This window comes from Pseudophryne corroboree, chromosome 9, assembly GCF_028390025.1.
Source record: "Pseudophryne corroboree isolate aPseCor3 chromosome 9, aPseCor3.hap2, whole genome shotgun sequence".
Taxonomy (NCBI): Eukaryota; Metazoa; Chordata; class Amphibia; order Anura; family Myobatrachidae; genus Pseudophryne; species Pseudophryne corroboree.
This window is the reverse complement of record NC_086452.1, coordinates 323,463,446-323,607,624: the sequence shown is the minus strand read 5'-3', so window position 1 is coordinate 323,607,624 and position 144,179 is coordinate 323,463,446. Positions and strand designations below refer to the sequence as shown.

Genomic DNA, 144,179 nt, shown 5'->3' with positions numbered 1-144,179 from the left:
ACACCAGTGCAATGTGCAGTGGGTGTTTGAGAGTTTTAGATCACGCTCCTGCTTCTGACTTCCTCCTGGCTCTGGGTGAGCTGGAAAATCTGGACTTCTATTTTTCCACTTGGGGCTGTGCAAGCCAGAAAGACCAGAGTACCACACTTCTACTGCAGGTGCAGAACATGCAGGTCTTCAGGGTCGGACTGGCCCACAGGGGTACCAGGGAAACCACCGGTAGGCCCCACTGCCTGAGGAACCACTCCTTGCTCTAGGGATCAGGTTCCAGACTGTGCACTTGTATTATACATGGTAAATATGTTGCATTACACTGCACTAAACTATTGTGTATTTCAAGCCTCTGTGGAGGCTGGCCACACACGCCTTTGTAAGCTGGCCACACCCCTAAGTATGGGCACCTATAACTGCATCCCCCTGGTGGGCCCTTCATGCCCCAGTCCAACACTGCAGGTCTTGTTTTCCTCTCCTGATCCCACAGAAATGTGGGTAACTGTGGTGAAACACAAACCCTCTCACCACTTTGTATATATATATATATATATATATATATATATACATCATGACACACAATGCCCTCCTTACTTCCTGGTTTGCGTTCCACAGCGGAGTAGGTGGAACGCAAGCTGGAAGAAGATACTACACAGTGTTAAGATCCCAGAGGGGATCAGAAAGACGGCGGCGGTTAGCGGCGCTACGATGGGCTTAGAGGATGTATTCTCCACCATGTAGGAATAGTAGTCGGCGGCAGTCAGCGGCACGACGGACAGCAAAGGGTATAAGTCCCTCATCACACAGGTCACCTAGTTTTCACTACACTTCTGGGTTTGCATTCCACAGTGGTGTAGGTGGAACGCATGCCGGAAGAGGGGCACACACAGCACTAAGATCCCGGAGGGGATCGAAGAAACATCGGCGGTTGGCGGTGCACTAGGTGGCATATCAGAAGGGAACTATCACATGAACCCCCACACACTTTTAATTGTATCCACATGCGTTCCATTATAACAATGGAACGCATTAAGGAAATATTAGGGCTTTCACTAAAGGCGCCACGCATTATGGGTATTATATCTAATATGGACTTTTTTGTCATCTAAAACCCGTTTTATAAAATGTTTTCACCATCATTTGTTACGAGAATTGGCGTTAACAATCCTCTGAGCCTTTTGAGAACAATTACATGGTGCTTGGATCACTTTTATAGACTTAGCTTACTAAGCTTGGAGGAAGTGATGTCATGCCCAGTGCGGTATATATACCTGGACTGGGAATCCCAGCCATTTCATTTAGGCTGGTGACCCATACACATGCACACATCAGAACTTTTAAGTATTCTTGATCTGTCCACCTTGTTTGTTGCTAGAATTATAAACTTTGTGAATTTTTTGTTATTGTTTGTTTGCTCTGTTTTTTTTAGATTGTAATTGTAAAGGAATTGATAATTCTTATAAGGAAAGAAAAAAACAATGCATATGCAGTTGGTAATTCAATTATTATCTTTAATGGGTGTATAATTTGGAAAAAAAAATCACTCTCCTTTGAAGGTCTGATCGAGCATTCATCACATATTTGTGTATTATTGGTCACTAGTAAGAAAGCGTTTGCATTTTTATAGGAATGTACACTTATATGTCTTGTATTTGTTGAACCTTATGCGTCATTCATCCATTGGTAGTTAGACACTAATCCAATGCTTAATAATTTTTTAGGCATTTTTTGGATGCCATTCACCACCTTTATTTGCAATTCCTATTGAATGGATTCTCTCTCAATGTACTTCAGGGTATGTATTCTGCCTATATCAATTAAGGATCAACTTACACATAATGGATTCGTAATGGGTCCCATTTATGACAGATCTATGACAGTTTCTTAAACTGAATTTGAAGATCGTTTATTTTATATATTGCATCGACCACCCATATCTGTGTAATCCATCAAAAGCTAATTGGTATGTGATTGCATAGTGAGATTCTAATTTTTTCCAATTTTTGCCATTTAAGGCCTTCCCTCCTTATGACCCCCTCTCCTTTTTTTCACCATTTAAGCACTATACCTCTGATGAAGTCATTGTGACGAAACATGTAGGGTTCACCAATGTGCATTCACGGTGTTGCTGTATTGATTATCTCCACCCTGAGCTCACACCTTTATTTAAGGTGAGGGAGAGATTTGATACCATCTTCTGTACATAGACATTATATGAATGTATCGGTGCTGTATAAAAAATGTTTTAATGTCGTTTTAATATATTTTATTTTAAAGCATCGGAAAAAGAAAAATCATTGCTTGATTATTAATTTTTACTATTTCTTGGGTGATTTGGTGAGGGGTTCCTAATCCTAGGGAGCCCCGCTTCTGACCTGCCAAACAAAGTTTCCTGATACATGGAACATATCTCCGGTCTATTGAAATATTTCCAATTGTAAATTTTACTTTTGCACCTGTATTCACAGCCATATATGTATTAGCGCACTAGGATATTTGTTTTGATAGTGTTGTATTTGAAGTTTCCTACTAACAGGGGTCCTGTTCACAATGCTGCTTCATCTAATAGCGCAAAATAAGGGTATTTCCATTGTATATATATATATATATATATATATATATACTGTATAGATATATAAAAATGCTGGATTGGGCAGCACTCACGGACCAAAATAATGGTAGATACCTGTAGACCTAAGTCATACTTTTTCTCGTTTCAATTTGATCAAAACATTTTCATCAGACTATTATTCTGATCTGTGAGTGCTGTCCGATCCAGCCTTATATATTCACCTTTTAAGGGAAGGCACCAGGAAATCTGTATTTATTATATGTATTGAGTGCCGAGTGTGTATATGTATGTATATATATATATATATACACACACACACATTCACACACCATATTTGTTTTCCTTAAAGGGGGGGCACTAAACTCCAACTTGCTTCCGGGCGACCGGAATAAACTTACACCCCTGCTGCAACAATATATATATATTTAAAACAGATTACTGCACTCCTAGCTCCAGGATACTATTAGCTGTGTATGTAGGACAATAAGCGGTGCAGGGAGCAGTGTAGCCTTCCACTGTGCTGCAGACACAATGTGTAATGCCCGGTGTTTGAAACATGGATGGGCAGATGAGGTGGGGCAACTTAATGTGCTTGCAGATTACCCTCCTCCCCAGCTCTGTTTTGTTGCAGTTACCGATAACTATCTCCCCAACACAGCCTTACCGTACTGCGTGCTCACAATTTTTACCTCCTTCCTATTTCTAAAAGACTCTGGATGGGATGTACTAACCTTTAAAATGCAGCCAATACTCAGAAAATTCAGTTTTTGGAGTTCTGTCCGCATTCCCATATGTACTAGGTTGCAGAATGTGATGCATTCCGGTACTTTGACCCAGTGGGTAATGTCATAATTTGGTTGCATTACCCAATAGAAGCCTATGGGCTACTGTTCGCAAATAATCAAGAGAAATCCAATCCGATCTCTCCCAGCACCCCCAGCGACAGCCACGTCACTCTGCGCATGTGGCGCAGAAGGACTCCCGATTCATAAACATGGTCACCTCAGCATCCTATCCTGTCTCACTTATCCACTCTTCCCAGTCCTTTTCTCATTATGCAGAGTGGTCTGGACGGTCTCTTTGGTGTAAGCTTGCAGCACATGCCCCTAGCTCCCACTGTGAGGGCAAACCTGATTGCATGATTATTATATAATTTAATTTTATTATATATATATAATCGTGGACTGTGGAGCATTGGAAACGTGTTCCATGGAGTGATGAATCACACTTCTCTGTTCTCTGAGAGCATTACCTGCCTGACTGCATTATGCTAACTGTGAAGTTTGGTGGAGGGGGGGTAATGGTATAGGGCTGTTTTTTAGGGTTTCGGCTAGGCCCCTTATCTCCAGTTAAGGGCAATCTTAATACTTCAGCATGAAAAGACATTTTGGACAATGCTATACATCCATCTTTGTGGCCCCAGTGCACAAAACAAGGACTATAAAGGCATGGTTTGATGTGGAAGAACTTGATTGGCCTTGACAGAGCCCTGACCTCAACCCCATTGAGCTCCTTTGGGATGAACTAGCATTCAGGCCTTCTCGTCCAACATCAGTGCCTGATCTCATAAATGCTCTACAGAATGAATGGGCAGAAATTCCCACAGAAGTATCTTGTGGAAAGCCTTCCAAGAAGAGTGGAAGCTGTTACAGCTGCAAGGGGGACCAACTCCATATTAAGGTATATGTATTTGAATGCAATGTCATTGGTGTAATGGTCAGGCGTCCAATTACATTTGTACATATAGGCCCTCATTCCGAGTTGTTCGCTCGCTAGCTGCTTTTAGCAGAATTGCACACGCTAGGCCGCCGCCCTTTGGGAGTGTATCTTAGCATAGCAGAATTGCGAACGAAAGATTAGCAAAACTGCTACTAAATAATTCTTTGCAGTTTCTGAGTAGCTCCAGACCTACTCACAGATTGCGATCAGCTCAGTCCGTTTAGTTCCTGGTTTGACGTCACAAACACGCCCTGCGTTCGGCCAACCACTCCCCTGTTTCTCCAGCCACTCCTGCGTTTTTCCCTGACACGCCTGCGTTTTTTTGCACACTCCCGGAAAACGCTCAGTTATCACCCAGAAACGCCCCATTCCTGTCAATCATTCACTGATCAGCAGTGCGACTGAAAAGCGTAGCTCGAACACCAGCAAATCTACTAAGTTTTGTGTTAAATAACTTAGCGCATGCGCTCTGCATACCATGCGCATGCGCAGTTAGCAACAAATCGCAGCATAGCGAAAATCAGCAACGAGCGAACAACTCGGAATGACCACCATAGTGTATATGTTTCCTGGATCCACCCCTGGAGATATAAAGTATTTTAATAATACAAAGTCACAACAGTGCCTCTGTGCAAGGCAAAACCAAGTTTGTGGAGGTTTTTTAAGAACTTTGTAGGACTATGTGTAAAATTTGAGCTTGCACCAAATTTGTATACTTCCTAACACCTCTGATTGTAGAATCAGTACTGAGGAACAGAAAGCATCGGCGTATTGTCACATTACACAGGGAGGCAGTGGCGGATTCAGCGGGGGGGCACCAAGGCACGTGCCCCCCCTGTCGTTTAGGAGATAATTCAAATAATGCTCCCCCGGCCGCATCTACCTTGGTGGTCCAGTGGTTTGTGCGGCTGGCTGCTGCCGCGGCTGCGCTCTGACAGTCACTGTCAGGACACAGCACTGCAGCGTTACCCTCATGGAGCAGTGAGAGGCACTTCCGGAAACTCAGGCGTCTGAGCGGCCACCAGTCTCTCCCGTGCCTGGAGATCACTGCCGCCGCCGCCATCCAACTGTAATCACTCAAGGTGAGGTGATCGGGGTGCGGGTGCTGCTGCGCTGGGGGTGTGCAGGGGTATGCAGTGCACCGGACCAGGGGATGGCAGGGGAGGCCATGTGTTTCTCCAAACTAACTGCTGCTCACTCCCCCTCAGTGTGACAGGATATATATATATATATATAAATATATATATGTCTATACTGTATATATATATATATATATATATATATGTGTGTGTGTGTGTATATATATATATATATATATATATAAACTGTTGTAATGCCCGGCACTCCTGGTCCTCCCTGTTTCTGGGTACCCTCCGTGATGTAATTGACATGTAGCAAGAGAAAAACAGCGTCACTCCAGGTCTTGTGCAGAAAATTGAAGTGTATTAAGAATATACAGATGTTGGTGAGATTTGTATATTCTTAATACACTTCAATTTTCTGCACAAGACCTGGAGTGACGCCGTTTTTCTCTTGTTACATATGTGTGTGTGTGTGTGTGTGTGTGTGTGTGTGTGTGTGTGTGTGTGTATGTATGTATACATATATATATATATATATATATATATACACACACACATTTTTTTTTGTATTTTTGTTTTGCTGCAGCACCTGAAAGGGGGCACATTCCCTCCTTTACTGGGTTGGGGGTATGTGCTCACTGTGCTGCTCTGGGTGCGGACATACTTACTGGTCCACTAATGAGGGGTATGTGCTTGCTGCAGTCCTTGAAGGGGGGGGGGGGGGGGCAACGTACTGGGGATAGTAGTGTGCTCGCTGCATCGGGCAGTACAGATGGTGTAGTGGTTAGCATTACTGCCTCTGAGCACTTGGGTTCCATTCCCTGTGTGGAGCTTGTATATTCTCCCCGTACTTGCGTGGGTATCCTCCGGTTTTCTCCCACAATCCAAAAATATACTGGTTAATAAATTGGCTTGTGGCAAAAATGAACTCTAGTGTATAATAGTGCATGTACAAGGACAGAATAGATGGGCCAAGGGGTTCTTATCTATCCACTGCCTCTCCCTGTCACCCACTGCCTCTATGTCTCTCCCCGTACCCTCACCCTCTGCTTCTCCCCTGAGTCACTATATCCCTGTCAGCCTCTCCTGTCATCCTCTGACTCTGCAAGGCATCACCCTCTCCCCGTCACCCCCTGCTTTACCTTGGTACCCACTGCCTTTCCCTGTCACCCTCTCCCTGTCACCCACTGTCTTTTGCCGTCACCCTTTCCTATCAACCGCTGCCTATACATCTCCCACTATTTCTCCCTGTCACCTTTCTCTTCTGCCACCCTCTTCCTGTCACCCACTACCTCTCTCCATCATACTCTAAGTCGCCCACTGCCTCTCCATGTATACAGAAAAGCAGTCTGAGATTGAGGTGAGGAGCTGAGCAGTGGTGGGTGCGGGAAAAGGGGTCAGGAGGTGGAAGAGAGGACGGTTACTCGGAGTCTAGAGGCTGGGAAGGGGAGCCTGACTGTGACTGGTGAGGGGACTGGGTGAGGACTGAGGAGGAAAAGGTAGGCATGAGCTTTGCAATGGATGAGGAAGGGTTAGAAGGTGTGATGAAAATGAGGGCATGGCTTGTGGATAGGGCATTGCTTTTGAGGCCATGACCCTTGTTGCGGATCCACACCCACTTTTCCAGGAGCGCGCGTGCCTGTGGCGCACATAAAAGAATACCCCAACCCCCTCTTTCCCTGTAATGGTGCCCCCCCTGTCATTTTGTTCTGGATCCGCCCCTGCAGAGAGGGGATGTGTCCACATCCCACTGGGGGCGTGCCACATCTTCTGACGTTGTGTGTACAACTCTATGTATATTTTTGCACATAACAACCATTTCTGTCATATTTAGATTTGCCAGTTTACCAGTAACCAATATTAGGAAGCATCTTAATAGTCACATTTTTCACATATACAGTAGGACACACAGACACCAATGTGGATGCAGACTTTGTTACTGTGGTGGTTTGAACACTGACAAATGGAACTACCAGTAATTAGGCATGAAGATAATAAAAGAGTCTGCTATGTGTTGAACAGTGACACTGCTACTAAAGTATGAGGTAGCATTGGGGTTCATAATGGGTGACGGTGGCTGGCAGCCAGTGATGCGTGGTGAGGTAAATGGCTAGGGAGGCTCTGGCTACTATCAGAGCCAGATTTACACACACATACTGTATATAGGGTCATACAGATGGGGAGATGTGGAGGGAGATGTGTGCTGAGCGAACACATCTCTCCCCCGCTCAGCACAGCGCAATGTATGCTGAGCGAGGGGGGCGGATGGGGGGGGGGGGGCGCTCATTTCACCGCAGGGCATCTGCCGGCCAATCTAGCAATGGCGATAGCGTCGCGGGACCCCTACACACGGAGTGTTCCTAATTTTTAAGCAATCTAGTCAGATTGCTTAGAAATTAAGTGAACGTTGCTCCGTGTGTACCCCCCTTTAGAACCAGAGGGCTAATAGGGGCATTATACAAAGGTGCAGCAGTATACTTTATACTGCTGAAACTTGGTGAGTTTTGATCAAGGATGTGTGGACAGGACCGGTATGTGATCCCGGCGGTCAGGATGCCAGCGATCAAAATACTGACGCCATAATCCCGATGTTCACAATCCCGACAGGGGTGAAGGTAAGTATTCTGCCCCCCTTACCTTAACCCTCCCTTGGCCCACAGCCAAAGCCTAACTCCCTCAGGTGGCACCTAAACCTAACCTCCCCCCCCCCCACACTCTTGGCTGCCAATAGGCGGGATCCTGAACCCATACCCTGCGGATAAGGTAGGCAGGGGAGGCAGAGCCTCACCTGTCATAGACCAGTATACTCCAAGTTTTGACTATAGAAATTAATAGAATAATACAAAGAAGATATTTTTTATATATTTTTAACATCTTCTTTGTAATTTTCATATCATTTTTTTATAATGAAAATTCTGAAGTATACTGGTCTATGTACCCAATTCAGCATAGATCGCTATTCTGAGAAATTGCAGTTACCTGTGAATAGAAAAGCGCCACCCCAACAGGAAGAAAAAATGCCTCCTGCAAGTTTGCAAATGCATCGCAGATCGCTATCCACTCACCGATGTATATACGCAATTTCCAGAACATCAAAGATTTTTTTGCCGTCTGAGCAAATGTGAGTAGCTCTGAAGCTGCCACTAATCTGCGACTGAGACGGCCTGGGAGTGGTCTTCCTCTGCAGCCTAACCCTAACTCACCCCGGTGGTGCCTAAACCTAACCATACCCCTCCCCGCAGCCTAAACCTAACCTGCCACCAGTGCAGCTTACCGGTCAGACGGGCCGGCAGACGCTTGTATCCCGTGGAACAGTGCTTGAGAAATAAGCAATGGTTCAGGATAGCACTGGCTGAAGTATACAGGTACTGTATGTTGAAGGCTGCTTAAGAAACAGTTCAGGATAGCACTGGTGGAAGCATAGGCGTGCGCAGGGGGGGGTGCCTGGTGCGCACAGGCACCCCCTAATGTGTGGCACCCCCCACACGCCACGCCTGCTGCTGCACAGTGGAGTGGTGATTGCTGTGGTCTGCCGCCGAGCCCGGCTTGCTGCTCTGCAGTGGCTGAAGTCCCGTGCGCCTCCTCTCCTGGCTCCAGCGGGGCAGTTCCTGCTGATTTAGAGGTGGGCTTTCTAAAAGTGGGTGTGGCCATGGGGGTCCGTGATTAGGCCACACCCCCAGCTTTCCCAGGGCCCGGCGATCTGTGTGCAGCCCTGCCTTCTCTTGCTGGTGCAGGTGGATCTCTAACAGCAGCCATACCGGCTAGGAAAGAGAAGGTAAGGTTTGTGTCAGTGTGTGTCAGTGCATTTGACAGTGCGTGTGTGTGTGTGTGTATTAGGGCTATCTTTATTACGTGTCACCTTTCTGCCTGTGTAAGGCTTTCTGTTACATTGCTCAGAGTGTGTCTAGCATTGTGCATCTTCCCTGACTATTGAGGCACAGAATAGATGTTATTAAAAGTACAGAATGAGGCTAAAAGAAATGGTGTGCAATAACTGCAATTATGATGCGCGCATGCATATTCACGCAAACGCTGGCTGCAGCTATTCGCAACACGGCATTCAGTGCAGCTTGCCGTGATGCGTATGGTCGTGGGTACGCACTGCGACAACAATGAGGCTGGCTACATCTGTAGTGGCGGTACTAGGGGCATCAAATTGATTAGGGCCAGCTCCGGGCATAATGTGAATTTGGCTCATACCGTGTGACATTGGGCGGGATGTATTAAGATACATCGCCGCCCCTCTCCGGTTACCACAGCGATGTTGATTGCATATGTACTAACATATGCGATCAATATCGCGATGCGGTGACGGAGGCCCCCCGCGATACCTGTTAAGTGGTCTGTGGGGGGTCTCCGTCACCTCCCAGGGGTCCCCATACTGGCTAGACGCCGGGAAGCAGCAGCAGGCTGCCCCCGGCGCCTTCTCCTCCCCCTTGCAGCCGGAAGGATGTCCGGCTGCGTTGCTAGGGGGGAGGAGGAGACTACCTTCCGGATCCAGGGCAGCCTGGATGAAGGTAAGGCGGTGTCGGTGGGTTGCGGCGGTCGGCGATAAGAAGCCCATAGGCTTCTATAGGGTATCGCCATCCAGAGATGGCGATACCCTGGACGGCGAAAACGCGGCGGTAGGGTGTTAGTAAATTTGAAAATGCGGTAAAACACCCGTTTTCGGGGGTTGTACTGCATTTTTGCTTTAGTACATCCCGCCCATAATGTGATTTTCAGCTCATACCGTGTCGCATAATTTGAATTTGGCTCATATCATGTGGCATAATGTGAATTTGGGTCATACCATGTGGCATAATATGAATTTGGGATATACCGTGTGGCATAATATGAATTTGGCTCATACCGTGTGGCATAATGTGAATAAGGGGCACTACTGTCAATAGCTGGTGAGCATGGGGACATGTGTGACAAATGCTGGGTCCTGCGGAGGAGGGGTCTGATGGCATAGAAAGAGGTAGATGTGGCTGTGATGGCACGTGTATATTTTAAACTTTACTTGTATTATATTAAAACTCAAATGTTCGGCCCCCTAAGTCTCCCATACTTTTCAGAATGTCCCACTCAAAATTATGATGTAGGTGCTTGGGGTGGGTGGTGCATATGCACCTAGGCCCACCACTCTCTTGTTCCGCCGCTGGGTCAGGGATAGGTTGGGGAAGTGTAAGTAGCGATAGGCTGCAGCAGCAGCTAGGACTCAGGGTTATGCCGTAGCGGACAGTCAGTACCGGCCAGTTGTTACAGCATTATGTTTCATTTTATTTCTCTGGGGTGTATTATATCTACTTTATTATTAGGAACTAGGGAGAAATTAAATTAAGTCATGTGATTTTACTGAGTGAATGTAAAATAGTGCTAGACGTCCCTGTGTGGTGCTAGACACGCCCAAAAGGTGGTGCTAGACACGCCCCTCCCGCGGTGCAAGCCCTAATAAAATTAGCTGTGCACGCCTATGGGTGGAAGTATTCAGATATGCTGAATGCTGTAGAACAATGCTTGAGCAATAGCTCAGGATGACACTGGTTGAAGTTTGCAGGTATGTTGACTGCTGTAGAACAGTGCTTGAAGATACAGCACTGGTTGAAGTACAGATGTAGCCAAGCTCATTAATCCTGCAGCATGGCTGCAAGGGCACATGTGCCGCAGGTGCGACTTGGTACGCCAGGTTGTGACTATTCACACCTGCAATTGCACCATACATAGCCTATAGGGCGTGTGCACGATTATACACATGCGCACATATATGCACACGCGTCCCATGCCAAACAGATAGCAGGAGCGCCTAGTTGCTGCTAATCTGGGCTTGGCTACATTTGTATCATACTTGCCTACTTTAGATTTCTCCTCTCTGGGCTTCTCCCGGAGAGGAGACGCTGTAGGAGACTTCGGGGGGCGGTGCTGGGCTGTGACATCATCAAGCCCCACCCCCACATCGGAAAACGCCGTGATCCGTGGATCCGCGGGAAGGGGGCGGGGCAAAAATGATGCAATTTGCGTCATTTCAACCCCTTCCCCACCCCACAGACCCGCGAATACGGGAGATTATCTCTCCATCCTGCCCGCATCACTATGCCGGAGACCTGCCTACTCTTCCGGGGGGTGCGGGGTGTTACCCCAAAAAACAGGAGCCTCCCACAGCTTCCGGGAGAGTAGGCAAGTATGATTTGTATGCATGTGTATACTGAATGCTGTGGAACATTGTATGAGCAAGAGTTCAGGCTAGCAATGGAAACAAATATAAATAATCTGACCCAGAGATTCCATAACAAGGAGTCAGAGCACAGGGCATCAGGTACAGGCAGAACATCAAACATAACATGGCAAACATGAGACAATAATGAGCAACAAACTGCCTCAGAGACGTGTTAATAACAGATAAATACCAGATGCAGCTGAGAGCTGAGTCCAGGTAGCAGCCCCCACTAGTGAACACAAATACTGCAAGACGAGAAAAGACCCAGAACAGCTTCCTAACAGCAGAAAGCTATGTCCAGGTGTTTCAGGCATATGTACTGATAGTGAGGAAGTGACACCATTTATATATTTAATCACCACAATAACAATCATATAGGAATGCCCAGATGTTTCAGACATATGTTCTGAAGTAGTGGCAGGAACATCATCTGCACATCTAACCACCACAATAACAAGCATAAAGGTACGTACAGGTGTTTCTCATGCTGATGCAGAAGCATCATTTAAAGAAATAACCACCCCTATAATGAAAATACTGTACAGATCCAGGTGTTTCAAAGGGATGCTCTGAGAGTGATGCAGGATCATCATCTGCAGAACAAACCATCTCTATAACAAAGCAAGAGGCATGTTCCAGGTGTTTCAGAGTAATGCTTTGATAATGAGGCAGGATCATCATCTGCAAATCTATGATGTCTGTGACAACACAGCCTGCACCCAGTGGCAAACGCAGGATTTATAAAGGGGGGTTTCCAAATGTAATCCACAGTCTGCAGAACATGGAATACAGTATTATTAATTTAATATGTAATACTACAGACGGTCTATAGTATAGACTGTATCAAACATTTAAATAAAATAAATAAGATAAGTGGTCATGAAAAAGGTTAAACATACTATAATAAATAAATACACAAATATAATGGAACCAGTACTACACTTTCTAAGCACACATTCTTCCACCTCATGACAAGGCTCCTGTCTCTTCTTCCTGGTAGCTACTCTCTTGTCCAGTGCACTGATTGAGTGCTCAGATCCACACACCGCAATTTTGATAGAAGAAGCTGCTACCACTGGGCATGTGTAGTAGCTCTGCTCTGTCTCTTAACTTGCATGATGTGGCAGCAGCTCTAGTAATCGTATTATATACCGTTGGTATTGTCAAAATTTGAGCCAAGAGAAGGGGGTTTCCGGGCAACCAGAAACCCCCCCTGCGTTTGCCTATGTGCACCTCATGCCGCAAAGTGGTTAAAGACACGCAGTTACTTTCCTAGCCCTGGTCTTACCATGGACTCCACTAATTGCCGATATGTTATTTGTTATATACTGCGCAATATTGTATTCGATTGTGTTATTATTTAGAGATGTTCAATAGGCACTTTTCGTGTTTTGGTTTTGGTTCTGGTTCCAAGCTCATGTTTTGGATCTGGATTGGTTTTGCCAAAACCACCCTTTTGTGTTTTGGTTTTGGATCTGGATGATTTTGGGAAAAAAACATAAAAACAGCTAAAATCACATAATTTGGATCCTACGGTATTATTAACCTCAATAACATTAATTTCCACTCATTTCCAGTCTATTCGGAACACCTCATACCTCACAATATTCTTTTTAGGCCAAAAGGTTGCACTGAGGTGGCTGGATGACTAACCTAAGCGACACAAGTGTGCGGCACAGACACCTGGCCTATCTAAGAGTGAAACTGCAGTGGCAGACAGGATTGCACTTAAAAAAAACTAGGCCCCAAACAGCACATCACGCAAAGAAGAAAAAGAGATGCACTGAGGTAGCTGTATGACTAAGCTAAGCGACACAAGTATGCGGTACAAACACCTGGCCCATCTAGGAGCGGCACTGCAGTTGCAGACAGGATGGCACTTAAAAAAACTAGGCCCCAAACAGCACATGATGCAAAGAAGAAAAAGAGGTGCAATGAGGTAGCTGTATGACTAAGCTAAGCGACACAAGTGTGCAGCACAAACAACACGGGACGTGCTGGAATTTGCCCAGATGTAATACACATACAATATTGGTGGCACGGGAGAGCGTACCCCTAAACCACACACACACACACACACACACACACACACACACACACACACACACACGCACACACACACGGCAAAGCCTGTAAAATTAATTTGAATAATAACCATTTTATTTGGAGCTGGTGACTGATGCAGCACAAGACTCCACCACTGGAAAGGACTTATACGGCAGTACCCCTGGACTTATATGCCAGTACCACTGGAGTATTACGGAAGTGTCAGAAAGGATGCACTTTAAAATACTAGTCCACAAACAGCACATGATGCAAAGAAGAAAAAGAGGTGCAAGATGGAATTGTCCTTGGGCCCTCCCACCCTTATGTTGTATAAACAGGACATACACACTTTAACAAACCAATCATTTCAGCGACAGGGTCTGCCACATGACTGTGGCTGAAATGACTGGTTTGTTTGGGCCCCCACCAAAAAAGAAGCAATCAATCTCTCCTTGCACAAACTGGCTCTACAGAGGCAAGATGTCAACCTCATCCTCTGATTCCTCACCCCTTTCAGTGTGTACATCCTCCTCCTCAAAGAGTATTAATTCTTCCGCACTGGAATCCACCATCACAGGCAGGGGCGGATTGAGATCGAAAACCAGCCCGGGAAATTTATGGAAGCTGCCCTAATGAGGGTGGAGTCTTCAGGGGGAGGGGCCTGTCAAGAGGGCGGGGTCACTTCTCAGAGGTCCTGATTCTGAGATAGACACAGTTGGGGCCTCCTTTGCTTTACGTTATGCTATTGTTTACCTGTGACTGCGGCCCACATTCTGAGTTGATCGCTCGCTATCTACTTTTAGCAGCCGTGCAAACGCATTGTCACCACCCACGATTAGTGTATTTTCGCTTTGCAAGTGTGCGATCGCATGTGCAGCCGAGCGACACAAACATTTTGTGCAAAACAAGACAAGCCCTTTAGTTACTTATCCTGTGCGATGATTCTAGCGACGGAGGTCCCGGAATTGATGTCAGATACCCGCTCTGCAAACGCCTGGACACGCCTGCGTTTTCACAAACACTTCCAGAAAACAGTCAGTTGCCACCCAAAAATGTCCTCTTCCTGTCAATCTCCTTGCGATCGGCAGTGCGAATGGATTTGTTGCTAAAAGCATTGCACAACAACGATGCTCTTTGTACCCGTACGACGCGTGTGCGCATTGCGGCACATACACATGCGCAGTTTTGCAGTTTTTTTTATCTGATCGCAGCGCTGTGAAAATCGGCAGCGAGCGATCAACTCAGAATGGCCCCCTTTATGCATATGCTGCTACAATACCCTTCCCTGATGCACATCTGTATATCTGAATATACAAGGACTGATAAGCCCACTTTCAGGGTCTACTGACACTGCAGTCATGCCTTTAATCTACTTCTGATTTTATTGATTTTTCATTCTACAAACCCCTTTTTTTAACCTTATATGTTTCAAAGTACAGGGAGGAGGAGCACATACTACATACAGCACAGTACAGGGAGGAGGAGCACACACTACATACAGCACAGTACAGGGAGGGAGTACACACTACATACAGCACAGTACAGGGAGGGAGCACACACTACATACAGCACAGTACAGGGAGGGAGCACACACTACATACAGCACAGTACAGGGAGGGAGCACACACTACATACAGCACAGTACAGGGAGGAGGAGCACACACTACATACAGCACAGTACAGGGAGGAGGAGCACACACTACATACAGCACAGTACAGGGAGGAGGAGCACACACTAAATACAGCATAGTACAGGGAGTGAGTACACACTACATACAGCACAGTACAGGGAGGAGGAGGACACACTACATACAGCACAGTACAGGGAGGAGGAGCACACACTACATACAGCACAGTACAGGGAGGAGGAGCACACACTACATACAGCACAGTACAGGGAGGGAGCACACACTACATACAGCACAGTACAGGGAGGAGAAGCACACACTACATACAGCACAGTACAGGGAGGAGGAGCACACACTACATACAGCACAGTACAGGGAGGAGGAGCACACACTACATACAGCACAGTACAGGGAGGGAGCACACACTACATACAGCACAGTACAGGGAGTGAGTACACACTACATACAGCACAGTACAGGGAGGAGGAGCACACACTACATACAGCACAGTACAGGGAGGGAGCACACACTACATACAGCACAGTACAGGGAGGAGGAGCACACACTACATACAGCACAGTACAGGGAGGGAGCACACACTACATACAGCACAGTACAGGGAGTGAGTACACACTAGAGATGAGCGCCGGAAATTTTTCGGGTTTTGTGTTTTGGTTTTGGGTTCGGTTCCGCGGCCGTGTTTTGGGTTCGACCGCGTTTTGGCAAAACCTCACCGAAATTTTTTTTGTCGGATTCAGGTGTGTTTTGGATTCGGGTGTTTTTTTCAAAAAACCCTAAAAAACAGCTTAAATCATAGAATTTGGGGGTCATTTTGATCCCAAGGTATTATTAACCTCAAAAACCATAATTTCCACTCATTTTCAGCCTATTCTGAATACCTCACACCTCACAATATTATTTTTAGTCCTAAAATTTGCACCGAGGTCGCTGTGTGAGTAAGATAAGCGACCCTAGTGGCCGACACAAACACCGGGCCCATCTAGGAGTGGCACTGCAGTGTCACGCAGGATGTCCCTTCCAAAAAACCCTCCCCAAACAGCACATGACGCAAAGAAAAAAAGAGGCGCAATGAGGTAGCTGACTGTGTGAGCAAGATAAGCGACCCTAGTGGCCGACACAAACACCGGGCCCATCTAGGAGTGGCACTGCAGTGTCACGCAGGATGGCCCTTCCAAAAAACCCTCCCCAAACAGCACATGACGCAAAGAAAAAAAGAGGCGCAATGAGGTAGCTGACTGTGTGAGTAAGATAAGCGACCCTAGTGGCCGACACAAACACCGGGCCCATCTAGGAGTGGCACTGCAGTGTCACGCAGGATGTCCCTTCCAAAAAACCCTCCCCAAACAGCACATGACGCAAAGAAAAAAAGAGGCGCAATGAGGTAGCTGACTGTGTGAGCAAGATAAGCGACCCTAGTGGCCGACACAAACACCGGGCCCATCTAGGAGTGGCACTGCAGTGTCACGCAGGATGGCCCTTCCAAAAAACCCTCCCCAAACAGCACATGACGCAAAGAAAAATAAAAGAAAAAAGAGGTGCAAGATGGAATTGTCCTTGGGCCCTCCCACCCACCCTTATGTTGTATAAACAGGACATGCACACTTTAACCAACCCATCATTTCAGTGACAGGGTCTGCCACACGACTGTGACTGATATGACGGGTTGGTTTGGACCCCCCCCCAAAAAAAGAAGCAATTAATCTCTCCTTGCACAAACTGGCTCTACAGAGGCAAGATGTCCACCTCATCATCATCCTCCGATATATCACCGTGTACATCCCCCTCCTCACAGATTATCAATTCGTCCCCACTGGAATCCACCATCTCAGCTCCCTGTGTACTTTGTGGAGGCAATTGCTGCTGGTCAATGTCTCCGCGGAGGAATTGATTATAATTCATTTTAATGAACATCATCTTCTCCACATTTTCTGGATGTAACCTCGTACGCCGATTGCTGACAAGGTGAGCGGCGGCACTAAACACTCTTTCGGAGTACACACTTGTGGGAGGGCAACTTAGGTAGAATAAAGCCAGTTTGTGCAAGGGCCTCCAAATTGCCTCTTTTTCCTGCCAGTATAAGTACGGACTGTGTGACGTGCCTACTTGGATGCGGTCACTCATATAATCCTCCACCATTCTTTCAATGTTGAGAGAATCATATGCAGTGACAGTAGACGACATGTCCGTAATCGTTGTCAGGTCCTTCAGTCCGGACCAGATGTCAGCATCAGCAGTCGCTCCAGACTGCCCTGCATCACCGCCAGCGGGTGGGCTCGGAATTCTGAGCCTTTTCCTCGCACCCCCAGTTGCGGGAGAATGTGAAGGAGGAGATGTTGACAGGTCGCGTTCCGCTTGACTTGACAATTTTCTCACCAGCAGGTCTTTCAACCCCAGCAGACTTGTGTCTGCCGGAAAGAGAGATCCAAGGTAGGCTTTAAATCTAGGATCGAGCACTGTGGCCAAAATGTAGTGCTCTGATTTCAACAGATTGACCACCCGTGAATCCTTGTTAAGCGAATTAAGGGCTCCATCCACAAGTCCCACATGCCTAGCGGAATCGCTCCGTGTTAGCTCCTCCTTCAATGTCTCCAGCTTCTTCTGCAAAAAAATACAATATGAGAGTGCGCTTATCAAATCCGATGTAGATTTTATTTTTTTATTTTTTTATAATAATAAAAAACTTTTTATTGTATCCATACAATTCTATATAATCTAATATCAGCCGGCCGGCTATATACAAAACTTATTTCCAATAAAAAATACTGACATAATTTTAAAACACAATTCCTTAAGTATTCATTATACAGAGTTCTTATCCACAACTCCAATCTATCTGCACAAGTCCATATATATACGAAGATTATTTAGCAGCTTATTGCACCAATTGTATTAATTAGCAAACTCTTGAGCAGTTTCTGATGCCAAGTGAGTAGTTTAGTAATAATCTAAAACAACGCCTTCCTCACAGCTGAACAGTCCATTTAGGCAGTTCATATATATTTTGTTACAACTGTAACTATTGAAATTACTTTGTATCAAGTTGTTTGTATACCGTACAGAGTGCTTCTATTCTCCAGCTTGCAAGCATACATACGGCGTCCCTCCTGGTTAGTGTCTCTCGTCACTGTCCGTTAAACTTTGGAGGGGAATCACTTCATATGTCGCTCACCGTTTCTTATTCTCCCGGCGGCTAGCCGTGCGGCTGGAATATTTCCTTGTCAGCCTAACTGGAGATTTGTCGGGCTTGTCAGCAGAGAAGGCATACACAGCCCCGCGCCTTCGGGGTATTAGCAATCACCGGCCAGTAGATATAAGATTGCTGCTGTCTGTATGAGAGTGTCTGACAGACGCGTTTCCCCGCCTACTCAAGAGCATCGGCGGCTTCCTCAGTGTCAATCTCTTTACTCTCTCTTGCTTCCTTTAAATAGCCATATGGATGATATACACATGTGCAACAAGACCATTTCACTGATTTTCTTTGCTTATTAACCCTATACCACCCCATTGATATATATTCATTTATCGCAAGATATGTATACCTGCAGCAAAATAATTATTTATTTAATCATTTGATTTTTTTATTATTAGGGATCACAATTTAAATCGTAATACTGGAGTTATGTTCATATAAAAGAGCCACTATATATAATAATAATAATGATAATAATAATATTGTAAAGTAAAAATTAATGAATAATAATACAAAATAATGACATAAATTAAACTAACCTAAGGCATAATGATTTATGACTAAAATTAATAAAAATAAATATAAATAAAAATGAATATAAAAATAGAGACACGCGTACATATAACCGGGATATCTACCTCTACCGAATCTTATGTGTTATGTATATTAATTTCATATATCGTTAACCAATCATACATATCACTATCACCCCAATACCTCTATTAAGGGACCAATATATTCACATAATAACCACTCAAAAACTAGTTATATTTTACTCATTACAAACATCATCATATTTTTCTGATATTCCTCCAAAAAAAGTACATTTTAAAGCACAGAGATACATAGTATTCTTCTTCCAATTTATGGTGAATATAATGAATTACTATATCGATGTGAACATGTAAATAATGTTTATTACATATTTAATTCAAAATTATATATCATGATTTTATAGATAATTTTGGATATCAATGGGCCATTAGGACTTTATATACAATGAAAAGAGAACCACATATAATGTATGTCCCTCTATATCCCATTTAGTTCTACAGTATCATTGAGGCCCAATGGGACCATGGTGTCCATTCTAAAGATCCAATAGGCCTCTCGCCTACGAAGCCTATTGAATCGGTCTCCTCCTCTATTAGTCATTTTTGTTTGTTCAATACCTATCATAGTTATATTTTCCCATTTCCCTTTTTGGCATTGTATAACATGGTCTGATAGGGGGTGTTTTGCTCCTTTCATTATATTCCTCCTGTGCTCCATATATCTTACATGCAATGTTCTTGTAGTTCGTCCGATATATTGTTTTCCACATTGACATGAAATTAAATAAATAACATATGTGGACATGCAATTAATGAAATCTTTAATGGCAAAGGACTCACTTGTTGTAAAAGACTTAAAATTACTACTTTTTCTGGGTATATTGTTACACGACTGACAGTTACTTTTTCCACACTTGTGGTATCCAGGTGGCCTCACAGGAAGCCAGGTATTGGATATATCCGAAATGGACTTTCTACCTTTCTCAAAATGACTTGGCACTAAAATCTTGTGCAGATTATCTGCTTTTCTAAAGATGGTACCCCCTGTTGGGTTGATGTATGGTTTTAATACATCATCCAAAAGTAATAATGAAGTGTTTTTCTTGATGACCTGACTAATTCTATGTGCACTGCTGTTATATTGTGTAATGAAGGATAAACTTCTATCTTTCTTATTATCACTACTTTCTTCTACCGATTTTGGTCTGAGTAATGTAGCTCTTTCTATTTTTTCTACCTCTGAATAGGCTTTATCCAACAATATTTGTGGGTAACCCTGTTCGGAGAATGATTCCATAAGTTTTTTTGCTTGAACCTGATATGAAAGAACAGACGTGCAATTTCGTCTTAATCTGACAAACTGACCCCTGGGGATGTTGTCCTTCCAACACTGCTTATGGGAGCTTTTATAGTTTAGATATCTATTTTGATCAACTTCCTTGATATGAGTTTTTGTGACTAAAGTGTCATTCTCAATAGATAGCTCTATATCCAAAAAACTGATATTTGTAGTGCTATAGTGAGATGTGAATTTGAGACCATATTCATTATTATTCAAACTACTAGTAAAACTGTGAAGTGTTTCTAACGTGCCACCCCAAACAATAAATAAGTCATCTATAAAGCGGCCATAGTAGACCAAACTCGCCCCGAGCCCCCCCCCCCACACATGTTCGTCCTCAAAGGCTCCCATGTAGAGGTTAGCGAAGCTCGGAGCGAATCTGGCCCCCATCGCCGCACCCCGTGTCTGTAAATAATACTGATTGTCAAACATAAAATAATTGTGTGATAATATAAATTTTATCGCTTCCACAACAAAGACACGTAGAGAGTCTGTAAGATTGCCTTGCTTCAAATAATAATCTACCACAGAAACCCCTTTTGGGTGTGGTATATTGGAATATAGTGCTTCTACGTCGCACGTAACTAGATAATAATGTTTTTTCCATGTAATTTTATTTTTAAGATTTAAAAAATGTTGTGTGTCTTTTATATGCGACCTTAGACTCTCCACGTGTCCATGTAAGTGATGATCGACAAAAAATGATAAGTTATTTGTTAATGACCCAACACCAGAAATTATAGGTCGCCCCGGTGGATTAATAAGTGACTTGTGAATTTTTGGTAGAACATAAAATGTGGGTGTGATAGGATGTGCACAAAGTAAAAAATCAAATATTTCTTTGGATATAGAGCCATCTTCCATAGCCTGATCAAGCAATCCCATATATTGTTTTTGGAATAGGGCGGTGGGATTTGTATCCATTTTAACATAGAATTTCATATCCATCAATTGTCTAGAACATTCTGAGACATAATTTTCCGTATCTAGGATTACAATCCCACCGCCCTTATCCGCTGATTTTATTATAATTGATGTATCTTCCCGCAGTGATTTCATGGCCATACGCTCCCCAGGGGTCAGGTTATCCCAATATCTCCCATCATCTGACTTTTCACAGATAACCCTAAATTTGGCAAGTGTGGATTTGTAAAAACTATCCACAAAAGGACCTTTATAAGATAAAGGGTAAAAATCTGTTTTCTTTTTAAACTTATTTGTCCTTACATCAAATATTGGGATTGTTGTCTCTGAATCATCTCCATCTATGGCCCCCTCCTGTCCCAAGCACTCGAGGATCTCCCTTACATGATCATCATCCGCATCAAGTACTATAGGTATTTCATCTTCTGCAAAAGCCTGATGAGGGGAATGACCTGACTCAGGCTGGCAGTGTCTGAACTGACTTCACGTGTGGCAAGTTCAAAGGGCATCAGAACCTTGCACAACGTTGAAATCATTCTCCACTGCACTTGAGACAGGTGCATTCCACCTCCTATATCGTGCTCAATTGTATAGGCTTGAATGGCCTTTTGCTGCTCCTCCAACCTCTGAAGCATATAGAGGGTTGAATTCCACCTCGTTACCACTTCTTGCTTCAGATGATGGCAGGGCAGGTTCAGTAGTTTTTGGTGGTGCTCCAGCCTTCTGTACGTGGTGCCTGTACGCCGAAAGTGTCCCGCAATTCTTCTGGCCACCGACAGCATCTCTTGCACGCCCCTGTCGTTTTTTAAAAAATTCTGCACCACCAAATTCAAGGTATGTGCAAAACATGGGACGTGCTGGAATTTGCCCATATTTAATGCACACACAATATTGCTGGCGTTGTCCGATGCCACAAATCCACAGGAGAGTCCAATTGGGGTAAGCCATTCTGCGATGATCTTCCTCAGTTGCCGTAAGAGGTTTTTAGCTGTGTGCGTATTCTGGAAAGCGGTGATACAAAGCGTAGCCTGCCTAGGAAAGAGTTGGCGTTTGCGAGATGCTGCTACTGGTGCCGCCGCTGCTGTTCTTGCGGCGGGAGTCCATACATCTACCCAGTGGGCTGTCACAGTCATATAGTCCTGACCCTGCCCTGCTCCACTTGTCCACATGTCCGTGGTTAAGTGGACATTGGGTACAACTGCATTTTTTAGGACACTGGTGAGTCTTTTTCTGACGTCCGTGTACATTCTCGGTATCGCCTGCCTACAGAAGTGGAACCTAGATGGTATTTGGTAACGGGGGCACACTGCCTCAATAAATTGTCTAGTTCCCTGTGAACTAACGGCGGATACCGGACGCACGTCTAACACCAACATAGTTGTCAAGGCCTCAGTTATCCGCTTTGCAGCAGGATGACTGCTGTGATATTTCATCTTCCTCGCAAAGGACTGTTGGACAGTCAATTGCTTACTGGAAGTAGTACAAGTGGGCTTACGACTTCCCCTCTGGGATGACCATCGACTCCCAGCAGCAACAACAGCAGCGCCAGCAGCAGTAGGCGTTACACGCAAGGATGCATCGGAGGAATCCCAGGCAGGAGAGGACTCGTCAGAATTGCCAGTGACATGGCCTGCAGGACTATTGGCATTCCTGGGGAAGGAGGAAATTGACACTGAGGGAGTTGGTGGGGTGGTTTGCGTGAGCTTGGTTACAAGAGGAAGGGATTTACTGGTCAGTGGACTGCTTCCGCTGTCGCCCAAAGTTTTTGAACTTGTCACTGACTTATTATGAATGCGCTGCAGGTGACGTATAAGGGAGGATGTTCCGAGGTGGTTAACGTCCTTACCCCTACTTATTACAGCTTGACAAAGGGAACACACGGCTTGACAAATGTTGTCCGCGTTTCTGGTGAAATACCTCCACACCGAAGAGCTGATTTTTTTGGTATTTTCACCAGGCATGTCAACGGCCATATTCCTCCCACGGACAACAGGTGTCTCCCCGGGTGCCTGACTTAAACAAACCACCTCACCATCAGAATCCTCCTGGTCAATTTCCTCCCCAGCGCCAGCAACACCCATATCCTTCTCATCCTGGTGTACTTCAACACTGACATCTTCAATCTGACTATCAGGAACTGGACTGCGGGTGCTCCTTCCAGCACTTGCAGGGGGCGTGCAAATGGTGGAAGGCGCATGCTCTTCACGTCCAGTGTTGGGAAGGTCAGGCATCGCAACCGACACAATTGGACTCTCCTTGTGGATTTGGGATTTCGAAGAACGCACAGTTCTTTGCGGTGCTTTTGCCAGCTTGAGTCTTTTCAGTTTTCTAGCGAGAGGCTGAGTGCTTCCATCCTCATGTGAAGCTGAACCACTAGCCATGAACATAGGCCAGGGCCTCAGCCGTTCCTTGCCACTCCGTGTGGTAAATGGCATATTGGCAAGTTTACGCTTCTCCTCCGACAATTTTATTTTAGGTTTTGGAGTCCTTTTTTTACTGATATTTGGTGTTTTGGATTTGACATGCTCTGTACTATGACATTGGGCATCGGCCTTGGCAGACGACGTTGCTGGCATTTCATCGTCTCGGCCATGACTAGTGGCAGCAGCTTCAGCACGAGGTGGAAGTGGATCTTGATCTTTCCCTAATTTTGGAACCTCAACATTTTTGTTCTCCATATTTTAATAGGCACAACTAAAAGGCACCTCAGGTAAACAATGGAGATGGATGGATACTAGTATACAATTATGGATGGACTGCCGAGTGCCGACACAGAGGTAGCTACAGCCGTGGACTACCGTACTGTACTGTGTCTGCTGCTAATATAGACTGGATGATAATGAGATGTAGTATGTATAAAGAAGAAAGAAAAAAAAACCACGGGTAGGTGGTATACAATTATGGATGGACTGCCGAGTGCCGACACAGAGGTAGCTACAGCCGTGGACTACCGTACTGTACTGTGTCTGCTGCTAATATAGACTGGATGATAATGAGATGTAGTATGTATAAAGAAGAAAGAAAAAAAAACCACGGGTAGGTGGTATACAATTATGGATGGACTGCCGAGTGCCGACACAGAGGTAGCTACAGCCGTGGACTACCGTACTGTACTGTGTCTGCTGCTAATATAGACTGGATGATAATGAGATGTAGTATGTATAAAGAAGAAAGAAAAAAAAACCACGGGTAGGTGGTATACAATTATGGATGGACTGCCGAGTGCCGACACAGAGGTAGCTACAGCCGTGGACTACCGTACTGTACTGTGTCTGCTGCTAATATAGACTGGATGATAATGAGATGTAGTATGTATAAAGAAGGAAGAAAAAAAAACCACGGGTAGGTGGTATACAATTATGGACGGACTGCCGAGTGCCGACACAGAGGTAGCTACAGCCGTGAACTACCGTACTGTACTGTGTCTGCTGCTAATATAGACTGGTTGATAAAGAGATGTAGTAGTATGTATGTATAAAGAAGAAAGAAAAAAAAACCACGGGTAGGTGGTATACAATTATGGACGGACTGCCGAGTGCCGACACAGAGGTAGCTACAGCCGTGAACTACCGTACTGTGTCTGCTGCGACTGGATGATAAATAATGATATAAAAAATATATATATATCACTACTGCAGCCGGACAGGTATATATATTATATAATGACGGACCTGCTGGACACTGTCTGTCAGCAGAATGAGTTTTTTATAGAATAAAAAAAAAAACACCACACAAGTGAAGTCACACGACGAGTGTTTAACTTTTTCAGGCAATCACACAATATAGTATACTACTAACTATACTGGTGGTCAGTGTGGTCATGTCACTGGTCAGTCACACTGGCAGTGGCACTCCTGCAGCAAAAGTGTGCACTGTTTAATTTTAATATAATATGTACTCCTGGCTCCTGCTATAACCTATAACTGGCACTGCAGTGCTCCCCAGTCTCCCCCACAATTATAAGCTGTGTGAGCTGAGCACAGTCAGATATATATACATAGATGATGCAGCACACTGGGCTGAGCAGTGCACACAGATATGGTATGTGACTGAGTCACTGTGTGTATCGTTTTTTTCAGGCAGAGAACGGATATATTAAATAAAACTGCACTGTCTGGTGGTCACTGTGGTCAGTCACTAGTAAACTCTGCACTCTCTACACTTCTACAGTACTCCTAAGCTCCAGTAAATCAGGTCAATCTCTCTCTCTCTCTCTCTTCTAATCTAAATAGAGAGGACGCCAGCCACGTCCTCTCCCTATCAATCTCAATGCACGTGTGAAAATGGCGGCGACGCGCGGCTCCTTATATAGAATCCGAGTCTCGCGAGAATCCGACAGCGTCATGATGACGTTCGGGCGCGCTCGGGTTAACCGAGCAAGGCGGGAAGATCCGAGTCGCTCGGACCCGTGAAAAAAAACATGAAGTTCGTGCGGGTTCGGATTCAGAGAAACCGAACCCGCTCATCTCTAGTACACACTACATATAGCACAGTACAGGGAGGAGGAGCACACACTACATACAGCACAGTACAGGGAGGGAGCACACACTACATACAGCACAGTACAGGGAGTGAGTACACACTACATACAGCACAGTACAGGGAGGGAGCACACACTACATACAGCACAGTACAGGGAGGGAGCACACACTACATACAGCACAGTACAGGGAGGGAGCACACACTACATACAGCACAGTACAGGGAGGGAGCACACACTACATACAGCACAGTACAGGGAGTGAGTACACACTACATACAGCACAGTACAGGGAGTGAGTACACACTACACACAGCACAGTACAGGGAGGGAGTACATACCAGTGGAGTGCGGTGAGGTCAGTGGCTGGGATGGCACAGACAGCTAACCAACCCCCCCAAAAGGGTAGGACCCCCCCATAGGCGTGCGCAGGACATTTTATTAGGGGGTGCTCGATTAGAAGGGCGTGTTTAGCACCGCCTATTGGGCATGTCTAACACCACCTAATGGGCGTGTCTACCACCACATATTGACACTCAATGCAAACTAAATAATATAGAGAATTGATGCACAGATAGATATATATATATATATATATATATATATATATATATGAGAGAGAGAGATAAAATATGTTTAATATATGTTCAATTTGTATATTTTATTACCATAGATTATATCCTAATCTCTCGAAATTTATATTGAACGCTGTATTCTGTGGCGTTGGCACATGATGAGGAGAAAGAAAGCGTGGGTGGGAGCATGAGCGGGCATGCACGCGACATGACATCTTCAAGGCACATCCCACAGGTTAGATGAACTGGGAGTAGGATTACGTCAGTGATGCTGCACCAGAAAAATGAATGACAGCCAGACTAAGCAGAGGGGGTGGCAGGCGCAATGGGCGGGAGGACAGAAATGAGCACACTCGGCGATCGCCGATACTGCAACAGCAGCAGGTATGTGTGAGGGGTTACAGACATTAGGTGGTGCCTGTGCGCACCAGGCACCCCCCCTGCGCACGCCTATGCCCCCCCCCCCACCATACATTGGTAAAACCAGCACCAGGCAGAAACAGCCAGGGGGGATAATGCCATAGCAGGGGAGACACTTGGTATGGGGTCCCCCTGCCATAGCATTAATCTGCCCCCCCCCCAAACTATTCAGTCCAGGGCTGGAATTCCTCGGAAGTGGGGACCCAGAAAAATAAAAATGGGGTCTCCCTCCCGAGCAATAACCAGCACTGGGCTGATAGTCCAGTGCTATGCCCCGTACCCCTGGTGGCGGTGGGTGCAGGGTTCATTGTTAATATTGTTCTTTACAGGTGGCCTACAGGTCCCAGCAAGCCCGCCACAGCATTCTGGCACTTGGAGAACCACAAGTGCCAGCATGCCCGGACATAAATGGCCCGCTGGCACCTGTAAAGAAAATATTAAAATAAAAACACCACACTATCTTTATAAAAAAAGTTTATTAGTCAGGGTCTTCACCTGAAAGTGGCAGCCTGTAAGCTCTTTTGCATGGCCACCGCCTCCCCATGGCTTCTGGCGTCTTCACCCGGGGGGGCGCCACCTCCCCAGGGCTTCCGGCATCTTCACCTGGAAGGCGGCGGTCTTTAATCTCTATTGCATGCCTGCCGCGTTCCCCAGTGCTTCCAGCATCTTCACCTGGTGGGCGGCGGCTGCAAAGCTCTTTTGCATAGCCGCCGTCCATCCAGGACTTCCGGCGTCTTCTGCCTTCAGGAGCTCTTCTCTGCTCCTCCTCCGCCGTCGGACTAACGTGCCGTTGCCTCGCGCTGACTTATATAAGTCAGCCGGAGGGGGCGGGGCGATGACACAGCGAGCCATGATTGGCTCGCGGTGGCCATCTTGAATTTAAAAAATTACGCTGAGGCGCCATTTTTTAAATTGGTACCGCTCAGCTGCCAAACTCTGCACCGCCGCCCGCACCTCCGCCGCCACCCGCACCTCCGCCGCCTGCACCTCCGCCGACGCCCACACCTCCGCCGTGCCCACACCAGTAGTGATTGACGGATCCGCTAGCGAATCACTGTGGCCTCACTGACAGGGGCGTGCTTTCATGGGTTGAAAGCATGCCCCTGTATGAAAGCGGCACCTCTTATTGTGCCGCTTTCCCATGTATTTTCAATGGACTTTTAATGCCCATTGCTAGGCCCCGCTCACGCCCGCCCCCTGCTCCCATACCTTTCCCATTCACACCGGGAGGCACCACGATCGGTGCTTCCCAAACACATTTAGGCAGGGATAATGTTTAGATTAATATAAAGCAGATAGTTATGACACAGAATATGTGTCATAAGTATCTTCTTTATATTATTATAATCATTAATGACAGGGAAGGCACTGCCTCCCCTGTCTCCCCTGACTGCACGTCCCTGGTACACTCAAGTAGTGAAACACAGACACAGGGGACCAGCGGAGCAGAATCTGTCCCAGAGGCCAATCCGCCCCTGATTACATACATAGTCACCATATTACATACATACCCACCACATTATTACATGAATAGCACTGCATTACACGTATAGCACCACATTACACGTATAGCACCGCATTACATGTATAGCACCGCATTACATGTATAGCACTACACGTATAGCACTGCATTACACAAATAACGCCACATAACACGAATAGCACCACATTACATGTATAGCACCGCATTACATGTATAGCACAAACACGTATAGCACTGCATTACACAAATAGCGCCACATAACACGAATAGCACAACATTACAGATATAGCACCGCACTACTCGTATAGCACTCTATTATATGACTAGCACCACATTACATGCATAGCCACCGCATTACATACGTAGCCACCGCATTACATATGTAGCCACCGCATAAATTGGCCCATCATCATGGACAGACATTGGGCAGCTATAGGGATGAAGGACGTTGCATTAGAGATTGTCCCAGGGCTGGCTGTGAGTGCTGCCTGGTCAGCTGGCATCCTGAGAACAAGGTACATCCGGCTCCTGTACAGTCCCGGCCAGGATCCCGGCATCAGGATGCTGACTGCCGGGATCCCAACCGCCGGTTACACGATCCCAACGCTTGATAGAGCATATGGTACTTGCCTATTCTCCCGCAATGTCTTGGAGACTCCAGGATAGCAGGCACCAAGGTGTAGGCATATCTTCAGCAACTCCTCAGTTCCACACGCTGATGCCCACTTCCCGTGTGAAGTGACCAGTCCAGGCGAGCTGATGACACTATTCCTGCTGAATCCCATCATCATGGCCCCTTCCCCCACTTTACAATGATGTAATCGTGGCTTTATATACTGTGCCTTGATGATGCCATTCTGCTGTCATGCCCCTGCACTGCCCACATGGTTGCGTCATACCCCTCCCAACTGGCTGCCAAGAACTTGGTAAGTGTGTGATATCTGGGCCCTGTAGCTCACCAGCAAAAAAGTATCTATTTTTTAACCATTTCATCACCCCCACATCCACTGCATACAATGGGGTCTATGTACTAAGCCTTGGAGAGAGATAAAGTGGATGTACAGTAGATAAAGTACCAGCCAATCAGCTCCTGTCATTTTTCAAACCCAGACTATAATATGACAGTTAGCAGCTGATTGGCTGGTACTTATCTCTGTCCACTTTATCTCTCTCCAAGGCATAATAAATAGACTCCAATATTTGTATCGAGCCCCAGTGCTTTAGCCTACCAAACACCCACCACCACCACCACCACCACCACCACCACCACCACCAATTTTGCCACTAAACACTGTAAAACATGAGAGGACATGGGCTGTTATCCGATGTCTCCACTGTACAGCTGGCCACACGCAGGCCCATCCCACCTCTGGAGCTGCGGCCCAGAGGCAGTTATTATTGATCAATTTGACCTCACACTTGGATGGCCAAACCTGACATGGACCAGTAAAACAGCCCCATGGGGTTTCTGGAGGATCTATGGGGCCAATTCAGACCTGATCGCTCGCTAGCTGTTTTTTTGCAGTCCTGCGTTCACATAGTCGCCGCCTACCGGGGAGTGTATTTTAGGTGCGCAAGTGTGCGATCACATGTGCAGCTGAGCGGTACAAAAAGATTTTGTGCAGTTTCTGAGTAGCCCAGGACTTACTCATCCACTGCGATCACTTCAACCTGTCCGGGACCGGAATTTACGTCAGACACCCACCCTGCAAACGCTTGGGAACGCCTGCGTTTTTCCAACCACTCCCATAAAACGGTCAGTTGACACCCACAAATGCCTTCTTCCTGTCAATCTCCTTGCGATCGCCCATGCGAATGGATTCTTTGCACAACCCATCGCAGAGCAACGAACCGCTTTGTACCTGTGCGACGTGCCTGCACATTGCGGTGCATATGCATTAGAGATGAGCGGGTTCGGTTTCTCTGAATCCGAACCCGCACGAACTTCATGTTTTTTTTCACGGGTCCGAGCGACTCGGATCTTCCCGCCTTGCTCGGTTAACCCGAGCGCGCCCGAACGTCATCATGACGCTGTCGGATTCTCGCGAGACTCGGATTCTATATAAGGAGCCGCGCGTTGCCGCCATTTTCACACGTGCATTGAGATTGATAGGGAGAGGACGTGGCTGGCGTCCTCTCCATTTAGATTAGAAGAGAGAGAGAGAGAGATTGACCTGATTTACTGGAGCTTAGGAGTACTGTAGAACTGTAGAGAGTGCAGAGTTTACTAGTGACTGACCACAGTGACCACCAGACAGTGCAGTTTTATTTAATATATCCGTTCTCTGCCTGAAAAAAACGATACACAGTGACTCAGTCACATACCATATCTGTGTGCACTGCTCAGCCCAGTGTGCTGCATCATCTATGTATATATCTGACTGTGCTCAGCTCACACATCTTATAATTGTGGGGGAGACTGGGGAGCACTGCAGTGCCAGTTATAGGTTATAGCAGGAGCCAGGAGTACATATTATTATTAAAATTAAACAGTGCACACTTTTGCTGCAGGAGTGCCACTGCCAGTGTGACTGACCAGTGACCTGACCACACTGACCACCAGTATAGTTAGTAGTATAGTATACTATATTGTGATTGCCTGAAAAAGTTAAACACTCGTCGTGTGACTTCACTTGTGTGGTGTTTTTTTTTTATTCTATAAAAAACTCATTCTGCTGACAGACAGTGTCCAGCAGGTCCGTCATTATATAATATATACCTGTCCGGCTGCAGTAGTGATATATATATATTTTTTATATCATTATTTATCATCCAGTCGCAGCAGACACAATACGGTAGTTCACGGCTGTAGCTACCTCTGTGTCGGCACTCGGCAGTCCGTCCATAATTGTATACCACCTACCCGTGGTTTTTTTTTCTTTCTTCTTTATACATACATACTACTACTACATCTCTTTATCAACCAGTCTATATTAGCAGCAGACACAGTACAGTACGGTAGTCCACGGCTGTAGCTACCTCTGTGTCGGCACTCGGCAGTCCGTCCATAATTGTATACCACCTACCCGTGGTTTTTTTTTCTTTCTTCTTTATACATACATACTACTACTACTACATCTCTTTATCAACCAGTCTATATTAGCAGCAGACACAGTACAGTACGGTAGTCCACGGCTGTAGCTACCTCTGTGTCGGCACTGGGCAGTCCGTCCATAACTGTATACCACCTACCCGTGGTTTTTTTTTCTTTCTTCTTTATACATACATACTACTACTACATCTCTTTATCAACCAGTCTATATTAGCAGCAGACACAGTACAGTACGGTAGTCCACGGCTGTAGCTACCTCTGTGTCGGCACTGGGCAGTCCGTCCATAATTGTATACCACCTACCCGTGGTTTTTTTTTCTTTCTTCTTTATACATACATACTACTACTACTACATCTCTTTATCAACCAGTCTATATTAGCAGCAGACACAGTACAGTACGGTAGTCCACGGCTGTAGCTACCTCTGTGTCGGCACTGGGCAGTCCATCCATAATTGTATACCACCTACCCGTGGTTTTTTTTTCTTTCTTCTTTATACATACATACTACTACTACATCTCTTTATCAACCAGTCTATATTAGCAGCAGACACAGTACAGTACGGTAGTCCACGGCTGTAGCTACCTCTGTGTCGGCACTGGGCAGTCCGTCCATAATTGTATACCACCTACCCGTGGTTTTTTTTTCTTTCTTCTTTATGCATACATACTACTACTACATCTCTTTATCAACCAGTCTATATTAGCAGCAGACACAGTACAGTACGGTAGTCCACGGCTGTAGCTACCTCTGTGTCGGCACTCGGCAGTCCGTCCATAATTGTATACCACCTACCCGTGGTTTTTTTTCTTTCTTCTTTATACATACATACTACTACTACTACATCTCTTTATCAACCAGTCTATATTAGCAGCAGACACAGTACAGTACGGTAGTCCACGGCTGTAGCTACCTCTGTGTCGGCACTGGGCAGTCCGTCCATAATTGTATACCACCTACCCGTGGTTTTTTTTTCTTTCTTCTTTATACATACATACTACTACTACATCTCTTTATCAACCAGTCTATATTAGCAGCAGACACAGTACAGTACGGTAGTCCACGGCTGTAGCTACCTCTGTGTCGGCACTCGGCAGTCCGTCCATAATTGTATACCACCTACCCGTGGTTTTTTTTTCTTTCTTCTTTATACATACATACTACTACTACATCTCTTTATCAACCAGTCTATATTAGCAGCAGACACAGTACAGTACGGTAGTCCACGGCTGTAGCTACCTCTGTGTCGGCACTCGGCAGTCCATCCATAATTGTATACTAGTATCCATCCATCTCCATTGTTTACCTGAGGTGCCTTTTAGTTGTGCCTATTAAAATATGGAGAACAAAAATGTTGAGGTTCCAAAATTAGGGAAAGATCAAGATCCACTTCCACCTCGTGCTGAAGCTGCTGCCACTAGTCATGGCCGAGACGATGAAATGCCAGCAACGTCGTCTGCCAAGGCCGATGCCCAATGTCATAGTACAGAGCATGTCAAATCCAAAACACCAAATATCAGTAAAAAAAGGACTCCAAAACCTAAAATAAAATTGTCGGAGGAGAAGCGTAAACTTGCCAATATGCCATTTACCACACGGAGTGGCAAGGAACGGCTGAGGCCCTGGCCTATGTTCATGGCTAGTGGTTCAGCTTCACATGAGGATGGAGGCACTCAGCCTCTCGCTAGAAAAATGAAAAGACTCAAGCTGGCAAAAGCAGTAGCACCGCAAAGAACTGTGCGTTCTTCGAAATCCCAAATCCACAAGGAGAGTCCAATTGTGTCGGTTGCGATGCCTGACCTTCCCAACACTGGACGTGAAGAGCATGCGCCTTCCACCATTTGCACGCCCCCTGCAAGTGCTGGAAGGAGCACCCGCAGTCCAGTTCCTGATAGTCAGATTGAAGATGTCAGTGTTGAAGTACACCAGGATGAGGAGGATATGGGTGTTGCTGGCGCTGGGGAGGAAATTGACCAGGAGGATTCTGATGGTGAGGTGGTTTGTTTAAGTCAGGCACCCGGGGAGACACCTGTTGTCCGTGGGAGGAATAGGGCCGTTGACATGCCTGGTGAAAATACCAAAAAAATCAGCTCTTCGGTGTGGAAGTATTTCACCAGAAATGCGGACAACAGGTGTCAAGCCGTGTGTTCCCTTTGTCAAGACAGTAGAGCAATTTAAACATGCATGGGATAGACATAAGGATATCCTTACAAAGAAATAAGGATCAAATAAGGTTAGTGATAAAAAAAATATAATAATATATAAAAAAAAAAAAAGGGGCAGACTAGATGGGCCAAGTGGTTCTTATCTGCCGACAAATTCTATGTTTCTATGTTTCTATGTTTCTAAGCTGTAATAAGTAGGGGTAAGGACGTTAACCACCTCGAAACATCCTCCCTTATACGTCACCTGCAGCGCATTCATAATAAGTCAGTGACAAGTTCAAAAACTTGGGCCGACAGCGGAAGCAGTCCACTGACCAGTAAATCCCTTCCTCTTGTAACCAAGCTCACGCAAACCACCCCACCAACTCCCTCAGTGTCAATTTCCTCCTTCCCCAGGAATGCCAATAGTCCTGCAGGCCATGTCACTGGCAATTCTGACGAGTCCTCTCCTGCCTGGGATTCCTCCGATGCATCCTTGCGTGTAACGCCTACTGCTGCTGGCGCTGCTGTTGTTGCTGCTGGGAGTCGATGGTCATCCCAGAGGGGAAGTCGTAAGCCCACTTGTACTACTTCCAGTAAGCAATTGACTGTCCAACAGTCCTTTGCGAGGAAGATGAAATATCACAGCAGTCATCCTGTTGCAAAGCGGATAACTGAGTCCTTGACAACTATGTTGGTGTTAGACGTGCGTCCGGTATCCGCCGTTAGTTCACAGGGAACTAGACAATTTATTGAGGCAGTGTGCCCCCGTTACCAAATACCATCTAGGTTCCACTTCTGTAGGCAGGCGATACCGAGAATGTACACGGACGTCAGAAAAAGACTCACCAGTGTCCTAAAAAATGCAGTTGTACCCAATGTCCACTTAACCACGGACATGTGGACAAGTGGAGCAGGGCAGGGTCAGGACTATATGACTGTGACAGCCCACTGGGTAGATGTATGGACTCCCGCCACAAGAACAGCAGCGGCGGCACCAGTAGCAGCATCTCGCAAACGCCAACTCTTTCCTAGGCAGGCTACGCTTTGTATCACCGCTTTCCAGAATACGCACACAGCTGAAAACCTCTTACGGCAACTGAGGAAGATCATCGCAGAATGGCTTACCCCAATTGGACTCTCCTGTGGATTTGTGGCATCGGACAACGCCAGCAATATTGTGTGTGCATTAAATATGGGCAAATTCCAGCACGTCCCATGTTTTGCACATACCTTGAATTTGGTGGTGCAGAATTTTTTAAAAAACGACAGGGGCGTGCAAGAGATGCTGTCGGTGGCCAGAAGAATTGCGGGACACTTTCGGCGTACAGGCACCACGTACAGAAGGCTGGAGCACCACCAAAAACTACTGAACCTGCCCTGCCATCATCTGAAGCAAGAAGTGGTAACGAGGTGGAATTCAACCCTCTATATGCTTCAGAGGTTGGAGGAGCAGCAAAAGGCCATTCAAGCCTATACAATTGAGCACGATATAGGAGGTGGAATGCACCTGTCTCAAGCGCAGTGGAGAATGATTTCAACGTTGTGCAAGGTTCTGATGCCCTTTGAACTTGCCACACGTGAAGTCAGTTCAGACACTGCCAGCCTGAGTCAGGTCATTCCCCTCATCAGGCTTTTGCAGAAGAAGCTGGAGGCATTGAAGAAGGAGCTAAAAGGGAGCGATTCCGCTAGGCATGTGGGACTTGTGGATGCAGCCCTTAATTCGCTTAACAAGGATTCACGGGTGGTCAATCTGTTGAAATCAGAGCACTACATTTTGGCCACCGTGCTCGATCCTAGATTTAAAACCTACCTTGGATCTCTCTTTCCGGCAGACACAAGTCTGCTGGGGTGCAAAGACCTGCTGGTGACAAAATTGTCAAGTCAAGCGGAACGCGACCTGTCAACATCTCCTCCTTCACATTCTCCCGCAACTGGGGGTGCGAGGAAAAGGCTCAGAATTCCGAGCCCACCCGCTGGCGGTGATGCAGGGCAGTCTGGAGCGACTGCTGATGCTGACATCTGGTCCGGACTGAAGGACCTGACAACGATTACGGATATGTCGTCTACTGTCACTGCATATGATTCTCTCAACATTGAAAGAATGGTGGAGGATTATATGAGTGACCGCATCCAAGTAGGCACGTCACACAGTCCGTACTTATACTGGCAGGAAAAAGAGGCAATTTGGAGGCCCTTGCACAAACTGGCTTTATTCTACCTAAGTTGCCCTCCCACAAGTGTGTACTCCGAAAGAGTGTTTAGTGCCGCCGCTCACCTTGTCAGCAATCGGCGTACGAGGTTACATCCAGAAAATGTGGAGAAGATGATGTTCATTAAAATGAATTATAATCAATTCCTCCGCGGAGACATTGACCAGCAGCAATTGCCTCCACAAAGTACACAGGGAGCTGAGATGGTGGATTCCAGTGGGGACGAATTGATAATCTGTGAGGAGGGGGATGTACACGGTGATATATCGGAGGATGATGATGAGGTGGACATCTTGCCTCTGTAGAGCCAGTTTGTGCAAGGAGAGATTAATTGCTTCTTTTTTGGTGGGGGTCCAAACCAGCCCGTCATATCAGTCACAGTCGTGTGGCAGACCCTGTCACTGAAATGATGGGTTGGTTAAAGTGTGCATGTCCTGTTTATACAACATAAGGGTGGGTGGGAGGGCCCAAGGACAATTCCATCTTGCACCTCTTTTTTCTTTTATTTTTCTTTGCGTCATGTGCTGTTTGGGGAGGGTTTTTTGGAAGGGACATCCTGCGTGACACTGCAGTGCCACTCCTAGATGGGCCCGGTGTTTGTGTCGGCCACTAGGGTCGCTAATCTTACTCACACAGCTACCTCATTGCGCCTCTTTTTTTCTTTGCGTCATGTGCTGTTTGGGGAGGGTTTTTTGGAAGGGACATCCTGCGTGACACTGCAGTGCCACTCCTAGATGGGCCAGGTGTTTGTGTCGGGCACTTGGGTCGCTGAGCTTAGTCACACAGCTACCTCATTGCACCTCTTTTTTTCTTTGCGTCATGTGCTGTTTGGGGAGTGTTTTTTGGAAGGGCCATCCTGCGTGACACTGCAGTGCCACTCCTAGATGGGCCAGGTGTTTGTGTCGGCCACTAGGGTCGCTTAGCTTAGTCATCCAGCGACCTCGGTGCAAATTTTAGGACTAAAAATAATATTGTGAGGTGTGAGGTATTCAGAATAGACTGAAAATGAGTGGAAATTATGGTTTTTGAGGTTAATAATAATATGGGATCAAAATGACCCCCAAATTCTATGATTTAAGCTGTTTTTTAGGGTTTTTTGAAAAAAACACCCGAATCCAAAACACACCCGAATCCGACAAAAAAAATTCGGTGAGGTTTTGCCAAAACGCGGTCGAACCCAAAACACGGCCGCGGAACCGAACCCAAAACCAAAACACAAAACCCGAAAAATTTCAGGCGCTCATCTCTAATATGCATGCACAGTTCTGACCTGATGGCAGCGCTGCAAAAAACACTAGCGAGCGATCAGGTCTGAATTAGGCCCTATAAACACTGTGTTATGTGCACATTAAGTGGTATAAATGAAAATGTATGGAACATGAGTAACATGAATTAAAAACAAATCATGACATAATAATGAAGTCCAGTAAACATGACACGATGGGAGTTGTAGTGCACCAAGGTCTCCTAGACAGAGCCGCACATGACATTCCACCATGCACTGGGCTCAGCCACCAAGCATCCCTGGCACTTGTTATAAAATGTTGCCAAGTATGACAGTCACATATCAAAGTAACTCTAAGTGTATCTACTATATAAAAGCCAAAATCCGTCATTCTGTCTTTCTATACAAATCCACAGTTTACAAGCGATGATCGTGAAATTTTACATACGAGCATATTAAAACACGGCGGAGGCAACTAAAACAATTAGAAATCCCTAACACCCCTAGGTGGCAGACAGAGCCGGCTTAGGCATAGGCAAACTAGGCAAATGCCTAGGGCATTTGGTATGCCTAGGGGCACCAGCAGCTTCTGCTAATTAAAATGATATGCGGTATGCCTATATTCTATGTGTAGCATTTCGTATGCAGATACAGCCAAAGTCACACACAGTATATAGGGATAGTGCATATCATTTTAATCAGCGGAAGCTGCTTGTGCATCCTAGCCACATAGCAATGCAAATAAGATGCATTGTCATAAAAAAGGCGCCCAATGTTAGCAGAGCTGCCAGCTGACTCACGCCAGGCATCTCCTGCTGCATGGCGCATTGAGGCAAAGTTTATGAGGACACATCTGTATCCAAGCAGAGGCAGAGGTCACAGTGTTAGTGGCCGTTTGAGTGCTGTATGTCATTTTGTGTACAAGAATGTGCGGCATATGTGTAAGGGGCACTATGTGTGTCATTATGTGTATAAGGGCACTAATAATGTGCAGCATATGTGTAAGGGACATTATGTGTGTCATTATGTGTATAAGTGCATTAATAATGTGCGGCATATGTGTAAGGGACATTATGTGTATAAGGGCATTAATAAAGATTGTCATAATGTGTAAGGCGCATTATGTTTATAAGGACCCTTAATAATGTGTGTCATATGTGTAAGGGGCATTACTGTGTGGTATTATGTATATTAATGCATTATTAATGTGTGGCATTATGTGTATAAGGTGTTCTACTGTGTGGCGTTACGTATAGAAAGGGCACTACTTTGTGGTCTAATATGAATAAAGAGCAATATGGTGTTGTGTAATGTGAATAAGGAGCAATTCAGTGTGATGTAATGTGAATAAGGGGCACTACTGTGAGGAGTAACATTTATAAGGTAAAGTGGTACTACCGTGTGATGTAACGTGAATTAGGGACACTATCGCATGATAAATTGTGAATAAAGTTGCAGTACTGTGTGGCATAATTTGAATTGGGGGTACCATTGTGTGGCCATGTCCCTTGCCAGCAAAAACACTCCCCTTTTTGGGCTGTGCGCCGAATGTGCGCACTGTTCCTATTTAAAATATAGGGGGTAGAAACACCAAAATAAGGACTGCTATGGGTGAGGGGTGATGGTGCTGGGAAAGGGGTGCTGGGTCAGAGGTAGAACTAGTGGTGGTGCTAGGGGGCACCAGCCAAAATCTTGCCTAGGGTATCATATTGGTTAGGGCTGGCTCTGGGGCAGACAGCAGCACAGAGTATATCAGGAGACAGCATAACTCCGGAATTGCTGTAGCAATGTACTCAAAACTTGGTACACATATGCCTTACAATCTGGGAATAAACACTGTGGGAGGAAGACACACCAGGGGCAGATTGGGATCAAAAACCAGCCCGGGAAATGTATTGAAGCAGCCCTAATAGGGGTGGGGGTCTGTTTAGGGGGTTGGAGTCTGTGAAGTGGGTGGGATTATTGCTCAGAAGGGTTAATCAAACGCATGCATGGAAATTTTTTAGGACCGTGGCTTCATGGGGAAGGGGCGTGGCCACATAATAGTGCCAATTCACATTACACCACACAGTAGTGCCGCTTATGCACATTGCACCAGGTAGAACCTCCTATACACACTGCACCAGGTAGAGCATGTTATACATGTTGCGCCAGATAGAGCATGTTCTACACTTTGTGCCAGGTAGAGCATGGTATACACTTTGCGCCAGGCAGAGCACATTATGTACATTGCACCAGGTAAAGAACATTATACACATTGCACCAGGTAAAGCACATTATACACTTTGCACCAGGCAGAGCACATTATACACATTGCATCAGGTAAAGAATATTTTTACACATTGCACCAGGTAGAGCACGTTATACAATATGCGCCAGGCAGAACATGTTATACACTTTGCACCAGGTAAAGCACGTTATACATATTGCACCAGGCAGAGCACGTTATACACTTTGCGCCAGGTAGAGCACGTTATACACATTGCACCAGGTAGAGCAAGTTATACACATTGCACCAGGTAGAGTACGTTATACACTTTGCGCCAGGTAGAGCACGTAATACACATTGCACCAGGCAGAGCACGTTATACACTTTGCACCAGGTAGAGCACGTTATACACATTGCACCAGGTAGAGCACGTTATACACATTGCGCCAGGCAGAGCACGTTATACACTTTACGCCAGGCAGAGCACATTATACACATTGTGCCAGGTAACGCACATTATACACTTTGCACCAGGTAAAGCACATTATACATATTGCACCAGGCAGAGCACGTTATATACATTGCACCAGGTAGAGCACGTTATACACTTTGTGCCAGGTAGAGCACGTTATACACATTGCACCAGGCAGAGCACGTTATACACTTTGCGCCTGGTAGAGCAAGTTATACACATTGCACCAGGTAGAGCACGTTATACACATTGCACCAGATAGATCACATTGCACCAGGTAGAGCACATTACACACATTGCGCCAGGTAGAGCATGTTATACACATTGCACCAGGTAGAGCTCGTTATACACTTTGCGCCAGGTAAAGCACGTTATACACATTGCGCCAGGTAGAGCACGTTATACACATTGCACCAGGTAGAGCACGTTATACACTTTGCGCCAGGTAGAGCACGTTATACACATTGCACCAGGTAGAGCACGTTATACACTTTGCGCCAGGTAGAGCAGGTTATACACATTGCACCAGGTAGAGCACGTTATACACATTGCGCCAGGCAGAGCACATTATACACTTTACGCCAGGCAGAGCACATTATACACATTGCGCCAGGTAACGCACATTATACACTTTGCACCAGGTAAAGCACATTATACATATTGCACCAGGCAGAGCACATTATATACATTGTTCCAGGTAGAGCACGTTATACACTATGCGCCAGGTAGAGCACGTTATACACATTGCACCAGGTAGAGCAGGTTATACACATTGCACCAGGTAGAGCACGTTATACACATTGCGCCAGGCAGAGCACGTTATACACTTTACGCCAGGCAGAGCACATTATACACATTGCGCCAGGTAACGCACATTATACACTTTGCACCAGGTAAAGCACATTATACATATTGCACCAGGCAGAGCACGTTATATACATTGCACCAGGTAGAGCACGTTATACACATTGCACCAGGTAGAGCACGTTATACACATTGCACCAGGTAGAGCACGTTATACACATTGCACCAGGTAGAGCACGTTATACACATTGCACCAGGAAGAGCACATTGCACCAGGTAGAGCACGTTATACACATTGCACCAGGTAGAGCATGTTATACACATTGCACCAGGTAGAGCACATTGCACCAGGTAGAGCACGTTACACACATTGCACCAGGTAGAGCACGTTATACTCTTGTACATAACGTGAGCCCCCCTCCCCCCTCCAACTGATCAGTGACAGCCCACAAAAACACCACACTGCCTATGGAGCTGCTGAGCTTACCTTGGGACTGGCCACTCCTTCTCCTCCAGCCTCTCCTCTGAGCTTCTAGCTGCACCGGGCCATAAAACACCCCAGCAAAGTTGCTACCCCATCACGCCGCCTCCTGGATGTCACTGCAGCTCCCAACGTGCAGGGGGTGGGGAGGAGAGAAGGGGAGGGATCCGCCGCTGCCTCCACGGCCGCTCTCCACAGCCGATCTCCATGGTGACTAGAGTGCTGTGCTGGGCTAACACTGCCGCGATCTGAGCTATGCTCCAATCGCGGCTGCCGGCCAGCATGGGGGATGACGGTGGCCACTGAGGGCCCGGAGCAGCCAAACGGAATCTGGTCTTGTGTCCCGCCATCCCAATCCGCCGCTGAAGACACCCCTAGCACCCCTAGGGGTGAGGCAGCAGCACAGAGTATGTCAGAAGATAGCATAACTGTGGAAGGCCTGGAGCAATTTACACCAAACTTGGTACACATCTGACTTACAATCTGCAAACAAACTCTGTGGGGGTTAGACACCCCTAGGGGTGGGACAGCAGCACAGAGTATGTCAGGAGACAGCATAACTCCCGAATGCCTGGACAAATTTACAACAAACTTGGTTCACATATGACTTGCAAGCTGGGAACAAACGCTGTGGGGGTAAGACACCCCTAGCACCCCTAGGAGTGAGGCAGCAGCACAGAGTTTTTCAGCAGACAGCATAACTCTGGAATGCCTGGAGCAATTTACACCAAACCTGCTACACATATGACTTTCACTCTGGGAACAAACACTGTGAGGGTAACACACCACTAGCACCCCTAGGGGTGGGCCAGCAGCACAAACTATATGAAGACATGCATGATATCTCAGTTATGACAGGGCTGCATGTGACAGGGCCAGTGACATAATGTGAGGAGGGGAATGGAGGCAGCAGGAAGCCACAGACTGACAGTTGTATAGTGGGACGAGCAGGGTCCATTGGGGGAACAAAAAGGGGTGTGGCCACTACACAAAGTGCATCAGGGAAGCAAGATATGCCTATATACTAGATCTCCATTCAACGTAAATTAATAAACTATCATTCTAATTTACCATCCTCATCCTGTACCAAAGCACAGGTATTCAGCTATCTACAATGTTATTTATACTGTGTGTTTAATATTTACATTTATTTTTGTAAACAGACATTCTTAAAATCCGGGGCAACGCCAGGTACTCCAGCTAGTATATACTAAATCATCTGTCACAGTAGCAATATTCTGAGCATATTGGAAGTCTCGCAACAGAACATTTATAGATGGAGTTTGAGATCATACATGTTAACATTCAACAATATGCTATATCGGCATGCCCTCTTATGGAGTCTATGTAAGTCATTAGCAAAACCAAATGCTCCATCTACATACAGTACAGCGCAGGCACAAGGTCGTCATGCAATAAGTTATATGTCGGCCAGACTCTTCTACCTAAGTTTCCTTTTGATGCTTGATCCAAATAATGTATCACTAACAATGACATTACTGTGAAGTGAAGGAGAGATGATTAGGATGGTCACCTGTAACACACATGCAATGTTTCTGTGATATGGAAAAACAATGGAAGAAATGTTATGGAGTCACCTTCATTGTTGTCCTAGTTGATAGGATAACCAGAAGAGTAGCTTTGGGTGGAGTGTCATGAGATGAAATGAAAACAAAACAGTTATGTACCCTCCAGGTTCCGTTCTCAGCAGTCCGGCTGTCGGCACAATGGTGCCACGTGGTGCCACAGGGCACAGTCACGCTCACTGTCCACTCAACCTCTTTCCAAGACGTCCAGCGGGTGTGAACAAGTCGAGTGGATGTCATTACATATTCCCTGTGAATGTCACCTTGCGGGACCGCCTTACAGTTTTATATACGCTGGTATTGAATAATATATTGCTAGTGCGCCACAAAAAAGACAACTCTTATTTCGTCTCCTCTTTATACACTCATGGGTTACACAGGTTCTGTGTCTGATTAAACCAACGGAAAATGATTAATTCAGCCTCTTAGATAAAGAGCTTTATTTCCTTATAAAATATAAGCGCTGATTTAGTTTAGAAATTCCTGTCACTTATGTTTTCCCTTTACCTATATATTGAGGCACTCTATACAACATTGCCTTATACTTCATTTTCTACACTAGTCTCATAGAAACTCATGTATATCCAGCTGTAATTGTTGTAGAAAATGTTTATGTAAGATAGCTGTAACTCTGTAGCTTTGCTGTTGGTTACTGTGACATCACACCAAGCCTGTGACATCACTAGCCCATGACATCACAATGCTTCTTCCTGTAACATTCTATCTAGAGCTGCTAACGTTTCTAGTTTCCACGCAGGAAGACAGGTAGGAGGAGGTGAGTCCTACATAGCAGGGTATGATGGAGGGGGGTAAGGAAGACAGAGTGCAGTATAGTCAGCTGAAAGGCAAGACAAGATAGACAGAACAGGGAATACAGGTACAAGGACACAATAATAGGAGAAGCGCAGGAAGGAACGACATATTTAGGAATAAAAATGTAGCGTTACAGGAATAAAGAGGGCAGTACGGAGGATAAGCACACATACAGGGGATGCAGATAACCTGGGTCTCTATGAGGCAGGATCGTGGATTTGGGATGAAAAAAGTTAATAAAATAGATAAATGGGATATTGATAACGTTGAATCTTGTTTGTTTTAAGGAAAATTGGGAAACTGGTTGACTCATGGACATTTTTATTGTACTTAAACTAGTACTATGCTTAATGATAGTCTTTTGTGTTTTTTAGATCATCTGGCAAAGAGATTTGCAGAGTGTCGGGTGACCGGCAAAGAGATCTGCAAAGTGCCAGTTGAAGACGACAGGAGGGGTCGCAGAGGTAGCAACGACTGGAGTATAACATGCAGGAGGTAAGTTACCATACTCTCTCTCTGCACGTGTTACATCTGCCCAGAGGCGGATTGGTCATAGGGTTTACAGGGAAGATTCCCGGTGGGCCGATGCCTGTTTTGTTTGAGGACATGTGGTCCTTTTTATAGACATAATGAAGATGCAAAATAATTTGCATATATGGAAATTACTTTGCCACTTAGCCTGTGATTGCAGATGATCTAGTGTATGCTCTCTCTGCCTGCTTGGCTGATATATAAGATTGAGTGAATAGTGATTGGGATACAGTTGGTGTGATAAGCAAGAAAATATATCTTTCTAAAGAATGATATAGTTTCCTACATTCTGAAGGTGTATCATATAATGTGCTCATAATATTTAATTTTATTTATTTTTAACTTCCCCCTTGATGCTGGACATGCCCACTATCTGGAAAGTCTTGGGGGGAGGGTGCTGCTGCCATGGCCCATGGCTAGACCTTACACCTCTGGTGCTGCCCATGTGGGGCCACTAGTACAAATTTCTCCAGGGCCGCTATTTGTTCCCAATCCGCCCCTGCATCTGCCCCACCTGCAGTGCACATGGTTTTGTCCATTAGAGAACAAATTTGCTGCTGTGATGAGGTCTGAATTAGGCCCAGTGTATGATACTACCATGATCCTAGCACTAGGGAAAATAAAACCTGGAGCAGATAACTTGGTCTCTATGAGAAAGGATCTTGGGTTTTGGATAAAAAGTCAATAAAATAGATAAATTGCAAATGAATAAAAATGAAAGTACGTAACAAAATATAGAAGTATAATTATACACATAGTATGTTTGACCAGGATTTCTGGTTATTTAGATCATCATTTGGCAAAGTTCTGGCAAAGAGTTTTGCAGAGTGTCGGGTGACCGGCAAAGAGATCTGCAAAGTGTCAGTTGAAGACGACGGGAGGGGTCGCAGAGGAATTAGTGACTGGAGAATAGCATGCAGGAGGTAAGTTACCATACTTGTGTAATTGTGTGTGTGGTGGGGGGTATTGAGAGCACAGTACAAAACATAGGGTCTATGGTGGGGGAGAGCAGACAATACAAAACATGCAGAAGGGGCAACTTGGTATACCACATACAGATGGTGTGGGGGCACAATACAAAAACATAGAAATTGTGGCGTACTCTATAGGACATATAGAGGAAGGACATACACTTTTGGGGGTTGCGAGATGTAGAACATACTGTAATACAGAAAAACAGGAAGGGTGGGGAGAGCATGATACAGAACATACAAATCGGGGGAAGAACAATACAGATCGGGGGAGATAGTGAAATGGCTGACATTTACAGTATATCAATGAACTGGGGGCAGGTGTACAAAGCCTGGGAGAGTGATAAAGTGGAGAGAGATAAACTAACAACCAATCAGCTCCTAGCTGTCATTTTTCAAACACAGCCTGTAACATGGCAGTTAGGAGCTAATTGGCTGGTACTTTATTTCTATCCACTTTATCACTCTGCAGGGCTTAATACATCTCCCCCATAGAATAACCAAATGATGAAATGGTACAAATGGTATACATGATGTGAATTGGAGCTGTAACAAGTGACTGTTTCCCTATCTTTACATATAATAAAGGTGACATAGTCCTTTCCCTAGAGTCCTTCTCCTTACCACTCAGGGGGCCTGATTCAGATGCGGTCGCAGAGCTGCTGTTGCACCAAGTGGCTCAATGCTTTTTCACTGTGCATGCGTGTAAGCTGCAGTGCGCACGAAATGAAATCAAGCTCACATAGAGGATCCCATCGCAAAGTGATTGACACGAAGTCAACGTTTGAGGTGGTAATGGGGGTGGCTAACTGTATACAGGCGTGTCAGGTCCGTTCAAACGCCGTTCCATGTGCGTGCATAAATTACCCATTGCGACCTATGTTGCTGCTGGAGAGAACCCTGTGTCTAGGAGACTTGCTCAGCCTACGACTGCTCAGACTCACGATGCAATTGTGAACGGCAAGATTGCAGCAGCGATCGCTTCAACAACCACAACTGAATCAGGCCCACAATTACACCATTATATTTTACTATTTTATCACATTTAACAACTAAGGGGTCAGTTTAATTAGGTGCGAGTTTGTCTTACAACAGCCGCACTTTCCGGTAGCCCCATAGGCTGAATCTGGCCAAAAGGGTGTGAGTTTAGATGCTGCTGAAACATCGCAGCAATGGTAACTAACTCGTACCTTATTGGATTGACCCCTAAATGTTAGCAATTTATAGCTTTTATTATTTACTGGTCAAATTTCTTTTCTGAAGGTACCCACTAATTACTATAAGGGAGAACTTATCTCCCCAATGTGTGTATTGTATAAAAACAATGGGCCCTTTGGGATGATTGTCCTTATTTTAGGCATTTTCCATGTCCTCAGTAGTTAGAGTAACATATTTACATAGAGAGATTTTTCTCTCTACACAATCACACCACTGTTTGCAGTTTGTCTCTCTGCTTGTTTATCCACTAACAATGATTTTTCATCTCTTCCTCTTCGGCTACACGCAGTGGGTGATCCCTGAATAGCTGCCCTGGGAGGAGAGCTGCGGACACATGCTCCAAATGTTGGGACATATGCATTATCTATTAGGAGATGCGGTAAAGGTGCCGGCTGTCAGGTATACGGCAGTCAGAATACTGACACTGGGATCCCGACACTCTTCAGAATCCCGACGTTGGAACTCCAAATGGGCAAGGATACTGACGCCCGTATCCCCACGATCATAGGTTTAGGGCTGGGCAAGGGGGGTTAGGTTTAGGCATCAGGCACGGTGGGGGTAGGGGTTAGGCTGCTGGGGAGGGAGGGTTAGGTTTACACGTCAGGCGGGGGGGGGATAGGTTTAGGTGTCAGGCTTAGGGTTAGGCTGCCGGTGGGGGGAAGTTAGGGTTAGGCTGCGGATAGGGTGGGTTAGGTACCCACGGTGTAGGTTAGGCTGCGTGGGAGGGAGGGTTAGGTTTAGGGATCAGGCGGGAGGGTTAGGTTTAGGCATTAGGCGGGGGGTTAAGTTTAGGCTGCGGGTGGGGGGAGCTTAGGGTTAGGCACCCCGGGGGTGGTTAGGCTGCAGGGGAGGGAGGGTTAAGTTTAGGCGGGGGGATTAGGTTTAGGCAGTGCCGTAACTAGGCATTTTAGTGCTGTGTGCAAGATACGACAGTGGCGCACCCCCATGTAAGATAGGGGCAGTGCGCGCTGTAGTCGCGCAAAAAATTTATAGGGGCGTGGCTTCACGGGGAAGGGGCGTGGCCACAAAATAATAGCAATTCATACTACGGTGCTCAGTAGTCTACATTATTCAAATTACGCTGCACAGTAGCGCCACTACACCAGGTAGAGCCCCTTTTATACATTACAGCAGACAGTGTCCCCCTTTTTACACATTACAGCAGACAGTCTCCCTTTTAACACATTGCGGCAGCCAGTCCCCCTTTTTACACATTGCAGCAGACAGCGTCCCCTTTTTTACACATTACAGCAGACAGCGTCCCCGGTTTTACACATTACGGCAGACGGTGTCCCCCTTTATACACATTGCGGCAGCCAGGCCCCCTTTTTACACATTGCAGCAGCCAGGACCCCTTTTCACATATTGCGGCAGCCAGGCCCCCTTTTTACACATTGCGGCAGCAGCCAGGCCCCCTTTTTACACATTGCGGCAGCTAGGCCCCCTTTTTACACATTGCGGCAGCCAGGCCCCCTTTTTACACATTGCGGCAGCCAGGCCCCCTTTTTACACATTGCGGCAGCTAGGCCCCCTTTTTACACATTGCGGCAGCTAGGCCCCCTTTTTACACATTGCGGCAGCCAGGCCCCCTTTTTACAGAAGGAGAGGGGGATGCTGCAGCGGCGCTTACTACCAATTACATAGCGCTGCTGCGGCTCCCTGCTCCCCCTCCCTCCTCCTCCTTCTCCGCTGCCCGGCGCAGCTGCAGACTTCTCCCTCCACAGCGCGGCGCACGGCGCAGACTTCAGAGGCACGTAATGAGTCAATTTGACTCATTACATGCCGCTGGCCGTGCGCCCTCAGGGCAACTGCGCTGTGTGCCAAGCCCACTTGGCACACACGTAGTTACGGCCCTGGGTTTAGGCGGCGTCAGGCGGGGGGGTTAAGTTTAGGCTGTGGGTGAGGGGTGGTTAGGGTTAGGCTGTGGGTAGGCTGGGGTAGGGTTAGGCACCCCTGGGGGTGATTAGGATGCGGGGGAGGGAGCAGTGGTGCAAGTAGAAAAAATGTCTTACGGGTACTGTGGCGCGCGCGAAAAAAAATGGGTGTGACCAAATGCCACATGGGGCGTGGCCAATGAAAATGGGGGCGTGATACACATATGGGGGAGGGGCAGATACACGTATGACCCCAATAGTGCCAGATACACGTTGCCCCACAGTGCCAGATATACATTGCCCCACAGTGCCAGATACACATTGACTAACAGTGCCAGATACACATTGCCCCACAGTGCCAGATACAGAAATGCCCCCAGAGTGCCAGATATACATTGCCTCGCAGTGTCAGATACACGTTGCCCCACAGTGCCAGATATACATTGCCCCACAGTGCCAGATACACATTGCCCCACAGTGCCAGATACACAAATGCTCCCACTGTGTCAGATATACATTGCCCCCCGTGCCAGATACAGAAATGCCCCTACAGTGCCAGATATGCCCCCAGTGCCAGATATCCCCCATTGCCAGGTATACATGCCCCCCCAGTGCCAGATATCCCCCAGTGCCAGGTATACATGCCCCCCTGTGCCAGATATCCCCCAGTGCCAGGTATACATGCCCCCCTGTGCCAGATATCCCCCAGTGCCAGGTATATATGCCCCCCAGTGCCAGATATCCCCCAGTGCCAGGTATATATGCCCCCCAGTGCCAGATATCCCCCAGTGCCAGATAGAAATGCCACCTCAGTGCCAGATATCCCCCAGTGCCAGATAGAAAATTAGAAATGCCCCCCCAGTGCCAGATATCCCCCAGTGCCAGGTATAACATGACCCCCCACCCCCTTCCCTGCTCACCGCTGCCGCTGGCCGCTGCCGTCCTGTGTGAGGGAAGGAGAGCGCAGCCTGTGCCTCTCCTTCCCCTCAGTCTCCGACGGGTGTCTCACAGTTTAATTCAGCGCCGATCCGTGAGCCAATCAGAGCTCGCACCGGCGTACCCACGGCTAAATTCTTACGGGTACGCCGTACCCACCCGTACCCGCCCACTTGCACCACTGGGAGGGAGGGTTATGTTTAGGCATCTGGCAGGGGTTAAGTTTAGGCATCAGGCACTGGGATAGGTTTAGGTATCAGGTGGGGGTGAGGTTTAGGCATCAGGCGGGGGGTTAGGATTAGGCTGCGGGTGGGGGGAGGATAGGGTTAGGCTGTGGGTGGGGGGAAGTTAGGGTTAGGCTGTGGGTAGGGTGGGTTAGGTACCCCCAGGAGTGGTTAGGCTACAGGGATTGGAGGGTTAGGTTTAGGCAGCAGGGACGGAGGTTAGGATTAGGCACCTCCACGGGAGGGTTAGGCACAAAGGGGGGAGGATAGGGTTAGACTGCGGACAGGCAGGGTTAGGGGGGTGGGGAGAGGTGAAAACCCCTTTACTCACCCCTGTCTGTCTTTTCTGTACTGGGATCCCAGCATCGGCATGCCATCCACCGGGATACCATGCACTGGGATAGCATACTGACCCCTCTATTAGTACACCTCTTAATGCCCAGAGGGAAGGGCGATCCTGAGGCCATGGTTCCCCAGAGGTTTCCCCCCAAGGGGGTTTTCCTCTCCTGAGTGCTGAAGGATGACTCTTTGTGAGTCCAGAGGTGTAGCTTTTATGCCATAATGAGTACCAATCTCATGCCCTCCCCTGCAATGTAAAAGAAGTAAAATAATTGCTAATGCGATCACTTTACTTCTGGGATTAGACCCCGGCTGCGCTAGTTTACATGTGCAATCGTCAGACTGCGTATGTGAGAGCAGACAGTAATGCAGAGGGATTCCAAGGATCCTTCTCCTGGGAATTATTGCATAATGTAGCCCACAGGCTACAAAAGCCATTTAGAAATGGCATTAGCTGCCGGGCTAAGCTCAGAAATGCTTTGCATTCTGGAGCTTGGTGAGTGTCACAATTTACCATCTGCCGTAGAAACTTTTGGTGGCTGCTTTTGTGTTCAAAATAGGAGGAATGCAATAGATATCTCAAATATCCATTGCAGTCCCTAATACATACATTCAGGGGCTGGTTAATATTTGTGGGCAGCCCCCAAAACCGACTGTTTTTGGAGATGTCTCGTAAATATTATTTATTAAACATTCCACTTAATAAACTTTTTATATTTTAACATAAGCTAAAAAATGTTTTATGTATTCATTGACTGAGTCTCCCATCTTTACTGAATGTTAATTTCACAGGGTCCGCAAATTATTACTGATATGACTGTTACTCTACAGTCCTGCTGGTGCGCCTGGCCTGCTGTATAGCAGCCAGACATATATTTTATATACAGCACTCTTGGGGAGATGTATCAAGCCTTGGAGAGAGATAAAGTGCAAATGTCCAAACTACCCACTCATCTTCTGTCACTTATCTAGCACAGTACATGAAATAATACCTGTAGTTAGAAGCTTCATTTGATTTGGGCAAATACTCAACTTTATCTCTCTCCACGGCTTGATACATCTCCCAGAAAATATCATGTCTTCCTTTCACTTAATTAACAAGTTAAATTAATTAATTGTCTTGGAAACAGAGTAAGAAAATCACAGTATAAGATAATGTTATAAAGGCTTGTCAATACCTCCTGGTACATTTACATTGATTTATCATTCACATTTCTTCCATGCCAGATAGGGGTGGATTGGGAACGTAAAGTGGCCCTGGAAATATATGAAAAGTGGCCTCATGTAGGTTGGAGTAAGTCAGCTATAAGCGGGGCCAACACAAATTGGGCTTAAGCAAACTGTTAGCATTACCCACAGTGGTAGTAAGCAAGGCTAATGCAGCATGGTAGGCAGTCACAGCACCAACAGTAGGATCGTGTCACAGGAGGTGGAGATCACACCAGTAGGTGAGGCATTGCACTGGTAGGCAGTCACAGCACCTGCAGGAGAATCATGTCAAAGGAGGTGGAGATTACACCAGTAGGTGAGGCATTGTACTGGTAGGCAGTCACAGCACCAGCAGTAGGATCGTGTCACAGGAGGTGGACATCACACCAGTAGGTGAGGCATTGCACTGGTAGGCAGTCACAGCACCTGCAGGAGAATCATGTCAAAGGAGGTGGAGATTACACCAGTAGGTGAGGCATTGTACTGGTAGGCAGTCACAGCACCAGCAGTAGGATCGTGTCACAGGAGGTGGAGATCACACTGGTGGGTTAGGCATTGCACCGGTAGGCAGTCACATCACCTGCAGGAGAATCATGTCACGGGAGGTGGAGATCACACCAGTAGCTGAGGCATTGTACTGGTAGGCAGTCACAGCACCAGCAGTAGGATCGTGTCACAGGAGGTGGAGATCACACAAGTAGGTGAGGCATTGTACTGGTAGGCAGTCACAGCACCAGCAGGAGGATCGTGTCACAGGAGGTGGACATCACACCAGTGGGTTAGGCATTGCACTGGTAGGCAGTCACATCACCTGCAGGAGAATCATGCCACAGGAGGTGGAGATCACACTAGTAGCTGAGGCATTGTACTGGTAGGCAGTCACAGTACCAGCAGGAGGATCCTGTTGCAGGAGGTGGAAATCACACCAGTGGGTGAGGTATTGCACTGGTAGGCAGTCACAGCACCAACAGCAACAGGAGGATCATGTCAAAGGAAGTGGAGATCACACCAGTAGGTGGGGCATTACACTGGTAGGCAGTCACTGTACCAGCAGGAGGATCTTGTCACAGGAGGTGGAGATCACAGTAGGTGGGGCATGTTTTGTTCATATGTTTGTAAATCCAGTTATCAGGACACAGAGACATGTGAGTTCACTGCTGTGCTGTTTATTCCATCACCAACTACAGGCACACTGCACATTGGACCACCCACTTCCCAGCATCCCCCTGGTCCTAGGGACCATCACTGAAGATTCAGGCTTACACATGTTAGTAAGGGAGCGTCTACAAATATTAAGCATTCTAATACACTAACATCACAGGGCATTGCACTGGTAGGCAGTAACAACAGCACCAGCAGGAGGATCGAGCCACAGGAGGTGGAGATCACACCAGTAGGTGGGGCATTGCACTGGTAGGCAGTCACAGCACCAGCAGGAGGATCTTGTCACAGGAGGTGGAGATCACACCAGTAGTGGGGCATTGCACTGGTAGGCAGTCACAGCACCAACAGTAGGATCGTGTCACAGGAGGTGGAGATCACAACAGTAGGTGAGGCATTGCACTGGTAGGCAGTCACAGCACCAACAGTAGGATCGTGTCACAGGAGGTGGAGATCACAACAGCAGGTGAGGCATTGCACTGGTAGGCAGTCACAGTACCAACAGTAGGATCGTGTCACAGGAGGTGGAGATCACACCAGTAGGTGAGGCATTGCACTGGTAGGCAGTCACAGCACCAGCAGGAGGATCGTGTCACAGGAGGTGGAGATCACAACAGCAGGTGAGGCATTGCACTGGTAGGCAGGCACAGCACCAACAGGAGGATCGTGTCACAGGAGGTGGAGATCACACCAGTAGGTGAGGCATTGCACTGGTAGGCAGTCACAGCACCAGCAGGAGGATCGTGTCACAGGAGGTGGAGATCACAACAGTAGGTGAGGCATTGCACTGGTAGGCAGGCACAGCACCAACAGGAGGATCGTGTCACAGGAGGTGGAGATCACAACAGCAGGTGAGGCATTGCACTGGTAGGCAGTCACAGCACCAACAGGAGGATACCCGCCCTGCATTTTCCCAAACACTCCCAGAAAACGGTCAGTTGCCACTCACAAACGCCTTCTTCCTGTCAATCTCCTTGCAATTGGCTGTGTGAATGGATTAGTTGCTAAAAGCATTGCAAAACAACAATGCTCTTTGTACCCTACGACGTGCTTGCGCATGCACAGTTTTACAGTTTTTTATCTGATCGCAGCGCTGCGAAAATTGGCAGCGTGCGATCTACTCGGAATGACCCCCTTTATGCATATGCTGCTACAATACCCTTCCCTGATGCACATCTGTACGTCTGAATATACAAGGACTGATATGCCTTTATATGCTTCAAAGTACAGGGAGGAGGAGCACACACTACATACAGCACAGTACAGGGAGGGAGCACACACTACATACAGCACAGTACAGGGAGGGGGAGCACACACTACATACAGCACAGTACAGGGAGGAAGAGCACACACTACATACAGCACAGGACAGGGAGGAGGAGCACACACTACATACAGCACAGTACAGGGAGGAGGAGCACACACTACATACAGCACAGTACAGGGAGGGAGTACACACTACATACAGCACAGTACAGGGAGGAGGAGCACACACTACATACAGCACAGTACAGGGAGGGAGCACACACTACATACAGCACAGTACAGGGAGGAGGAGCACACACTACATACAGCACAGTACAGGGAGGAGGAGCACACACTACATACAGCACAGTACAGGGAGGAGGAGCACACACTACATACAGCACAGTACAGGGAGGGAGTACACACTACATACAGCACAGTACAGGGAGGAGGAGCACACACTACATACAGCACAGTACAGGGAGGAGGAGCACACACTACATACAGCACAGTACAGGGAGGGAGCACACACTACATACAGCACAGTACAGGGAGGAGGAGCACACACTACATACAGCACAGTACAGGGAGGAGGAGCACACACTACATACAGCACAGTACAGGGAGGGAGTACACACTACATACAGCACAGTACAGGGAGGAGGAGCACACACTACATACAGCACAGTACAGGGAGGGAGCACACACTACATACAGCACAGTACAGGGAGGAGGAGCACACACTACATACAGCACAGTACAGGGAGGAGGAGCACACACTACATACAGCACAGTACAGGGAGGAGGAGCACACACTACATACAGCACAGTACAGGGAGGAAGCACACACTACATACAGCACAGTACAGGGAGGAGGAGCACACACTACATACAGCACAGTACAGGGAGGGAGCACACACTACATACAGCACAGTACAGGGAGGGAGCACACACTACATAGAGCACAGTACAGGGAGGGAGCACACACAAGTAGTGAAACACAGACACAGGGGACCAGCGCGGCAGAATCTGTCCCAGTGGCCAGTCCGCCCCTGATTACATACATAGCCACCATATTACAAACATAGCCACCACATTATTACATGTATAGCACCAGGGGCGGATCCAGAAAAAAATTACAGGGGGGGCACCATTAGGGACGTGGCTTCGTTGGAATGGGCGTGGCTTCGTTGGAATGGGCGTGGTATTGCAGGAAAAGACTACCTTATACCCCAGTTTTGCAACCTGCACGCCCAGACGTTGGCCACCACAGGAAAGAAAAATAATCCTGATTCATGCCCCTTACATTATTTGTCATTTTTCCTCCTTATAGTAATGCCCAGTATACATTATTCCACATACTGCAATGGCCCTTAGACATTATTCCACACACAATAATGCACATGACACAATATGCACACACTGTAATGCCCCAGACACATTATGCCACACACCGTAATGCCTGTGACACATTATGACAGGAATCGCAATGCCCGTTATACATTATGCTACACACTGCACTGCCCCTGATACATTATAGCACATACAATGTCTGTGACACATTATGCCACACACTGCAATGACCTTGAGACATTATACCACAATGCCCGTGATATAGTATACCATACACCGTAATGCCTGTGACACATACCGCAATGCCCGTTATACCCTATGCCACACACCGTAATGCCCGTTATATATTATGCCACACTGCAATGACCCTGAGACATTATACCACATACCACAATGCCCGTGATATAGTATACCACACACCGTAATGCCTGACACATTATGACACACACCGCAATGTCCGTGATACATTATGCCACACACTGCAATGACCCTGAGACATTATACCACATATCACAATGCCAGCGATATAGTATACCATACACCGTAATGCCTGTGACACATTATGACACACACCGCAATGTCCGTGATACATTATGCCACACACCGTAATGCCCATTACACATTAAGTCCTACAGTAAGGCTTCTAATTACTTTTCAAATACCTGCTCGTTGTCAGGGGTTTCATGCACTGGGTGTCATGCTCGTTGCCAGGGGTTTCATGCTCTTGGTTCCATGCACGGTGCCAGGGGTTTTCATGCACAGGGTGTCATGCTCGTTGCCAGGGGTTTCATGCACTGGGTGTCATGCTCGTTGCCAGGGGTTTCATGCACTGGGTGTCATGCTCGTTGCCAGGGGTTTCATGCACTGGGTGTCATGCTCATTGCTAGGAGGTAGTCCTTGTTGCTAGGGCTGTGCTCCCAGTGCCACATATGTCCCCAGTGCCAGATATTCCCCCACGGTGCCAGGTACTCACATGCCCCCAGTGCCAAATATAGCCCCCCCCCCATGTGCCAGGTACACATATACCCCCAGTGCCAGATATTCCCAGACAGTGCCACATATGCCCCCAGTGCCAGATATCTCCCCCCCCCCAGTGCTTTATATGCCCCCAGTGCCACATATGCCCCAGTGCCACATATGCCCCAGTGCCAGATATTCCCCCCCCCAGTGCCACATATGCCCCCAGTGCCAGATATCCCTCCCCTGCCAGTTATTCCCCCCAGTGCCACATATCCCCCCCCCCCAGTGCCACATATGCCCCCAGTGCCAGATATCCCCCCCCCCGTGCCAGATATGCCCCCAGTGCCAGATATTCCCCCCAGTGCCATATATGTCCCCAGTGCCAGATATTCTCCCGCCCCCCTCCCTGCCAAATATGCCCCCAGTGCCAGATATCCCCCCCCCAGTGCCAGATATGCCCCCAGTGCCAGATATTCCCCCCAGTGCCATATATGTCCCCAGTGCCAGATGTTCTCCCCCCCCCCCTCCCCCCTCCCCCCTCCCTGCCAAATATGCCCCCAGTGCCAGATATAACCCCCCAGTGCGTCCCTTCCTCCGCCGCCGCCGCCGCCGATGCTCCCCCCGCTCCCCTGCTGTTAGGAGGGACACGGAGGGCACAGTGCGCGCCTCTCCTGTGTCCCTCCTGTGTCTCCGGCGGCCGCGGGTCACTGTAATAAAGGAAGTGCTCACGAACGGCACTTCCTTTATGAGACCAGCGGCCGCCGGAGACACAGGAGGGACACAGGAGAGGCGCGCACTGTGCCCTCCGTGTCCCTCCTAACAGCAGGGGACGAAACGAGACCGCAGACTGACATGCGGACGCTAGTCCGCATGTCAGTCTGCACTAAAAATGACAGGGGGGGCACGTGCCTTGGTGCCCCCCCCCCCTAAATCCGCCACTGTATAGCACCACATTATACAAATAGCACTGCATTACACGTATAGCACCACATTACACATATAACACCGCATTACATGTATAGCACTACACGTATAGCACTGCATTACACAAATAGCGCCACATAACACGAATAGCACAACATTACAGGTATAGCACCGCACTACACGTATAGCACCGCATTATGGCCCTCATTCTGAGTTGATCGCTCGCTGGATAGTTTTAGCAGCCGCGCAAATGCTATGCCGCCGCCCACTGGGGAGTGTATCTTAGCTTAGCAGAAGTGCGAACGCATGTGCAGCCATGCTCTGCAAAAACAGTTTGTGCAGTTTCTGAGTAGCTCTGAACCTACTCAGCGCTTGCGATCACTTCAGCCTATTCGTGTCCGGATTTGACTTCATACACCCGCCCAGCCATGCCTGCGTTTTTACAGACACGCCTGCGTTTTTGTAAACACTCCCTGAAACGGTCAGTTGACACTCAGAAACGCCCCCTTCCTATCAATCTTCTTGCGGCCGTCAGTGCGACTGAAAACTTCGTTAGAACCTGTGCACAACCACAACGGGCTTTGTACCCGTACGTCGCGCGTGCACATTGCAGAGCATACGCATGCACAGAAATGCAGATTTTTAGCCTGATCGCTGCGCTGCGAACAACGGCAGCTAGCGATCAACTTGGAATGACTCCCTATATGACTAGCACCACATTACATACATAGCCACCGCATTACATACGTAGCTACCGCATTACATACGTAGCCACCACATAAATAGGCCCATCATCATGGACAGACATTGGGCAGCTATAGGGCTGAAGGACGTTGCATTAGAGATTGTCTCAGGGCTGGCTGTGAGTGCTGCCTGGTCAGCTGGCATCCTGAGAACAAGGTACATCCTGCTCCTGTCCAGTCCCCAAACCATACACTGTGACTGGGGACACCTTATCCTTTACACCAGTGGCGGAACTTCCGCCAGTGCAACCAATGTGCTGCACTGGCGCCTGCCACTGTCCAGGGGCCCAAAGCATGTAATGAGTCAAACTGACTCATTACATGCCTGTCACAACTGAGGGCCTGAGCTGACGGAAGGCAGCCTCAGTTGTAGGGGCTGAGATGTACCGGAACCTGGGAGGTTGTATCAGACCCCTGGACATGTAAGTAACATGAAGAGAAACCGCCCGAAGGCGTGACCACGACAACTTGAGTAAAAGTCAATGATATTTATTTATGACAAACTCCATGCATCACAGTAGCAGTAAAAAGTAACATAAAAATCAGCAGAGAAATAATAATACAGTTCCTGGGTACTACAGGGTGGCAGGGGCCACAGAGCTCTGGTGGTATGAGACAGTTCTTATTATCTGCAAGTTGGAAAGTCCTTACCAGGCTCAACTGTAGCAATGAGGAAAGCCCAGGGTCGTACCAGCTGGTGTTCCAGGGAAAGCTGGACTGCTGTAGATAAAATGCTGCTGTGGGTACTGGTTAGAACCAGACAGGTGTTGGCACGGAGTGGATACTGGCTGGAACCAGTTAAATAATAAATAAAGCTTGAGAGCGATGCAATGTAGATGAAATGTAGAATTTGAGAGCGGAGAAATAATAATACCGGTGGAGAGTGGTAAACTGCAGAAAGGACACCGGCCCTTTAAGAGAAGCTGTACACTGCTGGAAGCTAAGCTGGAAGCAGGTGATGTTGTAGCTGGAAACAGGTGAGTCCAGAATGGATCGGAGAGTCAGGCTACACCGCAGATGGAATGCTGGTGCGGGTCTCTATAGCAGAAGTCTGGAGACAGGAGCTGGAACCTGGAAGACATTCACAGAAGAGAGACAAACTGGAACTAGGTTTGACAACCAAAGCACTGACGCCTTCCTTGCTCAGGCACAACCTATTTATACCTGCAGCAAGGAAGGCATTGGCTAGGCAATTATGCAAATTAATAATACTGACAACGGATTGGTAGGAATGATCAGCTGACAGAATCCAAGATGGCTGCGCCCATGCAGACACTTGGAGGGAAGTTTGGATTGTAATCCATGTGGTCTGGAAAACAGTAATGGCGGCGCCGGCCACCGGAGACAGGAGACGCCAGACTGACAGATGCACATCCGACCACGCGGACACAGCGGAGGCCGCGGCTGACGTAATCGCCACTCTAAATGCAGAAGCTCAGGGACGGCGGCGGAGGCCGCGGGAGACGCCATGCCAGATGTATAAGGCGTTACTGTGACTGCGTCCAGAGAGACAGGAGAGGATGCGGGAATGTGCACATCAGGATAACAGATGGGATCCGGTCCTGGAGCGCTGAGCCAGCCTTAGGAGGCATCTGATAGGTAAGAAATGGCGTCCAGATACCCGGATCGTGACAGCACCCCCCCCCCTTTAGGAGTGGCCCCAGGACACTTCTTTGGCTTTTGAGGAAACTTGGAATGGAATCTCCGGACCAAGGCAGGAGCATGGACATCAGAAGCATTGGTCCATGAACGTTCCTCAGGGCCATAACCCTTCCAGTCAATAAGATACTGAAGTTGACCGTAACGGTGACGTGAGTCCAGGATCTTGGCTACTTCATACTCAACGCCTCGTTGAGTTTGGACTTTCGGAGTTGGAGGAAGTGAGGAATGAAACCGATTCAAGATTAGCGGTTTCAACAGGGAAACATGGAATGTCCTGGGTATCTTTAAGAAGGGAGGCAACTGGAGTCTGTAAGCAACAGGATTGATGACTTGATCAATTTTAAAAGGACCGATGTAGCGAGGTGCAAACTTCATACTGGGAACTCTTAACCTCAAATTCTTCGTGGATAACCATACCCGATCACCCACCTTGAGAGCAGGAACTGCTCGACGCTTCTTATCCGCAAACTTCTTGTACCTGAACGATGCCTTGAGCAGAGCTGATCGTACGCTCTTCCAGATATTGGCAAACTGATGCAAGGTGATATCCACTGCGGGAACAGAAGTTGCTGGAAGCGGTTGGAACTCAGGGACTTTAGGGTGGAATCCAAAGTTGGTGAAGAATGGTGTTGAAGATGAAGAATGATACTGGTTGTTATGACAGAACTCAGCCCAGGGAAGTAATTGAACCCAGTCATCTTGAGAGGAGGACACATAGATGCGGAGGAAGGACTCCAGGTCCTGATTCACCCTCTCAGTTTGACCATTGGTCTGAGGATGGTAAGCCGTGGAAAACTTTAGCTTGACTTGGAGGGCTTGACATAAACTTGTGAATTGAACTCCTCGATCTGAGATAATTTCTTCTGGAAGACCGTGGAGTCGAAAGATCTCTTGTATGAATACTTGAGCCAACTTGGAAGCTGACGGAAGACCGGTGAGAGGAATGAAGTGTGCCATCTTGGTGAACCGGTCAACTACCACCCAGATGGTATTAAACTTGTTGCACATGGGCAAATCTGTAATAAAATCCATCGACAAATGGGTCCATGGTCGACGGGGAACAGATAGTGGAACCAGTTGCCCCGCAGGCGACTGGCGGGATACTTTATGTTGAGCACACTTTGGGCAAGATGCAATAAACTCCAAAACGTCCTTTTTCAGAGTTGGCCACCAATAAGACCTAGAGATAAACTCCAGGGTTTTTTGGATACCTGTATGTCCGGCAAAGCGGGAAGCATGGGCCCAATGCATGAGCTTCTTCCTTAGTGTCGGCTTCACAAAACTTTTCCCTGATGGGGGCGTAGAGTCCATCCCTACCGTGGAGAATGCCAACGGATTTATAATAGGATGCTTGTCTGAAGACTCTGACTCATTTTCTTGCTCCCATGAGCGGGAAAGGGCATCGGCCTTGCGATTCTGAGAGCCCGGACAGAACTGGAGTTTAAAGTCGAACCTGGAAAAGAAAAGTGCCCATCTGGCCTGACGAGGGTTGAGACATTGTGCGCCTTTCAGATATAGAAGGTTCTTGTGGTCTGTAAGGATGGTGATTGAATGAGAAGCTCCCTCCAACAGATATCTCCACTCCTCTAGAGCAAGCTTGATGGCTAGCAACTCCTGGTCGCCAATGGCATAGTTGCGCTCCGCTGGGGAGAACTTCCGTGAGAAGAAACTGCAAGGATGTAAATGGCCATCTTTAGCCCTCTGAGATAACACCGCTCCTACTCCAACGGAGGAGGCATCCACCTCTAGGATGAAAGGAGAGTCGATGTCAGGCTGTTTCAGGACAGGCGCAGAGATGAACCTCTGTTTTAAAAGATGAAAAGCTTGCATGGCTTCTTCAGACCACTTGGACGGGTTAGCACCCTTCTTGGTGAAAGTAGTAATAGGCGCCACAATGGTGGAAAAGTCTCGTATAAACTTTCGGTAATAATTGGCGAACCCTAAGAACCTCTGGACCCCTTTGAGGGTTAAGGGTACCGGCCAATTCTGGATTGCTTGTAGTTTCTCAGGATCCATCTCTAGTCCGGAACCGGACACAATGTACCCTAGAAACGGAATGGACTTGACTTCAAAGACGCATTTCTCTAATTTGCAATAGAGATGATTGACACGGAGACGGGACAGAACCTCCTTTACCCAAAAACGATGTTCCTCTAAATTGTTGGCAAAAATGAGGATATCGTCTAGATAGACCACGACATGACGGTATAGAATGTCTCTGAAGACCTCATTGACGAAATGCTGGAAGACAGCTGGAGCATTGCTCAATCCGAAGGGCATGACGAGGTACTCATAATGACCGTCACGGGTGTTAAATGCGGTCTTCCACTCGTCACCCTCACGGATCCGGATGAGATTGTATGCACCTCTCAAGTCCAGCTTTGTAAAGATGGTAGCTCTGCTAACTCTGTCAAAGAGCTCAGTAATCAGGGGTAAAGGATAGCGGTTCTTAATGGTAATGTCGTTCAAACCTCTGTAGTCGATGCACGGCCGCAGACCACCATCTTTCTTTTTTACAAAAAAGAAGCCTGCGCCGGCTGGAGAAGAAGAAGGTCGAATGAACCCCTTTGCTAGGTTCTCTTTAATGTATTCCTCCATAGAATGCGTCTCGGGCAGAGACAACGGATAAGTTCGGCCTCGAGGTGGAACCTTCCCTGGAACGAGATCAATCGGGCAGTCCCATTCTCTATGAGGAGGAAGGATATCAGCAGAAGCTTTACTGAACACATCCGTGAAATCTTGATATGGAGGAGGTGGAACATCAGACGACCTGGGGGAGGAAGAACAGACAGGCAACACTTTAAACAAACATGTCTCAGCACAGGAGGGACCCCATGCCAGGATTTGCGTAGTCGTCCAATCAATTGTAGGATTGTAGGATTGTGAAGACGGAGCCATGGAAGGCCCAGGACCACAGGATGTGTGGCTCTAGGAATCACTAAAAGTGAAATAAGTTCGGAATGAAGAACTCCCACTCTCAGACGAACTGGTAGAGTCCTTAGAGCAATAACTGTATCAAAAATTTTACTGCCATCCACGGCAGTTAAGGAAAAGGAGGAAGGAAGTCTCTCGGTGGGTAGGGACCACCGTTTAACATAGGCTTCGGTAATAAAGTTCCCAGCTGCTCCGGAATCCAGGAGGGCAATGACGTTCTGATAACGTTGAGCAACTTGAAGCGAGACTGGGAGATTACAATCTTGAGGAGATGGAGAGGAGATCATTACTCCTAGCCGGCCCTCTCCTTGACGAGCTAGGACTTGGAGTCCCGGACGTTTGGGACAGGCATTAATGGTGTGAGACGGAGCTGCACAATAAAGACAGAGAGACTCGGAGAGACGTCTTCGGCGCTCAGCAGGAGTTAAACGGGAACGGCCAATTTGCATGGGTTCACCTTTAGTTGGTGACAGTTGGCGAGGAGGAGGAGCAGAAGATTTTGGAGCAGATGATCTTCCACGCTCAGTTGCTCTCTCTCTGAAACGTAAGTCAACTTTTGTACAAAGTGAGATTAGCTCATCTAACTTGGAGGGTAAGTCTCTGGTAGCTAACTCATCTTTAATACGCTCGGATAAACCATGCCAGAATGCAGCATACAGGGCCTCGTCGTTCCATGCCAGTTCAGATGCCAGGATCTGGAACTGTATAAGATATTGTCCTACAGTATGTGATCCCTGGCGTAAATGGAGAATCTCAGACGAAGCTGAAGTTACCCGGCCTGGCTCGTCGAAGATGCGCCTGAATGTTGACACGAATGCAGTGTAAGAAGATAGCAGGGTGTCGGGCCTCTCCCATAACGGTGATGCCCAGTCAAGGGCTGAGCCACTGAGAAGTGAGATGATGTAGGCAATTTTTGTACGGTCACTGGGAAAATTGCCAGGTTGTAGCTCAAACTGAATCTCACACTGGTTGAGAAATCCCCTGCAGAATCTTGGAGATCCGTCAAATTTTGCTGGCGTTGGAAGATGAAGACGTGGAGCAGAAATGGGTAAGGTGGGTGGGGTTATAACTGGAGTCACTGTGGTTGACGCACCAGAAGCGCCTGATCCACGGAGAGTTGTCTGAATCCCATCCAACCGAGTAGAGAGATCCTGGAGACAGCGGATGATGTGGCCCTGTGCAGCCTCCTGATGTTCTAGTCGGGCTGCCAGTTCTTGCATCGGCCTGGCCGCTTGATCCTGGTCTCCGGCTGGATTCATTAGGTCAGTGCTTACTGTCACAACTGAGGGCCTGAGCTGACGGAAGGCAGCCTCAGTTGTAGGGGCTGAGATGTACCGGAACCTGGGAGGTTGTATCAGACCCCTGGACATGTAAGTAACATGAAGAGAAACCGCCCGAAGGCGTGACCGCGACAACTTGAGTAAAAGTCAATGATATTTATTTATGACAAACTCCATGCATCACAGTAGCAGTAAAAAGTAACATAAAAATCAGCAGAGAAATAATAATACAGTTCCTGGGTACTACAGGGTGGCAGGGGCCACAGAGCTCTGGTGGTATGAGACAGTTCTTATTATCTGCAAGTTGGAAAGTCCTTACCAGGCTCAACTGTAGCAATGAGGAAAGCCCAGGGTCGTACCAGCTGGTGTTCCAGGGAAAGCTGGACTGCTGTAGATAAAATGCTGCTGTGGGTACTGGTTAGAACCAGACAGGTGTTGGCACGGAGTGGATACTGGCTGGAACCAGTTAAATAATAAATAAAGCTTGAGAGCGATGCAATGTAGATGAAATGTAGAATTTGAGAGCGGAGAAATAATAATACCGGTGGAGAGTGGTAAACTGCAGAAAGGACACCGGCCCTTTAAGAGAAGCTGTACACTGCTGGAAGCTAAGCTGGAAGCAGGTGATGTTGTAGCTGGAAACAGGTGAGTCCAGAATGGATCGGAGAGTCAGGCTACACCGCAGATGGAATGCTGGTGCGGGTCTCTATAGCAGAAGTCTGGAGACAGGAGCTGGAACCTGGAAGACATTCACAGAAGAGAGACAAACTGGAACTAGGTTTGACAACCAAAGCACTGACGCCTTCCTTGCTCAGGCACAACCTATTTATACCTGCAGCAAGGAAGGCATTGGCTAGGCAATTATGCAAATTAATAATACTGACAACGGATTGGTAGGAATGATCAGCTGACAGAATCCAAGATGGCTGCGCCCATGCAGACACTTGGAGGGAAGTTTGGATTGTAATCCATGTGGTCTGGAAAACAGTAATGGCGGCGCCGGCCACCGGAGACAGGAGACGCCAGACTGACAGATGCACATCCGACCACGCGGACACAGCGGAGGCCGCGGCTGACGTAATCGCCACTCTAAATGCAGAAGCTCAGGGACGGCGGCGGAGGCCGCGGGAGACGCCATGCCAGATGTATAAGGCGTTACTGTGACTGCGTCCAGAGAGACAGGAGAGGATGCGGGAATGTGCACATCAGGATAACAGATGGGATCCGGTCCTGGAGCGCTGAGCCAGCCTTAGGAGGCATCTGATAGGTAAGAAATGGCGTCCAGATACCCGGATCGTGACAATGCCGCTGTGTGCTGCGGGCAACCGCCACCCGCAGCACACAGTCGCCTACATCACACTGCCGCCTGCATCACACAGGAGAGGAGCGCAGCTGCCACGGGGAGAAGGAGGAGGAGGAGGAGAGAGGTGGAGGAGCAGCGCTGTGTTATTGGTTGAGGCGCTGCTGCTGCTGTCCCTCTGCTTCACCATAGGCTGTCTTCCGACGCTGTGAAGCGCATCCCAGCATTCACAGCGGCGGAGAACAGCCTATGGTGAAGGACTGGGACAGCAGCAGGAGCGCCTCCACCAATAACACAGCGCTGCTGCGGCTCCCTCCTCCACCTCCTCCTTCTCTCCTGCCCGGGAATCTGGATCTCTGCCAGAAGCTGCACTGAGGAGCCTGAGCCAGCAGAAACAGTAAGTATAATTCTTTCTTTCTTTCTTTCTTTCTTTCTTTCTTTCTTTCTTTCTTTCTTTCTTTCTTTCTTTCTTACTGTGTAAAAAGGGGGACGCTGTTTGCCGTAGTGTGTAAAAAAGGGGACGCTGTCTGCCGTAATGTGTAAAAAAGGGGGACGCTGTCTGCCGTAATGTGTAAAAAAGGGGGACGCTGTCTGCCGTAATGTGTAAAAAGGGGGAATCTGCCTGCCGTAATGTGTAAAAAGGGCACGCTGTCTGCCGTAATGTGTAAAAAGGGCACGCTGTCTGCCGTAATGTGTAAAAAGGGCACGCTGTCTGTCGTAATGTGTAAAAAGGGGCACGCTGTCTGCCATTATGTGTAAAAAGGACACGCTGTCTGCCATTATGTGTAAAAAGGGGGATGCTGTCTGCCGTTATGTGTAAAAAGGGGCACGCTGTCTGCCGTTATGTGTAAAAAGGGGCACGCTGTCTGCCGTTATGTGTAAAAAGGGCACGCTGTCTGCCGTTATGTGTAAAAAGGGGGACACTGTCTGCCGTAATGTGTAAAAAGAGCACGCTGTCTGCCGTTATGTGTAAAAAGGGGGACGCTGTCTGCCGTAATGTGTAAAAAGGGCACGCTGTCTGCCGTTATGTGTAAAAAGGGGGACGCTGTCTGCCGTAATGTGTAAAAAGGGCACGCTGTCTGCCGTTATGTGTAAAAAGGGGGACGCTGTCTGCCGTAATGTGTAAAAAGGGCACGCTGTCTGCCGTTATGTGTAAAAAGGGGCACACTGTCTGCCGTTATGTGTAAAAAGGGGGAGGCTGTCCTGTCTGCCGTTATGTGTAAAAAGGGGGACGCTGTCTACCTTAATGTGTAAAAAGGGGATGCTGTCTGCCGTAATGTGTAAAAAGGGGAATCTGTGCGCCATAAGGTGTAAAAGGGTCTCTACCTGGTGTAGTGGTGCTACTGTGTGGTGTAATTTGAATAATGGAGACTGCTGTGCACCGTTATATGAATTGGTATTATTTTGTGGCCACACCCCTTCCCCACAAAGCCACGCCCACGAAGCAACGCCCTATGTATTTTTGCGCGCGCCTACGGCGTGCACTGCCCCTGTTGTGCATGCAGAGGTGGGGTTCCGATGCCGTTTTTTGCACACAGTACTAAAATATCTAGTTACGGCACTGTTGCTAGGTATCCATTTCTCTGGCCCTGAGCAGGTCCCCCTCACCAGATCCTCTCCAAAGGGGGCTCAAAGCATTTTCTCGCACATTCCGCCACTGCTTTACACCATCATGATAATGCAAATAATGTAATTAAAATAACCTCTCCCGGGTCCCCTTCAGTGCTCAGTCGCCGCTCTGGCCAGTTCAATGAGAGTGTGAGAGCTGGGGTGGCAGCGGGTGTAGTGAACCCAGTTCCGACCATCGCTTTGCTGCTGCTCCTGGGCCAGGCTCAGAGCCGGCCCTAGCCAATATGATGCCCTAGGCAAGATTTTGGCTGGTGCCCCCTAGCACCACCGCTGGTTCCGCCTCTGACCTTGCACCTCTTTCCCAGCACCATCACCCCTCATCCATAGCAGTCCTTAGTTTGGGGTTTGTACCCCCTATATTTTAAATAGGAATGGTTTGCACATTTGGCGCACAGCCCAAAAAGGGGTGTGTTTTTGCTGGCAAGGGGCATGGCCACACAATAGTAACCCCAATTCCAATTACGCCACACAGTACTGCAACTTTATTCACATTTGATCATGCGATAGTGTCCATAATTCATAATACATCCCACAGTAGTATCACTTTACTTTATAAACGTTACTCCTCACAGTAGAGCCCATTATTCACATTACAGCACACTGAATTGCTCCTTATCCATATTACACCACACCCTATTGCTCTTTATTCACATTAGACGACACAGTAGTGCCATTTCTATACGCAACGCCACATAGTAGAGCACCTTATACACACAATGCAACACAGTAATGCCCCTTACACATATGAGACACATTATTAATGTCCTTATAAACATAATGCACCTTGCACATTAGGACAACCTTTATTAATGCCCTTTTACACGTAATGTCCCTTACACATATGCCGCACATTATTAATGCCCTTATACACATTATGACACACATAGTGCCCCTTACACATATGTTGAACATTATTAATGCATTTTTACATGAGACACATAATGCTCCTTACACGTATTCCGTACACTACTGCACAACCAACCCACTCACATGCACACAGCACTCACCCTGCCACTAACACTGTGACCTCTGCCTCTGCTTGGATACAGATGTGTCCTCATAAATATTGCCTCAATGCTAACGTCGGGCACCTTTTTTTAATGAAAATACATATTATTTGCATTGCTATGTGGCTAGGATGCACAAGCAGCTTCTGCTGATTAAACTGATATGCAGCATGCCTATATACTGTGTGAGATTGTGGCTGTATCTGCATATGAAATGCTACACACAGAATATAGGCATGCCGCATATCATTTTAATCAGCAGAAGCTGCTGATGCCCCTAGGCATATCAAATGCCCTAGGCAATTGCCTAGTTTGCCTATGCCTATGGCCGGCTCTGGCCAGGCTCGTTGAAGAGACCTTTGGCCGGGGCCAGGGAGAGGATGCTGCTGGGCTTGTTAACTTTCTCCAGGCCCCCGATTGGTAGAACAGCATCACCACTTTTCACGGCTAGCGGCACCTGGAAGTGACCGGCATCAGATAAAGTGGGTGGAGATAAAGTACCAGCCAATCAGCTCCTGTCATTTTTCAAACACAGCCTATAATATGACAGTTAGCAGCTGATTGGCTGGTACTTATCTCCGTCCACTATAATTCTCTCCAAGGCTTAGTAAATAGACTCCAGTATTTGTAACAAGCCCAGGGCTGTCTTAACAGCAGTGTAGGCCCCTGGGCACAGCAATGCACTGGAGCCCCTACCCATCCTCCAGCGGTAGGGGTGAGGGTGCTATCACCGGCAGCTTTGATGTCCTTCGGGCGGTAGGGTGTGTTCTATCTTCCACTCAGCATGTAGGACCTGGAGGAATAATCTGTGCTAATTACTCCTTTACTGCACAGATGGGGTGGGAGGCAGAACACTAAACTGTAGAAGGAGGCATTGGGTTGAATGAAGGGGCCCTTGTACATGACTTCCAGGGTGGTAGGGGGTGTTTAATACGTAGAGGAGGGGTCGATAGTGGAGTGGGCTTAATATTCATCATTTTCTGGTGAGAGGTCAGCTTGCTTGACTGCAGATATCTCAAGTCCCTGGAAATAGATTTCTTAGCTTTGAATGGGATAAAAAACTACAGAGTACCACCTTTCAGGAGGTACTGGAGACACCTTTCAGGAGGTACTGGAGACACCTTTCAGGAGGTACTGGAGACACCTTTCAGGAGGTACTGGGGACTTGGGGATCAGAGTTCAGGAGCCTGAGCAATCCACCAATGAAAATATAAAACTGCATATTAGGCGTGTGGAGCTGGAGAAGGGACCAGCTGCTTGAAGGCTGAGACAAGCTGCCAGTGTTCACCAAAAGGGGAGAGTCCCAGCTTTTGGATTATGTCCTCAGAAAAATTCTAAGTCAGACAGAACCCAAGATATCTGGCAGGGAAGAGTAATTAACAGACTTGGATGGGGACCACTGATTTGAAGTCCGATATCTCTGGTTCCCCATGGGTGATTTTCAAAAATCTGGTACCCCTGGAAAGAGGGGACCCTCAGTTATCAGCCTAGGGCCCTTATACTCCTGGGGCCCTTGGGCAAGTGCCCATTGAGCCCATACAAAAAGACGGCCCTGAACGAGCCCCAGTGCTTTAGCCTACAAAACACCCACCACCAAAACCACCACCAATTTTGGAACTAAACACTGTAAAGCATGAGAGGACGTGGGCTGTTATCCGATGTCTCCACTATACAGCTGGCCACACACAGGCCCATCCCGTCTCTGGAGCTGCGGCCCAGGATTATTGATCCATTTCACCTCACACTTGGATGGCCAAACCTGACATGGACCAGTAAAACAGCCCCATGGGGTTTCTGGAGGATCTATGGTGCCAATTCAGACCCGATCGCTCGCTAGCTGTTTTTTGCAGTCCTGCGTTCACATAGTCGCCGCCCACCGGGGAGTGTATTTTAGCTGTGCAAGTGTGCGATTACATGTGCAGCCGAGCGGTACAAAAAGATTTTGTGCAGTTTCTGAGTAGCCCAGGACTTACTCAGCGCTGCGATCACTTCAACCTGTCCGGGACCGGAATTCACGTCAGACACCCGTCATGCAAACGCTTGGGAACGCCTGCGTTTTTCTAACCACTCTCAGAAAATGGTCAGTTGACACCCACAAATGCCTTCTTCCTGTCAATCTCCAAGCATCCCTGGAACTTGTTATAAAATGTTGCCAAGTATGACAGTTAAATATCCAAGTAACTCTAAGTGTATCTACTATAGTAAAGCAAAAATCCATCATTCTGTCTTTCTATACAAATCCACAGTTTACAAGCGACGATCGTGAAATTTTACATACGAGCGTATTAAAACACGGCGGATGCAACTAAAACAATTAGAAATCCCTAGCACCCCTAGTGGGGCAGACAGCAGCACAGAGTATATCAGGAGACAGCATAACTCCGGAATTGCTGGAGCAATGTACTCAAAACTTGGCACACATATGCCTTACAATATGGGAATAAACACTGTGGGAGGAAGACACCCCTAGGGGTAAGGCAGCAGCACTGAGTATTTCAGCAGACAGCATAACTCTGGAATGCCTGCAGCAATTTACAGCAAACTTGATACACATTGGCCCTCATTCCGAGTTGTTCGCTCGCAAGCGGATTTTAGCAGATTTGCTCATGCTAAGCCGCCGCCTACTGGGAGTGAATCTTAGCATCTTAAAATTGCGAACGATGTATTCGCAATATTGCGATTACACACCTCGTAGCAGTTTCTGAGTAGCTCCAGACTTACTCGGCATCTGCGATCAGTTCAGTGCTTGGCGTTCCTGGTTTGACGTCACAAACACACCCAGCGTTCGCCCAGACAGTCCTCCGTTTCTCCGGCCACTCCTGCGTTTTTTCTGGAAACGGTAGCGTTTTTTCCCACACGCCCATAAAACAGCCTGTTTCCGCCCAGTAACACCCATTTCCTGTCAATCACATTACGATCGCCAGAACGATGAAAAAGCCGTGAGTAAAAATCCTAACTGCATAGCAAATTTACTTGTCGCAGTCGCAGTTCGGACATTGCGCATGCGCATTAAGCGGAAAATCGCTGCGATGCGAAGATTTTTACCGAGCGAACAACTCGGAATGAGGGCCATAAGACTTTCACTGTGAAAACAAACACTGTGGGGGTCAGACATAGCACCCCTAGCACCCCTAGGGATGGGACAGCAGCACAGAGTATGTCAGCAGACTGCATAACTGTGGAAGGCCTGGAGCAATTTACACCAAACTTGGTACACATCTGACTTACAATCTGCAAACAAACTCTGTGGGGGTTAGACACCCCTAGGGGTGGGACAGCAGCACAGAGTATGTCAGGAGACAGCATAAATCCTGAATGTCTGGACCAATTTACAATAAACTTGGTTCACATATGACTTGCAAGCGGGGAACAAACACTGTGGGGGTAAGACACCCCTGGTACCCCTAGGGGTGAGGCAGCAGCACAGAGTTTTTCAGCAGTCAGCATAACTCTGGAATGCCTGGAGCAATTTACACCAAACCTGCTACACATATGACTTACACTCTGGGAACAAACACTGTGAGGGTAACACACCACTAGCACCCCTAGGGGTGGGCCAGCAGCACACACTATATGAGGACATGCATGATATCTCAGGGATAACAGTGCTGCATGTGACAGGGCCAGTGACATAATGTGAGGAGGGGAATGGAGGCAGCAGGAAGCCACAGACTGAGAATTGTATAGTGGGAAGAGCAGGGTCCATTGGGGGACCAAAAACGGGTGCGGCCACTACACAAAGTGCATCAGGGAAGCAAGATATGCCTATATACTAGATCTCCAATCAACATAAATTAACAAACTATCATTCTAATTTACCATCCTCATCCTGTACCAAAGCACAGGTATTCAGCTATCTACAATGTTATTTATACTGTGTGTTTAATATTTACATTTATTTTTGTAAACAGACATTCTTAAAATCCTGGGCAACGCCGGGTACTCCAGCTAGTATATACTAAATCATCTGTCACAGTAGCAATATTCTGAGCATATTGCAAGTCTCACAACAGAACCTTTATAGATGGAATTTAAGATCATACATGTTAACATTCAACAATATGCTATATCGGCATGCCCTCTTATGGAGTCTATGTAAGTCATTAGCAAAACCAAATGCTCCGTCTACATACAGTACAGGCACAAGGTCGTCATGCAATAAGTTATATGTCGGCCAGACTCTTATATCTAAGTTTCCTTTTGATGCTTGATCCAAATAATGTATCACTAACAATGACATTTCTGTGAAGTGAAGGAGAGATGATTAGGATGGTCACCTGTAACACACATGCAATGTTTCTGTGATATGGAAAAACAATGGAAGAAATGTTATGGAGTCACCTTCATTGTTGTCCTAGTTGATAGGATAACCAGAAGAGTAGCTTTGGGTGGAGTGTCATGAGATGAACTGAAAACAAAACAGTTATGTACCCTCCAGGTTCCGTTCTCAGCAGTCCGACTGTCGGTACAATGATGCCACGTGGTGCCACAGGGCACAGCCACACTCACTGTCCACTCAACCTCTTTCCAACACGTCCAGCGGGTGTGAACAAGTCGAGTGGATGTCATTACCTATTCCCTGTGAATGTCACCTTGCGGGCCCGCGTTACAGTTTTATATACGCTGGTACTGAATAATCCATTTCCAGTGCGCCACAAAAAAGACAACTCTTATTTCTTCTCCTCTTTATACACTCATGGGTTACACAGGTTCTGTGTCTGATTAAACCAGGTGAAATGCAGACTTGAGGTCAGCCAGCCAGAGAAACTGTATAATTCGTAAGTTTTCTGGTTTAATGGGATAGTATAGTTAGTATCTCTCTCTCTCTCGCTCTCGCTCTCGCTCTCTCTCTCTCTCTATATATATATATATATATATGGAAAATGATTAATTCAGCCTCTTAGATAAAGAGCTTTATTTTGTTATAAAATATAAGTGGTATTTAGTCTAGAAATTCCTGTTGTAGAGATGTGCCCTGTGGGCACATCTGTGGTGGTGTCCCTAGCTGGGGACAGCGCTGGGGCAGCTTGTCTGTCCCCAGCGCTGGGTGCGTGGCGGCGGGTGTCCGGTGCAGGGATTACCCTTTTCCCTGCACCGGACCAGAGGCTTTTGAATCTTGGCGCCCTCCGGGAGCCAATCGCGGCTCCCGGAGCGGCAGCCAATCAGAGAGGGACGCGGCGAGCCAATCGGCGCTCGCCGCGTCATAGGCCCCGCCCCCGGCGTCTGACGTCAGACGCCGGGCGGGAGCCTGAAGAAAAGGGCGCGCCGAAGAGCGGCAGGAGAGACGACGGGCGGGAGCGGAAGAGAGCGGGCGCGCAGAAGAGCGCGAAGAAAGAAGACGGGCTCGGAAAAGAAGATGTCCAGCGGCGGCTGGACGCGGCGCGACGACGGCGGCGCCGCTGGCCAGGACGGGCCAGCGGCCGAAGATTAAAGAAGAGCGCCGGAGGGGTCACCAGGGGTGGGAAGCAAAGGGCTGCCGAAGCTCCCCCCTGGTGCCTCTCCCAGCGGGTCAGGTAGGCCCTTCTCAGGTGCCCCTGTACCCGCCCCTCCCTAGACCACCGGGTGTTCGGGCATTAGGCCCGCGGGCAGAGTCAGGCCCTCTCGGCCTGTGGGCAATTAGTCGGGCCCTTCCGGCCCGTGGCGCATAGAGTCGGCGAGTCTGGGCCGAGGCCGCGTGTAGTCGGGGTGCCACTCGGCCCGCCGGTCCAGACCCGACCACTCTGTCATCCGGGGGTTCGGGCGTTAGGCCCGAGTCACCCTCCGCCCCACGGTAGGCGGGCACTAGGCCCGGGGGCACGTTCAGGCACTAGGCCTGTGGGAACATTAGAGGGCATTAGGCCCTAGTGCAATTTGACCGACAGGGATATATATAAGGTGACCCTGGGCACAAGGCCCAGGTCACCCAACGGGCAGCGAGTTAGGCGGGCGCTAGGCCCGTGGGCGAAATCAGGCCTCCGGCCTGTGTGCAGCTAGGGGGGGCGCTAGGCCCAGTGAATTAGAGCCCCCGAGGTGAATACAGGTGGCCCTGGGCGCTAGGCCCAGGCCACCCCGAGGTATTTAGGAAGGCACAGGAGGTGGGTAGGCCGTGCGGTGCCCACCCCCTTCCAGCGGCAGGTAGGGATTTAAAGGGACAACACCGTGTGATATTGCATTCCGATATTGTGATGTATGTTGTTACCGTGCAGGGCAAAGTGACTGTGTTTGCATAGTTTTGTTGCACCACACCCACAGAGCTAGTTTGAAGGCTCTGCTGTTGTATTTAGTATAGGGTGTGACACTAGGGTAGAGTTAGGCCCTGCACGGCTGTTTCTCTTTGCCTCCTTACAGGGACCTGTAAGTGGAGAAGATCGGAGTGCAAGACTTGTGACGGTGAGTAGCATCCGTGTACGTTTGTCCCTTGTTTGTCCCCGAGCGCCGGAGTCGGGATTGCTCACGGACGTGAGAATCCTTTTCATCACACTACGTGCGAAAGCGCGAGTGTGTGAAAGCTGGGTGGCTGAGGCTTTGTGCCGGTGATGACCATTCACCCAACCGGTGAAGGTCGCGGCCACCCCTGGGGTATCCCCTGTTCCAGTGGAAGAAGGGTCGATACCCCTTTAATGTAAACCATTCTCTCCTCAGCTCGGTCGTCGGTCAGCTCCGAGAGGGAATCGCCGTGTCCGGATCCGAGTGAAGATTTCCTGGTCCGTTGAGGGTTCCGGTACCTGAAGGTGAGAGAGAGCGGCGCCTGGTGAGTACCGAGTCTACACCTGCACGGCAGCAGGCACCACACGCACGCACTCGCAGGCCCCCGCACCTCTCACACCTGTCACTTATGTTTTCCATTTACCTATATATTGAGGCACTCTGTACAACATTGCCTTATACTTCATTTTCTACACTAGTCTAATTTTTTTAAACTAGAAACTCATGTATATCCAATTGTAATTGATGTAGAAAATGCATGTAACTCCAATTGTTAGAAACTTTTGCGCGATATTATAAATTTATATGATATGGCTGACGAAAATAACAGACTCCTATTGAATTAAAAATATTTAATAATATATGAATAATCACAAATCATAAAACAAGACCGGTCTTAGTAGTTTAAACATCTAAGATGACAAGTATATATACTTTCCAATAAAAGGAGGTGGACTTAAGCATATTCTGTGCACAGAGGTGTAAAAACTAGCTCTATAGCTAAATGACTTGATTTACAAAGTAAAAAAAAATAGATCAAGTGTAGCTGCTGGTAGAACCCGTATAATAGATGTTTCCAATAGACAGTCACTTTGTATCAAAGTTCCTTTGAATGTAATAATCCAACATAGGTAAGTAAAATGAATGAGAGCCGTTTTCAACCGGAATCTTACGTGAGGTGTGAGCAAGTAGTATCAGCAGGAGTACATCCCGACGTCCACCACACTGGCTTCTAGCTGCGGGGAAAACGGAACCTGCACTGGCGCCTGCTACAACCTGTCCTGCTCGGTCTGAATGCTCCACAGGTCTCCACCTCTACGTGCCGTTTGCGGGCACCGGTGAGCGGCTCCTCTCCACTCAAGAATAAACAACCAGCAGATGAATGCTGCGGCCGGTATGTACTACGGGTCTAACTCCAGCTGGGGTCCAACAGTTCAGCTACTGACGCGTTTCGCTCCTCCCACAGGGGCTTCCTCAAAGAAAAAATATAAAAAAAGTTTTTGTCTGTGTGGTAAAGAATCTTTAGAAAATGCATATGTAAGATAGCTGTAAGTCTGTAGCTTTGCTGTTGGTTACTGTGACATCACACCTAGCCTGTGACATCCATAGCCCGTGACATCACAATGCTTCTTCCTGTAACATTCTATCTAGAGCTGCTAACATTTCCAGTTTCCACGCAGGAAGACAGGTAGGAGGAGGTGAGTCCTACATAGCAGGGTATGATGGAGAGGGGTAAGGAGGACAGAGTTCAGTATAGTCAGCTGAAAGGCAAGACAAGATAGACAGAACAGGGAAAACAGGTACAAGGACACAATAATAGGAGAAGCACAGGAAGGAACGACATATTTAGGAATAAAAATGTAGCGTTACAGGAATAAAGAGGGCAGTATGGAGGATAAGCACACATACAGGGGATGCAGATAACCTGGGTCTCTATGAGGCAGGATCGTGGCTTTGGGATGAAAAAAGTTAATAAAATAGATAAATGGGATATTGATAACTTTGAAAGTTTCTTGTTTGGTTTAAGGAAAATTGGGAAACTGGTTGACTCATGGACATTTTATTGTACTTAAACTAGTACTATGCTTAATGATAGTCTTTTGTGTTTTTTAGATCATCTGGCAAAGAGATTTGCAGAGTGTCGGGTGACCGGCAAAGAGATCTGCAAAGTGTCATTTGAAGACGACGGGAGGGGTCGCAGAGGTAGCAACCACTAGAGTATAACATGCAGGAGGTAAGTTGCCATATTCTCTCTGCACATGTTACATCTGCCCCACCTGCAGTACACATGGTTTTGTCCATTAGAGAACAAATTTGCTGCTGCGATCAGGTCTGAATTAGGCCCAGTGTATGATACTAACATGATCCTAGCACTAGGGAAGATAAAACCTGGAGCAGATAACTTGGTCTCTATGAGAAAGGATCTTAGGTTTTGGATAACAAGTCAATAAAATAGATAAATTGCAAATGAATAAAAATGAAAGTACGTAACAAAATGTTGTAGTATAATTATACACATAGTATGTCTGACCAGGAAATTCTGGTTATTTAGATCATCATTTGGCAAAGAGATCTGCAAAGTGTCATTTGAAGACGACGGGAGGGGTCGCAGAGGAATTAGTGACTGGAGAATAGCTTGCAGGAGGTAAGTTACCATACTTGTGTAATTGTGTGTGTGGTGGGGGGTATTGAGAGCACAGTACAAAACATAGGATCTATGGTGGGGGAGAGCAGACAATACAAAACATGTAGAAGGGTGCAACTTGGTATAGCACATACAGATGGTGTGGGGGCACAATACAAAAACATAGAAATTGTGGCGTACTCTATAGGACATATAGTGGAAGGACATACACTTTTGGGGGTTGCGAGATGTAGTACATACTGTAATACAGAAAAACAGGAAGGGTGGAGCATGATACAGAACATACAGATCGGGGGAAGAACAATACAGATCGGGGGAGATAGTGGAATGGCTGACATTTACAGTATATCAATGAACTGGGGGCAGGTGTACAAAGCCTGGGAGAGTGATAAAGTGGAGAGAGATAAACTAACAACCAATCAGCTCCTAGTTGTCATTTTTCAAACACAGCCTGTAACATGGCAGTTAGGTGCTGATTGGCTGGTACTTTACCTCTCCACTTTATCACTCTGCAGGGCTTAATACATCTCCCCCATAGAATAACCAAATGATGAAATGGTACAGAGGGGTATAAATGATGTGAATTGGAGCTGTAACAAGTGACTGTTTCCCTATCTTTACATATAATAAAGGTGACATGGGGGTCATTCCGAGTTGATCGTAGCTGTGCTAAATTTAGCACAGCTACGATCATCTTCCCTGACATGCGAGGGGACGCCCAGCACAGGGCTAGTCCGCCCCACATGTCAGTGCCGGCCGCCCCCGCACAAATACAAACGCATCGCACAGCGGCGATGCCTTTGTATTTGAAGAGTAACTCCCGGCCAGCGCAGCTCTTGCGGCTGGCCGGAAGTTAATTGTTGCTGCCTCTGGCCGCAGCGGCTGCGTGAGACGTCACACAGCCGCCGCGGCCCGCCCCCCCCCCAACGGTCCAGCCACACCTGTGTTGGCCGGACCACTCCCCATAAACGGCGACTTAATGCCGCCGTTCAGCCCCCTCCCGCCCAGTGACCGCCTCTGTCTCAGAGGCGATCGCTAGGCAACGAAAGCTGCCATGCACTGGCGCACTGCGAAACTGGCGCATGCGCAGTTCTGACCCGAATGCTGCGCTGCAACAAACTGCAGTGAGCGACCGGGTCAGAATGACCCCCCATAGTCCTTTCCCTAGAGTCCTTCTCCTTACCACTCAGGGGGCCTGATTCAGATGCGGATGCAGAACTGCTGTTGCACCAAGTGACTCAATGCTTTTTCACTGTGCATGCGTGTAAGCTGCACTGCGCACAAAATGAAATCAAGCTTACATAGAGGATCCCATTGCAAAGTGATTGACAGGAAGTCAGCGTTTGAGGTGGTAACGGGGGTGGCTAACTGTATACAGGCGTGTCAGGTCCGTTCAAACGCAGTTCCATGTGCGTGCATAAATTACCCATTGTGACCAGTGTTGCTGCTGGAGAGAACCCTGTGTCTAGGAGACTTGCTCAGCCTAAGACTGCTCAGACTCACGATGCAATTGTGAACGGCAAGATTGCAGCAGCGATCGCTTCAACAACCACAACTGAATCAGGCCCACAATTACACCATTATATTTTACTATTTTATCACATTTAACAACTATGGGGTCAGTTTAATTAGGTGCGAGTTTGTCTTACAACAGCCGCACTTTCCAGTAGCCCCATAGGCTGAATCTGGCCATGAAGGGTGTGAGTTTGGAGGCTGTTGAAACATCGCAGCAATGGTAACTCGTACCTTATTGGATTGACCCCTAAATGTTAGCAATTTATAGCTTTTATTATTTACTGGTCAAATTTCTTTTCTGAAGGTACCCACTAATTACTATAAGGGAGAACTTATCCCCCCAATGTGTGTATTGTATAAAAACAATGGGCCCTTTGGGATAATTGTCCTTATTTTAGGCATTTTCCATGTCCTCAGTAGTTAGAGTAACATATTTACATAGAGATTTTTCTCTCTACACAACCACACCACTGTTTGCAGTTTGTCTCTCTGCTTGTTCATCCACTAACAATGATTTTTCATCTCTTCCTCTTCGTCTACATGCAGTGGGTGATCCCTGAATAGCTGCCCTGGGAGGAGAGCTGCGGACACATGCTCCAAATGTTGGGACATATGCATTACCTATTAGGAGATGCGGTAAAGATGCCGGCTGTCGGGTTTACAGCAGTGAGAATACTGACACTGGGATCCCGACACTCTTCAGAATCCCGACGTTGGAACTCCGAATGGGCAAGGATACGGACGCCCATATCCCCACGATCATAGATTTAGGGCTGGGCAAGGGGGGTTAGGTTTAGGCATCAGGCACGAGGGCAGGGGGTGTGGTTAGGCGGCAGGGGAGGGAGCGCTAGGTTTACGTGTCAGGCGGGGGGGGTAGGTTTAGGTGTCAGGCGGGGGTTAGGGTTAGGCTGCAGGGAAGGGAGCGTTAGGTTTACGTGTCAGGCGGGAGGTTAGGTTTAGGTGTCAGGCGGGGGGTTAGGGATAGGCAGCAGGTGGGGGGAGGTTAGGGTTAGGCTGCGGATACGGTGGGTTAGGCACCCACGGGGGAGGTTAGGCTACATGGGAGGGAGGGTTAGGTTTAGGCATCAGGTGGGAGGGTTAGGTTTAGGCGTTAGGCGGGGGGTTAAGTTTAGGATGCGGTGGGAGAGCTTAGGGATAGGCATACTCGGGGGTGGTTAGACTGCAGGGGAGGGAGGGTTAGGTTTAGACAGGGAGATTAGGTTTAGGCGTCAGGCGGGAGGGTTAAGTTTAGGCTGTGGGTGGGGGGAGGTTAGGGTTAGGCTGTGGGTAGGCTGGGTTAGGGTTAGGCACCCCTGGGGGTGGTTAGGCTGCGGGGGTGGGAGGGTTAGGTTTAGGCATCAGTCGCTGGGTTAGATTTAGGCTGCGTGTGGGGGGAGGTTAGCGTAATTCTGCGGGTAGGGTGGGTTAGGGTTAGGCACCCCCAGGAGTGTTTAGGCTGCGAGGGAAGAAGGGTTATGTTTAGGCAGCAGGGACGGAGGTTACGACTAGGCACCTCCGCGGGAGGGTTAGGCACAAAGGGGGGAGGTTAGGGTGAGACTGATGACAGGCAGGGTTAGGGGGGTGGGGAGAGGGTTAGGCATCAGGCGGAGGGGTTAGGGTTAGGCTACGGGTGGGGGAAGGATAGGGTAAGGCTGCGGGTAGGATGGGTTAGGGACCCCCGGGGGTGGTTAGGCTGTGGAGGAGGATAGGGTTAGGTTTAGGCATCAGGTGGGGGGTTTAGGCATCAAGCGGGGGGTTAGGTTTTGGGCTGTGGGTAGGGGGAGGTTAAGGTTAGGCAGCGTGTAGGGTTGGTCAGGGTTAGGCACCCCTGGGGGTGGTTAGGCTGCGGGGAAGGGAGCGGTAGGTTTAGGCATCAGGCGGGGGGTTAGGATTAGGCTGCGGGTGGGGGGAGGATAGGGTTAGGCTGTGGGTGGGGGGAAGTTAGGGTTAGGCTGTGGGTAGGGTGGGTTAGGTACCCCCAGGAGTGGTTAGGCTGCGGGGATTGGAGGGTTAGGTTTAGGCAGCAGCGACGGAGGTTAGTATTAGGCACCTCCGCGGGAGGATTAGGCACAAAGGGGGAGGTTAGAGTTAGACTGTGGATAGGCAGGGTTAGGGGGTGGGGGGAGGGAGAGGGTTAGGCATCAGGCGGAGGGTTTAGGGTTAGGTTGCAGGTGGGGGAAGGATATGGTTAGGCTGCGGGTAGGGTGGGTTAGGGACCCCCGGGGGTGGTTAGGCTGCGGGGGAGGATAGGGTTAGGTTTAGGCATCAGGTAGGGAGATTAGGTTTAGGCATAAGGCGGGGGTTAGGTTTAGGCTGTGGGTGGGGGGCCACAGAGTTTTTAGTGGTATATTAAGATATATTTCTCTGACGTCCTAGTGGATGCTGGGAACTCCGTAAGGACCATGGGGAATAGACGGGCTCCGCAGGAGACTGGGCACTCTAAAAGAAAGATTAGGTACTATCTGGTGTGCACTGGCTCCTCCCTCTATGCCCCTCCTCCAGACCTCAGTTAGAATCTGTGCCCGGCCAGAGCTGGGTGCTCCTAGTGGGCTCTCCTGAGCTTGCTAGAAAAGAAAGTATTTGTTAGGTTTTTTATTTTCAGTGAGATCTGCTGGCAACAGACTCACTGCTACGTGGGACTGAGGGGAGAGAAGCAAACCTACCTGCTTGCAGCTAGCTTGTGCTTCTTAGGCTACTGGATACCATTAGCTCCAGAGGGTTCGAACACAGGGCCTGACCTCGATCGTCCGTTCCCGGAGCCGCGCCGCGGTCCCCCTTGCAGAGCCAGAAGACAGAAGAGAAGCGATGAAATCGGCGGCAGAAGACTCCTGTCTTCATTAAGGTAGCGCACAGCACCGCAGCTGTGCGCCATTGCTCCCACAGCACACCACACACTCCGGTCACTGTAGGGTGCAGGGCGCTGGGGGGGGGGGGGGGGCGCCCTGGGCAGCAATTATATTACCTTTTGGCACTTAAAATACACATAATACAGTCTGCAAACTGTATATGTGTAAAAAAACCCGCCATTAAGTTACATAAACCGCGGGACAGGAGCCCGCCGCTGAGGGGGCGGGGCCTTCTTCCTCAGCACACCAGCGCCATTTTCCCTTCACAGCTCCGCTGGAAGCAGCTCCCCAGGCTCTCCCCTGCAGTATCCTGATACAAGAAGGGTAAAAAAGAGAGGGGGGGGGCACATAAATTTAGGCGCAAATAAGATAATTAAGCAGCTATTGGGTAAATCACTTTTTATAGTGTAAATCCCTTGTTATATAGCGCTGTGGTGTGTGCTGGCATACTCTCTCTCTGTCTCCCCAAAGGACTTTGTGGGGTCCTGTCCTCAGTCTGAGCATTCCCTGTGTGTGTGCGGTGTGTCGGTACGGCTGTGTCGACATGTTTGATGAGGAGGGTTACGTGGAGGCGGAGCAGGGGCAGATAAGTGTGGTGTCACCCCCGACGGGGCCGACACCTGATTGGATGGCTATGTGGAAGGTCTTAACCGACAGTGTCAACTCCTTACATAAAAGGTTCGATGACGCAGCAGTCTTGGGACAGCCGGGGTCTCAGCCCGCACCTGCCCAGGCGACTCAGAAGCCGTCAGGGGCTCATAAACGCCCGCTAGCTCAGATGGTAGACACAGATGTCGACACGGAGTCTGACTCCAGTGTAGATGAGGATGAGACAAATGTACAGTCTACAAAGGCCATCCGATGCATGATTACTGCAATGAAAGATGTATTGCACATTTCTGACATTAACCCGGTTACCACCAAGAGGGGTATTATGTTTGGGGAGAAAAAGCAGCCAGTGACTTTTCCCCATCTGATGAATTAAATGAATTGCGTGTAGAAGCGTGGAGTTCCCCTGATAAGAAACTAGTGATTTCTAAGAGGTTACTGATGGCGTACCCTTTCCCACCAACGGATAGGTTACGTTGGGAAACATCCCCTAGGGTGGACAAGGCGCTAACACGCTTATCTAAAAGGGTGGCACTGCCGTCTCAGGATACGGCCGCCCTAAAGGAGCCTGCGGATAGAAAGCAGGAAGCTATCCTGAAGTCTGTGTATACACACTCTGGTACTCTACTGAGACCTGCTATTGCTTCAGCCTGGATGTGTAGAGCTGCAGCAGCATGGACTCAGGGCCGGCTCCAGGCCTACTAGCACCCTGAGCGAGAAAATGTCAAAGCGCCCCCCCATGTTCCCGGAAAAGTGGGCGTGGCCTCTGGAAAAGTGGGCGTGGCCTCGTAACTTCATATCATCAAACTATAAATATATTTTCACACAATTAGCAGCCTTACACATAGCCACAGTAGTGTTCCTTACACACAATGTCTCCAGTATAGTGCCAGATACACATAATGTGCAGTGCCAGATGGACATGACATGCCCCCCAGCAGTGTCAGCTACACATGACATACCCCGCTGCAGTGCCAGCTACACATGACATGCCCCGCATCAGTGCCAGCTACACATGACATGCCCCGCAGCAGTGCCAGCTAGACATGACATGCCCCCCAACAGTGCCAGCTACACATGACATGCCCCCCAGCAGTGTCAGCTACACATGACATGCCCCGCAGCAGTGCCAGCTAGACATGACATGCCCCGCATCAGTGCCAGCTACACATGACATCCCCCGCAGCAGTGCCAGCTAGACATGACATCCCCCGCAGCAGTGCCAGCTAGACATGACATGCCCCCCAGCAGTGCCAGCTACACATGACATGCCCCGCTGCAGTGCCAGCTACACATGACATGCCCCCCAGCAGTGCCAGCTACACATGATAGTGTTCACTTTTTAGGGCATGGTGCTGATCACAGGGAGGGCACATACTGCTTGTTGTTCCCATACCTATATGCCAAAGCATGAACAGTGCGCGCCGAAGGCGCGCAGCAAAAATTAAGGGGAGTTACTTCGTGGGGAAGGTACGTGGCCACATAATAGTGACAATTTGCATTACACCACACAGTAGTGCAGCTAATACACACTGCACCAGGTAGAACCTCCTATACACTTTGCGTCAGGCACAGCACTGAGACACATTGCACCAGGGAGAGCACTGAGACACATTGCCTAGCCACAGACGCCTAGCGGGAACACTACATGACATGCTCCCCAGCAGTGCCAGCTACACATGACATGCCCCCCAGCAGTGCCAGCTACACGTGACATGCTTCCGAGCAGTGCCAGCTACACGTGACATGTTCCCCAGCAGTGCCAGCTACACATGACATGCCCCCCAGCAGTGCCAGCTACACGTGACATGCTCCCCAGCAGTGCCAGCTACACGTGACATGCCCCCCAGCAGTGCCAGCTACACGTGACATGCCCTCCAGCAGTGCCAGCTACACGTGACATGCTCCCCAGCAGTGCCAGCTACACGTGACATGCCCCCCAGCAGTGCCAGCTACACGTGACATGCCCCCCAGCAGTGCCAGCTACACGTGACATGCCCTGCAGCAGTGCCAGCTACATAAATGCCCCCAAAGTGCCAGATACATAAATGCCCCCACAGTGCAGATATGCCCCCCCACAGTGCCAGATACATAAATGCCCCCACAGTGCAGATATGCCCCCCACAGTGCCAGATACATAAATGCCCCCACAGTGCCAGATACATAAATGCCCCCACAGTGCCAGATACATAAATGCCCACACAGTGCCAGATACATAAGTGCCCCCACAGTGCCAGATATGTCCCCACAGTGCCAGATATAAAAATGCCCCCACAGTGCCAGATATGCCCCCACAGGGCCAGATACATAAATGCCCCCAGTGCCAGATACATAAATGCCCCCAGTGCCAGATGCATAAATGCCCCCAGTGCCAGATGCATAAATGCCCCCAGTGCCAGATGCATAAATGCCCCCAGTGCCAGATGCATTATTGCCCCCCACAGTGTCAGATACATTAATGCCCCCCACAGTGCCAGATACATTAATGCCCCCAGTGCCAGATATGCCCCCACAGTGATAGATACATTAATGCCCCCAATGCCAGATATGCCCCCACAGTGCCAGATACATAAATGCCTCCACAGTGCCAGATACATAAATGCCCCCACAGTTCCAGATACATATATGCCCCACATAGTGGCAGATATGCCCCTAATGCCAGATACACATGACCCCACAGTGCCAGACATGACCCCAGTGCCAGACAAACCCCCCAGTGCCAGACATGACTCACACAGTGACAGACCAGACCCCCAGTGCCAGACATGACCCCACAGTGCCAGACATGACCCCACAGTGCCATACATGACCCCCAGTGCCAGACATGACCACCAGTGCGAGACATGACCCCCAGTGCCAGATAAGACCCCCAGTGCCAGACATGTCCCCCAGTGCCAGATATAAGCCCTACATGACCCCCAGTGCCAGACATGACCACCAGTGCGAGACATGACCCCCAGTGCCAGATAAGACCCCCAGTGCCAGACATGTCCCCCAGTGCCAGACATAAGCCCTAGTGCCAGATATCCTCTCCTCACCTCACCTCACCCCTCCCGTGCTGCTTACCGTGCTTCTGTTGTCCAGCTGAGGGCGGGGAGGAGAGCGCAGCGTGTCCTCTCCTAGCTTTCAATCTCCAGTAGCCGCGGCAGTGTCAGCTTCAACTTGGCGCCGGTCCGCAAGTCAATCAAAGCTCGCGGTCCGGCAGCCAATCATGAGCCTCAGCTGCCGGATCGCGAGCTCTGGTTGGCTCACAGGCCGGCGCCGAGTAGCGGGGAGGGAGCATGCAGTGCGCGTCTCTGCTAGGAGACGGACACTGCTGTAGGGACGGCTCCAGGCTCCAATATGGCGGCCAGAGCTAGCGGCGCCCATAAAGTGCGGCGCCCTGTTCGGCCGCTCTATTGGAACATGCCTGGAGCCGGCCCTGCATGGACTGATACCCTGTCAGACAACATTGATTCCCTCGACAGGGATACTGTTTTGCTAACCCTCGGACATATAAAAGACGTTGTCTTATATATGCGGGATGCCCAGAGGGACATTTGCCTGCTGGCATCTAGAATTAATGCAATGTCCATTTCTGCCAGGAGAGTATTATGGACTCGGCAGTGGACAGGTGATGCTGATTCTAAAAAAGACATGGAGGTTTTGCCTTATAAGGGTGAGGAATTGTTTGGGGACGGTCTCTCTGACCTCGTATCCACAGCAACTGCTGGGAAGTCGACTTTTTTACCTCAGGTTCCCTCACAGCCTAAGAAAGCACCGTATTATCAAGTGCAGTCCTTTCGGCCTCAGAAAGGCAAGCGGGTCAGAGGAGCATCCTTTCTGGCCAGAGGCAAGGGTAGAGGAAAGAAGCTGCACCAGGCAGCCAGTTCCCGGGAACAAAAATCCTCCCCTGCTTCCACTACGTCCACCGCATGACGTTGGGGCTCCACAGGCAGAGCCAGGTGCGGTGGGGGCGTGTCTCCGAAACTTCAGCAACCAGTGGGTTCGCTCACAAGTGGATCTCTGGGCTGTACAAATTGTATCTCAGGGATACAAGCTGGAGTTCGAGGCGACTCCCCCTCGCCGTTACCTCAAATCAGCCTTGCCAGCTGCTTCCAGGGAAAGGGAGGTAGTACTGGCGGCAATTCACAAGCTGTACCTCCAGCAGGTGATAATCAAGGTCCCCCTCCTTCAACAGGGAAGGGGTTACTATTCCACAATGTTTGTGGTACCGAAACCGGACGGTTCGGTGAGACCCATTCTGAATTTAAAATCCTTGAACACTTATATAAAGAAGTTCAAGTTCAAAATGGAATCGCTCAGGGCGGTTATTGCAAGCCTGGAAGAGGGGGATTTTATGGTGTCGCTGGACATCAAGGATGCTTACTTGCATGTCCCCATTTACCCACCTCACCAGGAATACCTCAGGTTTGTGGTACAGGACTGTCATTACCAATTCCAGACGTTACCGTTTGGTCTCTCCACGGCACCGAGAATATTTACCAAGGTAATGGCCGTAATGATGATACTCCTTCGGAGGAAGGGAGTTATAATTATCCCGTACTTGGACGATCTCCTCATAAAGGCGAGGTCCAGAGAGCAGTTGTTGGTCAGCGTAGCACTCTCTCAGGAAGTGTTGCAACAGCATGGCTGGATTCTGAATATCCCAAAGTCGCAGCTGATTCCTGCGACGCGTCTGCTTTTCCTTGGCATGATTCTGGACACAGAACAGAAGAAGGTGTTTCTCCCAGTGGAGAAGGCCCTGGAATTGTCATCTCTGGTCAGGGACCTCCTGAAACCAAAACAGGTGTCGGTGCATCACTTGCAATTCCCTTCGGCAGGTTCCATGCAAGGATCTTTCAGTGGGATCTGTTGGACAAATGGTCCGGATCGCATCTTTAGATGCATCGGTTGATCACCCTGTCCCCAAGGGCCAGGGTGTCTCTGCTGTGGTGGCTGCAGAGTGCTCATCTTCTCGAGGGCCGCAGGTTCGGCATACAGGACTGGGTCCTGGTGACCACGGATGCAAGCCTCCGAGGATGGGGGGCAGTCACTCAGGGAAGAAACTTCCAAGGACAGTGGTCAAGTCTGGAGACTTCACTGCACATAAATATACTGGAACTAAGGGCCATTTACAACGCCCTGAGTCAAGCAGAGCCCCTGCTTCAAAACCAGATGGCATCCCGCCTCAACAAAAAGCTAAAAAAATATTGCGCCAGGTCAAGGGACCCTCAGGCGATAGCTGTGGACGCACTAGTGACACCGTGGGTGTACCAGTCGGTTTATGTGTTCCCTCCTCTTCCTCTCATACCCAAGGTACTGAGGATAGTAAGAAAGAGAGGAGTAAGAACTATACTCATCGTTCCGGATTGGCCAAGAAGAACTTGGTACTCAGAACTACAAGAAATGATCTCAGAGGACCCATGGCCTCTGCCTCTCAGACAGGACCTGTTACAGCAGGGGCCCTGTCCGTTCCAAGACTTACCGCGGCTGCGGCATGGCGGTTGAACGCCGGATCCTAACGGAAAAGGGCATTCCAGATGAAGTGATACCTACGCTGATAAAAGCCAGGAAGGATGTGACAGCAAAGCATTATCACCGCATATGGCGGAAATATGTCACTTGGTGTGAGGCCAGGAAGGCCCCAACAGAGGAATTCCAGCTGGGTCGATTTCTGCACTTCCTACAGTCAGGGGTGACTATGGGCCTAAAATTGGGGTCCAGATTTTGGCCCTATCTATTTTCTTTCAAAAAGAACTGGCTTCACTGCCTGAAGTTCTGACGTTTGTAAAGGGAGTGCTGCATATTCAGCCCCCTTTTGTGCCTCCAGTGGCACCTTGGGATCTTAACGTTGTGTTGGATTTCCTGAAATCACACTGGTTTGAGCCACTTAGGACCGTGGAGCTAAAGTATCTCACGTGGAAGGTGGTCATGCTTTTGGCCTTAGCTTCGGCTAGGCGTGTGTCAGAATTGGCGGCTTTGTCATGTAAAAGCCCGTATCTGATCTTCCATATGGACAGGGCAGAATTGAGGACTCGTCCCCAATTTCTCCCAAAGGTGGTATCAGCGTTTCATTTGAACCAACCTATTGTGGTGCCTGCGGCTACTCGGGACTTGGAGGATTCCAAGTTGCTGGACGTAGTCCGGGCTTTGAAAATTTATGTTTCCAGGACGGCTGGAGTCAGGAAAACTGACTCGCTATTTATCCTGCATGCACCCAACAAGCTGGGTGCTCCTGCTTCAAAGCAAACTATTGCTCGCTGGATCTGTTGCACGATTCAGCTGGCACATTCTGCGGCTGGACTGCCGCATCCTAAATCAGTAAAAGCCCATTCCACAAGGAAGGTGGGCTCTTCTTGGGCGGCTGCCCGAGGGGTCTCGGCTTTACATCTTTGCCGAGCTGCTACTTGGTCGGGTTCAAACACATTTGCTAAATTCTACAAGTTTGATACCCTGGCTGAGGAGGACCTTGAGTTTGCTCATTCGGTGCTGCAGAGTCATCCGCACTCTCCCGCCCGTTTGGGAGCTTTGGTATAATCCCCATGGTCCTTACGGAGTTCCCAGCATCCACTAGGACGTCAGAGAAAATAAGAATTTACTCACCGGTAATTCTATTTCTCGTAGTCCGTAGTGGATGCTGGGCGCCCGTCCCAAGTGCGGACTCTCTGCAATACATGTATATAGTTATTGCTTCACTAAAGGGTTATTGTTATGAGCCATCCGTAAAAGGAGGCTCAGTTGTTGTTCATACTGTTAATAACTGGGTATGGTTATCACAAGTTGTACAGTGTGATTGGTGTGGCTGGTATGAGTCTTACCCTGGATTCCAAATCCTTTCCTTGTTGTGTCAGCTCTTCCGGGCACAGTTTCCCTAACTGAGGTCTGGAGGAGGGGCATAGAGGGAGGAGCCAGTGCACACCAGATAGTACCTAATCTTTCTTTTAGAGTGCCCAGTCTCCTGCGGAGCCCATCTATTCCCCATGGTCCTTACGGAGTTCCCAGCATCCACTACGGACTACGAGAAATAGAATTACCGGTGAGTAAATTCTTATTATAACACTATTTGTTTAGAAATGGCCATATAATCATTGTTGTGCATATTTCTGTGTGAGTTCCCTGTCAGTTATACCCACTATAGTCCACATGTGTCTACATGAGGGAGTGATCGGTCACAAACTGATATGGGGTCACTGTCGAAATCGCCGACGCCTGTTGGTACTTGATAGAGTCAACAGGTCGGTAGTGGTATACTTATCATAAGTACACACGGTATGGGAAACACAGTAGTATGTTGGTGACCTTGTCGGCACCAACTATGATGACTGGGTGTAAAAATAAATGAGAAACCTATACCTGTAGGTGTATATATGTGTGGGCCATAGCTCGAGCACAGACGTGATAGTACTTTGTGGGGGCGTCCTAGTGAAATTAGGTATGTGTTTCCCTCAGATCCCTCGGGGTCACAAAAATGTTATTTTGCCCAGTCACTTCTCCCTGTAGTCGACACGAATACTATGTTCTATGTCGGCCATAATGTTTCCTTATTAGGGCCCTCATTCCGAGTCGTTCGCTCGGTAAATTTCTTCGCATCGCAGCGTTTTTCTGCTTAGTACGCATGCGCAATGTTCGCACTGCGACTGCGCCAAGTAATTTTGCTATGAAGATAGTTTTTTTACTCACGGCTTTTTCTTCGCTCCGGCGATCGTAATGTGATTGACAGGAAATGGGTGTTACTGGGCGGAAACACGGCGTTTTATGGGCGTGTGGATAAAAACGCTACCGTTTCCGGAAAAAACGCGGGAGTGGCTGGAGAAACGGGGGAGTGTCTGGGCGAACGCTGGGTGTGTTTGTGACGTCAAACCAGGAACGACAAGCACTGAACTGATCGCAGATGCCGAGTAAGTCTGAAGCTACTCTGAAACTGCTAAGTAGTTTGTAATCGCAATATTGCGAATACATCGTTCGCAATTTTAAGAAGCTAAGATTCACTCCCAGTAGGCGGAGGCTTAGCGTGTGTAACTCTGCTAAAATCGCCTTGCGAGCGAACAACTCGGAATGAGGGCCTAGATCCGCAACATTGGCATTCAGTACATGTTCATACACATTGAGAACACATTAATGTCGCTAAGGACCCTGATGTTCCTGACAGATTTTATATATATATATATATATATATGAGATGTATATATAGGTATACAGTATGTGTATATATGTGTATTTAAATGTGTACAGTTATATTACAATTTATTATGAATGCTGAAGTAAAGTTATTCTTTCTCATGTGCTGGTCGCTCTGTTGATGAAGCTCTAGGTCAGCCGTAACAAGATGGTCTTGAATCCTCCCGAAGAGTCCGAGTGTTTATTCTTTTCCTGCCGTGGATAGAATAAAGTGAATGTCTACCCCTGGTCTACACGGGGCCCTGTCAACTAGTGATGTGCACCGGACATTTTTCGGGTTTTGTGTTTTGGTTTTGGATTCGGTTCCGCGGCCGTGTTTTGGATTTGGACGCGTTTTGGCAAAACCTCCCTGAAAATTTTTTGTCGGATTCGGGTGTGTTTTGGATTCGGGTTTTTTTTTACAAAAAACCCTCAAAAACAGCTTAAATCATAGAATTTGGGGGTAATTTTGATCCCATAGTATTATTAACCTCAATAACCATAATTTACACTCATTTTCAGTCTATTCTGAACACCTCACACCTCACAATATTATTTTTAGTCCTAAAATTTGCACCGAGGTCGCTGGATGGCTAAGCTAAGCGACACAAGTAGCCGACACAAACACCTGGCCCATCTAGGAGTGGCACTGCAGTGTCATGCAGCATGGCACTTCAAAAAAATAGTCCCCAAACAGCACATGATGCAAAGAAAAAAAGAGGCGCACCAAGGTCGCTGTGTGACTAAGCTAAGCGACACAAGTGGCCGACACAAACACCTGGCCCATCTAGGAGTGGCACTGCAGTGTCAGACAGGATGGCACTTCAAAAAAAATTTCCCCAAACAGCACATGATGCAAAGAAAAAAAGGGGCGCACCAAGGTCGCTGTGTGACTAAGCTAAGCGACACAAGTGTCCAACACAAACACCTGGCCCATCTAGGAGTGGCACTGCAGTGTCAGGCAGGATGGCACTTCAAAAAAATAGTCCCCAAACAGCACATGATGCAAAGAAAAAAAGAAGCGCAATGAGGTAGCTGTGTGGCTAAGCTAAGCGACCCAAGTGGCCGACACAAACACCTGGCCCATCTAGGAGTGGCACTGCAGTGTCATGCAGGATGGCACTTCAAAAAAATAGTCCCCAAACAGCAGATGATGCAAAGAAAAAAAGAGGCGCACCAAGGTCGCTGTGTGACTAAGCTAAGCGACACAAGTGGCCGACACAAACACCTGGCCCATCTAGGAGTGGCACTGCAGTGTCAGACAGGGTGGCACTTCAAAAAAATAGTCCCCAAACAGCACATGATGCAAAGAAAAAAAGAGGCGCACCAAGGACGCTGTGTGACTAAGCTAAGCGACACAAGTGGCCGACACAAACACCTGGCCCATCTAGGAGTGGCACTGCAGTTTTCTAGCGAGAGGATGAGTGCTTCCATCCTCATGTGAAGCTGAACCACTAGCCATGAACATAGGCCAGGGCCTCAGCCGTTCCTTGCCACTCCGTGTCGTAAATGGCATATTGGCAAGTTTACGCTTCTCCTCAGACGCTTTTAATTTTGATTTTTGGGTAATTTTACTGAACTTTTGTTTTTTGGATTTTACATGCTCTCTACTATGACATTGGGCATCGGCCTTGGCAGATGACGTTGATGGCATTTCATCGTCTCGGCCATGACTAGTGGCAGCAGCTTCAGCACGAGGTGGAAGTGGATCTTGATCTTTCCCCATTTTACCCTCCACATTTTTGTTCTCCAGTTTTTAATGTGTGGAATTATATGCCAGTATCAATAGCAATGGCCTACTACTATATATACTGCGCACAACTGAAATGCACCACAGGTATTGATGGATAGTATACTTGACGACACAGAGGTAGGTAGAGCAGTGGCCTTCCGTTCCGTACTGCTATATATACTGGTGGTCACTGTCAGCAAACTGCAAAACTAAAATGCACCACAGGTATAGAATCTAGATGGATAGTATACTTGACGACACAGAGGTAGGTAGAGCAGTGGCCTTCCGTACCGTACTGCTATATATGCTGGTGGTCACTGTGTCAGCAAACTGCAAAACTAAAATGCACCACAGGTATAGAATGTAGATGGATAGTATACTTGACGACACAGAGGTAGGTAAAGCAGTGGCCTTCGGTACCGTACTGCTATATATACTGGTGGTCACTGTGTCAGCAAACTGCAAAACTAAAATGCACCACAGGTATAGAATGTAGATGGATAGTATACTTGACGACACAGAGGTAGGTACAGCAGTGGCCTTCCGTACCGTACTGCTATATATGCTGGTGGTCACTGTGTCAGCAAACTGCAAAACTAAAATATACCACAGGTATAGAATGTAGATGGATAGTATACTTGACGACACAGAGGTAGGTACAGCAGTGGCCTTCCGTACCGTACTGCTATATATACTGGTGGTCACTGTGTCAGCAAACTGCACAACTGAAATGCACCACAGGTATAGAATCTAGATGGATAGTATACTTGACGACACAGAGGTAGGTACAGCAGTGGCCTTCCGTACCGTACTGCTATATATACTGGTGGTCACTGTGTCAGCAAACTGCAAAACTAAAATGCACCACAGGTATAGAATATAGATGGATAGTATACTTGACGACACAGAGGTAGGTACAGCAGTGGCCTTCCGTACCGTACTGCTATATATACTGGTGGTCACTGTGTCAGCAAACTGCACAACTGAAATGCACCACAGGTATAGAATGTAGATGGATAGTATACTTGACGACACAGAGGTAGGTACAGCAGTGGCCTTCCGTACCGTACTGCTATATATACTGGTGGTCACTGTGTCAGCAAACTGCAAAACTAAAATGCACCACAGGTATAGAATGTAGATGGATAGTATACTTGACGACACAGAGGTAGGTACAGCAGTGGCCTACTGTACCATAATGCTATATATTATATACTGGTGGTCAGCAAACTGTGCAAAACTGAAATGCACCACAGGTATGGATGGATAGTATACTTGACGACACAGAGGTAGGTACAGCAGTGGCCTACTGTAACGTAATGCTATATATTATATACTGGTGGTCAGCAAACTGTGCAAAACTGAAATGCACCACAGGTATGGATGGATAGTATACTTGACGACACAGAGGTAGGTATGCACTGTACTCCTACTATATACTGTCTACAATGCAGCACAGATATGGAGTGTTTTTCAGGCAGACAACGTATACTGGTGGTCACTGGTCAGCAAAACTCTGCACTGTACTCCTCCTATATAATATTATACTGGTGGTCCCCAGTCCCCACAATAAAGCAGCACACTGAGCACAGATATGGAGTGTTTTTCAGGCAGACAACGTATACTGGTGGTCACTGTCAGCAAAACTCTGCACTGTACTCCTGCTATATAATACAGCTGCTCCCCAGTCCCCACAATTAAGCAGTGTGAGCACAGATATATGCAGCACACTGAGCACAGATAAGGAGCTTTTTTTTCATGCAGAGAACGGATAAAACTGGTGGTCACTGATCAGCAAAACTCTGCACTGTACTCCTCCTATATTAATATACAGCTGCTCCCCAGTCCCCACAATTAAGCAATAAGTAAAGCAAGCACAAATATTTGCATCAACAATACACGGATAGGACGCCAGCCACGTCCTCTCCCTACATTTCCAATGCACGAGTGAAAATGGCGGCGACGCGCAGCTGCTTATATAGAATCCGAATCTCGCGAGAATCCGACAGCTGGATGATGACGTTCGGGCGCGCTCGGGTTATCCGAGCCATACGGGAGAATCCGAGTATGCCTCGGACCCATGTAAAAAGGGTGAAGTTCGGGGGGGTTCGGTTTCCGAGAAATCGAACCCGCTCATCACTACTGTCAACAAGGATCGTATACAGGAAGCTAAGTTATATTTTTAATTATATGCTTTGACGATATTGGCATTACATGCGCATGGGGGTGTACTTGTATTCAAAGATGGTCGGTTACCTTGTTATCGGATATAATTAATTCCTAGGGTCTTATCTAGAACATTGCAGCATGCTGCCGTGCGACTACAAGAGGTATGCACGGACTCCGAGAAATACTGGAGTATCTTCCCTATGAAGGGGTAATCTGGTTTGGGGATGGCTTGGTTAAGTGGATCTCGGCAGATACCACTGGTATGTCTACCGTCCTGAGCTATGTTCCATCACAACGGTTGCTGACGCATTTCTTTTTTGTGGGATGCAGTCATTTTGACCGGTTGGATACCGTTTTGTTTCCCATTCTTTGCAGGTAGAGGAAGGTGAAAAGGTAAGAGGTCTGCGGCCTTTTCAAGTTCACAGAGCAAGATATCGTCCTCTGTTTCTACCACGTCCACCGCAGATCGCTGGGTCTATCTTGCTGGAGCCCTCACCGGTGGGGACTCGTCTAATACTCCTCAGTCAGTCCTGGAATGGACTTGACACAGTGGGTAAGAATACAGTCCATAGGGGGACATACTCGAGTTTCCAGATAATTCCCCTCGCTGATTTTTAAAATAGATCTTACCGATTCTCCTATGGACGGGGAGGTAGTAGGCGACGCCATACAAGGTTTGGTTCAGGATCAGGACATTGTCCTGCTGTCCCTGTCAAAAAAAAAAAAAGGGGGGGGGGGGAAATAAGCGGGCTTTTTCGTGCTTCTGAAACCATTCGTGCTTCTGAAACCAGACAGCTCGGTCAGAACAATCCCAAGAAGATTTCTTCTTCAGAAGTTAGAACTACAAGTTAGAATCTCTCAGGGCAGGGATTTCCGACCTGTAAAAGAAGAAAGAGGTTTTAAGTGCGGTGTCGTCCACGTTAAACTTACCTATTTTTGCTATTCAGGATTGTCATTGCCAGTTCACCAGAGTGATGGTGGTATGATGGTTTCCTTCTATAGTAAGGGCCATTATTTTTCTGTACCGGGACGCTCTCCTGACTACGGTGAGGTCAAGAAACATATGGTAAAATTCGTTGTTTCTCTCTGACAGTTCTTCGTCACAAAGAATCGCTGTTGATCCCAACGACGCTGAGGTCGGAGTTGGGAATAAGTTTGGATACTGATCGGTTAAGAGTAGTTTTTTCCTGTGGAAAGAGATCTGATGATCCAGAGTCGGATCAGATTTGCAACAGTGTAAACCCGTCGATACCTTTCATTGATGTGGAAGATGGTTACGGCCTACAAGGCCATTCGGTGAGCAGGTCAAATGCCAGAGTGGTTTTGCGGGACCAGTTGAACATATGGTCTGGGTCTTACCTGCACATGCACCATGAATATTCCTATTTTACAGGACCAGGATATCTCTCCTGTGGTGGCTTCACAGTTCTCACCTCCTACAGGGACGATGGTTCGGGATCCAAGATTAGATCCTGGTGTCCATGGATACAAGTCTCCAAGGCTGGAGAGCAGTTTTTCCAAGGGAAGAATTCCCAAGGGGAAAGGTCAAGCCGGAAAGCTTGCCTGCAATAAGCATTTTTGGATTAAGAACTATTTCAAACGGAACATCTTCTTCATGTTCTGCCCGTCTTGATTCTGTCGGATGACTAAACAGCAGTTGCGTAAGTAAGCCACTAGAGCGGAATGAGGAGCAGAGCTGAAATGGTGGAAGCCACAAAAGTTTCCGATGAGCGGAAAGGCAGGTAAACGCTCTATTATAGGTCGTCGTTCCGGGTGAAGACAACGGAGATATAGACTTCCTCAGCACGCTCTTCATCCAGGAGAGTGGGGTCTTCATCAAGAAGTTCACAGAAATAACAAGTCTTTGGGGAATTCCTCAATTAGTTGTGAGGGCGTTTTCGCCTCCACAGGATACTTTGGGGATGTTGGTCCAGGTCAAGGGACACTCAAGCTATAGCAGTGGACCCCCTCGTGACACCTTGGGTGTTTCAGTCGATCTATGTGTTCTCTCCACTTTCACTCTTTCCGAGGGTGATAACCATAAGAAATACAAAGATTCAGGCGATCCTCTTTGTTCCGGTCTAGCCAAGGAGGGCTTGGTATCCAGATCTTCAAGTCTTGCTCATAGAAGAACCCTGGCCTCTTCCTCTAAGAGTGGTCCTGTTACAGCAGGGACAGGGCGTGTACCAAGATTTACCGGGGCTGCGTTTGACGGCTTGGCGGTTGAACGCCATATCCTGGCCCGAAAGGCTATTACCGGTAAAGTCATTTCCACATTGCTTCAGGCTAATAAAGGAGTAACGGCGAAGATTTACCACCGTATTTAGAGGAAGTATGTGTCTTGGTGTGAATCCAAGAAGGTTCCTACGGAAGAATTTCGGCTGGGTCGTTTTCTCCATTTTTTGCATGCAGGTGTGGATGCAGGCCTAAGGCTAGGTTTCATTAAAGTGCAGGTTTCGCCCTTATCAATTTAAAAAAAAAAAAAGAAGTGTGGGCCACCTTTCCAAAAGTTCGGGCTTTCGTGAAAGGAGTGCTGCACTTCCAACCTCCATTTGTGCCCCGGTGGCACCTTAATGTGGTGTTGCAGTTTCTTATGTCACACTGGTTGGAACCTTTAAGAAAGGTCAAAAATTTCTCTCTTGAAAAGTGGTCATGCTATTGGCATTGGCGTCCGCAAGGCGGGTGTCGGACTTTGCCTCACAAGAGCCATCTTTGATCTTCCTTGTGGATAGAGAGGAATTGAGAAATTGGCAACAGTTTTTGCCTAAAGTGCTTTCTGCATTTTCACAGGAACCAATCTATTGTGGTGCCTGGGACTGCTTAAGCCTTGGCTGATTCGAAGTCTCTTGTGGTAGTCAGAGCTTGAATTTTTGAGTCGCCAGGACGGCTCAGATTGGGGAAACAGAGGCTCTGTTTATCCTGTATGCTTCCAACAAAATTGGGGCTCCTGCTTCTGAGCAGACTATTGCATGCTGGATCTGTGATACGATTCGGCAAGCTCATTCTATGGCTGGATTGCCGTTACCGAAGTCGGTGAAGGCCCATTCTACCAGGAAGGTGGGCTCTTCTTGGGCGGATGCCGTGGAGTCTCGGCGGTTCAACTTTGCCGAGCGGCTATTTGGTTGGGTTCAAGCATTTTTCCTAAGTTCTACAAGTTTGATACCCTGGATGCTGAGGACCTCAGGTTGCTCAATCGGTGCTGCAGAGTTGTCCGCACTCTCCCGCCCGGTCTGGAGCTTTGGTATAAACCCCATGGTCCTTTTGGAACCCCAGCATCCTCTAGGACGTAGGAGAAAATAGGATTTTAATACCTAACAGTAAATCCTTTTCACTTAGTCCGTAGAGGATGCTGGGCGCCTGTCCCAGTGCGTACTGTGTCTGCAGTAATTGGTTATGGTTACACTCTGGTGGTGTTTCTTTCTGTCAGGCTGTTGCTGACTTTGTTCATGCCATGGCATGCGGTGTCTTATTATTGGTTGTGTTGACACACAGGTTGTGTTACATATTCTCTCAGCATGTGGCTGTGTATTTTTCATACTGTTGGCTGGTATACTATTGAATGCCACGTTCTGCGGTATGTTCGTGGTGTGAGCTGGTATAACACTCACCGTGTTTAAACAATAAATTCTTTCCTCGAAATGTCCGTCTCTCCTGGGCACAGTTTCTATAACTGAGGTCTGGGGGAGGGGCATAGAGGGAGGAGCCAGTTCACACCCATTCAAAGTCTTATAGTGTGCCCATGTCTCCTGCGGATCCCGTCTATACCCCATGGTCCTTTTGGAACCCCAGCATCCTCTACGGACTAAGAGAAAAGGATTTACCGGTAGGTATTAAAATACTATTTTATTCCACTGAATAAACTTTTTAGACTTTAACATAAACTAAAAAATGTTTTATGTATTCATTGACTGAGTCTCCCGTCTTTATTGAATGCTAATTTCACAGGGTCTGCAAATTATTACTGATATGACTGTTACTCTACTGTCCTCCTGGTGCTCCTGGCCTGCTGTATAGCAGCCAGACATATATTTTATTTACAACTCTTGGGGAGATGTATCAAGCCTTGGAGAGAGATAAAGTGCAGATGTCCAAACCACCCAATCATCTTCTGTCACTTAGCTAGCACAGTACATGAAGTGATACCTGTAGTTAGAAGCTTCATTTGATTTGGGCAAATACTCAACTTTCTCTTTCTCCATGGTTTGATACATCTAAAGGAAAATATCATGTCTTCCTTTCACTTAACAAGTTAAATTAATTAATTGTTTTGGAAACAGGATAATGCGATACAGATTCGATCCCGATGCACGCTCCCGTGGAGTCGGTATTATAAGGCTAGATAGACTGTGTAGGCAAGTCAATCTTGACTATCTAGTGTACTATCTAGTATAAAGTATAGTCAAAATTGTCACTTAGTCAAAATTGTACATAGACAAAATCTCAAGCACAGATAGTCAAAATCTGTCCTATCTGTGCTATCTGGGCTCTGGGGGAGTTCAAGGGAAATCTCATAGTCAAAATCGAACATAGCAGGGATCTCACCATGTGTACACACCTTTAGAAAATCACAGTATAAGGTAATGTTATAAAGGCTTGTCAATACCTCCTGGTACATTTACATTGATTTATCATTCACATTTCTTCCATGCAAGATAGGGGTGGATTATTATTATGGATATTATAAATGCTTGTCTCATACAGCAATACTGGACATATGGCAGCAGAGGACACCACCACTGTGACTGGACTGATGCAGCACAAGACACTACCACTGGACTGATGCAGCACAAGACACTGCCACTGAACTGATGCAGGACAACACAGCACCACTGCACTGGACTGGACTTATACAGCAGCACTGGACATATGGCAGCAGAGGACACCACCACTGTGACTGGACTGATGCAGCACAAGACACTACCACTGGACTGATGCAGCACAAGACACTGCCACTGAACTGATGCAGGACAACACAGCACCACTGCACTGGACTGGACTTATACAGCAGCACTGGACATATGGCAGCAGAGGACACCACCACTGTGACTGGACTGATGCAGCACAAGACACTACCACTGAACTGATGCAGAACACTGAGGACGGAGACACGTCCTCTCTCTACACTCTCCAATGCCGGAGTGAAAATGGCGGCGACGCGCGGGTCCTTATATGGAATCCAGACCCCGCGAGAATCTGACAGCGGGATGATGACATTTTGCCTTGTTCTGGTTTCAGAGTCAGGCGGGAAAACGAGAGCCTGACTCGGATCCAGGCTCAGGTAGTGAAGTTCGGGGGGGTTCGGTTCTCAGGGAAGTTTGGAGAGCCAAAAATCGGTACAGACCATAAAAAAAGGTAGTGTACCTGCCAAAAAGGTACAGTTGACGGGTTTGCACTGTATGAGCTAGTATCCTTATATCCTATGGGGTGTGGTTCATCAAATCAACAGTGTCTAGGTCGACAATGTTTAGGTCGACCACTATAGGTCGACAGTCACTCGGTCGACATGGATGGAAGGTCGACAGGGTTTCTAGGTCGACATGTGCTAGGTCGACAGGTCTAAAGGTCGACATGAGGATTTTTTTTTTTGGTGTCGTTTTCTTCGTAGAGTGACCGGGATCCCAAATTAGTGCACCGCGTCCCCTCGCATGGCTCGCTTCGCTCGCCATGCTTCGGGCATGGTGCCTTCGCTCCGCTACCGCTTCGCTCGGCACACTTTACCGTTCCAATCTAGTCCACGTGGATCGTTAAGTATGAAAAAATTCACAAAAAGAAAAAAAATGTGAAAAACTCATGTCGACCTTTAGACCTGTCGACCTAGCACATGTCGACCTAGAAACCCTGTCGACCTTCCATCCATGTCGACCTAGTGACTGTCGACCTATAGTGGTCGACCTAAACATTGTCGACCTAGACACTGTCGATCTTCAGACCGGATCCCATCCTATGCCAGAAGACACAGGAATACTGCCAGCATATAACAGCAGGAGTTTGCAGGCATCCGTAATCCAATACTACTGTGGGGATTTAGGGGGTAATTCAGACCTGATTGTAGATGGGCAAAAAAACACACATTTACGATCAAATTCTTTGACATGTGGGGGGGACGCCCAGCATAGAGCAAGTCCTCCCCGCATGCCGGATCCAGCCCCTACACACACACACACACACACACACACACACACACACACACACACACACACACACACATCTGAAAGTATCACATGGTGGCAACAGTGGCGTAAGTTCGTCCCAGTCGCCCGGAGGCAAGACAAATATTGGTGCCCCCCTATTTCCTATATTAAGATAAATATATGTATGTATGTGTGTGTGCATATGGAGTGTTCTGAAAAAAAATTATATACAGGTTGAGTATCCCTTATCCAAAATGCTTGGGACCAGAGGTATTTTGGATATGGGATTTTTCCGTATTTTGGAATAATTGCATACCATAATGAGATATCATGGTGATGGGACCTAAATCTAAGCACAGAATGCATTTATGTATCATATACACCTTGGCCCTCATTCCGAGTTGTTCGCTCGGTATTTTTCATCGCATCGCAGTGAAAATCCGCTTAGTACGCATGCGCAATGTTCGCACTGCGACTGCGCCAAGTAACTTTACTATGAAGAAAGTATTTTTACTCACGGCTTTTTCTTCGCTCCGGCGATCGTAATGTGATTGACAGGAAATGGGTGTTACTGGGCGGAAACACGGCGTTTCAGGGGCGTGTGGCTGAAAACGCTACCGTTTCCGGAAAAAACGCAGGAGTGGCCGGAGAAACGGTGGGAGTGCCTGGGCGAACGCTGGGTGTGTTTGTGACGTCAACCAGGAACGACAAGCACTGAAATGATCGCACAGGCAGAGTAAGTCTGGAGCTACTCTGAAACTGCTAAGTAGTTAGTAATCGCAATATTGCGAATACATCGGTCGCAATTTTAAGAAGCTAAGATTCACTCCCAGTAGGCGTAGGCTTAGCGTGTGTAACTCTGCTAAATTCGCCTTGCGACCGATCAACTCGGAATGAGGGCCCTTATACACATAGCCTGAAGGCAATTTTAGCCAATATTTTTTATAACTTTGTGCATTAAACAAAGTGTGTGTACATTCACACAATTCATTTATGTTTCTTATACACCTTATACACACAGCCTGAAGGTCATTGAATACAATATTTTTAATAACTTTGTGTATTAAACAAGGTTTGTGTACATTGAGCCATCAAAAAACAAAAGTTTCACTATCTCACTCTCGCTCAAAAAAGTCCGTATTTCGGAATATTCCGTATTTCGGATATGGGATACTCAACCTGTACTGACAATGCTAAATTCCTTTGTCGTATAAACAACCCTTTATGAAGTCTAAGAACACTGTACGCTGCTTACTTAAGAAGTACCGTAAGGGTACGCTATTTGCGTAACGATCGCTCAGCCGTAGGCGAGACGCTCAAGCGTCACGTTCGCTCACGGCCCAGTGATCACAGGACAACACGTTATTGGTTATGACTAGAGTAATGATTCGCTATGGCGTAGCGGACGCTCGAGACCACGAGGAGATCACCAGCGGCGCAGACGCTCACAACGCTATACCTTTATGTCTAAACCTTATACCAATGAAATGCACAGAATACCTTAATGTGAGTACAAGGTGTAAGTGCAACCTTGTGTAACCTGACTAACTACAAAGCTGCTTGAGCGTCACCGACGCTCAAGTGAACACTTAACACTATAGAAAAATACACAGATACTGGTTTAGGGTCCAAAGCCTATTAACTGTATTATATCTAATATACTTGTAAAAGGGGATAACAGTACAAATGATACACTACAATATAACAGAGACTTCCTAACCAAAATACAATACTATCTAATACAATACAATACTAGTCTATGGGAGATACGAGAGAAAGAGAAGGGAAAGAGAGAGAGAGAGACGGAGAGAGATGAGAGAAATTGGCTCACAGAAAGACAATGATTACGGAGAGAAACTTACGCACAAGGGTAAACGATCGCATGCGCCTGGACATCCAGCACCCGATTTTCAGCAATGAGAACCGTTGAAGAGTGAGTGCTGGATGTGGTCGGCCTGCCTATTTATGCCCCACACACAATGCAATCCTACAGTCCCTACAATCCCATTGTCCATTGGACGTCGGAATTCGGCCCTGCATCATAACAAAAGGTCATAGGTTGATTCATACAGGTGGGCTGTGACGATTTCAAACAGCTCAGGTGGGTGGGGAACTAGGTTTCCCGCCGCATACCTGAGTATGAGTAAATAGTAGAAATGGACATAAACTTCTTATGTCCATAACTATTCGCACGAGCGATTAATACGCTCCAAACCAACACCGGAATATTGCTAATTAAATACTCTTCCGATGGGTACCAAACACTGCTGTATGACTCTTGTTAGACCCTTCGTATAACACAAAGAGGGATTCCTCAGCTCAGGGACATTCTATATTAACCAAACTTTCAGAAACTATCAAAGGGATCATGATCTACAAACTACATTAATTATGAGAATATGTAACGAATGAGTCGCACGCTACGGCTACATAAACTCTACCGTAAATACGCATACCGTGCGCCCGCGGGTGCACGCTATTGCGGGTATGCGCCTTCACGGGAGAGCGTACGCATGCGCAGCACGGACCAGTGTGCGGTGCAAATATGGCAACGTGCATAGAGACATTTTTCTGACTTTGACAGTCCACCCTTTGGCAGTCAATAATAACTGCCACCTTCTAAAATATTTAAGGAGAAAAATGTAAGTCAGGGGTTAATTGATTTCCATGGTGGGGTAAGGAAGAAGAGTAGTAGGTGTGAAAAGGGTATGACCTAGTGAGAAAGTAGAAGCATGTGTGTATGAGTCCATGTTTGGAGGGTCATGTATCATCGTGCCGTACGTGTTGTAAATCAAGCTTCGAGGTATTGCGAAGTATACATTTGAATTCCTTCTTATCCTGTGGTACAGGTCTGTGGATGGGCTGTCAAACTTTACCGAGCTCTTTTCGGATTTTGAACAAAATGGGGAGCACATTTTAGTTGATGGTACATGAATGGGGGAGGTATGTGGTTGCTGATATCTGTGCCTGTATTCCCTATCGTCTATGTGTGTCATTACCTGAGGGTTGTAGAGATGAAGATAAAGAACACTTATGGAATATGCAATGATATTCTATGTCAGGGAAATGTACATCTGTCGTCGAAGTTGTGTTCGGTATCTGTTGAGAGTCGTCTTCTTTGCGCTGTATTGCTCCTTGGGCATGAGCAAATAGCTTTGTCAGAGCCATCGGATTTACAAAAAAATGTTGGGCTAGCGTGAGTTTAAAAATACTAGGGAAACTGGGGATCCATGGCAAAGTTCATCAAGTGTCCATTTCTCAAGTGGTCAAAATCCTTCTTTGGTGCTTGTCTGTTGTCTGTATAGCGTCTCGTCAACTTCCTCGTCCAAGGGGGTCTTTGTATCTTGGAGAAAAGCAGAAAAACAGGTGAAAGAAACGGACCGTATAATCGCATTTTCATCACATTCTGGTTTCTATCATTGGGTCATAAATCAAATCCAGGTTAATTACAGTTTCCTCACTCCTCAAGCTCATCACTTTTGTACTTTGTTTGCACCTCATTAAAGCCTGCCTGCATCTAAATATCAATCCAATCGATATAACGACACCCAAGATACATAGTAGAAACTTTCCAACATCCATTATGACTCCTTGAGCCCAGTCTCCTAAACCGGAGAACCAATTTCGCGGGTTCAACCATGACACCCAACCAGTCAGCTCATTACCTACAGCAGTAAGGGTGAGATTGTGTTTTCGACGAAATTCCCACTTCAATTGGAGAATATCGTCCATCTTTTGGTCTATGACCTCTACCGGATCCTCGGTGCTATTTGTGATATACGTGCAACACTTTATGCCGTACTGTGTTGCCAATGTAACACAATATCCGCCTGTTACTGCTGTAAGATAATTAAGAACCATCCTATGCTGAACTAGTTCTGTTTTGTAAGCTTGAAGTTCTCTTCCAGTGTATCTAAACGTGTCATCATACATTTCAGTGATATTATCTAACAAATTGGCGAGTGCGGAAATGTATCTATAATTCATCACTCCTCGAGCGGTACGAGTGAAATCTAACGCTACCAGAACCTGAATCCCGGTGGATTCATGGATAAGATCAGAGGCCGGATGCTCTAACCTTTCTGACAGTTGTCTTTTAACTCGGTGCTCGTAATGAGTGTGAGTATAAGGAGCTTGGGCACCACGGTGTATGTCCTTCATTTTGTCATGTGTAACAGTCATCACTTCAGGCAATACTTTTCCAATATAACACAATCCTTCAGAGTTTGGGGCAAGCCACTTGTACGCCTTTCTCCCGCATATGAAATATGCGTCATCGGGGAGAACATAAGGGACGGAGAAGGACATGACCATGTTACAAACCTTCCAGGTGAAATCTCCTGACCCTAATTCTTCCATCTGCTTAATGCACGTATCAGTTTGTACGATATGTGCACAGTATCCTGGTGATACCTCTCCAACTCTAGTAATCCTATTTCCTAAGGTGTATCTATACCGGAAAGATTTTCCTCTACTGGCTATGTGGCGTACAAGCTCTGTATCTGTAGGCATTCTATCTGCTCTGTGTGAAAAGGTCATGGTAAGGTTGCTCCATGACACTTCCCAATTTCCCGGCTTACGGGGATTGGAGATATTAAAACATAAGAGGGACCTATCCACATGGTATTGGTGGAGCTTCAAACTAGGAGGGCTGGAGATGTTAAACCTCCGGTCCACCGGTCTCCCACCCTTTAGCTCAAGTACCTCCCCTACCGTTAAAGGAAATGGTACTAGCCCTGATTTGCTATGCCCTTGAGGTACTTGAGAACATACCCAACAATCTGTTTGGTTTAATACGTTACCCACTAAGGAGTGATAGTCACTTAATGGATGCCGGTCCCTATGGTTATTAAAACTGGATTGGCATTATTGTTACCGAGCCTACTGATACAGTTTTCTTTTTGAGCTAACAATCCTTCAAAGAAAATGTTTACAGATAACATGGTTGTTAGATCGTGCCCGGTACTCGCCTTTGCTTGGTGATTGGGTTGCTATTGGAAATTTACACCTCCGTCTCAGTCATTAGAACCTTTCTGGATCCTTTCTCGACCTCACTGGTACTCTCACCGAAACAGACTGCTCTGGTCAACATCCTGGTTAACGGGAAAATCCATATTGCAGTCTCTTGGGGCAAGTCCATCTTACAGGAGGAGAAAAGAAGAAATTTGTAAAGGGGGTATAAGAAAACAGTTTGAGGGGGGGGGGAGAGAACTTGTTACGATAATAAGTTCTCTCGTCTTGTTGTTCTTCTTGTTCTGCTGTCTTCTCAAAGGTGCTGTCTCTCAGTCTTCCAAACGAACATTCTGGTGATGCAATGTTCATTCCCAACCGACGATCTTTCTGTAAGGAGCAAAAATCTGGCATTACCATTGGTCCAACTGAGGGGTGACATACCATCTTTAAACCATGGAAACATGAGTGGGAAGAGAGAGATAACAAAAAAAAAAAAACAAAAGAGATAGAGAACAATTCATGTGCATATATACATTACATAACTCGACAATAACCATTAATAAGAAAAGAGAAACAAAGCATTTTTAAACATTGTCAACATTAAGAAAACATTGTTAGCATTAGAAAATCATTGTCAGACTTATTAGGCTGTCATATCTATGTGTCTAATGGTCTCCTTGAGCAGTCCCTTCCCACCAGCACCTGCATTACTCCACTGTCTGTATCTGGCCAGAAATACATTGTGGCGGAGGTCATGCTGGGGTTTGGTAGACTTCTGCAAGGACCAAGTGGATATGCTATGTGTGAATTCTTACCAATACTAGTCAGAGATGGGGATAGAGAGAGAGAGAAAAAAAAAACATTTTTCACAAATACATTTACAACTTTTCACCTGGTCATTCCTGTGTCTTCAGTGAATGACCTCCCACTTCATTAACCGTTACCTCAGGCTTGCCTCCATTCCTAATAATCACCTTTCCTGCCTATGTGATCCCTGATTATAATGGTGTGTATTGTAATTTTGCTCATTTCTTGGTCTAGGGGGTCTAACTTTATGTGGGTTATTACAGTTGCTAGCATAATGCCCTTCTCTCCTACAATGATAACAAATCCTGGGCTTCCTCCACGTGTCAATGACCTGAGGTTTTGGTTGATTTGATGCCTCCTCAAACGCTCGGATGCTCATCATCATCAATCGTTTCCCCTGTACTTCCCTGATTCCTTGGATTTTATGATTATGGTGTTGTCTTTCTCTTGATCTACAATCTCTTGCAAAGTGTCCCTTTTTATGACAATTGTAACAGACTTCCATATCTGGATTTCTCACAGGGGTGTGGGGCTTTTGTTGGGGTGGTCTTGTGTTTTGGGCCTGTATATTTGCTGCCATTAACTCATCTCTTTGTGACTCTCTGTATCTGGTGATATTCTGATCATGATTGATGACGGCCTCTCTTAGTGCGGTCACCGAGATATCTCTCCAGTTTGGGTTGGTGGTCTGTACCCTTGTTTTTAATTCATCTTTTAAACTATTCATTAATACCTTAACCGCTATTCCTTTATGTTGTGCATTTGTCTTGATGTCTGCGATCCCAGTGTTTCTAGCCATTATTTGCAGTGCTCGATTGAAATAATTAGAAACATTTTCCCTTTCGTTTTGCCTTATGGAGAGAATGTCATTCCACTTGACAGCAGCTGGGAAATATATTCCTAACTGTCGGTTAATCTGCCTAATACATTCCTGATTGTGTTCTTCCATACAAGGTACCTCCGTGTTTAATTTACAATCAGCAATGAATTTTTCAGGGTCAACACTGGAGGGCAAACATGCCCTCAGCACTGTCCGCCATTCTTTGTTGGTGGGTTCTGTGGCGTTTCCTAGTTCTTTAATAAACTTTTGACATTTGACTAGATTTTTCCTAGGATCAGGAAATTCAGACACAATTGATCTCAATTCGGTCCGGGACCAGAGACAGCGCATTGCACTGTCCTTGACGGGAATGATTCCCTGATCGTCAGTCTTCCCATTGGGGACTGAGATCACCCTGGCCAGATCGAGCTCAGTTACATCATCTTGTGTTGGTCTTATATTTTGGGGTATATCTGTTTGTGCGTGATATGAAACATTGTACGTACCTGTGGACACGACCTCACCTGACCCTCCGTTAGGGGGTTCGATTATTGCCTTTACCAATTTGGTCGCGTCCACCTGGATGGCTTTTGTGATGGTTGCTGGAAGAGGTGCTGACATCGTTCTGGGCTCACTTTCTTGTTTGTATTCCTGAGGGAAGTTTGACATGGGGTGCAACTTGCATAGGTTAATAGTTGTACATTCAACAGTATTACAATAATCATTGTTACAGTTATTACACTTATTCTTATAATCTATACTACAGTTGCTAAGAGCGTTTTTATTGTTCAACCTTGTGCTTTTCTCCGCAACCATAATCCTCCCCGATGCCATGTCTCTCTTCTCAAGATAAGATTCAGAAAAGTCAATTGAATCTCTTTGTAATTCACCTTCCTGTTGCCCTAACTGCACATAATCATAATGTTTACTTCGTCTCTTTGTTGGTTCAATGAGACATATCCTCCTCCTTAAATTTTGTAACACTTCTGGACTGAAGCTACCTATTCTTGGGACTTTGTCCCTGTCTTGTACAGTCATTCTCTCCCATTCATCACATAAAGATTCTGTGTGACTTCCGTATTTTTCACACATGATGTACCTTGCCGACCCAACGGGTCGGTTCTCTGAATCAACCCGAACCGAGGTTGATCGCCCCCTACCTGAACAACTGGCCCCCATAATCTGCAGGTGTTGCTTATTCCTCCTTGGATCTTTATATCAAGGTTTTCAGCGAACCCTTACAAACAAACCAAGATGTCCTGGGCAGGCCGGCGGTGGCGGTTTACCAAGTACCCCACTTACTTCTCGCCCACGTTGGCCAGTACTGCAATCACTGTAACCAGAGCTGCTGTACCCAACCCAGGGCCCCTGTGAACCTTCTGTTTACTGGAACATATGAGGGTTACCCGAAGGACACTTACTCTTTCCAGTAAAGTTGGGGTTGTTAGATAGTTCCTGAGTGACCAGCGAACTTCCCTTTAAAAATAAAAAATTACACAAATCACGTCAGAATGTACAAATAGCGTTTGTGACCACTTTACTCTAATGGTATTAGGTCAGATTACTAACTACTGCACACAATTACGTGCGGTCCAATCGTTCAGTACATAAGCACTACTTGTCATGTACTGAAAGATCAATGGAATCGATGTTTCCGGCCGCGATTCCTTCAGCAAGAGCTTATGGCCTATATGGGTTCTGCACCAACACCCCAGGCGTTGTGCCTCTTGTACCTTTATAGCGGACCTCTTCGTCTATTTTACCTGTTACCTTATGACCTCCTGGTCTGTTACCGTCTGTTAATGACCTCCTGGTCTGTTACCTTATGACCTCCTGGTCTGTTACCTTATGGTCCGCTATACTCTAATGCTCAAATATTATTTAACCAAGGATGCCTCCCTAGCCACCGTATATGTCACTTACACGTGTGTCCCTTGACGAGTACCCGACTTTCCTTTTGGTTCAACCTCTTAAGTTATATAAACTTATGTAATAAAAACACACTCACTCAACACATGTACACTTTGTTTCTATATCTATTTCTGCGCAGAAATTGTCTTCAGTCCAACTGTGTTACCAATTAGGAGCAGGATCTGTTAAACTAAATTTCAGATTTTTCCAAAAATAGATTTGCGTTATTTACCGCGTCGCGTTATTTACTGCTGTGCGTTACTTATCGCCTTTGCGCTAATTATCGCTTTGCGCTAATTCAACTTTTCGTGACTTGAGCTACGTGGGCGTAACCAGACACTACGTTGCGTAATGTACGCTGCGTGCGTCTGCCGTTTGGATTGCGTACGCAAGTCTTTTGTTAGGGACACGTGTACGCAAAACAAAGATCCACCGTAACACAATTTCTACCTTTATCAATGTAGATGATCCCTGATCATCTACCGCACACCACACTGACTGCCTTGTCTCCCAGACAAGCCGTGTGTTGGTCTATACTTTAACTATTACCTCTACTATGAAATAACAGCAAATCTCTTTTAGCACTTTCTATCAACTATAAAACTTGGCAAACAGGAATAGTGATATACGAAATTTGAAGAAGAAATGCAGATAAATGTATGCGTGCGTGTATACGCAAGACAGAAGAGAAATAAAACAGTTTTAAAAGACACAAGCGTTTTGTTCTTACTTCCGGTTCCCGGATTCCTTCAGCACTCTTTATCTAAGCGAAGCAGACGCTTATCCCGTCAGCACTGCGAGACAACCTCCCACCCTTTGCTGGGGGGATAATGTCTGCTGATCTACCTAGTGCAGATATGAGAAGGATAGGACGAGTCCCCAATTGACAATGCTAAATTCCTTTGTCGTATAAACAACCCTTTATGAAGTCTAAGAACACTGTACGCTGCTTACTTAAGAAGTACCGTAAGGGTACGCTATTTGCGTAACGATCGCTCAGCCGTAGGCGAGACGCTCAAGCGTCACGTTCGCTCACGGCCCAGTGATCACAGGACAACACGTTATTGGTTATGACTAGAGTAATGATTCGCTATGGCGTAGCTGACGCTCGAGACCACGAGGAGATCACCAGCGGCGCAGACGCTCACAACGCTATACCTTTATGTCTAAACCTTATACCAATGAAATGCACAGAATACCTTAATGTGAGTACAGGGTGTAAGTGCAACCTTGTGTAACCTGACTAACTACAAAGCTGCTTGAGCGTCACCGACGCTCAAGTGAACACTTAACACTATAGAAAAATACACAGATACTGGTTTAGGGTCCAAAGCCTATTAACTGTATTATATCTAATATACTTGTAAAAGGGGATAACAGTACAAATGATACACTACAATATAACAGAGACTTCCTAACCAAAATACAATACTATCTAATACAATACAATACTAGTCTATGGGAGATACGAGAGAAAGAGAAGGGAAAGAGAGAGAGAGACGGAGAGAGATGAGAGAAATTGGCTCACAGAAAGACAATGATTACGGAGAGAAACTTACGCACAAGGGGAAACGATCGCATGCGCCTGGACATCCAGCACCCGATTTTCAGCAATGAGAACCGTTGAAGAGTGAGTGCTGGATGTGGTCGGCCTGCCTATTTATGCCCCACACACAATGCAATCCTACAGTCCCTACAATCCCATTGTCCATTGGACGTCGGAATTCGGCCCTGCATCATAACAAAAGGTCATAGGTTGATTCATACAGGTGGGCTGTGACGATTTCAAACAGCTCAGGTGGGTGGGGAACTAGGTTTCCCGCCGCATACCTGAGTATGAGTAAATAGTAGAAATGGACATAAACTTCTTATGTCCATAACTATTCGCACGAGCGATTAATACGCTCCAAACCAACACCGGAATATTGCTAATTAAATACTCTTCCGATGGGTACCAAACACTGCTGTATGACTCTTGTTAGACCCTTCGTATAACACAAAGAGGGATTCCTCAGCTCAGGGACATTCTATATTAACCAAACTTTCAGAAACTATCAAAGGGATCATGATCTACAAACTACATTAATTATGAGAATATGTAACGAATGAGTCGCACGCTACGGCTACATAAACTCTACCGTAAATACGCATACCGTGCGCCCGCGGGTGCACGCTATTGCGGGTATGCGCCTTCACGGGAGAGCGTACGCATGCGCAGCACGGACCAGTGTGCGGTGCAAATATGGCAACGTGCATAGAGACATTTTTCTGACTTTGACAGTACTGTATTTATACATTTAATTGTCTTTTATTTTAAATCACACAATTCTTAGCAGTCATACCCAGGATTAGAACCCATGACCTGTTACACTGACAGCAGACAAGTTACTGATGGAGCTATTTGCTCCTGTAGAGGAGGCATTAGAATTCTTACTATATTAAGTTATGTGTAATTGTCAGAGAAGTATCTTCATATTGTTAAAATTCTCATATTTCCTATACAGGAGCAAACAGCTTCATCAGTAAGGTGCCGCATCCAGTGTAATAGGTTGTGGTTTCTAATCCTGGGTGTGATACCTGTAAAATGTGTACATTCAGTATAATAAAGAAGGTGTGATGTGTATGGTGCAGGGACCAGTGAGAAAGTCGGCCACTGAAAAGACAGCAACAGCTATCAATTAACTTAATTCAATGGTGTCACAGAATGGGAGGAGAGGTGCCCCCCTTCAGAGCAGGAGCCCGGCGGCAGATGACTCCGTTGCCTCCCAGAGTTCTTCCTCTGGGTGGCAATGCTTTCGCATGTTTTGAGTAGCCCTCTGCCTACGCAGCCTAGCTACGAAGGCAGACGGCTACCTGCTATGTTAAGTGTCGCAGTGGCTGCGTGTGACATCATGCAGCCGCTGTGACCTGCCCCTTAATCAGAGTGTCGACACCTACAAAATGTGGCGTCGACGCCCTGTGCCTGCCCCCATCCAGGTGTTAAACTGCATTCTGTAGAGAACGCAGTATAGGACCTTGGACATGTGCGTACCAGCAAACGCGCATGCTAAGATGTGCAAAAATCGCTTCATATCGATTTTTGCACATCAGCGACAGGGTCTGAATTAGGCCCTTAGTAATTAGGATACCATCCTGTCTTATAATTGTTAATGTTATAATGTCCTCTGCATGTATATTTACAATAAAGGGCATTTGTCCACCCACATTTCCACATACTAAACAGTTTCATCCACAACCCTATATCTGCATTGCTCTAACACATACTTACCTACCCTCCAGGAACGGTCGGGAGGTTCATGAAAATCGGGTGGCGCTCCTGGCATCCCAGAAAGGTAGTCAAGTCTCCCGCTTTTCTATCAGCCCCACTCATGTTTCCCCTCCTCGGACGCCCACAGTACAGCACAAGCAATAATGCAATTCATGCTGAATTGTGTCATCGTAGCTCCACCCCCACCTATTTTGTTTTTTGTTTTCTCGGCATTGTATACCGGGGGTGGAGTGGCGATCATGATGCCATGCCCCAGACAGCCCACCTTCCTACCAACTATGCCCACGGACAGCCCACCTTTCTGCCATCGATGCCCCTGGTCAGCACACCTAGCCGTCGACCATGCACCCTAAGCACCTACCACGCTGCCACCTCCCGAGGGAGGGGGGCAGAAAAGTAGACAACTATGCCTTAACGTGAGTTACTCAGTGATGCAGAGAAGTTCAATCTTATCCAGAAAATCTATAAACATGTATTTGTCACGGTATAAAGACTTGCTTAATTCCTTGATGCAGATCTCTGTCTTCTGTGCGGCCTTCCCACTACCATGTGATGCTGCCAGGCTGCAGAAAACATCTGATGCTGAGACTATTGTTGTTCTGTTTCTGTATCTAAGCTCCTGACAAAGCTTGAACAAATGTAATTGTGAAGAGCTGTTCTGTAGTTGATGTGTAATATGTACAATGGGCCTGATTCAGCATTGATCGCAAAAGCAAAATCTTTCTCTAATGGGCAAAACCACATAGCACTGCAGGGGGGGCAGATATAACATGCAGAGAGAGTTAGATTTGGGTGGGGTGTGTTCAAACTAAAATCTAAATTGCAGTGTAAAAATAAAGTAGGCAGTATTTACCCTGCACAGAAACAAAATAACCCACCCAAATCTAACTCTCTCTGCACATGTTATATCTGCCTCCCCTGCAGTGCAACATTTTTTTGCCCGTTAGAGAAAGATTTTGCTTTACGATCCATGCTGAATCAGGCCCATTGGCAGGAATCAGGGAGGATGTTTCTCATGCAGTGGATAGAGAGAGAGAGAGAGAGAGAGAGAGAGAGAGAGAGAGAGACAGCTCCTCCTGAAGTGGAGAGAAATGACAGTTCCTCCTGCAGTGGAGAGAGAGAGATAGTTCCTCATGCAGTGGAGAGGGAGAGATGGTTCCTCCTGTAGCGTGTGTCGCACTGACTGAGCAGGATGGAGAGCAGTGGGCAGTGTGTGTTCTTTCCAATGGAAGTCAGTCTGCACAGATGTGCAGCCTTCCATCCCATACTGTCAGAGTCACTACCTTACCACAGCGGCATGACGTATAGCAATAAGTACTGCACTTTCACTGTACTAGAACATCTTCTGCATTAACAAGTGTTGTCTTTGTATGTTAATAAACCAGCATTCTGGTTAGCTATCAATTGTGTGGATTAACATCACTATCAAACACTGCAGCACTCTGCCAACAGGTTATGGGCCCAGCCCTGCGTATTTGAGTGATAGCCCAGAACAGAGGTACACAGAACAAAAGTACAACCGGTTAATTAAGAAACATGTTATTAAAACACTGAGGAGATGCATAGCACAGGGCACAGCATGAACTTTGCAAAATTGAAAGGTTCAGAGAACTACACTACATGGAAGTTTGCCATGTAGATACAGCTTAAGCGGGAAAAATTGTGTAAGGTCACAATAGACCCAGGAGCAGGTCCTAACCCAGATGATGTAGACAGAGCCATCAGCATGATAGGCTTAGCTGTGGAGCAGCATCTTTATTCTATAATCAGTGGGAAAGTGTCAGCTAATTACATGTGGACATCCCTAGAAAAGGCGAATGAGGACAGAGGTCTGATGAGAAGGATAAGTTAGAGACGCATGCTATATGGGACAAAATTGAGTGCCTGCAAGGACATGAACTATTACATTGATAAGATATTGTCAATTGCTCAGCAGTTGGCATCTGTGAGGGCACAGGTGGATGAGGAGGAAGAAGCAATGGCGATGTTACAAAATCTGACACCAAAATTTTATTTTTTGGTGGTTGCTCTGGAGTCTAATGATACCAAGCTGGCAACAGAAATTGTGTGGGCCAAGCTACTGCAGTTCCAAGAACGTATTCCTGTCGAGACCATAGCTGATGGTTCTGCCTTACTCACAAAAGGGACAAAGTCCAAAAAGCTCAAGTTCAAGTGTTATGTGTCCCAAGTTGGGGCATAAGGCTTCAGATTGTAGGATGAGAAATTCCAGTATTGCACAGAAACAGCGTGACAAACCAAACGAGTCAGCACTGAAGGTAGCAGATAGTCACAAGAAGGATTGCTGGTACATGGACTCAGGGGCCATTAGGCATTCCAGTTGCAATCAGCATTTGTTTAGTTCTTTAACACCGTGTGAACCCACTACAGTAAAAGGGATTGGAAATAAAATCATTACTGCATCACAAGTTGGGACAATTACAGTGCATTTAAGAATTGGAGGAGAAACAGTTGTTACAGATATCCAAGATTCCTACCAGATTTTGGAAATAATTTCATTGCTGTCAGCATCATAGAGAAAAAGGGTTACAGAGCCCAGTTTGCAAAGGACAAGTGTATGGTTCAAAATAAAAGAGGGACTGTAATTGATTCAGCAACCCCGTGAAACCAACTATATGTCGTGGACACTGAGGAGTGTTCTGCAATGATGGCTACTGATGCAACCGAATCAATGGAGCTGTGGCACAAATGTTTGAGTCATCTTGGATATGACAACATCCAGAAACTGCTAGATGAAATGGTAACAGGGATCACCGTGAGTAATGATGAAAGACCTATGTGTGAGAGCTGTATAAAAGGAAAGCAAACTCGCAACCCATTTCCAAAGTCAGTTAGTAGAGCAGAGACACCACTAGCTCTAGGGCACACAGACGTATGTGGTCCAATGGAGGTGGAATCAATCAGTGGCTACAGATATTTCATGACTCTCATTGATGACGCCACAATAATGACATATGTATATTTTATTAAAGAAAAGAGATAATTTTGTCAACAAAATTGTGGAATACAAAAACCTGGTGGAGACTCAGACGGGTCTGAAATTAAAGGTCTTGAGATCCGGCAATGGTGGAGAGTATGATAACAAGGTGTTGCTGCATTCCTTCAAAAATATGGCATAAAGCATCAACGAACAATTGCCTATACACTAGAACAAAATGGCTTGAGTGAACGGGCAAACCGCACAATTGTTGAGATAGCATGGACTATGTTAAGTGACGAGGGCCTGGAAAAAAGATTTTGGGCAGAAGCAGTATCAACTGCAGTATACCTAAAAAATCGTGCACCCACAATAGCTGTAAAAGGTAAAACACCACTGGAGCCGTGGTCCAATAAAAAGCGAAGTGTCAGTCATCTTCGTGTCTTCGGGAGCAAAGCTTTTGCACATATGCCTAAGGAGAAAAGGAGAAAGTTAGATCCAAAATCCATAGAATGTATTATGCTCGGATACTGTGAAGAAATCAAAGGATACAGACTTTGGGATATTACAAACAAACGTCTTCTTAAATCCAGAGATGTGGTGTTCCATGAAATAGCGCCACTAACTGGGGCAGTGGAGCAAGAAGAAAAACAACATGTATTATTGGATGTACAGGCAGCAGAAAGCGTGTCTGAATCTGAGAATGTCAATGTAGACAACCAATCAGGAAACAGGAGTTCCAGGAGGAGCAACAAAGGTGTTCCAGCCAAGAAAGTCAGTGAGGAATATGCAAACATAGCTTACTGTGAACCCTAAAACATACAGGAAGCAAAGTCAAGCAGTGATTGGACAGAGGGGAAGTCAGCAATTGATACAGAGCTGTCAGCACTGGGTGATAACAGTACAAGGACTGTTACAATTGATCAACAAACATATATTGAGGTAATACTTTCCAAGTATGGAATGTCTGACACAAAATCAGTAAGCACTCCCATTGATAAAGGTGTAAAAATGGTAAAGGCCATGTCACCAAGCAGCCAGGAAGAGGTAGAGGAAATGAAAGAGGTTCCTTATCAAAATGCTGTTGGTAGCTTAATGTACGCCAGTATTGGGACTTGTCCTGTCATCACACATGCTGTAAGTTGGGTAAGTCAGTTTGCAATCAATCCTGGGAGGCAACACTGGATTGCAGTTAAAAGAATTTTAAGATACCTTAATGGTACAAGTTCACTAAAGTTGGGATTTACAAAGCCTAAAGATTCCAGCTTAAAAGTTTTCTGTGATGCTGACTGGAGGTAAGATGAGGACGACCGTCGATCCTACACAGGGTATCTGTTTGTATTGGCAGGCGCAGCCGTCAGCTGGGCGAGCAGAAAGCAAACCACAATTGCCCTTTTTACTACAGAAGTGGAGTATATGGCACTTACAGAAACAACAAAGGAAGCACAATCGATAAAAGAGACTTTGGGGGTAATTCCAAGTTGATCGCAGCAGGAAATTTTTTAGCAGTTGGGCAAAACCATGTGCACTGCAGGGGGGCAGACATAACATGTGCAGTGAGAGATAGATCTGGGTGTGGTGAGTTCAATCTGAGGGGAGGTGGGGGAAGAAATATCTGGCACTGGGGGCATATATGGCACTGGGGGGGAATATCTGGCACTGGGGCATATCTGGCACTGGGGGGGAATATCTGGCACTGGATATCTGGCACTGGGGCATATATGGCACTGGGGGGGAATATCTGGCACTGGGGGGAATATCTGGCACTGGGGGCATATATGGCACTGGGGGGGAATATCTGGCACTGGGGGCATATATGGCACTGGGGGGGGAATATCTGGCACTGGGGGCATATATGGCATGGGGGGGAATATCTGGCACTGGGGGCATATATGGCACTGGGGGGGAATATCTGGCACTGGGGGCATATATGGCACTGGGGGCATATTTGGCACTGGGGGGGAATATATGGCACTGGGGGCATATCTGGCACTGGGGGCATATGTGGCACTGGGGGCATATGTGGCACTGGGGGGGAATATCCGGCACTGGGGGCATATGTGGCACTGGGGGGGTATATGTGTACCTGGCACATGGGGGGGGCTATATTTGGCACTGGGGCATGTGAGTACCTGGCACCGTGGGGGAATATCTGGCACTGGGGACATACGTGGCACTGGGAGCACAGCCCTAGCAACAAGGACTACCTCCTAGCAACGAGCATGACACCCAGTGCATGAAACACCTGGCAACGAGCATGACACCCAGTGCATAAAACACCTGGCAACGAGCATGACACCCTGAGCATGAAAACCCCTGGCACCGTGCATGGAACCAAGAGCATGAAACCCCTGGCAACGAGCATGACACCCAGTGCATGAAACCCCTGACAACGAGCAGGTAATTGAAAAGTAATTAGAAGCCTTACTGTAGGACTTAATGTGTAATGGGCATTACGGTGTGTGGCATAATGTATCACGGACATTGCGGTGTGTGTCATAATGTGTCACAGGCATTACGGTGAATGGTATACTATATCGCGGGCATTGTGATATGTGGTATAATGTCTCAGGGTCATTGCAGTGTGTGGCATAATGTATCACGGACATTGAGGTGTGTGTCATAATGTGTCAGGCATTACGGTGTGTGGTATACTATATCACGGGCATTGTGGTATGTGGTATAATGTCTCAGGGTCATTGCAGTGTGGCATAATACATAACGGGCATTGCGGTGTGTGGCATAGGGTATAACGGGCAGGGCATTGCGGTATGTGTCACAGGCATTACGGTGTATGGTATACTATATCACGGGCATTGTGGTATAATGTCTCAAGGTCATTGCAGTGTGTGGCATAATGTGTCACAGGCATTGTATGTGCTATAATGTATCGGGCATTGCAGTGTGTGGCATAATGTATCACGGACATTGCGGTGTGTGTCATAATGTGTCACAGACATTGTATGTGCTATAATGTATCAGGGGCATTGCAGTGTGTAGCATAATGTATAACGGGCATTGCGATTCCTGTCATAATGTGTCACAGGCATTACGGTGTGTGGCATAATGTGTCACAGGCATTACGGTGTGTGGCATAATGTGTCGGGGGCATTACAGTGTGTGCATATTGTGTCATGTGCATTATTGTGTGCGGCATAATGTCTAAGGGCCATTGCAGTATGTGGCATAATGTATACTGGGCATTACAATAAGGAGGAAAAATGACAAATAATGTAAGGGGCATGAATCAGGATTATTTTTCTTTCCTGTGGTGGCTAACGTCTGGGCGTGCAGGTTGCAAAACTGGGGTATAAGGTAGTCTTTTCCTGCAATACCACGCCCCTTTATGCGAAACCACGCCCATTCCAACGAAACCACGCCCCTTTTTGCCGCGTACGCATATTTATCCCTTTCTTGCTCCCAATTATGGAGCATGAAGGGGGGGGGCGCCGAAGAATTTTTTGGCTTGGGGGAGAAAAATTTCTAGTTACGCCACTGCAGCCTGTTATATATATGAGTAAGTTACTGCTTCTGCAGAACAACTTCCACATTAACAAATGTTGTCTTTGTATGTTAATAAACTAGCGTTCTAGTTAACTATTAATTGTGTGGATTAACATCACTGTCAAACACCGCAACACTCTGCCAACAAATACAATTCTGAAACTCTATTTATCAGAGCAATACATTTCCTACCATAGCAATTTATCATGCGAAACCTCTCTCCCCAGTGAATTTCTCCAATAACCTAACACTATCGCTTATTGTATGCATAGTGGTTTGACCCAGCAAGGATCCAACAAAGTCTTTCTGGCTTCACTGGATCTCCATTGCCAGGCAGAGGGGCCGAGAGGGGGATGGGGGAGAGGGTACTTATTACATGGGCCCAGATTTGATGGAGGGGCCGAGTGGGAGAAATAAATTATTGTGTGTCATTTTGTATTTATCATCACCTGTGACCCCTATTAGTAGTAATGTAGACCCTCACAGGCTCACTTCACTTGCCACACTACGGGCAAGGTGCCTTGGTCTACTATTGCTGCATTAGCCACAGGTTACTTTACCCAATCGTAGTCCATATGGAAGGTAAACCAAACATGAGTTGAAATAAATGTGAAAAACACAAAAAAACTTGTATACCATATGTGTGTCGACCATTGCCATGAACTTGTTGACCTTTTGTAACTGTCAACCTTTTGACAGCAGATAATCCGATACTGCATCCTAGTACGCAGTTCAGATCAGTAGTACATGCAGGAGGAGTGTCACCTCCGGCTGCATTACCATATTAGTGCTATTGCTGCTGCTTCTATGCGATAGCAACTCTAACCACATCTGAATTAGCCCCATTGTCTAGATAGGTAGTCCATAGGTCGGCTCTATATGGTCGAGGGCCTTGGGTTGACAGGGTCAGCAAGCTGTCAAGTTAAAGTGGATTCCTGTTTACACCCTCTTGAGTTGCGAACAGAGGGGGTTATTCAGAGTACTTAGCAGTTTTTGCCAATCGTATGCTGGGGCCGCCCAGTACAGGGCAAGGTCGCCCAGCATGTATGGTGCTGCCCCGATATGCGTTCGCAATTCAATTGCAATCGCAATATAGGAATTGACATAGAGGATGACAGCCGCCATGTTTCTAACCATAGGAAATGCAGGTGATGTCATCGAGCCACCCAAAAAAAATATCCATGACACACCTCCTTTTCTTGCTCCACTCACCCCCAATGCTGCTTCGCAGCCCCCTGTCAATCAGATCGCATCGTTCCAGTAACTTTTGTCTTCCCAAGCTGAGGTAGGTATAAGGCCTGCGATGTAGAAAAGACGAGGTACAATTATATCACCATCTAATACCCTTATATTTATTGGAAAGAAACAGGTTTGTACAATAACTGTTAACAAAGCACTATTATTTATTACAAATCCAGCAACTTTCTGTAATATATACCCTCCTAAGTCTTTGTATTTCTTGGTGGTTTGCTTGTTCTCAGCATTGAGGACACCATTACTCCTGACCAATCCAGGAGGTGAAGATATGGCCCTTACAGAGTCCTGGTCTCAACATCGCCGAGTCTGACTGGGATTACATGAAGATACAAAACGATTTGAGCAAGCCTACTGTACATCTACAGAAAATCTGTGGTTAGTTCTTCAAGATGTTTGGAACAACCTCTCTTCCGAGTTCCTTCAAAATCTGTGTGCAAGTGTACCAGGAAGAACTGATGCTGTTTTGAAGGCAAAGGTTGGTTACGCCAAATTAGTGATTTGATTTAGGTTTATCTCCTGTTTATTCACTTTGCATTTTGTTAATTGATAAAAATAAACTATAACCACTTCTATTTTTTAAAGCATCCTTACTTTGCAGCATTTCTTCCACACCTGCCTAAAACTCTTGCGCAGTACTGTATGTCTCATATATTTTCCTACTCTCAAATATCATGACATGAACCACATGGCCGCAAAACTCATGATATCCATGTTACTCTAGCATTACAGACTAGGGATGGTATCGACAATCATTGATGGTTTATGGCTGATGTCAAATACTTTGCCATTGATGGGAGAGAACCAGATGGTTTCCCTCCATGGATGGCACAGCATAAACATTTTATTTTTAAACTGTTCTTGCAATGTGCCGGGAAACAGCATAGCATTACCCCCTGACAACCGGAAGCCCTGCTCCCAGGCTGTGATTGGCCCACGGGCCAGTCACTGAAAGAACAGAGATGACCATTGGTGGGTGAAACACAGGAAGCAAAGTGAAGGAAGGGAGGACGTAGGATGAGAGACACATAGTGAAGGAGGGGGGGCTCAGGCGGAGAGACATAGAATTAAAGGGGGCAGGCTCAGAGACACAGTGAAGGGGGGGGGTCAAGCTGAGAGACGCTGAGTGAATGGGAGGGCAAACTTAGAGACACATAATTAAAGGGGGCAGGCTGAAAGACACAGATTTAAAGGGGGCAGGCTGAAAGACACAGATTTAAAGGGGGCAGGCTAAGAGATGCAGGGGGAAGATGATGGTGTGGCTGAGAAATGCAGGGGGGAGATGACAGTGTGGCTGAGAGTAGCAATGGGAAGATGACGGTGTGGCTGAGAGATGCTGGGGGAGATGATGGTGTGGCTGGGAGACAGCGGGAATAAGATGATGGTGTGACTGGGAGACACGGGGCGAAGATAATGGTGTGGCTGAGAGACGCAGGGGTGAAAATAATAGTGTAGCTGAGAGACGCAGGGGTAGAAGTGACACAAGAAGTGACACAAGTGGCATGAATATGGTTGAATCTCTGTTGTATAACTATGACTTTGGTTATATTCCTACATGAACAGGTTTCTTCCAGAACATGTGATTTTCTGCATTAATAGTGAATACCAACTGAAGATGCTGTTTGACCAGGGAGGATACATTTCTTCAGAGGTTCCCCATTGTGAGAAACACCATATAGGTAAGGTGCATGTGGAATGGAAATGAATGTTCTCAGAGTGACAAGAAAAGGGGGCGTGTCACCATGACAAGCTCCATTGGCCACGCTCCATATGGCCCCGCCCATTTCTTTGGTGTGCACACAGCACCACTAAGAAATCTTTTCTACTTGCACCACTGGGAGGCACAGATATTTCTGTACAAAAATTTTATAAGAAAACGTAATACTAGCCTTAATAATTTGTGCAGCCCAGACACTGTAATGTATTACTATTACTGTTGCTCTCTTCTTCCGCATAAATGGAATTAGTAGTTTGAGGAATTTAGACTATAGTGCTAGAAAAGGTTAGCAGTGAAACTGCAGAGCACACTGCAAAAGGTCACTGTGGAAATGTCTGCCATGAGAACTGTGACCCTGCAGAACGACTGGCATTAAATATGTGATCTAATTGTAGAGGAAAATGAAACTGTACTGTTTTCAGAAATGTATGCTGCAGCAGAGTATTTTTTTTAACTGATCAAAGCATAACATTCCATTAACACAGACTAGTATCCTCCACTTTAATGGAGAACAAAGGGTATCTGTTGTAAATCACCATAAAAATTCCCATGATTAACTACAGTATATATGTGAAAAGAGAGATTCATAGTTGCCCTTTAAAGGTGATGACACTCAAGATTTTTTCATTACATACACAGGTCATAATAAGATGATTTGTAAAAATAGTTATTTGCCTTGTGATTGAAATTCAAAGAGGGTTTTCTTCATCAGATACTCATATTGTTTGGCTTGTCCATGAATTCCATCAACTTTTAATGATGAATTGATTTATATTAGAGATGAGCGTGTTCGGCTCCCTGAGAACCGAACCCCCCTAAACTTCACGAGCCCGGCTCGGGTTTTCCCGCCTGACTCGGAAACCAGAATGAGGCAAAATGTCATCATCCCGATGTTGGATTCTCGCAGGATTTGGATTCCGTATAAGGAGCCGCGCGTCGCTGCCATTTTCACTCCAGTTCCGGGTGAGTGTAATGAGAGGACGTCTCTCAGTCCTCAGTGTCTGTGTGGGAGGGAAAGTGGGGTGGCGATTCCAGTGCTGTGTTGTCCTGCATCAGCACAGTGGTAGTGTCTTGTGCTGCATCAGTCCAGTCAGAGTGGTGGTGTCCTCTGCTGCCTTATATCCAGTGCTGCTGTATAAGTCCAGTCCATTGCAGTGGTGCTGTGTTGTCCTGCATCAGTCCAGTGGTGGTGTCCCTGTGCTGCTGTATAAGTCCAGTAGTACTGCCATATATGTCCAGTGGTACTGCCGTATATGTCCAGTGAAACTGCTGTATATGTTCAGTGAAACTGCCATATAAATCCAGTGGTACTGGCGTATAAATCCAGTCCAGTGATACTTACGTATATGTCCAATGATACTGCCGTATATTGTCAGTGACGCTGCCGTATAAATCCAGTGGTACTGGCATATAAATCCAGTCCAGTGATACTGCCGTATATGTCCAGTGATACTGCCATATATGTCCAGTGATACTGCCGTATATGTCCAGTGATACTGTCGTATATGTCCAGTGGTATGGCCGTATAAATCCAGTGGTACTGGTGTATAAATCCAGTTCAGTGATCCTGCCGTGTAAGTCCAGTAATACTGCCGTATATGTCCAGTGGTACTGTCGTATAAATCCAGTAGTACTGCCGTATAAATCCAGTCCAGTGATACTGCCGTATAAGTCCATTGATACTGCCATATATGTAAAGTGGTACTGCCATATAAATCCAGTGGTAATGCCATATAAATCCAGTGGTACTGCCATATAAATCCAGTGATACTGCCGTATATGTCCAGTGGTACTGCCATATAAATCCAGTAGTACTGCCGTATAAATCCAGTCCAGTGATACTGCCGTATAAGTCCAGTGATACTGCCGTATATGTCCACTGGTACTGCTTTATAAATTCAGTGGTACTGCTGTATAAATCCAGTGATGCTGCCATATATGTCCAGTGGTACTGCCGTATAAATCCAGTTCAGTGATACTGCTGTATATGTCCAGTGGTACTGCCATATAAATCCAGTGGTACTGGCATATAAATCCAGTCCAGTGATACTGCTGTATAAGTCCAGTGATACTGCCGTATATGTCCAGTGGTACTGCCATATAAATCCAGTCCAGTGATACCGCCATATATGTCCAGTGGTACTGCCGTATAAGTCCAGTCCAGTGGTGCTGCCATATAAGTTCAGTGGTGCTGTCCTGTGCTGTATATTATTTACTCCAAATAAAAGGGTTATTAATATTTAATCCAAATAATTTTTACATGGTTTGCCCTGTGTGGTGTACAGGTATGCTCTTCTGTGCTGCATTTTGTTATATAACTCCAGGAAAATAATGGAGAACAAAAATTTGGAGGATAAAATAGTGAAAGATCAAGAACCACCTCCTCCTACTGCTGCTGCCGCCGCCACTGTTGTTGCTGCTGGGAGTCAATCGTCATCCCTAGAGAGGAAGTCGGAAGACCACTTGTACTACTTCAACTAAGCAATTGACTGTCCAACAGTCCTTTGCGAGGAAGATGAAATATGACAGCAGTCACCCTGTTGCTAAGCAGGTTACTGAGGCTATAACAACTATGATGGTATTAGACGTGTCTCCAGTATCTGCCATTAGTGCAGTGGGACTGCAGTGCCACTCCTAGATGGGCCAGGTGTTTGTGCCGCACACTTGTGTCGCTTAGCTTAGTCATACAGCTACCTCATTGCACCTCTCTTACTTCTTTGCATGATGTGCTGTTTGGGGACTAGTTTTTTTAAGTGCCATCCTGTCTGCAACTGCAGTGCCGCTCCTAGATGGGCCAGGTGTTTGTGCCGCATACTTGTGTCACTTAGCTTAGTCATACAGCTACCTCATTGCACCTCTTTTTCGTCTTTGCATGATGTGCTGTTTGGGGACTAGTTTTTTTAAGTGCCATCATGTCTGCCACTGCAGTGCCACTCCTAAATGGGCCAGGTGTTTGTGCCGCACACTTGTGTCGCTTAGCTTAGTCATACAGCCACCTCGGTTCAACCTTTTGGCCTAAAAACAATATTGGGAGGTGTTCAGAAAAGACTGGAAATAAGTGGAAATGAATGTTATTGAGGTTAATAATACCGTAGGAACAAAATTACCCCCAAATTCTGTGATTTTAGCTGTCTTTTTGTTTTTAAAAAAAATCATCCAGATCCAAAACCAAAACACAAAAGAGTGGTTTTGGCAAAACCAATCCAGATCCAAAACACGAGCATGGAACCAGAACCAAAACCAAAACACAAAACACGAAAAGTGCCCGCCGCACATCTCTTACTTATATTTCTGACTTCTTTTTATGTCTTCAGCAAAATGTTTATATGAACAATGTTTAAGGTCATGCCCAGGCAACAAGTTGATGACAGTTGACACCAGGGCAGTATCCATGATGCCTCCTCGGCCTTTAACCCTGGGTTGTGGCACCACCCAAATTACAGCCCTTTTCCAGACTACCCTCTTCTAAAAACCATGATACAGACCAACAAGTAAAATTAAATACGAGGGTTGTGCAATAAGTTTCCGGATGCACAAAAGTAATATATTTATTTACACACAAATAGATCATTAAATTTTTTCACAGTATTCGCCAGAGGAGTCTATGCAAAGTTGAATGTGCTCAAACCACTGGGTAAATCAGCTGGACCAGTCAAAAGCAAGTATGTTTATGTGTGCTGTATGAAGGTCTCCACAGCAGCTTCCTTTGATTCAAAATGAATTCCAAGCATCTTGCACTTGACAGAGGGCCAGGTCTGGACTGTACAGTAGATGACCAAACTCCTGGAAGCATTAAAGGGCCAGAAAATCCATCACTTTCCTGGACTTGTGGACAAGTGCATTGTCGTAATGGAGAAAGGCACCACGAGTCTGACTTCTTGGATGGTGTCTGGAAATGGATTCCAGCACTTGCAGTAGGCATTGGCTGGCGTACCTGTCCACAGTGATTGTGCACTGCTGCACAAGAGGTATGGTAGATACATAGCCAGTCTTGGCCACAAATACAACCACAATCTGCTTTGTCACACTGCCCTCATGTCGGATCTTCTGTAGTGGAGTACCTTCAACTGGGGTCCACTGGGCCAACTGTTTGGTGTCAGAGTCGAAACTGTAGATCCAGCATTCACTGCCACTGATGATCCCACAGGCAGAGTTTGAGCGACTGCCATCAGACGTGGCAAGCATGTTGTGGCACCAAGTCACCTGAGCCGCCTTCTGTTCTTGAATCAGCAGATGGGGCACCCAGCATGCAGAAACCTTGCCCAGGCCAAGCTTTGGTAGAGTATCAAGCATATGGATCCCAATGAGATGCCTATCTCCTTTTCGAACTGGGCCATAGTAACCATGGTGTCCACCTCCACTATGGCCCGCATGGCAGCAATGTTATCCTTGGTGATAGTGGACACAGGTCGGCCGTAGTGCTCCTTTTCTCCCATGGACCATCTCCTGCACCAAAAATATGCAAACTACTCAAACACAGTGGTTCGGGATGGTGCTTCCTCCCCAAAAGCAGGTTGTTGTCGGTCAAACATCACAGAACACTCTTGTAGTCATAGAAGATCATTACTCTTCAGTGGACTCTGTTGAGTTGCATAATGAGTTTGTGAAGAAAGTGAACATGCTGACTTCTTCAGTGCTGCTTACATACAGGGGGTCATTCCGAGTTGTTCGCTCGCAAGCGGATTTTAGCAGATTTGCTCATGCTAAGCCGCCGCCTACTGGGAGTGAATCTTAGCATCTTAAAATTGCGAACGATGTATTCGCAATATTGCGATTACACACCTCATAGCAGTTTCTGAGTAGCTCCAGACTTACTCGGCTTCTGCGATCAGTTCAGTGCTTGTCGTTCCTGGTTTGACGTCACAAACACACCCAGCGTTCGCCCAGACACTCCCCCGTTTCTCCGGCCACTCCTGCGTTTTTTCCGGAAACGGTAGCGTTTTTTCCCACACGCCCATAAAACGGCCTGTTTCCGCCCAGTAACACCCATTTCCTGTCAATCACATTACGATCGCCAGAACGAAGAAAAAGCCGTGAGTAAAATTCCTAAGTGCATAGCAAATTTACTTGGCGCAGTCGCAGTGCGGACATTGCGCATGCGCATTAAGCGGAAAATCGCTGCGATGCGAAGATTTTTACCGAGCGAACAACTCGGAATGACCCCCACAGTTCTGTGCCTTGACATTTCACAAAAACTTTAGTCAGAGAAAACAGTTCACAACCAGACAATCAGATTGTGTCTACTCTGCTTATGCACTGCACATCCGGAAATGTATTTCACACCCCTTGTACTTTTATAACTAATACACACAAAGTGTACTCCTCAATGACACTAAAATTATATCCACTCATCAGCTGCTGAAAAAATAAAGGAGATCACCCTCTATATAAATAGATGTAAAAACAGAACAATACAGCACTTCTCCCTAGGTGGTGTAAAAATGGATAAAACAAAATTATTAATAGAAAACAGACATAATACAAGTGGTGACAGAATATAAGACATACATGTGGGAGAAAACCTAGGATCCAGTGACCATCAAGCAGTATGGTTTACTTTAAATACAGGGACTATGGCTTATTACAAAAAAATACAAAGTGTTGGATTTTTGAAAGGCTGATTTTGCAGAGATCGGGCGATGTGTAAATGATTCATTGGCAGACTGGAGGAACTTGAAAGGAGTGCAGTAGAGGAGGGAAAAATAAAAAACTGCAATACTAAAAGAAACAGATGTTTGTATCAAAAGGGTTAGGAAAAGCATAAGGAAAAGGAAGCCAGTGTGGTTTACATAGAGGTATCAACTAGTGTGGAAGCATAAGCAGACTCAAATAGGGGTATATTGTTGGGCAGAAGGAGGCTAAGAAGGTAATTTGCAAAGGCGCAAGCTGAGGACAAAATGGCACAGTAAATAGGTAAAGGGGATAAAACTTTTTTTTAGCTATATAAGTAAAAAGAAAAAAGCAGACATACTGTAGGCATAATAAGACTTAAAACAGAGTGAGAGTCTGGTTGAAGGAGAGAAGGCAATAGCAGATCATCTAAGTATTATTTTTGCTCCTTATTCACTGCAGAAAGAGAGCAGAAGGGGCCACAGTTAAGTTGTAAGAACATTCATAAAAATTAGATACAAGTACATTTACAGAGGAGAAGGCCCTAACAGAGCTCTCAAAACTGAAAGTGGATAAATCAACGGGGGCCAGGTGGGATACATCCAAGGTGACTAAAATAACTTAAAGGGGTGCTGATGACATAATTGACAGAATTGTTTAACCAGTTGCTAACTACAGGAGTAATACTAGAGGAATGAAAAATAGCGCATGTAGTCACACTGCACAAAAGTGGAAGCAAGGAAGAAGCAAGCAACTACCTGACCAGGGAGCCTTACATCAGTAATAGGGAAATTTATGAGAACACTATTAAAAGTAAGAATTATGAAATATCTCAAATCCAATAATCTATAGGACCCCAAACCGCATGGATTTACAGGGGGAAAGATCATGCCAAATACATATTATTGATTGGGTGACTAAAATAATAGATGAATGAGGGGTCATCAATGCAGCATATCTAGACTTTAGTAAGGCTTTTGATACATACCCACATCAAAGACTGCTAAATAAACTGGAATCTAAGCTGGTTGAATGGATATGAACTTGGTTGAAGGATAGGAAACAGAGAGTTGTAGTAAATGAAGTGCAGTCTCAGGAGGGAAAGGTACAAATGGTGTACTCCAGGGGTCTGTACTTGGACCAGTGCTTTTTAATATATTTGATAAGGACATTGCAAATGGTAAGGAATGGAAAGTATACCGTTTTGCAGATGACACAAAAGTATACAATAGGGAAGACACATCAGGAGGTGTGAAACAAATGATTGGGTAGATTAGGAGAATGGTTAAGAATGTGGCAACTACAATTTAATGCCAAAAAATGCTCAATCATGCACTTAGGTCTCAAAAACCCAAAGGCTAAATAAAGTATTAGCGAAACTACAGTATAATGGAAACTAATGAGGAGGAAAGGGATCCAAGAGTCACTATTTCAGGTGATTTAAAGGCAAGTAAGCAATGTAACAAAACAATGAGGAAGGCTAGTCAGATTATTGTTGTATATGGAGAGGAATCAGTAGCAGAAAGAAAGAAGTAATAATTCCACTGTATAGGTCATTGGTACAGCCTCATCTAGAATACTGTGTTCAGTTTTGGAGGCCATGTCTCCAGAAGGATATCAATACATTAGAGACTGTATAAAAATGGTACAAGGTCTACAGTACATCACAAAATTTACCAGGGGTGACTAAAATATCTTAATATGTATAGTATGGAGCAAATATGGGAAAGCAGGGACATGACAGAAAACCCCGCGATGCAAATAAAAAAAATCTATATATACTTGTATGTCCTGATGACAGGGGCACTTGCTTCCGAAACATTGGGGGGTAATTCCAAGTTGATCGCAGCAGGAATTTTGTTAGCAGTTGGGCAAAACCATGTGCACTGCAGGGCAGGCAGATATAACATGTGCAGAAAGAGTTAGATTTGGGTGGGTTATTTTGTTTCTGTGCAGGGTAAAGACTGGCTGCTTTATTTTTACACTGCAAATTAGATTGCAGATTGAACACACCACACCCAAATCTAAATCTCTCTGCACATGTTAAATCTGCCTCCCCTGCAGTGCACATGGTTTTGCCCAACTGCTAACAAAATTCCTGCTGAGATCAACTTGGAATTACCCCCATTGTACATTAATACAAACTTTTTTGCATGTAAAATAGCCTCAAGTGCCGTTCCTTTCTGAGAGTTGTGCATGCTGTTGCTCTGGCATGGAGGCAAGCTGTTTGGATTTATTGGAGTGCCGGCTGCTGTGGATTGATATAAGTACTTACCAATCCTGTGGTCTCTGGTGGTATCCACGGCTCCTAGTGGTCTCTCCTCCATCTCCCTACTGGGGAGGAGACTGCTGGGAGGTCAGGGGGCTGTTGGGAGGGAAGGTGGTTGCTAGCAGAGGTAGTTCTCCCAGCTGCTGCCTGGGGGGATCACACACACAGGGGGATCACACACACACTCATGCATGCACACACACTCGAACACAAAAGAGAAAGAACCCCTGGTGCGCTACAATACTAATAGCAGCCTTGGAGACCAAATAGGAACCTTTCACCGTGATTCTAAAAATGGTACAATAAATATAAAGAGCTTGGAACTCCACGTGGCGCTACTTAAATACCATCAGAAAAAAACTTACACAGTGTAATCACATAAAATTCCAGATTTTCACAACTGTCTCAGTTTGGGAACATAACCAGTGTAATCACATGGAATTTCAGCTGTCTTGAGAACAAAAGCTAAAAAACATAAAATGTACAGAACATAGTGCAATACTGTTTTAAAAAAAACAATGAGTGTTTCGGTTGTATCGGTCCCACTCACATGAAGATGTAATTTATATCGCATGTAGATAATCACAGGATATGAAGCAGGGAGACGTGCCAGACGAATATCTGTGGAGAGGAACTGCTACCCTGAGCCGGTGAAGACGCTGGAACACCGGGACTTTGTGGTGATTATACCCGGGGCTAGCAGTCCAAACCATGTGGATGTCTTCAACACTTTTTTGCTGTTTTTATTTAAATGTTTTGTGAGTGCATTTTATATTAAATTACTTGTCTTTATAAAAAAAGACGGTGTTGCACTATTATTATCATTTTTTATTCAAAGTGTTTTGAGGAGGAAAATTCCGCTATAAATTGAAAGTCATCATTCATATCCTGTGATTATCTACATGAGACAGTTGTGAAAATCTGGAATTTTATGTGATTACACTGTGTAAGTTTTTTTCTGATGGTATTTAAGTAGCGCCACGTGGAGTTCCAAGCTCTTTATATTTAATGCACACACACTCACTCACTCAAACAAACACACACATACATACACACACACACACACCACTGCTTCAGGAGTCCGAACCTCAATGATGGATAGAGTAGAAACCCCTTTGGAATGTGAGTAATTACTGGCTAATTAAGATTAAGATAATTGAAAACTTCTAATTGCTTAAGTAGTCTGGGGGGGGGGGGGGGGGGGTTAGGGGTTGCAGCAAGTGTGTCAGAGCAAGTCCTGCTGAATTTTTCAAAAATTAATGATTTTAGACATGCTCCGGAGGTGCATGAAAAAAGGTGCAGTGATTTCTATAGAAATCAATGGGGTAAAGGTGGGAAGTTTTTTTTTAGAACTAGTGATGTTGCCCATAGCAACCAATCGGATTCTACTTACCATTTATCTAGCTGCTACTAGAAAATAATAGATAGAATCTGATTGGTTGCTATGGGCAATAGCACCAGGTCGAAAAGCCTTCCACCTTAATAAATTTACCACACTGGGGTAAATTTACTAAGATTCGTATTTTCCCGTTTCAGGTCAAAGTTCAATCACGAATGACATCGAAAGTGTAAAACTGCAACTTTTTGAATTGATTACGACTAATTTACTAAGCTGTCGTATTCGGGTTTTTCTTTTGTTCCGATGTCGATGTCATTCGTGGTTTTTTTTCTATTTTTACGGCAGTGATTAGCAAAACACTGCCGACTTTTTTACAATGAATCTCGGCCGGATCTGTGTGATCCGTGCTGGGGTTCATTTTTTTTGTTTTTTTTTAAATTAAACACTGTCAAATATTTAAAAAAAAATTGCGTGGGGTCCCCCCTCCTAAGCATAACCAGCCTCGGGCTCTTTGAGCCGATCCTGGTTGCCGAAATATGGGAAAAAAAATGACAGGGGTTCCCCCATATTTAAGCAACCAGCATCGGGCTCTGTGCCTGGTCCTGGTTCCAAAAATACGGGGTACAAAAAGAGTAGGGGTCCCCCGTATTTTTAAAACCAGCACCGGGCTCCACTAGCTGGACAGATAATGCCACAGCCGGGGGTCACTTTTATATAGTGCCCTGCGGCCGTGGCATCAAAAATCCAACTAGTCACCCCTGGCCGGGGTACCCTGGGGGAGTGGGGACCCCTTCAATCAAGGGGTCCCCCCCCCCAGCCACCCAAGGGCCAGGGGTGAAGCCCGAGGCTGTCCCCCCCATCCAATGGGCTGCGGATGGGGGGGCTGATAGCCTTTGTTGTAAAAGAAAAGATATTGTTTTTAGTAGCAGTACTACAAGTCCCAGCAAGCCTCCCCCGCATGCTGGTACTTGGAGAACCACAAGTACCAGCATGCGGCGGAAAAACGGGCCCGCTGGTACCTGTAGTACTACTACTAAAAAAATACCCAAAAAAACACAAGACACACACACCGTGAAAGTATAATTTTATTACATACATACACACATACATACGTACTTACCTTATGTTCCCACGCAGGTCGGTCCTCTTCTCCAGTAGAATCCAAGGGGTACCTGTTGAAGAAATTATACTCACGAGATCCAGGGGTCCAGGGTCCTCGGGGAATCCAGGTGTAATCCACGTACTTGAAAAAAATAACAAAACGGACACCCGAGCCACGCACTAAAAGGGGACCCATGTTTGCACATGGATCCCCTTTTCCCGACTGCCAGAAACCCACTCTGACTGATGTCTAAGTGGGTTTCTTCAGCCAATCAGGGAGTGCCACGTTGTAGCACTCTCCTGATCGGCTGTGTGCTCCTGTACTGAGTGACAGGCGGCACACGGCAGTGTTACAATGTAGCGCCTATGCGCTCCATTGTAACCAATGCTGGGAACTTTCTGCCCTGCGGTTGACCTAAAGTGACGTCACCGCTGAGCAGAAAGTTCCCAGCATTGGTTACAATGGAGCGCATAGGCACTACATTGTAACACTGCCGTGTGCCGCCTGTCAGTGAGGACAGGAGCACACAGCCGATCAGGAGAGTGCTACAACGTGGCACTCCCTGATTGGCTGAAGAAACCCACTTAGACATCAGTCAGAGTGGGTTTCTGGCAGTCGGGAAAAGGGGATCCATGTGAAAACATGGGTCCCCTTTTAGTGCGTGGCTCGGGTGTCCGTTTTGTTATTTTTTTCAAGTACGTGGATTACACCTGGATTCCCCGAGGACCCTGGACCCCTGGATCTCGTGAGTATAATTTCTTCAACAGGTACCCCTTGGATTCTACTGGAGAAGAGGACCGACCTGCGTGGGAACATAAGGTAAGTATGTATGTATGTATGTGTGTATGTATGTAATAAAATTATACTTTCACGGTGTGTGTGTCTTGTGTTTTTTTGGGTATTTTTTTAGTAGTAGTACTACAGGTACCAGCGGGCCCGTTTTTCCGCCGCATGCTGGTACTTGTGGTTCTCCAAGTACCAGCATGCGGGGGAGGCTTGCTGGGACTTGTAGTACTGCTACTAAAAACAATATCTTTTCTTTTACAACAAAGGCTATCAGCCCCCCCATCCGCAGCCCATTGGATGGGGGGGGACAGCCTCGGGCTTCACCCCTGGCCCTTGGGTGGCTGGGGGGGGGGGGGGGGGCCTTGATTGAAGGGGTCCCCACTCCCCCAGGGTACCCCGGCCAGGGGTGACTAGTTGGATTTTTGATGCCACGGCCGCAGGGCACTATATAAAAGTGACCCCCGGCTGTGGCATTATCTGTCCAGCTAGTGGAGCCCGGTGCTGGTTTTAAAAATACGGGGGACCCCTACTCTTTTTGTCCCCCGTATTTTTGGAACCAGGACCAGGCGCAGAGCCCGATGCTGGTTGCTTAAATATGGGGGAACCCCTGTCAATTTTTTCACCATATTTCTGCAACCAGGATCGGCTCAAAGAGCCCGAGGCTGGTTATGCTTAGGAGGGGGGACCCCACGCAATTTTTTTTGAAAAAATAAGCACTTTCCCACCCCTTCCCACTGATATACATGCACGGATCTCATGGATCCGTGCATGCCTATCCAATCACGAATATAAAAAAAAGGTCTGGTTTTTTTTAGCACTTTTTTACGAGTTGTAATTTTTCACGGCAGTGTTTGGTTTTTTTTTGCTTTGCACTTCTTAGTAAATGACCGAGATTCATACTTAAACAGCCGCGTTTTGACCGATGGTGTATTCATTCGTGATTTTTTTCCTAGGACTTCAAAATATTACGAATGCCCTCATCACTGCCGTGATTATTGCTTAGTAAATTACCGAGATGACACTTTGATGAAAAAACGGCATCGCGGTCAAAATCGGGAGCTTAGTAAATTTACCCCACTGTGTCTCATTTTGTCTCCTCTAACTGAATAGAAAAACCCAGAGGCTGCTGGAAAAATAAATTGCCCACTCTCATTTAAAATCCCCCCAATGTTTCTATGTTAAAATATTAAGAAATTAGGGGGCGTGGCTTAGCTGTGAGAGGAGATTGGTGTGCTGGACCCGGGCTCCTGCATAAGACCTGCTGTTTAGCCCTCCCCTGCCCTTTTACCTGCTCCTCGGGACCCATCATTCGATCACTAAGGCTCCCCTGCACTGGGTAGGTGGGTTTGCGGAGCTGGCGGGTGCCCCCTGTGCCAGTGCGGGTCGCGGCCTGCCTGCCTGGTGGGAGCCGAGGACTCACGCTGGATTCTGCCCCGGACCGGAAGTGATGTGGCGGGGCCTCGATAGTGACAGCGGACGGCGGCGGGCCTTCTTCTGCCCCCTCTGAAGCCCCCTCAACTGCTCCGTGTCTGACCGGCATGTGCGGCAACCCTACTGCTAGCCGCGGCGCCCGTTAGGAGGATCCGTGCAGAGGGTGAGTGCGCGGCTGCGCCCTCTGAGCTGGCCGTGGCGGGCACTCCATCCACCATCCATCCCCCGTTCTCCGCTGCCATACAGTACGGAGGGGACCCGTGGCTGCCGGGACGATCACCACTGCCACCAACTCTACTGAAGGGAACACAGGTACCAGCGCTGCTGAGGCCTAGGGCTGGAGCCTGGCGGCGCCATTTTGTGACCTGCAAACTGCTTATATAAGGAGCTACTGCTTTCTGGGGCGCAATTGTCCTGCTTTCCAGGATCAGTCTATACAATCCTACCCTGCTCTCCTACTGGTTACTCTCTGCATTTGAGGCATTCCCTCTATACCTCCACCCCTCAGTAGCTGTTGTGCCGTTTTAAAGGGGAACGTCAGGCATCGCTATCTGGAAACCCTAGGAGCTTGTCTTCACCCTTCATCTATATCTGATTATTTTTTCTTCATTGCACCCGATTGTTGGGAGACGCAGGGAGACCCTCCAGTTTCCGGGCCAAGATGATGTAACCACCCGCGTGATGTTCTGATCTCTCCCTCGCTCCTGATGCTGTGATACCGCTCCTAGCAATTATCAAGCCGGCATAAGTTTGTTTATCCTCCAGTTTCCAATTTATATCGTCCACAACTACCGCGGTGGGGTATACCTTCCGGTATTATGCCGCCTAAACGCCAGAAAGACCTGACCCCGGTTCACCCGGTTGCTTTCTTCAAACAATCTCCTGCATCCCAGGGCCTGAAAGGATCTACTATATCAGATTCAAACTCCAGGCACTCCCCAGGGCATGACGACATGTCAGCGACTCCCCGTGTAAGTCAAACGAAACTCTCACAACTGGATGACGATGCACCCCTCACACTCGGCTCTATGCGGCAACTTCTGGCTACTTTCAAGGATGATATAACGATGGAAGCTAAGACGGCGCTACAGTGCTGCCAGCAAACGGTCGATGCCATAGGCCAGAGCACAGATCACCTCGAGAATAAGTGTGAGAAGGTAGTGAAGTCCCACAATGAAGTGATTACTCAACTTGAAGAGTTACAGGCTGAGGTCGCGGACCTGCGACGGAAGATCTGTGACCTTGAGGACAGGTCACGCCGTAACAACATAAAACTCTGCGGCATCCCAGAAACAGTCCCCAACTCGGACCTCAAACAATTTGCGATGGATCTCTTCATGAATCTCCTTCCTACCAACTCCATCGATGATTTCCTCATTGATCGCATCCACCGCCTCCCGAAGGCTAAAAACGCCCCGAAGGACGCTCCAAGAGACACTTTAATGAGGATGCATTATTTCCATGTCAAGAAACAAATCCTACGGGCGGCTATGCGACCGGATCTGCCGGCTTCAGCCTTGGGAAATCTGCAAGTATACGGAGACCTCTCAGCGGCTACTCTAGCTATGCGACGCTCATTCTATCCGGTAACCGCAGCACTAAGGAGAGCTGATATTCTCTATCACTGGGGATTCCCGACCAAATTACTTGTCAGACGGAACGGCGTTACAAATACAATAACCACGCCGGATGCTGGTTTGAAACTTTTGGACTCTTGGAAATTGGAGGATACCTCCGAAAAGGCTCCTAAAACCCCCAAATTGGCTCAAGAGTGGTCAATTGCCGGCAACTCATTATGAATAACCGCTGCTACAACCAGGTCGTATGTCAATGCTGGACTTGATTTCCTCATTAATTTCTGTATTGATGTAGGCCGTTATTCTCTTCTCCCGGTCAATGCTTTTGGTAGTTACTGAGCAAGGTATTTCTACATATATACGTGAGGTATGAGTTTTGTTAAGGTTGCACACACTGTGTTCTCTTTTCCATGGCCTTACTGACCAGTGTATGCCTTTAATCTTCTACTGCCAGCACCCTACGGGCTACCTTTGTCTTTCTCTCTCCCAGGTTAGCTAAGCCCATATATTTTTATCCTTGTCTCTTCTACCACTATCTCCACTATTAGTTGTGGGTGCTTCTCGCGCGCGATCCCAAATTTTTTGTCTTTTTTTTGGAGGAGCGTGCGGGACTCACCTGCCCCTATGATGATTCCATGCATTGTCCGATAAATTGCATTTATTTTATGTCTCTTTGATATTGCTGTTATATGCTGATTGTTATAGGAGTGAGGGAGGGTATCTCCCCACACCATGACCCCATGTGTTGCCTATTAAGGCAACCTTGTTTGGCATCCATGTGATGCCTACTGTCATGCCGCGGCGGCTGCTGCGCTTACCCCTCCGGGTGCGCTGGGCTTCCTGGCTGCCGTCCCCGCTGGTGGTCCCCGGCTCCTGTTGCTCTGTCGGCGCTGGTCCCGGCGGATGTCCGGGGGACGGGCGTCGCAGGTGTGCCTGGCGTCCACGGGGGTCAGATGGGCGGGTGACATCATCGGCGCTCTCCGCCAATTGGAGAGAGGCGGGAAGTTTAAATTCAGACGCCGGGCAGAGCTCCGGTGCCTGAGTATCATCAATTCTGCTGTCAGAAGCTTTGATCTCCAGAGCTCCCACATTCCTGCGGTCTCCGTGCCTCCAAGCACCTCTGTGCCTCCAAGCACTTCCGTGCCTCCAAGCACCTCCGTGCCTCCAAGCACTTCTGTGCCTCCAAGCATCTCCGTGCCTCCAAGCACCTCCGTGCCTGCAAGCACTTCCATGCCTCCAAGCACCTCCGTGCCTCCAAGCACTTCCGTGCCTCCAAGCACCTCCGTACCTCCAAGCACCTCCGTGCCTCCAAGCACCTCCGTGCTTCCAAGCACCCAAGCGCCTCCACGCACCTCCGTGCCTCAATACCTGTGCCCCCAGCACCTCAGTGCCTCCAGCACCTCTGTGATGCAATATCTCCAGGAACTGTCCGGCCGATTATATCAAATCCAAGCATCCTTAGCCTCCGCAATTCCGGCTCCAGCTTCCGTAACTGCTCCAGTTGCTGTTTCCAGTAATGTCCAACCTCCGGCCGGTACCAGGTCACGTCTTCAGCTTCCTACTCCTTCCCGCTACAATGGGAACCCAAAGAATTGCCGTGGTTTTTTAAATCAGTGCAAGGTGCACTTCGAGCTGCTCGCTCATAACTTCCCTACGGATCGCTCTAAGGTAGCGTATATCATTTCCCTACTTGAGGGATCAGCGTTGGATTGGGTGTCTCCATTGTGGGAACGATCTGATCCCGTGGTTTCCAACTACACCAACTTCATAACGTCCTTTCGAAGAATCTTCGACGAACCCGGCAGGATGACCACTGCTTCTTCCGATTTGCTCCGTGTTCGTCAGGGCTCCCGTTCCGTGGGTCAGTACGTGGTTCATTTCCAGACCATTGCCTCTGAATTACGCTGGAATAATGATGCCCTGAGAGCTGCCTTCTGGAACGGTCTCTCCGATCGGCTGAAAGATGAGCTGGTTACAAGGGATCTGCCGGATCCATTAGAAGAGTTTATTTCCCTTTGCGTCAAGGTGGATCTTTGGATGCAGGAGCGTGGAAGAGAACGTAGCCGTTCAGATCGTTCCAGGTTCCGGAATCCTACTCCTAGACCGGTGGCTATGCCTAGCTCGGACGAGCCCATGCAAATTAACCGATCCCGACTGTCTCCGGAAGAACGACAGCGTCGTTGTGAGGGTAAACTTTGCCTTTACTGTGGAGCCGCAGATCACTTTCTCAAGTTTTGTAAATCCCGTCCGGGAAACGGGCAGGCCTAGCTTGTTCCGGAGGAGTCAAGCTGGGGGTTACGACAAAATCTTCTCCAATTTTGGACTGTTTGCTTCCTGTAACTCTAGTCACCGAATCAGCCTCCAAGTCTTGTGAAGCCCTGTTGGATTCCGGGGCTGCGGGGAACTTCGTTTCTTCCTCCTGTGTCCAAAGCATGGGATTAAAGTTACGGCCTATCGAGCGGCCTATTTCGTTGACGGCTATCAATGGGACTAGAATTTCCAAGGGTCTCATAATGTGGCGCACGGAGCCAGTTAAGCTGCAGGTCGGGGCTCTACATCAAGAAAGTCTGGAACTCTTGGTGATCCCAGAAATGCACCATGATCTGGTCCTTGGAATGCCTTGGCTAAAAATTCATAATCCTCACATTGACTGGAAGTCTTCACAAATTCTGTCCTGGAGTTCCTTTTGTCACGCTAATTGTCTCACTCCTGTTTGTCCGCTCCGTGTCTCTTCCAAGACTGATGAAGAGCATATTCCGGAGGCGTACCAAGGGTACAAGGAAGTTTTTTCGGAACAAGCAGCTGATCTGTTACCACCTCATAGGCCTTGGGACTGCCCTATTGACCTTGTCCCAGGGAAGACGCCACCTCGTGGTCGCACATATCCCCTATCACTTCCCGAGACTCAAGCTATGTCGGAATATATTAAGTCCAATCTGCTCAAGGGATTTATTCGCCCCTCTTCCTCCCCTGCTGGAGCGGGCTTCTTTTTCGTGAAGAAGAAGGACGGGGGGTTGAGACCATGTATCGACTACCGCGGCTTAAACGATATCACTATCAAGAATAAATACCCCTTGCCACTAATCACAGAGTTATTTGATAGTGTTCGTGGTGCCCGCGTTTTCTCCAAACTCGACTTGAGGGGAGCTTATAATCTTATACGCATCCGAGAAGGGGATGAATGGAAGACTGCTTTCAATACCCGAGATGGGCATTACGAATACTTGGTGATGCCGTTCGGTCTTAGTAATGCTCCTGCTGTTTTCCAGGGATTCGTCAACGAAATCTTCCGAGACATGTTATATCAGAGTGTTGTGGTATATTTGGACGACATACTGATTTTTTCCAAGAATCTTGTTGAACACAGGACTCAAGTCAAAGAAGTGCTCCACCGTTTACGAGAGAATCATCTCTATGCTAAGCTTTCCAAATGTACCTTTGAAGTAACATCAATTCCGTTCCTCGGTTATATCATCTCGGGGACGGAGCTTCGCATGGATCCGGAAAAGCTTTCTGCCATTCGTGACTGGACTCAGCCTCTCTCTTTGAAAGCAATACAAAGGTTCCTGGGCTTTGCGAATTACTACAGGAAATTCGTTAGAGGTTTCTCCACCATTGTCGCGCCCATTACTGCCCTGACAAGAAAGGGCTCTAATCCGAGTTTGTGGCCTCCCGAAGCCATTGAGGCATTTTCCCACTTGAAGTTAGCTTTCATGGCCGCTCCAGTTCTCCAACAACCAAATTTCGATGAACCTTTCTTCCTAGAGGTTGACGCATCTTCAGTCGGGGTTGGGGCCGTTCTCTTTCAGTACTCCTCTAAGAAGTTACATCCGTGTGGCTTCCACTCTCGTAAATTCTCTCCGGCCGAACGAAATTACACTATTGGAGACCAGGAACTTTTGGCAATTAAATCCGCCTTGGAAGAGTGGAGATACCTCTTGGAAGGGGCTAAACATGTGTTTACCATTTACACGGATCACAAAAATTTGCTGTACATCAAATCCGCACAATGCTTGAATCCTCGCCAAGCAAGATGGGCACTTTTCTTTACTCGATTTTCTTTTGTTATCAAGTACCGGGCCGGGACTCTCAATATTAAAGCAGATGCGCTGTCCCGTTCACAAGTTTCCACAGACGAGGACGAATCTTTTGAGCGGAGTTTAATTCTAAATCCAGTTTCTGTCTCCGCTGCTTTAACTACTCCAGCTCCTCCTCCTGGAAGAATGTCCGTACCAGCTAGATTCCAGCCAAGAATATTACAGTGGGTCCATAACTCCAAGTTTTCCGGTCATCCCGGTGCCCAGAAGATGTACAAGTTTCTGCAAAGGTCTTACTGGTGGAACACCATGGGGAAGGATGTACAGGATTACGTTAATTCTTGTCCACAGTGTACACAACATAAATCTCCTCACCTGCCTCCTGCTGGGTTACTTCGTCCTTTGCCTATCCCTGTGAGACCCTGGACTCACATTTCCATGGACTTCATCACTGACTTGCCCTGTTCCAAGGGTTGCAACACCGTCTGGGTAATCGTTGACCGTTTTTCGAAGATGGCACACTTCGTGCCTTTGACTGGTCTACCGACAGCTCCGAAACTAGCTCTACTGTTCATCCAAGAACATTTTCGGTTGCATGGGTTGCCACAAGAAATAGTCTCTAACCGTGGGGTACAGTTCACCGCAAGGTTTTGGAAAGCCCTCTGTTCGAACCTACAGATTAAACTTAAGTTTTCATCCGCTTATCATCCCCAAACAAATGGTCAAACGGAACGAGTCAATCAAGATCTAGAGACTTTCCTTCGTCTTTATCTCTCCCCTTCACAGGACAACTGGGTGGAGTTGTTGCCTTGGGCGGAGTTTGCCCATAACCATTCGTTTCATTCTTCCACTGGGGAATCTCCATTCTTCGTCAACTACGGGTTCCATCCACGTGTTCCTGAATTACCAAGCCTTCCGACAGAAGAGGTTCCAGCTGTAACGTCCACTCTATGACACTTCGGACAAATTTGGAGTAAGAGTCATGCTAATCTTAAGAAGGTTTCAGTCCGGTACAAGTTCTTCGCAGATAAGAAACGGCGAGCCGCTCCACAATACAAGGTTGGTGACAGGGTTTGGCTGTCCACACGTAATCTCCGGTTGAAGGTGCCCACCATGAAGTTTGCTCCAAGATTCATCGGTCCTTACCCTGTGCTACAAGTCCTGAATCCTGTGGTCTGTAAGCTGGGTTTGCCTTCTCACCTACGTATACCTAATGCCTTCCATGTTTCTCTTCTTCGTCCTCTCGTCCTTAATCGTTTTCATTCAAAGGCCTCTAGCCCCACCTCAATGGAGACTGAAACAGGGACAGACTTCGAGATCAAAACTATTCTAGACTCTCGTTACTATCACAAGGGTTTACAATATTTGGTGGAATGGAAGGGTTATGGACCTGAAGAAAGAAGTTGGATAAAGGCTTCTGAGGTCACCGCTCCCCGACTAATTCGGATCTTTCATTCCAGACACCCAACTAAACCAGGAAAGTGTCCTGAGGCCACTCCTAGAGGAGGGGGTACTGTCATGCCGCCGCGGCCGCTGCGCTTACCCCTCCAGGTGCGCTGGGCTTCCTGGTGGTCCCCGGCTCCTGTTGCTCTGTCGGCACTGGTCCCGGCGGATGTCCGGGGGACGGGCGTCGCGGGTGCGCCTGGCGTCCCCGGGGGTCAGATGGGCGGGTGACGTCATCGGCGCTCTCCGCCAATCGGAGAGAGGCGGGAAGTTTAAATTCAGACGCCGGGCAGAGCTCCGGTGCCTGAGTATCATCAATTCTGCTGTCAGAAGCTGTGATCTCCAGAGCTCCCACGTTCCTGCGGTCTCCGTGCCTCCAAGCACCTCCGTGCCTCCAAGCACCTCTGTGCCTCCAAGCACTTCCGTGCCTCCAAGCATTTCCGTGCCTCCAAGCACCTCCGTGCCTCCAAGCACCTCCGTGCCTCCAAGCACTTCCGTGCTCCAAGCATCTCCATGCCTCCAAGCACTTCCGTGCCTCCAAGCACCTCCGTGCCTCCAAGCACTTCCGTGCCTCCAAGCACCTCCGTGCCTCCAAGCACCTCCGTGCTTCCAAGCGCCCAAGCGCCTCCACGCACCTCCGTGCCTCAATACCTGTGCCCCCAGCACCTCAGTGCCTCCAGCACCTCTGTGCCTCAGCACTCAGCATTGCTGTGCCTCCGGCACCTCCGTGTCTCAATACCTGTGCCTCCAGCACCTCTGTGCCTCAGCACTCAGCATCGCTGTGCCTCCGGCACTTCCGTGCCTCAATACCTGTGCCTCCGGCACCTCCGTGCCTCAATACCTGTGCCTCCAGCACCTCTGTGCCTCAGCACTCAGCATCGCTGTGCCTCCGGCACTTCCGTGCCTCAATACCTGTGCCTCCAGCATCTCAGTGCCTCAGCATTCAGCATCTTTACAAGTCTTGTCTTTCAGGAGACCTTCAAGCATTCCTCCGTGCCTCCTGCCTGCCGTCTTAATCCTGTATGAGGAAGACCTACATCCGGCCATCTCTACTGCGACCCAGTAGCGGTTCCTCTTCCCGGTCACCGGAAGAAGCCCCGAGTCCACAACACTTTCCAATCAGGTCAGTGATACCTACTATGTTTTCTTCCTTTACTATCTCTCCCCTTCTTCCTGTCTTTCCAAGTTTTGGTACACATGTATTCTCGTATATCTCGTTATAAAGTTTATGTTTGTAGATTGATTATAGCATTGTCGTCTGAGATGCCTAATGGTTAAAGTTCTCTCCCTGAACGTGAAAGGGCTGAATTCAACCAACAAGCGGCGACTAGCTCTAAACCACTTTGCAAAATGTAAAGCACACATAGTGGCCTTACAGGAGACCCACTTCATGTCTATTTCACCACCCTCCCTTATGGACAGGAAATTCCCCACTTGCTATATGTCCAACGGCCTTAAGAAAAAAGCAGGGGTGGCTTTTTTATTTTCTAATACATGCGATTTCTCTCTAGACCATCAAATTTTGGACCAGGAAGGTAGATACCTCATCCTGACGGGTAAACTGGAGGACAAGCCGGTCATCATAGCCACACTGTATGCACCTAACACCAAACAGATACCCTTCTTTAGGAAATTCTTTAAGACCCTTCAGACGCACCTATCGGGTGCTTTGTTATTGCTGGGGGATTTTAATATGGTCCCTGACCCCACGGTAGACAGATCCTCGACCCGTTCTACCTCCAGTGCAAGCTCGCTCCGAGACAACTCCCATTCCTTCCGGAATATCTTACACGAGTATGACCTCTACGATGTCTGGAGAGCCAAAAATCCGGCCTGTAGGGATTACTCGTTTTTCTCCCCGGTACATGGTTCTTTCTCTAGGATCGACCTAGCAGTATCGGATAAATGGAACCTACAACAGGTATCGAAGGCTTTTATCCTGCCAGTATCATGGTCTGATCATTCTGCCCTCTCGATCCATTGGAACCTCCGACGCACTAGGACCTCACCTACCCTATGGCGTCTTGGAGACTATCTCCTCACGAATGCGGAAGCTAAACGATCTATTACGCAGGCCCTTTCCCTATATATCGAAACCAATATCCCTGCTGACACGTCCATATTTACGCACTGGTGTGCCCTTAAAGCGGTGGTTAGGGGAGCAGCAATTCAGGCAGCTGCCTATATCCGTAGAACTTCCCGTGAACAACAGATAGAACTCGAAACCCGCCTTAAAGATTTAGAAAACCAACTTAAGATGAACCCGTCTAATAAGAAAATATATCGTGACCTAATTCGTGTCAGAGATGAGATAAATAAATTGGCCCTAACTGAGGTTCACAAAAATCTTTTTCGATTGCGACAAAGGTTTTATATGCAAGGGGATAGGGCTGGTAGAATGCTTGCCCGCAATTTGAGGGGGAAGACCGCTAAGGAGAGGGTGAAGTCTATTATCAATTTAAATAACATCAAAATAACAGACCCGTCTGCTATTGCTGATGCCTTTGCCACGTACTACTCCACCCTCTGCAACTTGAAAGATGACGCATCTATCCCTCAACCCACGCCAGCTAATATTGCGGCCTTTTTGAAGGATATGCATCTCCCCTCCCTTGATCCTGCCGCCCTGCAGGCTTTAAACCGACCATGGTCCCGTACAGAAATTAATCAAGTGATTGACTCGCTCCCGTTGGATAAAGCGCCATGCCCTGACGGGTTCATAAATAAATTTTATAAATGTTTCAAAGACTCCCTTACTCCGATTCTAGACACAGTCTATAATCATGCCTCATCTGTCGGGAGCTTCCCGGTAGAAATGTTGGAGGCTCATGTAGTTGCCTTTCCCAAGCCAGGGAAGAACCCCGCTATGATGCCTAACTATCGCCCCATAGCTCTACTGAATACAGATTTAAAAATCTATGCAAAACTAGTAGCCAACAGACTCAACCCTCTCCTCCCCTCTCTCGTCCATTGTGATCAGGTGGGATTTGTCCCTGGCAGACAATCTCCCGATAACACTAGATGAGTAATAAATGTGATGGACGCCTTTACTACTTCAGACGCTCCTTTATTGCTGCTTTCGCTGGACGCGGAGAAGGCGTTCGATCGCCTCCATTGGGGATATCTTCAGGCTGTGCTATGTAAGTTTGGACTTACTGGCAGAGTACTCACCTCCATTTTAGATTTATACTCTAATCCCTCGGCAAGAGTGTGTGTGAATAAACTCCTCTCCCCTACCTTTTGGATGACGAATGGCACGCGTCAAGGGTGCCCCCAGTCCCCGCTAGTGTTTGGTCTGGCAATAGAGCCTCTAGCTGAGAAAATCAGATTATCGACCCTAATTAAAGGCATGGATTATTCAGGACAATCACATAAGATATGTCTCTTCGCGGACGATGTCCTCTTGACACTCACCAATCCCGCTATCTCCTTGCGAGCTTTACACACACTCTTGACTGAATATTCTGCGGTATCTTATTATAAACTTAATATTACCAAGACGGAAGTGCTCCCTATTAACTTTCCACCGCCCCTTTTATCCGCTTTGAAAGCTACTTATACGTATTCCTGGCAGGATAGAAGCCTCAAATATCTTGGGATTCATATTACCCAGAAGATGGACGATTTGATCTCTGCAAACTATCCCCGCTATTACGTAAATTTACCAATCTGGTCTCCGACTGGATGATGCAACATGTTTCATGGTTAGGGCGAATAGCTGCACTGAAGATGACGGTTCTCCCCAGGCTTATGTATCTATTTCGGGCATCCCCATTCTTCTACCTAACTATCTTCTGTCTAAATTTAATGCTATATTCAACTCCTATGTATGGAAAGGTAGGAAACCGAGACTAGCCAGAAGAATGATGATCCGGCCCAAACGAGAAGGAGGTCTGGCCTATCCAGATATACACTCCTATCAATTAGCTTGCAGACTAGCACAAATAGGAGCTTGGTACTCACATTCCGCACATAAATCATGGGTTCACCTCGAACAAGGGCTCGTTGCCCCACTTCCCCTGACAGATATTTTGCTGCTCCCGAAGGCTGAGGGCAAATTACTAATCGCTAGATCTCTCACCGTCCAATCTACTCGGAAGGCTTGGTTGGAAGTGGTGCTTAGAGGGAACGATATAACCCTTACCACCCCTGCCCTCTCACTGACAGGCATAGCTTCCCTGATTCCTGATCCGAGATTTGACTCCTGGATATCCAGGGGAATCCTGTCCTTACATGATATAATGGTAGACAACACCCTACTTTCTTTTGCCCAAATACAGGAAAGATTCTCATTGCCGCATAGGGAATTTTATAAATATTTGCAACTTAGACATTGGCTTCATGGGGCTTCTTACTCCCCCCACAACATATCCCCATTGCCTAAGCTTATCCAGAGTTTCCTTGATACTGGGGAGGGCAGGGGAGGCATCACTAAATGGTATAACTATATTATCAACCCCCAACCACTACAGAAAGCCCCCTTTCAATTGAAATGGGAGACGGACCTTAGATGCTCCGTCTCGGAGGAGGAATGGGAGACGGTTTTCCAAACCTGCTGTAAAGTATCCAAATGTATTTCACATATAGAATTATTCTATAAACTCCTCCATCGTTTGTATTTCACCCCGTCCCGCTTACATGCGATGCAACCCTACTGTCACAACTGAGGGTTTTGGCTGATAGGAGAAAGCCTCAGTTGTAGGGGCTGAGAGGAACTTAA

At 47.1% G+C, this 144,179-nt stretch overlaps 1 long non-coding RNA gene across 1 annotated transcript; it reads left to right on the top strand.

The window, feature by feature from the left end:
- The first annotated feature begins 43,128 nt into the window (after positions 1 to 43,128).
- Positions 43,129 to 46,481, top strand: LOC134956997 (uncharacterized). Its single transcript, XR_010186364.1, has 4 exons — positions 43,129 to 43,187; positions 43,600 to 43,720; positions 44,545 to 44,679; positions 46,235 to 46,481. It is a non-coding gene; the product is annotated as an uncharacterized LOC134956997 (long non-coding RNA).
- Positions 46,482 to 144,179: the final 97,698 nt, after the last annotated feature.